General features: G+C 40.2%; 1 protein-coding gene and 4 pseudogenes across 1 annotated transcript; 3 read left to right on the forward strand and 2 right to left on the reverse strand.

Annotated features, from left to right (window-relative positions):
* The first annotated feature begins 7,731 nt into the window (after positions 1 to 7,731).
* LOC150060182 (ADP-ribosylation factor-like protein 1 pseudogene) lies at positions 7,732 to 8,331 on the forward strand (annotated as a pseudogene).
* Positions 8,332 to 39,620: 31,289 nt separating this feature from the next.
* Mrps9 (mitochondrial ribosomal protein S9) lies at positions 39,621 to 99,684 on the reverse strand. Its single transcript, XM_090336294.1, has 11 exons — positions 99,519 to 99,684; positions 85,693 to 85,872; positions 69,323 to 69,385; positions 69,203 to 69,233; positions 59,586 to 59,665; positions 49,635 to 49,702; positions 48,267 to 48,342; positions 45,741 to 45,909; positions 44,756 to 44,864; positions 41,346 to 41,515; positions 39,621 to 39,849 (listed from the first exon to the last, which is right to left on the reverse strand). The coding sequence occupies exons 1-11, from the start codon at positions 99,651 to 99,653 to the stop codon at positions 39,758 to 39,760; spliced, it is 1,173 nt and encodes a 390-aa protein (XP_090192420.1). The 5' UTR covers positions 99,654 to 99,684; the 3' UTR covers positions 39,621 to 39,757.
* On the forward strand, positions 75,872 to 76,787 carry LOC150060184 (large ribosomal subunit protein eL6 pseudogene; annotated as a pseudogene).
* Positions 99,685 to 107,540: 7,856 nt separating the features above from the next.
* LOC150060185 (MICOS complex subunit Mic26 pseudogene) lies at positions 107,541 to 108,369 on the forward strand (annotated as a pseudogene).
* A 17,180-nt stretch (positions 108,370 to 125,549) lies between these two features.
* On the reverse strand, positions 125,550 to 125,893 carry LOC150060186 (large ribosomal subunit protein eL30 pseudogene; annotated as a pseudogene).
* Positions 125,894 to 144,179: the final 18,286 nt, after the last annotated feature.

Below are 144,179 nucleotides of genomic sequence, written 5' to 3' on the forward strand. Positions count from 1 at the left end.
CAGGTCTTGAGTTCAAACTGGCACCAAAACCAAAATTTAAGAATCGATTAATTAATTAAACACATTTTACTCTGCTTTTTGAGCATTATTTGCTTTTGGGGAGGCAGAACTGAAGATACAGAAGTTTAAGCATAACAGACAACACAGCACTACCAAGAGCTTTCTGTATCAACTAAGCACTTGGGAATACAGTCAGACACCTAATGTATATCCCACAAATTTAAGAAGAGGGGAGGGGTTGGGGTGGAAGGAAGGGTGAGAATGTTGAAAGGGTTGACATTGATTGAGATACACTGTATTCATAAACTGCTTTGTAAAGTGGCAACTCCTTTGTATAATGACTTAAAGATAATAATAAGAATCAGAAAAAATAAAAATAATTTGACTTATTTATGTTTTATCTTTTGACTATACTTGGCCCACACTGCATACATGAATCCGGGTGTATATTGGGTTTTCCATATCAGGACAGTGGTAGCCTGTACTGCTGGAGGATTTGGTCCATCTCATCTAGGATGTGGAGCTGGTCATAAGAGCTACAGTGATATACCACTGAGTTTCTGTCTTCTCCTTGTGGGATTTGCTAGATATTAGTTTGTCTTTTTTTTTCTATTCCTGGGTCTTTAACTCAGGGCACTGTTCTTGGGATTTTCCTCAAGGCTCGAGCTCTATCACTTGAGCCATAGTACCACTTCTGGCTTTTCATATGCATGTGATACCAAAGAATTGAACCCAGGTCTTTGTGCATCCTGGACAAGCACTCTTACCACTAAGCCAAACTCCTGGCCTGTTTGTCTCTTTTTAAAGTCTTTTCTGGAAGAAGCTCCTTTGTTGCCCTGATTTTTCTCAATTCTTTTTCCATTATCAAATTCACAGATGACTTATTACTGGGATGTAAATTCAGGGCATTGAACTTACTTAGCAGCGACTCTTCCACCAGACATGCCCTTTTGCTTTATTTTCAGTCTTGTACTTTTTTGCTCTTGGTGGTTTCAGACTATAGTCCTATTATCTACGCCTGTCAAAGGACTGGTACTACAAATCTGAGTCACCACAACAGGCTTGCTCTTTGAGAGAGGGTCACTAACAGTTTTGCCCTGTGTGGCTCCAAACATCTATTCTATCTCTGTCTGTTAGGTAGTGAGGATTACAGGTGTGATACACCATCCCCAGCCCAATTTTAATTTTTCACTTCTTTCCTTCTGTTTGCTTTGGGATTCTTTTTTTCCCCATTTAATCTTGAGCTTGAAGTTAAATTATTGATGAAACATTTTCCTTCTTTCTCTCTTTCCTTCCTCCCTCCCTCCCTTCCTTCTTTCCTTCCTTCCTTCCTTCCTTCCTTCCTTCCTTCCTTCCTTCCTTCCTTTCTTCCTTCCCCCCTCTCTCTCTTTCTTTTTTTTTCTTATTTCCTTCATTCTTCTTTTCCTTTTTTTCCCCAGTCCTTGAGCTTGAATTCTGGGCCTGAGCACTGTCCTTGGGCTTTCTCAAGGCTAGCTCTCTACCACTTGAACCACAGCATCACTTCCAGCTTTTTCTATGTTTGTGGTGTGAGGCCTCAATTAATTTTGAAGTTCGATGAACTTTAATAAAAAGTTATTTCTAAGCAGCCTCCATTCTGCAGAAGTTAAGTCTGAGAAATCCCCTAACTGCCTCTTCTCAGGAGAGCTGTAAGATGCTCCATCAGTTGTTTACTCAGACAGCTAGCAAGGCCCTTCAAAGGTAGCTGTGTCCCACAGCGACGGTGGCCATCCTGACCTAAACTTCTGTGGGAAACCATAACATAAAAAAAATTGTGAAATGTCTCTATGCAAAAGTTAACTAAAACATGAGGCTGTGAGAATGAAAACTAAAACTTGTTTATTCTGTACTATAAAAGCTGGGCCAATTCTGTACTCAGGGCCTCCAAGCGTCACTGATTTCTAAGGTGCGGGGGACCAAGCTCGAGCTTACTAATAAACCGCTCTTTGTTGCTTGCATTGGTCGTGGACTCTGGTGGTCTTTCGGGGGGATTGGGAACTTTGGGTACAACATGCTAGGCAAGAACTCTACCATTAGGCCAGGCTCACGGTCCCTGATGAACCGTTTTTGCCTTTCCTATTGTAAGCATTGCTGTGATTTCCTCTCTCAGCAGGGATTTAGCTATTTTCCACAAATTCTGGTATGTTGTGTTTTTATTTTGATTCAGTTTAATGTGTTGTTTTATTTCTCTTGAGTCGTCTTTTTATGACCTCCAAATTATTTAGAAATGTCCTGTTCAGTTTACAAGGGGTTGATGATTTTCTCTTTATCAACTTTTTTTTTATCCCATCTAGTTAAAAGATATGATCTGAAAGATCTCAGATCCCTCCAGTTTGCTCAGGTTTGTTTCAGGACACACGTGGTCCATATGTCCTTGAGGAGAAATGTGTATCCTGCTGTTGTATGATGGAGTATTTTCTTTATAAGTGTCGATTTATAAACAATACTTGCTTAATGATGTTACTCAGTCTTGTGTCCTCATTACTTTTGTTCTGGTTATTTAGTCTGATTGAGAGATGGTATTGAAATCTCTACCTATAATTGTGGATTCGTCCATTTCTCAGCTCTACCAGTTTTGACTAGCTCTTCAAATGGTCTTAGTGCTTTGGAAGGCCCAAAGAACTTGGTGGCATGTAGGGAAAAAGATCTTTCTTTCCCTGTCTCTGTTCTGTTCAGAAAACTTTTGTTAGCTCTTTACAGTGGTTTGGTATTGTTTTTGCTAGGGCTAGAACTCTGGGCCTGGGTGCTGTCCCTGCAATTCTTTTGTTCAAAGCTAGTATTCTACCACTTTACCACTTGAGCGGTTATCCTCAGATCTTCAGATCTTAGACTCCTGAGTAGCTAGGATTACAGGTGTGAGCACTCGATTTTAGAGTGCTTTTTCAAAATTGTGTTTTTTCCAAATACGTTTATAAATTCTCTTCGTTTACAGAGAATGTCTTGATTTTAGTTTTGTTATGATTCTCAGTTCTCAACCTCCTGAGTAGAATAGTCATCATTTTTTTTTTTTGCCAGTCCCGGGCTTAGGCTAAGGGCCTGAGCACTGTCCCCAGTTTTTCTCAAGGCTAAGGCTCTACTACTTGAGCCACAGCATCACTTCCAGCTTTTTGCTATGTATATGATACCGAGGAATCAAACCCGGGTCTTCGTGCATGCTAGGCAAGCACTCTACCACTAGGCCAAACTCCCGGCCCCAAGAATAGTCATCATTTTTTATCAGGCTACTTTAACAAGTTTTGTTTCCTCAAAGTATTTAGTTTTCAAAATTTAACAATGGTCATCTTGATATATATATATATATGTATATATATTAAGATATATATGCCTATATATACATATATATATATATATTTTTTTTTTTTTGTGGGTCATGGGCCTTGAACTCAGCCTGGGTGCCGTCCCTGAGCCCTACTTCCCATTTTCTAGAGGTTAATTAAAGATAAGAGTATCAGGTCCTTTTGTGCCCGGGCTGGCACAAAAACTTTAATCCTCAGATCTCAGCCTCTTGAGTAGCTAGGATTACAGGCATGAGCCACTGTGCCCTTTTTTTTTTAAATTTTATTTTAATTTCAAGTTGTGATTCTCCTGGTTCTCTACATGGGACTGAGCAATCCTACTAAATCGCACTGAAGATAGTTGTGGTGTCATGTTACAGTGGGGAAGCAGCTATCCTGTGACCTTTCTCCCTTCCCCGAGATGAGATAATCACTGTCCTTCCCAGAACATCCCCTTATGAGGAAGCCAGATACTGATCTGTCAGCCAACTGAAGAGTCTTCATTCTTGCTAGGAGAAAGTTTTCCTAATGTACACAGGAGCTTCTGTGTACTTAGGTGTATGTGTCAGAGAGCATTTGTTTGTTTTAGACGTACTTATCAGTTGCTACGTTCCAGGAAGGATACAGGTCACCATTTTGAATTCCATTTGCTCCCCAAGAAGAAAATGAGGTCCCTTTTTGCAGCACGACAAGGGTATGTGCAGTGAGGTACACTGTGTGACGGTCGGGAGGGATCTGCTGATGTAACAGGTGGGGACTACCGGCACCACGCCTCCATTCTATGAGTAATGTGGTGACCCAACCAGTGCCACATGTGTGGAACTCAGTGACTCTGAACCTGGAGCAGGTAGAGGAGGCCAAGGGCAATGGAGTCCTTTCCTCTGTACTCATGGTAGCCTCCCATGTCAAGGAAATCCTTGGCAGGGACCAGTGGTTGGATCTTCTTGCCCAGAAGGCTCTGAGATTCAGTGTTGTGGTTTGGATTTGACTTGAGTATGTCTCCCAAGGCTTCCTTTAATCTCCATTTATTTTATCTCAATCTATCCTACTGTGGTGTTCAAATATGGTCATTTTGAGGAGTGATTAGAATTATATGAGGTCATCAAAGTAGAAGAGGGAGACAAGGTGGTAGACACATGAGTACGTTCCGCATGTTTTATTGTGTAATGTGCCATCTTGTGACTCTGTGATCCAGGAGGACAGTACCAGGTACAGGTTCTTGGCCATATGTCATAATTGAAAGTGAAAATAAGCCTCTTTTATGTATAAAGTAGTTCCTTAGGGTAATGAGAAACAGACTAATACATTGCCATTAAAGAGACAAGAAAAAGCTCAAAGAACTCACTACCATATTATTCTTTGAACCCTAAAATCTCTAGTAGGTCTTTCTAATTCTGTCTTTCAAGGTCTCCTTCTGTTTGTTTTCAACATAATTTTGAGGATTTTTAGCTCTGCTTAGCAGGAAGTATACGGATAATAACTTCTGCTTTAGCCAAATGGAAGCAGAAATTTATACTTCTTTTTAAATTGAGTCTCCCCCCTCCTCCTCTGCCCCTTTTCTCTCTTTCATTAGGTATCATCTCTGTCCCCAAACTCCAATTCCAGGACAATGCTATAGATTTCTGCCACCTCAATACTTAAGGTAAAAGTTAAGTTCTTTTCCCTGTCCCATACCCTTGTTTTGTTCTGAAAGTCATTTTCTCTTGCTTGAATTCTTTCCTAACTAGTTTCTACATTGACAGCCCTTTCCCCACAGTCTTTTCTGTCGTGTCTCTTGGGGATGGGTTTATTTACTTTGTACAGGTTATCACTGGCCATTTGGTGATACTCAAATTCCTTGAGTTCAAAGCTACCTATCTCATGGGTCATTTTCTCTTTCATAGCAGTTCAACATTGCAAACAAAGGAACCCATTTCCAGATGCCATGCCTACACTGTACATTTGACCCTGGACCTTTACTCCTTTTTGTGTTCCCAGCCCCAGATCCACTTCCTGGCTTTTTGCTGGCTAGTTGGAGATAAGAATCTCTTCCATTTGTCTGTGTGGGCTAGCTTCAAACTTTGATCTTCATATATCAGCTTTATAAGTGGCTAGGATTACGGGCAGGAGTACCTGACCCTGAGCCTTCATTCATGCATTTTTGTGCTTGGAAAACTTTTCCTACCTATGTAGCTCAGGCTCATCCCTTCTAGAAAATCTTCCTTGATTATCTGATTATAGCTGATACCTTCCTGCCCTAGACAACCTAAGTCGTGTGTTTATATTTTGTTAAAGAGTCTCTGCTCTTCAGCTCTAGGAGGGAAAGCAGACTCTCACATGGCTGGCAAGGTGAGGCTAGCTGGTTTGGGAAAGGTGAGACTGTTGTGATCCTTCTAGAGGGTATACCAGTGCCAGGGGGTTCTGCTCTGTCTTGTGTCTCTCTGAAGGTTAAGGAAGGAAGCATGAGAAATAAGGCCAGCATGTCTTGGAACAATTCTGGACACTCCAAGTTTCTTTGTCCTCACTCCACATGGATGGTGTGTGCTTTGAGGCTTCAGGTGTCTCCCTGAGGTGGGGGTGACATGAAGAGTAATAAGGAAAGCACTGACCAGGGCTGCGTCTCATGTCAGACACTCACTGGCGAAGTAAATTGTACAAATACTTAAATTTATGGTCCTCAAATTTCTCACCTGCAAAGTTGAGCTAACTAATGACAGCACACTGGAGGAAGTACATAGAAAGCCTTGAACAGTTCACAGAGAATGATAGCAGTGAGCAGGGACCATTTTCAACGTTTTCTACTTGAATTCTCGAGAAAGGGTTACTTGGGAGGACCTTGAGAAATGTCCCAAATCAATCTCTGATTTGTTGATTTTTTTTTAAAGCTTATGTTTCAGGTTACATTTTGGTGCATGTCTGCATCCTACTCCACAACAGAGCTTGTTTTATTATGTGGCTAATATTTCCTCTGTGAAAAACATTTGCAATGTTGAGCACTGGTGGCTCATGCCTATAATTCCGCTACTCAGGAGACTGAGATCCGAGGATTATGGTTCAAAGTCAGTGCTGACAGAAAAGTCTGTGAAACTCATGTCTTCCATGAACTAGTCAGAAAAAGCTGAAAGTGGCATTGTGGCTCAAGTAGCAGAACACTAGCTTTGAGTGAAAAAGTTTAGGGTCGGCATACAGATCCTGAGTTCAAGCCCCAGGACTGGCACCAAAAAAGAAAGGAAGTATTTTTTTTACAAAGCACACACTTGTAGTCTAGAAAGAGTGGAGCCTCTTGGTTGTACATACATACAGTTTTGGGGAAAAGTCCCATGAGCCCAAAGGTAGGACACTAGAGTCTAGGCCAACAGCCAGAAAGTGGACATGTCAACCTGCACAGTGTAGGCCGGATGCAGGCCTTTTCCTTTCATTAGCTCAGACTCCATAAACAGAGGTTCACGATCAGAGTCCATCTTTCTCATTCAGAAATCCTTGCCCCATGCTAGATTTGTGGAATGTGGGGAATGTAAGCATGGAAAGAGAAATGTTGGCTTGGATTTCATGGGCTATGATCATCAATAAAATAGGGGAAAATGAGAGCTATAATCTAATGCACTCTATTACTGTAATTAGAGCTTCATGCATAGAGCTCTCTCCCACCTTCCTTCCAAAATAATGAAACACTTTAACATAAATAATGAGGACTGTAGGCCCTGTCATGTGGTGTTCAGTCATTGGGTAATTATGGGAACGCCATAGAGTTAATGGATGTTAGGTTTAGAATATAAGGGAAGGAAGACAGAGCAAGATGAAAGAGAACCAGTGTTGTAGCATTGCAATACTGGGGACTCTTACTGCTCATGTCCTTATTTTGCAAGAGTACACTGAAAACCACAAGGCTAAGTGACCTGTGAATGTCAAGACAGAGAACTAACACCCAGCTTCCTTTCCCTTGCCCAGTGTTTTCTCTAATCTTTCCATATTGTCTGTAGGAAACTGCATAAGCTAAAATATTATAGAACGTTGTGCACATGTCAGGCTAGCTGTGCTCAACAAAAACAGTGCTTAAGAATGCCATTTCTGGACCGGGAGTTTGGCCTAGTGGTTAAAGTGCTTGCCTAGCATGCATGAAGACCCGGGTTCGATTCCTCGGTACCACATACATAGAAAAAAAGCTGGAAGTGGTGCTGAGGCTCAAGTGGTAGAGCTCTAGCCTTGAGAAAGTCCAAGGACAGTGCTCAGGCCCTGAGCTCAAGCCCAGGACTGGCAAAAAAAAAAAAAAAAAAGAAAAAAAGAATGCCATTTCTAGGTGGCCCCCGCTCCCGCCCCCTCGGCCCTGGAGTCCGTCATGGAAGTTGCAGGAGGGCCGGGCCCACAAAGAGACACAGGCGAACCAAGGTGGTGCCAGGCCTGGAATGGAGTCGCTACCGAGACCAGGCCTGTCTGTGAGGATCAGTGAAGGTGGCTCACCATGGGTGGCTTTTTCTCAAGTATTTTTCCAGTCTCTTTGGAACCCGGGAAATGAGAATTTTGATTTTGGGATTAGATGGTGCTGGAAAAACCACAATTTTATACCAATTACAGGTTGGAGAAGTCGTTACTACTATTCCTACTATCAGATTTAATGTAGAGACAGTAATGTACAAAAACCTTAAGTTCCAAGTCTGGGACCTAGGAAGACAGACAAATATCAGGCCATACTGGAGGTGGTATTATTCAAACACAGATGCCATCATTTAGATGGTAGATAGCTGTGACCTGGACAGAATTGGCATTTCCAAGTCAGGATTAGTTGCCATGTTGGAGGAGGAAGAGTTGAGAAAAGCCATTTTAGTGGTGTTTGCAAATAAGCAGGACATGGAGCAGGCTATGACACCCTCAGAGATGGCAAATTCACTTGGATTATATGCCTTGAAGGATTGGAAATGGCAGATATTCAAAACGTCAGCAACCAAAGGCACTGGCCTTGATGAGGCAATGGAATGGCTGGTTGAAACATTGAAAAGCACGCAGTAATTCAATCACTCCAGCTCCTCTGAAACAGATGACATCGTGTCTCCCTGCAAACAGGTGTGCTTCATGTGACTACATGTGAAAACTGTGATTGATGGTATTATCTAGAACTGATATAGAACTGACTGTAACATCTATAATAGATATTAAAAAGCATACACACACACAAGTATTTGGTTGGAAGGATAACTTGGTCAAATCACCTGAAAGTTCAATGTAATGTAAAATATTTCTTCTTTGCTCTTCTGTGTTAAGGTATGCTACTTATGTATGGAGTTCTTACTCGAATATAATTCTGTTAAAGAATGCACTCTTCAGGGGGAAAGCCCTTTCACTTCTGAATAAATGGTTGCATCTTGTTTGTATAGACATAAATGATTTTGGTGGCCACCTTTACTGGCTGCTCTGTAATTGTCAATTCTAAGTACTTTATAGTCATCAAAAGAACTCTTCATAGATTGACTTAATTGATTCATACAGCAACCCTATGACATAAGCAGGGTGTGTTATATAATAGTCCTTCATGGTTGTGGACTCAAGGTTTTTATAGGTTGGCTTGCCGACAGACATAGGACTCAAAGTAAGACTTTTGGGTCTGAAGCTTATCTCATAAATTATATTATATATTCCTGAATATACCAACACTGACAATACACAGAACCTAAGTTAAAATTATGGTAGTCAGAGAACATTGTAAATAATGTCTATTTAAACTTACTTGGTTATAGTAATCTTACCTAATATGGCAGGAAAAAAACAGTCCTGAATGGTTATATTTCATGGAATTCACAACGTAATAAAGAAAAAATGGCATTAAAGAAAATAAAAAAATATTTTAAGAAACAGAAAAGATGTTGTAACTGTCTTCTGTGCATCTGTCTGCAATTAGAATGTAAATTGGTTACAAGTAAAAATCTTATTTGTTCTACAAAAAAAAAAAAAGAATGCCATTTCTAGCCAGGAAGGATGGCTCACGCCTATCATCCTAGCTACTCAGGAGGCTGAGATCGGAGGATCTCGGTTCTAAGCCAGCCCGGGCACTAAAGTCCCTGAGACTCTTATCTGTAATTAATCACTAGAAAAGGATAAGTGGGGCATTGGTTCAAGGGTTAGGCAGTAGCCTTGAGCTGAAGAGCTCAGGGACAACACCCAGGCCCAGAGTTCAAGCCCCAGACCCACAAAAAAAAAGAAGTGCCATTTCTGTGAGCTTAGATGTGTCAGGCCTGTCCCTACATGTCATGATGTTTGAATGCCAGCAGCAAAGTGTATTGAAAACTATTGTTGTGTGCCAATACTGGGGCTGAATTCAGGGCCTCATGCTCTCACTTGCACTTCTTACTCAACTTTGTTGCTCTGCCACTTGCACCACACATCCATTTCTGGCTTTTTGCTGGTCAGCTGGAAGTAAGAGTCTCACAGACTTTCTTGTCTGGACTGACTTTTGAACCAAGGTCCTCAGATCTCAGTCTCCTGAGAAGCTAAGATTACAGGTGCCTGGCTCTTTTTTACTTATTTGTAGACAGCCGGGTTCAACCCCTTGGTATCACATACATAGAAAAGCCAGAAGTGGTGGTGTGGCTCAAGTGGTAGAGCACTAGCCCTGAAGAGAAGCCCAAGGACAGTGCTTCGGCCCTGAGTTCAGTCCGGACTGGAAAAAACATTTTTTAAAGGAGATTTCATTTGTAAAATAAATTACATCAAAACCATCAGACAATGACCATTCTCAAATGAGTGCTACAGTTCGGGGGGTCTGTACCACCTGTAAGAGACTCAGGCAGTCTCTGTGTTTTGTAGTGGTGGTCCACGAGTTTCCTCGAGTTAGAGTCAAGTCTCTGCGGTTCAGTTGGGAACCAAGTTCTAGCCCATGGACATCTAGCTCAGGCCTCAGCTGAAATACACAAGGGCCATTTTCACCCCAGTGCGCGGAATATCAACACAAACAAACAAAGCCATCCTGTCCTTCCTTTTTTCTTCTCCTCCTTCTTTCAGAAAGGTAGAACCTGAAGCCACTGGAGGCAAGAGTGGTAACTTGCCTCCCATCAGCGTCAGAAGGACAGGCTCGGGATGGCGGGACACTTGCTCTCTGTACTTTGCCGAGTAGTGGCTCAGTAAGACAGGTTTCCAGGCACCACTGGAACCTGGCATCAGACAGGACGAACAAGTACACGTGACACATCTCATTCTGCCTGCTATGGGAAGCGGGACTAGTCTGGGAAGGGCACTGAGGAAGGGCAAAGCGAGTTGCCTATCCAGGTAGTCACATGGCAAGGCAGTTGGAAATTTCTCTGAAGAATTCCAATTTGTACCTTTATATCCAAACAGAGACAAGAAACACCACAAAGACACAACTCATTTACCAAAGATAACCCTTGATTCCTGTTGTTCTCCCGAGGAATGCTGCCCAGTTTCAATGCTCTCATTCAACAGAGCCATTCAAAGGACAAGAGAGCGAGGAACACACACCCTGGATATGCAGCCTAGACCAGAGACAGAAACACGGGAGCTCCTTCTTCTGTGGACATCTGTGCCTTCTTGTTGGGGCCATCAATGCAGAGAATTCACCGCCTGGCACCCAGTCCAGTAGGAAGCTGATACAATCAGTATTCTACCAATCCACCCTCTAGAATGAGCTCTCCTCAAAGTGCTTTCATAGTGACAAGTCTCGTTGGATGCTCCTACCATCGCACTGTTCACAGTTTTGGGGTTACAGTTCTTAGTCCCTGTAAAACTGATTCATTAAGCTAACTCACAGGAAGAAAACCTATTTGTTAATAATCTATATATTCATAAGTCTCACAAGCCTTTATATGATGCCAACTGTAATTCAAGAAGCCAAAGAAACAAGAAAGGGTGTTTCTGATTGTATCTTTTTTTGTGTGTCCAATTAACCTTCTTTTCAAAAAGAACTGATAAAAATTAGCACCATAAAAGGAGCTTTGAAATTTTTGGAATATTGATATGAACATGCTTTTGACTATCTTGTTAATTGCTGGTCTCAGACATTCAGCTCTGTTTCAAAATTGCCTTACATTTCCGGCAACTTTTGTGAGGACTTCTTCATTAATGTTGTAAAAGTCTCCATGAAATCTTGTTGAAATTTTTGTTAGAGGATGACTAATTATTGGATATTTTCCAAGATAGAAGGCTTTGTGATTACAGCTTAACTCTGTCTTAACATTTTCTGTAGGAGGCTGTGTCCAGTCCAGGTTAAGGAAATGACACAGAATTTGGAATTAAGCCACCGGAGTTCTAGAAAAATTATGGTGGTTTTTTTTTTTTGGGGGGGGGGGGTTGGGTCATGGGGCTTGAAGCAGGCCCGAGTGCTGTCCCTGAGCTTCTGCCCTACCTCTAGGCCTGGCCGATGTCCTTGAGCTCTTCAGCTCAAGGCTACAGCCTTACCCTTGAGCCCACTTCCCATTTTCTAGAGGTTAATTGGAGATGAGTCTCAGGTCATTTTGTGTCTGGGCTGGCCTTGAACCTTGATCCTCAGATCTCAGCCTCCTGAGTAGTTAGGATTATAGGTGTGAGCCACTGTGCCCAGCAAAAAAATACGTTCTTAAGTAGAAAGAGTGTAGACCTGCATCTGAGATCTCTTGAGATCACTTAACATTATGGTTGGATCAGTGAGTCATTATTTTCCTCTATGCCTCAGTTTCCTCATCTGAAAATGAGAAATAAAGACAATGGATCTTGCCCTGCCAAATGGACCATGAAACAATGGAACCTGCCCTAACATTAGAGAGTAAGAAAGCCTGCGCAGCCAATGAACAGTGAAGACAAAGGGGCCATCGTGCACGAGGGAACAATCTACTGGACAAGAGCCCTTTTGCTCCTGAGTATAGTAGAGGCACAATCAAAAAGGGAGCACTTCCAACTACTTTGCTTCAATGACAAATTCAAATGATTAGAAAAGTATTTTAGTAGACAAAAGATTTTGAAGAGCTCATTTTATCATCTGGGTGTATTCTCAGGCTACCTTTGGGCATTAAGATTCATCTATTTTCATGTTTGCTCTCTATTTTGTTTGGTATTTCATTCTGAATTTCAGGATCCAGGGAAGTGAACCAGAATCAGTGATGTGGGTTAGACTACAATCCCAAGATCCTAGAGACTGAGGTGCTGCAGAATACATAGGAACAAAAGTTCAAAGACCAGATGGAGCAGACGGAGGCAAAATGTGAACCATCAAATATCACAGAAAAGAGAAACCTCAAACATCAAATAAGTATCAAATGCTGCGACTTTGTAGATAAAAATAAAACAAAACTTGAATAGTTTTCTTTAAAAGTAAATAAAACCCTAAAGACTCCAAATAAGGCTGCACATCCTGTAAAACACACACACACACACACACACACACACACACACACACACACACACACACACTTTCAACAAGTTTTCCAATCATCAATGACTTATCAATTTATGAAATACAGTTGTGTCAATCAAATTTGAGTTTCTTTCAGAATCCTCTACGGCTTAATGGTAAAAGTACCTGACCTGTGTGGGGTCCTGGGTTCCATCCCCAGCATGATGAAACAAAAATAAAACACAGGTGGCTGGATTGCCAGATCTACTTTCAGAGTTTCAGATTCAATAGGCCTTGGTGGAGCCTAGGATCTGCATTTCTAACAAGTTCTGGGGTGCTGCCACGGTTGCCAGGCCTCATTTTGAGAAGCATTACAACAGGCCATCTCTTCTTGTCAACTCTGACCTTTCAGTAGCATGTCTCACTGAAGCGCATGTCTCACTGAAGCGCACTTCTCTTGGCTTTCCCTGCTGCCCCTCCAGGCCTCCCTCACAAGCTGCTGCTCTTTCCTTGAAATGTAACCCCATAATCTCCTTCTCTCAGATGCTTCCTGTATAACCTGTATTGGCAATCTCCCTGCCTGGAGCTCCTACCCCTGAGCTTCACAATGGCTGGGCTCGCAATCTTGTTTCTGACTATCCCAAGTGACAGAGTGTGCATGCTACATACAATGTACTCGACGTGTTCCAATAGATGTTTTTAACCTAACTAGCAACCAGAAAGAGATGTACTGGGAGAAAGGACGCTGGATATCAGGTACTGAAATATAGTTAGATAGGTATAATATATTCTAATGTTCTACCGCACAGTTGGATCTTGATTCTCCTCACTGATGCTTCTTGCTATAGCTAGCAGGACCAGCACATATCAGCTCACTATAATCTACAAAAACCTAGTAGATATTTGCAAAAAAAAATCTGGAAGGTGCCAACCACAAAGAAATGACAAGACGATGGAAATGCTAACTTAAATAGCATATTCTGATCATTAACACATTATACGGATGTATTAAAGTACATATGATTATTATCCACCAAATGTAAACAATCTTTTTAAAAAGTTTAACATCAAAGAGTAGAATATAGACTAGATTCCCCCCCATACTTGCAACAATAGATGGATGCATCTATTTCATAAGGCTTCAAGAAACCTAAGGATCATCCAGGAATCTGCCTGTCACACCCTAAGTTATATTCATTTTACCTTCTACATTCAAAACCACCATTCCCATCACCTAGTCCAGCCATCCAGTCTCTACCTGCATGCATCTGTGCCAGCTATCATCTAGGCACCACCCAGCTGTAAACCAAGTCCTCAGGTCCATGCCTGATAGCAATTGCTTTTGTTTTGTCTTTGTCCTCAGTGCAAAGCCACATCCCACAGCAGGGCTTGGGCCTTTCCAATAGTCCCTATCTCCTTTCCAGCAGAAGTTAAAGCTCTTCTCTCCATTCATGCACACCAAGTATTACCAACTTACTCCCACCCCTCAGGAGCCTTCAGGTCCTCTCCTAAACACAATAAGACTGGGCTAGATATGGCCTCCCTCGGGTTCCTATAGTCCTCTGAGTCCTGAACATATCTATGACTCTTGTTTGATTAGTTGCCCGCGTGTCTAGTGCCATGACAAGACACTGGCCCCAATGTCCCACCAGTAACAAATGGTGAAGTATTATGCCAACTGGGTTTGTGTGTGGGGGGGGGGAGGGGTCATGGGGCTTGAAATCTGGGCCTGGGCACTGTCCCTGAGCTCTTCAGGGCAAGGCTACCATCCTACCCTGTTTTTTAGTGATTAATTGGAGACAAGAGTCTCACAGCCTTTAGTGCCCTTGCTGTTTTTGAAGCATGACCCTCAGGAGGCTGATTACAGGTATGAGCCACCACACTTGGCTGCCAACTGGATTTAACAGGCTAAAACTTAGAGATTCTTTCTTTTCTTGGTCGCATTGAGATTTTAAACTCAGGGGCTTTGAACTGATTGTTCAGGCACTTAACACTTAGTACTTGAGCCACATCTCTAGCCCTTTTGCTGCAGTTATTTTTGAGATAGCACTTTGATTTTCACCCAGGTTAGTGGACCTTGATCTCCCTATTTATACGTCCTGCTTGAGCTAGCATGACTGGCACGTGCCACCACACACAGCCTTTTCAGCTGAGATGGGAGTGTCAAAAACGTGTTTTGCTCAGGATGGCCTGGACGCATGCTCTTTCCAGTCACTGCTTAGCTAGCGGTATGGTCACGACCCACAGCGCACTGTTCTTGAATGACTTAGGAACTACTTTAAAATCCTTATTTTTCTGTGTTGGTAAGTAATGGTTATGTCTGAGGGCACACTGACTGGAAAGGTATGCCAGAGAACATTCTAGTATGATGGACATATTTTCCACCTTATTGTGAGTGGAGGTTATTGGAGGACAGACACAGATAAACACTCATCAAGCTGCAGAGAAAGAACTGTACATTTTATGTATCTAAATAACACTTTTTTGTGGCAGTCCTGGGGCTTGAACTCAGTGCTTGGGCTCTGTCCTTTTGCTTTCTCAAGGCTACAACTCTACTACTGGAGCCATAGCACCACTTCCAGCTTTTTCTGTGTATGTGGTACCAAGGAATGAGCCCAGGGTTTAGTGTATGCTAGGCAAGCATTCTACCACTAGGCCATGCTCCTGGCTCTAAATAATGTTTTCAGTAAAAGCAAATGAGACAATAAAAATTTTTAAAAAAGGAAAAGAAAGAAAGCAAATGAGAGGCCAGGGATGTAGCTGAATGGTAGAATATGTGTTTAACATGCATAAGGCCGTGAGTTCGATTCCCAGCACCATCAAAAAACACAAACCAAACCAGGAACAAATTGCAATAAACTTTTTAAAGCGTTGCATAATTCATATAGGATTACACAAACTAATAGGAGCTCCAAAAAGTGGCCTGGGATTTAACAATAGCACAAGCAGTAGTAACAATAGGAACGAGCAGTGGTAGTCTGAGCGCCTAATGCTATCTAACTTCCTTGTTGACAGTCGTTTCCACAGAGATTGTAATAGGGTTTGGGTCTGCTGGAAATGATTAGCTCCTAATGGCATTGGTACCTCTATTAAAGAGGCCCAAGGGAATTTCTCTATGCCTTGTGCCACATGAGGACACATAGCAGGTGCCATCTATGAAGCGGAAGGGTGCGCCCTTGCCAGATTCAGAATCTGCTGGTGTTTTGACCCTGTATTTCTCAGGCTCCTAAACTGTAAGCAACACATTTCTGTTGCTTATAAAATACCCTGCCTGAGGATTTTTGTTATAGAGGCTGGGATGGACTAACATATGAACAAGGCCATAAAACTTCTTTAACATGTTATTTATTTTCTAAAGATCCAGAATTTCAAACATAAGAATATTTCAAGTTTTTTATTCTGGAAATGTGTTTTAGGTTAACTATGCCTTCTTTAAAATTTGAGGCCATGAAATATTTTTAGGGAAATAAATAATTTCAAAGTCATTCTCCATATAGCCTTGTTCACAAATTAGGAAGGTTTGAGTTAATGATGTATAATTAGATTTCAGCACTTAAGATACTTGAAACTATTCCAACTACGACTGCAGCTTAGCTGGGTGTACATTGGGCTTTTATACTTGTTATTGTTACTGTGTTTCCCTGGTGACAGTACTGGGCTTGAATTCAAGGTCTATGTACCGTCCTTTAGTTTTTGACCACACCCCCACGTGGTGGCGGTTCATTGGAGATAAGAGTCTCATAAGGTTTCTGCCTGGCTGACTTTCATTCATGAACCTCTGATGTCAGCCTTCTGAGTAGCTAGGATTACAGGCAAGAGTCACTGGTGCTCGGCATGTATTGTGTTTTGATCCCACATTCCCTCCTTTTTGCATGGTGCAAACAGGACTCAAAGTAAGTAGACTGTACCAAGTAGAGGACAGCTTCCTAGCCCTGTTAAATAGGAAGCCCAGTTATTGGTACCTCGTGGGAGGAGAAAGATCTGTGCCTGACATGAAATGTAGGGATGTTGTGAAAATTGGAAGCTCACGCTTCACTTCCTAACCAATAGGGGAAAAGGAATGGGATTGAGGATCTTCTGTCTTGTGCTTCACTTCTGAGAGGAAGAAGCCCAAATGTCCTCTTCCCCTGGCTTCCTGGCTGGGCTGAGGGCTCTGCTGATGTGTGGTTCTAACTGTGAGCAGTCCCTTGGGCCAAGCAAGAGCCCGTTTTAAACACAGTCATTAAAACACTTTCCAGGTAGGATGAAAAGCACCCCAGGGATGCTGTGTGCCTCCAAAATAATGTGCTCGACACTGCCACTTGGCACTAAAAAGAGCCATGCTACAACTTCAGAAAAAAAGCCACTGCCTTCAGCTCTTTGAAGGATAGTGTCTAGTCAGTTTCGTTTCCTTGCTTTTGTTTGTTTGTTTGACACTGGTATTTTGATGGTACAAAGTTTGTGCCATCTAATTCACTAATGTAATGTGGCCCTGATTTTAGGGACGTCGCCATCACCGTTTTTGTTTGTTTTTGCTCTTGTTTTGTGGCTGGGACTTGAATTCAGGACCTGGGCGCTGTCCTTTAGCTTTTTCACTCAAGGGTGGCACTCTACCACTCGAGTCAGCGCTCCGTGTCCGACGCTTTGCTGGTTGATTGGAGAGGAGTCTCCTGGGCTCTGCTGGCTGCCCAGCCTGGCTTCGAATCTCAGTTCTCAGATCCCAGTAGCTACAGAAGGCGTGAGCCACCAGCTAGCCCAATGAGAAACCTACCCATGCAACTGACAGGCTCGCCAAGGCTGCACGCACCCCGCCACCCCTCCAGCCCCCAGTTTGCCTAAAAGGAGCAAAGCATCCCCGGGGGAGGGGGGCCCTGCCCATCCATATGGCGAAACTGAGGCAGCTAACCGGCCACCGGAAACCGAGGTCCGCGGCGGAGGCACTTAGTTCTACCCTGGCGCACTCCGGCGATTTTGGCGAAGTATTACCCTAGCAAAGCAAAGGATCGGATCAAGTTGCCCAGCGCCGAGAGATGAGATGGGGGGTGAGGCTGGGGTGGGGTGAGATGGACGACGATCAGAGATGGTGGTGGTGATGATGGTGATGGAGGTGGTGGTGACGCTCGGCCGGCTCCTCTCCCGCTTCTCCACTGACTGCCCGTCCTCTCTGCCTCCGCCGTCCCCGCGTGGCCTCTGCCCGGAGAAACAGGATTTGCACCCAAGCCGCACATCCGCGGGCGCAGGGCTGCGGCGCTCCGCTAGCCGACACCCGCCCGCGCCCCCAGCGCCCCGCTCCGCGCCCGCGGCTCCGCGCCCCGCGCCCCGGCGCCGCCCGAACGCCGGGAGACGCACCGCGGGAGGGCCCGCCCGGCCCTGCCTCCCCGGCCGCCCCGCCTAGCCCCCCGACCCGACTCCCGGCACTTACGCCTGCGCTGGGCCCGCGCGCCCCGCCGCCCGACACAAAGGCTGCGCGGCCGCGGCGCCGCCTGCTGCTCTCTGAGCCGCGGCTGCCGGGGACCTGGAGGAGGCTGGAGAAGGCGGGGAGGAGGGAGAGGAGGTGGAGGAGGAGGAGGAGAGGAGGAAGAGGGGAGGCGGGGAGGGGTCGGAGGAGGGGCCCGAGGTGCTGGCTGCCCGCAGCAGCGCCCCAAACCCTAGCCCTTCTCCCGGGGCGCAATCCACCCCCGGTCCTTCTCCCTGCAAACCTCCCCGGGAATCGAGGTACCGCCCCCGGGGGCGGGGTGGGAAGCAGAGGAAGCGCAGGAGCCAGGGAGGCGAGAGAGAGTGTGTGTGTGTGTGTGCATGTGTGTGTGTGAGTGTGTGTGTGTGTGTGTGTGTGTGTGTGTGTCCGCGCGTGCGCACGCCATCTGAACCGCTACCCTCTCCACCCACCCCCGCGTCCGCAAAGAACCTTAGGAAACCGCAAGGCTCCCTGTCGCCCTGGGGCGCCCAGAGCCCGCACCTCTCTCCTCCAGACCATCCAGTGCATTCTGGAGCAGGAGATGATGAGGTGCGCCAAGACTTAGGGTTAGGGCCCGGAGGCACGGAAAGGAGTAGGTGGGGTGCTGGTCTTTGGAGAGGGACCCTTTCCTACCAGTCCCGTCTCAGCCCCAAGCACCTAGCCCACCAAGGCTGAGGAGTGGGCTGGCGCTTGCTGCCTCCCAGGGCCTGTAAGTGAGAGCCTGGAAACCCCTTTACCTGGCTCAGACATCTGCATCCTGACATAAAGAGTTGGTTTGATCTTTTTTTTAAAAGTATTTTTTATTATGCGATTTACAAAAATAATAGCATAATGATCCACAAGAGCTCCTCTCCAGCTCCAAAGGACTGGACATCCCCCCCCATTCTATTGTCTACTCTCAGCCACCATCAAAGAGTTGAAGGGATTTTTCTCCCCCCAAACACCATCACTAGGTCATTTTTCTGCTTTATAAAATTAAGAGTGCTTCCTTAATGTTACCTGACTCTATTATTTTTCAACAAATGAACATTTTTCTGGGTCTCTGTTGCCTGGATTTGGTGAAGGCATGGATTTTTCCATGAAGCTGGTGGCAGGCAGGGATTCTGTAAAGTTGCTCCGGCTCTGCAGCCTTGCTATGTCCCAGACATGGGTTAGGATTGTAACCCATCACTCCAGAAAAACACCCAAGCACAACTTTCACTTAAATTCCAAAGATTCCAATTCAATTCTCTCCTTGAAAGACAGAGGAAAGCTGAGGCCTTCTAAGTAGCCCCTTGGACTGCTATGGCTGGGATCTAGAGAGTTCTGCTGCTCTGGCAGAGAATCAGGAGAACCGGAGAACCAGGCTTCCTACCAATTTCCTTTAAGTTTGGAGGCGCAAACAGGACGAGGAAACTAGACTGCTGGCTCTTATATCTCAGTTATATCTCAGAAGAACAGTTTTGTTTGGTTTTGGTTTTGGAGAAGGATGCGGAGGCTGTACCTAAGAGCACTTGCATCCATGATGTAGCTGAACCCCCCCCCCCATGTGGCAGAGCAGAGGGATGCCCATTGGCAAGTGAGTTTGGGAGCAAAGTTAAGAGGTACATGTCAAAGAGATCAGGATGCAGGCTCTGGACTCAGACTACTTGAAAGATGCTCCCAGCTCATACTCTTGAGAGAAACACCATGATTTAAACCCAGAGAATTCACCACTCCGAACAAGCCTCACAGCCTTACTTTGAGATGACAGGGGGTCCCATACATGCTTTCTGTTGAAGCAGAAACAGCAGAGGCTGGGAGATAGGCAGACTCTTATTGTCAGGTCTCTGCAGAATTCCTCAATACTGTGGGATTCTTTCCTATCACTAGTTCACGAATCACTCTCAAAGGGATTGAATGGATGTGCTCTCTCTGCCCATCTACCCAACCAAACTGGCTTCTATTACAGAAACGTGCCCTCCTCTACCTCTCATAAGCTGTCCCTCGTGCCTTCTGTGGAAGCTGTCCAGTCTCGCTTCTTGTACCTGAGATCCAGACCCACCTTGCATTGGTGACTCGAGCTTTCAGTGCCTGGGTGTGTTTGTCACTCTATCCAGATTATAAATGTGTTGAGCTGGCATTGTCATTAAGAGTTTCAGTGGTCCTCATGTGTCCCCACCATAGCCTTGTCCAGTACCCAAACAATTGATGGAACTGTGCTTATATAATGAGCAACTGTCCAAAGACCATCTCCCAGGGGAATACATCCCAGCTCACTCTTTTCTTAGCCAGTCCAACAGCTAGCACAGGGGATTCAAGCAGGTGACTCACCTGTCCACCTGTGAAATAGAAAGCAGGGTCTCCTCCCTAGTGTGATTCAGGTCCATTGACCATTTTTTTTTGAAGAGAACCATTGTGTAAGTTTCTCATTATCCTGGCAAAATATTCAAGGAAATTCATTGCTCAGGCATTTGGAAAGATGCTTGGGAGCTCAAGGATTCAGCTGTGTCAGTGCATGGTCATTTGGTTCAGTTGCTTTTGAGCCTGTGGCAGCCCAGGACATCACGATGGGGAACAAGTGAAGAAGGTGAATGAAGGTGCTCACCTCTCGGTGGCCCGGAGGAAGAGAGAGGGAGGAAGGGGCTAGGGCCCAGAGTCCCCTTCAGGTATACACCCTCAACAATCTTAACTTCCTCCAACTATGTCCCACTGACTAAAAGTCCTACCATTTCCCAACAGCACTAGCAGCTGGGAACCAAGCCTTTAGCAAAGAGGTCTTTGAGAGATGTTTAAGATCCAGAGCATCACAGTGATTCACACCTGTAATCCTAGCTACTCAGGAAACAGGTGTTAGAACCAAGGTTCGAAGCCAGCCAGGGTAGAAAAATCTTCAAGGCTTCTTATCTCCTGTGAAAAACTGTAAGTGAAGGTATGGCTCAAATGGTAGAGTCATAATCATGAGTGGAAAAACTAAGGGACTGTGCCAGGTCCTGAGTTCAAGTCCTAGTACTAGGACAACACACACACACACACACACACACACACACACACACACACACACACACTCAATCAGCCTTTCTCTTCCCTCCCTGCCATCTCATTTCCTCCCCTCACCCACAACTTCCCTCTTGCAATACCTTTGTGTCACAATTTCAATTCTTGTGTCACAATGTACATATCCCGACTGTTAAAATCTTTGGGTGTATTTTGCTATATCAATTGGGGAAGATATAGGTGAATAAAATTGTTTCATAGAATGAGATAAACAAATGAAATACAGTGTCTACTTCTATTGAAAAGGGAATTGCCAAATTGTAAGTCTCTTTATAGAGCACAGAATGTCTTGGTTATGCTCAGACCTTCTGACTTTTCTTCTTTTTGTAACCAAAGAGCCCTACTAATGGGTTAAAATGAAGCCCGACAAAGGACATTATTAGCATCCATTTGTTCCTTGTGGACAATCTGACATTATGATGCAGCTCTGAGAGAAAGAACTCTATAAACTATTAAAATGACAAAGAACTTTCGTCTCCATAAAGAAATAGAGTCTGGTTAGCTAAATGGAAGAGCATACAAATGTAAGCGGACAGCTTGCCGTGATGAATGAGTCGATGGCTATAAAGATCAACTTACAGAAGATTAATAGAAGGAGAGATGTATAATATCTGAGCTTCCAGCTGTTGAGCAGAGCTAAACTTATTGACATTGAAGATAAGCTCAGATAAAAGAAATTCAGTCCAAATGGAGAGAAAATACTTTAAGATAAGCCTAATGCTAGCAACTAAATTAAGGCAGTAAATATATCTGTGGTTCCGGCTCATTTACTATTATGGAGACTACAGATCATTATAATGAACAGCAGATTATTAGCCACAAAGTACCCTATGCATCATGAGAAATTTAAGCCACTAGCTCTCCCACATCAAAGGAAATCCAGTGTCCCAACAGCAAAAGAACCTGGCATGCACTTGTTGGAAACTGAGAAAATTGAGACTGATCTAAGGAGTTGTTTTACAATACATGGAGGAGAGGAGCTCTTTAATACAGAATGACTGAAAACAACTATGCTATGTTCCAAGATGAGGTGGAAAAAAGGCATCGAGATACTTACACACACACACATGCACACACACACACACGCGCGCGCACACACACACACACACACACACACACGCCAGTGTCTCCTTGTAGGAGACATTCCTCAGAACAAAAAGGTGTTGGGAAGGCAGTTGTATTCTCTGTCCACTTGAGCTGGGATAGCCGTTTTCTCTGGCCCTTGGGTATTGGCTCTCCTACTTGTTTTTAGACCTTGGAGCTTGGATTGGAGCTGAACTGGTTCCCAGTTTTCCCATTTATAGTCTCAGTCTTCACGGTAATACAAGCCTGATCATCAATCTCTTTGTATGGATATCTCTATATTCTACTGCTTCTGTTTCTCAGAGTCCAAACAGAGACAGATTTCTGTCTTAAACATTGTGTGTCTTATTCTTTTGTTTACCTAACGCATTCACATATTCCTTCTAGGAGCCCCAGTCCACTGTCTTCCCAGCAGTATCACCAATTCGGAGTTCTGAAGGAATCACGGGTCTGATCTACACAAGGAGGCCGGATTTCAGGTGCATTCCTGTTGTGTTCACAGGCCCTAGCACTATGCCCAACATACAGCAGGGACAGGATAAGATTGTGTGTGTGTGTGTGTGTGTGTGTGTGTATGTGCATGCGTGTGCGTGTGTGTGCATGGGCACACACACACACACACAGGCGCACCTGGGCTCTGTCCCTTACCTTTTTCAGCTCAAGGCTGGTCTCTTCCACTTGAGCCACAGCTCCACTTCTGGTGTTTTGGTGGTTAATTGGAGATAAGAGTCTCTCAGATTTGTTTACTCTGGCTGATTTTAATCCATGAGTCTCACATTCAGTTTTCTGAGTAGCTAGGATTACAGGTACAAGCCACTCAGACATTCTTGAGAGATGCTGGGTTGTCTTGAAATAGGAGCACCAAACTATATTTTACTGCTTATGATATATGTGTGGGAAGCGTTAGTTCTCCGATGGCACATAATTTGATATTATCGTTAGTGAACTGTAAGTGTGGGGAGGAGATTTTGTCAGCACCTCTTTCTCTGCTGTCTGAAACAAACCTGATCACAGTTGTGAATCTTCATCTCTGTTTATGTTTCCCTCCCTCCCTCCCTCCCTCCCTCCCTCCCTTCCTTCCTTCCTTCCTTCCTTCCTTCCTTCCTTCCTTCCTTCCTTCCTCTTTCTTTCTATTTTCTCTTTCTTTCTCTCTCCCTTTCTCTCTCTTTTTCCTTCTCTCTCTTTTTTCCTTTTCTCTATCCCTCTCTCTTTCTTCTGTCTGTCTGTCTGCTTCTGTGGCCCACTCTCACTTTCTCTCATTGTTCCAGTCCTAGAGCTTGAACTCAGGGCCTGAGCACTGTAGCTTTTTTACTCAAGGCTGGTACTCTCTCACTTGATCCACAGTTTCATTTCTGGCTTTTCACTGGTTAATTGGAGATACAAGTCTCACTTCCCTGCCTAGGTGGGCTTTCAGTCGCAGTCCTCAGATCTCAGCCTTCTGAATGGCTAGGCTTATAGGTATGAGCCATCAGTGTCTGGCCAATGTCCACCTTTCTTGAATGCTGCTTTCTCTTTATAACAACAGGACACTTAAAAGAAAACTCCAGAAAATACTTCCCAATTAAAATTTTACATGGCCTGTTGCCACGTGCCAGCTTTTGTCACTGCTTTTCGTTGCTATCCATTATAAATAATGGCCATGGGACACATTTTGTAACCAGAGCCATTAATGAACATGCCACTCTGCTCCCATGAAACAAGTCACACATCTGCTAATATGCTTCCATGGAGAGTTTTTCCTGTGCTGGCTATTTATTTTTTTCCCACAGAATGTAGAAATCTTGAGGACATGTGAATTAGAGGAGCTCCTGATCATTTGGAGACATCTCCACTTTGTTTTCGATTCAAAATATTTTCCTCCGACTTGCAGCTGCTGGGTCAATGAAATGAGGTCTTCTGATTTGCACAAAGGAGTCTAATCTTATCTCCAGACTTCAGAGAGCAGGATTATCTCCTGTTTCAGGGTAGCTGTACGATGACCTAGATAGAAGGAACGGGGTTTGGTGCCACATAAAATAGGGGCTAAGGTCTGCCATTTACTGGATGGACAAATAACTAAAAGCAAGAGACTTGGGCTCTTTGAGTGAGTTTCCTCATCTGTAAGTTGTGAATAATGACATGTACATGTCCCTTATCGATGAGCGCTATTAGACCTCCAGTGACCTTTCTAGAAGTAGATCCTAAACTCATGGACTTGGATTCTGGGGAAGAGCAACAAGGAATGGCCATTGGCAATCATGTGATGAATCTAGCCTTCAGTAGAGCATCCTAGCTTTCTGTTAGTGCTGGTGCTGGTCTGACCTTCAAGGAAGGTCAGGGTTGGAAGTGGAGCTATGGCTCAATCGTAGGGACCCAACCTTGGAATAAGACTAGTACATTTCATAAACCTCTGTGATTACGAAACATATCTCTTATTTGGAGTCAATGTTGTAGTAGATACTGTGGGTGTGAGCAAGGAAGTCCTAAAAGCCCAAATCTGCAAGTCTGGCAGAGCACCAAAGACAGGGAGGCAAGTCCATACCCATATATGGATTTATCCCTTTCTAAGACTGCTTACTGCTTCCTTCATGCTAAAAGAGGCCAGTGCAATCAATCAACCTCCCAAAGAGGAGAGTGTTACCCACCACTCCCAAACTCCACCCAGAAAATGGAACCATGACAGAATCTCAACTATGGGCTTTTGGAAATATCCAGCCCTATATTCAAGAGAAAAGTCTCTTTGCTCAGCCTTGTCCTCCAGGACCACTTTATCATTGTAGAGGATGGTGAGAGAGAAAAGGCTGACAGACAGACAGTTCAGGACCTCCCATTTTGTATATCTGATTAATGTAGAAGAGCCTTGCTTCTGGCAGACATCTCCTGTGAAAATCTTCACGTAATTTGCATTACTTCATGCATAAATACCCCAAGCTCTTCATCTCCATTCTTCTCATAAGAGTTTCTTGGCTCTACTTTTATTCTTTCCAAAAACAAATTTCAAAACTAAATAACAACTTTATCAGCAGCTACTGTCGTTTGATTGTATCTCCAAAGTTCATATGTTGGACACTTAGTCTCCAGTCAACAGGGTTGGCAGGTGAGACTTTAAGAGATGACCTTTAAGTCATGAGGGCTTGGTTGGTTATCATGAGTGAATTCATGATGAGGGCAGGTAAGCAAGCTGGTTTCTTCTCACAAGTAGAACTGAGGAAATGGAAAAGCCTCCCATGCTCCTGGATTGGAAGAATCAACATCGTGAAAATGGCAATCTTGCCACGGGCTATCTACAAATTCAACGCAATGCCCATCAATATCCCAATGTCATTCTTTAAAGAAATAGAAGAGACAATCTAAAATTTCATACAGAATAACAAAAGACCCCGTATAGCAAAAACACGTCTTAGCAGAAAGAACAGCGCAGGAGGAATTTCAATACCAAACTGTAGACTCTATTACAGAGCTATCGTGACCAAAACAGTTTGGTACTGGCACAAGAACAGGCCTGAAGACCAATGGAATAGAACTGAAGACCCAGATATTAAACCACAGACCTATGGCCATCTAATCTTTGATAAGGGAGCAAAACCAAATAGAATGGAAGAAAGACAGCCTCTTCAACAAATGGTGCTGGCAGAACTGGTTAAGCACCTGCAGAAAACTAAAGTTGGATCTTTCTTTGTCACCCTGCACTAGGATTAACTCCAAATGGATCAAAGACCTCGAGGTAAAAGCAGACACACTGAAAACTTTACAAGAAGGAATAAGAGATACATTAGGTCTCCTTGGCACAGGTCAAAACTTTCTCAATAAGGACCAAGAAACACAACAAATCAGAGAAAGGCTGGATAAGTGGGATTGCATTAAACTGCAGAGCTTCTATATGGCAAAGGACATAGCTAGTAAATCAATTAGAAAGCCTACAGAGTGGGAGAAGAGCTTCACTAACCATACAACGGACAAAGGTCTTATATCTAAAATATATCAACAGCTCAAAAAATTGAATCACCCCAAAACTAGTCTCCAAAGAAACAACCATCCCATTAAAAGATGGGCCAAAGACTTAAAGAGAGTCTTCTCTGAAGAAGAAATAAAAATGGCCTATAGACATATGAAGAAATGCTTGACATCTCTGGCCAGAAAAGAAATGCAAATCAAAACAATTCTAAGATTTCTCCTCACTCCAGTTAGAATGGCCATGATCAAGAAATCTATTAACAACAGATGCTGGAGGGGATGTGGCCAGGAGGGATCACTACTACACTGTTGATGGGAGTGCAAACTCGTTCAACCATTGTGGAAAGCAGTATGGCAGTTTAGTGTGTTGCTTTCCCATTTCACCACTACTGCCTTGGTCACACCCACCATCATTAGCTTGGATGTTTCCACAGCACCCTAATTGGCTTTCCTGTCTTGGTCTGCAGCCTGTTTGACCTTTGTGGGCAAAATGTTTCCCCAGTATCACCATGCTATGTTTCCCCTCCTTGTTGATGGCAGTCGACTTCAGAGGGAGTCATAGATGCTAGAAAAAAGGAGTAGCTGCCCAGGTTTACCTGATGGAAGAGGTAGGTTAGTGAATTCCATGGTAGGAAAGAAATCTTTTAAACTTGGAGTGAGGAAGGAAAGGTTTGGGCCACAGCTCCGCTTTTAGCTTTCTGCTGGTTAACTGGAGATAAGAAGCTCACAGCCTTCCTGCCCGTGCTGGCTTCCAAACCTAATCTTCAGATATCAGCCTCCTGTGAAGCTAGGAGTACAGGCACAAACTTCTAGTGCCCAGCTAGGCTTGTGTATTTACTTCCTTCTATGTGGCAATAGCATTTATCCCTTTGTACTTCTCTAGAGTAGTGGCAACAGATTTTTCCATAAAGAAGACCAATAGGGGCCTTCTGGGTTTGGGAGGAGGAACTACAGAAGAGAGGGCTGGGTCTTTGAGGTGGAATTATTTTCACCTAGGACCATTCCCACCTGAAACTGACAAGGAAGCATTGAAGAAAACCACGGGACCTGGTGGGACTGTCTTCATCTTTCAGCCAGTTTCATCCTTCCTTCTCTTTATTCCCACTGTATTACCTTCCCTCTTTTTCTTCCTCTATTCTTTCATCTCTGACTCCCTCCCTCCTTCCTACACTGCTTTCCTTCCTCCATTCCTTCCTTTCCCCCTTCCTCATCTCTCCCTCCCTTCTTTTGTTTCTCCTTCCTTCCTTCCTTCCTTCCTTCCTTCCTTCCTTCCTTCCTTCCTTCCCTTTCTACCTCCTTTCCTTTCCTCTCTTTTCCTCCTTTCCTGTCTTTCTTACTCTCTTTCTTCTTCCATACATTCATTTCTCCCTCCCTCTTCTTCTTTATTCTGCCTTCTCTTTCTTTCTTTCTCTCTTCCTTTCCCTTTTCCTACCTTGCTTTATTTGCTTTTTTTTGCTCGTACTAGTACCTGAACTCAGAGCCTGGGCTCTGTTCCTGAGTTTCTTCCACTTAGGGCTAGCACTCTACCACTTGTGTTCTGATGTCTAGTTCTATCCTTCCTTTCTTTTCTTCTTCCCTTCACACTTGAACTAACAGTGTGTACATTTTGTCCCTCTGAGATGACCTGCCACGTTTTTGTCACTCTCACAGTTAAGTAAACCCCAACTCAAACCTCAGCCACAATGAACGCTGAAGAAATGAGTGATGGCTTTGTAGTTTTTTGTAATAAGACTTAGGAGAAGGAAACCAGGAAGGGCCTGGATACTGGCTTGCTCTTCCTATGAGTTTTGTAGTCATAGGGTAGGGATAGCGATGGGGGAGTGGTACCATGATTAGAGAATAGAGAGGAAAATTCAGAGATAAATTGACTTCGAGCAGACTGCTTTAAACATTTAGGTCACTTGCTAATTTTTGTGTTTGACCTAGACAATTTTCCTGTGAGGATGTACAGATGGGTTATAAATACAATCACGGTGTTATATCGACTGGATTAAATTCCCAGAATATTAACCAGATGCACCATTCAGTATTAGTATAAGCCTCCATTTGAAAGTCAAACATAAAAGATTTCTGGGTTTGTATCATTTTACATTACTCAGCCTTCTGCTTTCATCCATATCAATGAATAAATAAGAGTTGTGTGGGACAAAAATAATTTTCTAGGCAGAGAGCATAACACGTTAAAATGAAGTGATGATGAAGAAACATCTTGGAGATAACAGGGTTGTCAGCCATGACTGGGCTATGAGATGGAGTCCTCCTGCTTCAGCTTTTTAAAAAAAATCCTCTTTATTATTCAGGGAATGGCAGGAGAGGACTGGGGAGGGGGCAGAATGGTAGCAAGAATGAATGAATGATGTTCATCCGTTAGCTCTGGGCTGCAACTGCAGGAGCCCCTGCCACAGACCTGCGAGCATTAGACTCCAATCGGCTTTCCACCAGGCCCTCATCAACGCCTGTTTGATGAAAGTCAAATTTCTTTGGATGACTTAATTAATATTTTCAGAAGGAGCTAAAGCAAGTCAACCCACTGAAGACCCAAGTTAGCAAATTATTCATTCAAATGAAGGATTCTCCGTGTCGCTTCCTCTTTCCATTTGTAGACAATGACAGACATTGAGGAATTGTTGGAGATTTCTAAAATGAGACGAGAGAATTCATTACAGAGCTAATTCTCTTCTGACAACTTGGAATCTCTCATCTTGGGTTCTCTACAAAGCTCTACGAATGGATTTGTAAAAATGGTCTTCTCAATAATGCTTGTGAAGGAATCAGTTCTGGTTTTTAATTGCATATACATCTCCCCTTGTCAAATGTGCTTGAGTTGAAGAATATATTCAGTAGATTTAAAGAGGATTTTTAGCACAGTGCTGGTGGCTCATGCCTGTAATCCTATGTACTGAGGAGGCTCACATCTGAGGATCACAATTTGAAGACAACCAAAGCAGGTGAGTCTGTGACACTCTTTATTTCTAATTAACTAGCAAAATGCCAGAAATGGAGGTAGTAGAGCACCAGCCTTGAGTGGAAAAAGCCAAGTGAGAGTTCAAGGCCCTGAGTTCAAGCCCTAGTACCAGCTCAAAATAAAAACAAAACAAAATAAAACCTAGGAGAGAGAAACTGGAAGGCTCCCTACATAAATGACAAATGTTTAAAATGATGAAAATGTTCATTGCCCTATATTAGTAATTATACGTATGTGTTAAGAACTATGTTCCCATACATAATCTTCACTAACATAAATAAATTTTGAAAATAAAAAGTTAACAAGAAAGTTATAAGAAACTGAAAGGCTTTGAGCAGGATAATGATTGGAAAGTCCTTTGGACAGATCTTTCTAACGGTGCAAGAGATAAAAATGATGATAATGACAGCTGAGAAGTTGTGTGTGCGTGTGTGCACACGCCAATACTAGAGCTTTAACTCATGGTCTGGGTGCTGTCCATTAGCTTTCTTGGTCATTGCTGGTTCTCTACCACCATTTCACTTGTGGCTTTTTGATGGTTAATTGTAGATGATAGTCTCATGGACTTTCCTGCTTGAACTGGTTTCAAAGCATGACCCTCAGATCTCAGCTTCCTGAGTGGCTGGATTATAGTATGAGCCACAGCACGTGATAGACAACTGAATCTTTTGTGACCCTTAGCAGGCATACTCTTGCTTCAGCTGCTGAATGGTTCTGTGAGGGCCTCATTTACGGGAGTAGACCACTGGACTAGGAGGAAGAATAATCCGATGCAATGTCAACTAAGGAGGGAGCTTCTTTGTATCCCTTATTTACATATCACTGACCAATCGTGATGGAGTACACACACACACACACACACACACACACACACACAGAGCAAAACAAGTCCACCATTTGCATAAGTGGACTGGAGTGAGAGCCAGGGCTGGACATTTCTCTATGAGCTAGCCCCTGTTCCATGAGTCTTTTGGAACAATATTTCCCTTTGTATGGAAGCTGACATTACCCTGCTTATTCAGCTGTTTCCCTCTTAAAATACATACATACGCATACATACATACATACCCACCCATACTTACATAATAAAGCAAGCAAGCCTTTTCTTTCTCAGATTCTTCCCTAGTAAGCTTTGTTAACACGCTCTAAGAAGGAGGAGAAGAAAATGTGTACACATGAATATGCTCAGGGCACATTATTTACAGTATTTTTTAAATGCACATGTGGCTAATGGTATAGAAACTAGTTAAGTAAATTATGGAACATATGCTCAATGGATAGAGTATTATGAGGTCATTAAAATTATAATTACGAAGCTTAGAGCTACACAGAAACATGGTTATGACTGTAAATGGAAAATCCATTTTGAAATCGGGCTTATCCTCTAATGGTAAGTTCATGAACTATCCTTCCACAGGAAAGCACATTACAAGAGTCTCTAACCATTACCGGCTGGCTGTTGGCAGAGGAGAACGTTAAGATTATGGCAAGGTTTGTTTTCTTTATCCATTGTGTAGGTTCATTTTAAACCCTAAGGCCACAGTTCTAGTTAGATTGCCGTCGTCATCGAAGTCCCCTTAGGGCCCTGTTTAGAATGGAGCATCACTCTGTTCTTCTTTCTGGATGCAATATTGAGGTCAAAGATGGATTTTCTGGGGGACAGGGATTCCCTAGCATCTCCTTCCATTCAGGTATGGAAATGTGGTCTTCTGCTCTCAACCCTGGTCATCTGCAGGTCACATGAACACTTTCAATAGAAAACACAGTGGCCAGTGGACCTGGAAGACATGGCGATAAATGGAATCAACAAAGGTGACCCTGTTTAGAGCAAAATGGGTATCAGATGGCTTGTGGGGAGCAGGGGAAGGGGTTGGAGATATAGAAAGCAGGATGGGGAACAGAGGAAAGAGAGAGAGCAGAGAAAGGGGGATGGGAGGGATGAGAAATAAGCTCTTGTGCTCCCTTGTCCACTAGGGTAGTCAGAGTTAACAGTCATTTGTTTGGATATCTCAAAATGGCCAGAAGAGAGGAGTTTGAATGTTCTCACCATAAAAAAATGGTAATTTGGTTTTTTTTAAGGTTAGAGGTATTTATTGGGAAAATGTAGAAGAAATATAAGTAACGAGTTACTTGCTTTACAAAAAGTACAAAGAAGAAATGAAGTAAGGAAGAAAGGGAGAGAGAGGGAGAAAGGAAAGAAGGACAGAGAAAGGATAAAGAGAGGGAGGGAACAAGAAAGGGGAGAAAGAAGAAAGAAAGGCACAAAGGAAAGAAGAAAGAAAGGAAAGATAGAAGGAGAGAGAGCCAGGAAAAGGGGGAGGAAGAAGAAGGGGACGAAGAAAACGAAAAGGAAAGAAGGAAGGAAAATACAACAATAAACTTCTAACTGTATGCAGAATCTAAGCACCATATTGGGTTGGGTGCCCAGCCTTGCCAGTTCCGTGCCATGCCTAGAGACAGGACGCCTTGTCTTTGGCAAGTCCACCAGAATCGTGTTGATCTTTGTCCAGGTCTTACCATGGGTTCAAGTGCTACCCCTGCCCTTGAGTCCTAACTCTTAACATTTGTTGGTCCAAATGTCTTGTATTGTTCCCTCATTTTTGAGGGCGCATGCTAAGACTTAGAGAGTGTATTAATGACTCAGCACACAGATGCAAACTCATTTTGAAATGTCCCCTGGGCATCCTGCAATGGCCGTCCTGTAACTGGGGTAGCTCAGCTTCAGCCGGGCAGCAGTCATTTATTTCAGAAAATGCTGCTGCTGGGTCTCCTGATGTGGCGCTAACAATTTGCCTCTTTCATGGAGAGAAATCAGCTTAATGAGTGAGGTAATTACAGGTTGAAATGTTAGCGTTAGAGAAACAAATCAGAATTTAGAAATTCATCTGCAATAGATAGATTTAGGAGATGATTAATACAGCTGATGTTTTCCAGACACATTGAAATGCACCGGAATCACTGAAATTAAACCCCGAAAAAGGGCAGGGATCCGAGCTTCTTCCTCCTGCCTCTGAGCATTTAGTTTACGTATTCTGTTGTGCACTGCTCCACCTTGTGGTCAAACAAAGGCATGAATAGTTTAAAAATCTGCATGTTCGTCACTGGATGGTAATCCACCCCACAGCAGCCTGGCACTTGGACCACGCTTTTGAGATATCTTCAGTATCTCACCCAGAGCTGTGTGCAGTGCTGGTCAATTACGATCTGATGGGTAAAGGAAAGATACAGGTGCTAACTGGAGGTAGGAGGAGAGGGATACTATCGTGATCTGAACTCAGCCCTGTGCACACTCCCTCACTCCTCTCCCACCTGGATATCGTCTGGGATTTAGCAGGGCTCTTTCCTGTCTGACTAAGATCCTGAGTCTTCCTGGGACAGGGCTCGGGCTGGACATGCACTGGTTGCTGAGTCAGGAACAAGGTCAATATTGGCTGGCAAGTGCTTCCTCGGGTGTAGGAAAAGGAAGTTTCTTGTTTAGTGTGCATTTGAATCACCTCCCTGGCCCATCTGAGAAGCATCTTGAAGTGGCGTGTGTGTCAGACAGTCTCCCTATTCATCTCAGGCTGGCAGTGAATCCTCCCTCAGCTTCCCAAGTAGCTGGGACTGAACCCTGGGTCACAAGGGAGTGTGTTCATGGCTGGGACAAGACAAGCAGAAATTAAATAAGCTGTGATAAAAATCTTACTATAAAATCGTTGCCACATGTTACATCATAAGGATATTGTCTCCATTTTTTCAGGTGGGAAGACATGAAGACTGAGGTTTTCTGAGCATCTGCTTTTTGTTCCGGATAGTAGTCAAGTCTCTCCCAGCTCAGGGCCCCATGGGCTGAGAGTGGGCAGCTCCCAGGCTTTGTCACCTGCTCCTAGCCCCGTGTGATGGGTGAGTGAGGTCAGGCCCATTTCCTCCATGCACAAAGCTCACTTCCCGGCCCCAAGTTCTTCCTGCTATCACTCACAGCCAGCACTTTATTGTCTTCTAGTTGTTTTCTCTGTGTTTGTTGTAGTTTTCTAATTAGACTTGAAGCTCTGGGGACAACACTGCCTTGAAAAGGAACAAACGAAGAAAAGCAGACAGGCTGGCTGCTCCCAGCACCAGCTCAATGATTGGAATATTTCAGGAAGGAGGTGCAACAGTTGTGGTATACGTATCCCTGTCTCTTCTGTGTGCTCATGCTTGGGGAATAATATGTTCATCCTTACCTCTGTCTTTGTAGGGATACCAAAGCCGGGAAGAAAGCAGGTCCCAGTGATGAGCCGTGGCAGGTGTGTGGGCACAGGTTTTAGGAGAGATGGCAGTGGTGGATGGGTAGGCTGTGGGGAGTGGAAGGAAGGGTGACCTAGCCAGACTATGGTGCCAACATGTAGCTGTGACCAGATTGGCAGCTGGGAGGGGGAGCTAGGGAGGGAGCAGTCAGCCTGGATAAGTGGCTAAAAAATAGAGTCCCACACCTGGGACATAGCCGGGATTCACAACACACTCGACAGGCTTGACATGACAACGTGCGTCTTCAGACAGCCCAGGGACAACTTTGGAGGCACAAATCTCTTGTCTGTACAACCAGCCACCTTTCCAGAAGGCTGGCTGCCTTCTAGGAATTTTCCTTTCTCCACAACAATCACAAACTTCTACGCACACGGCCATCTTTCCAACTCGATGCCAACTCTGCAAGCAGCTCAGCAGGGCTTTCTTTCAGAATAACTCTAGAAAGCCCTGTTTGAAGTGTGGGGAGTTCAATGAAAGAGCAGAAGTAGCAGCTCTGCATGGAGGGTAAAGAAGCAGGTGGGGTAAAGACTAGAGCTCCTTGCATCCTGGCATTCTAGAGACATGCACTCTGCTGTCCCTCCAGTAGGAGGCCATCCAACTCTTCACTCAGGAATGTCCCAGACCTGGAGAGCTTCCCAGTAGATTCCCCTCGGAGCTTAAACATAGTACAGACTGGACTTTTGCACCTGTAACCAAGACTCCTAACACCTGACTACAATCCCAAAGGCACTGTTCAACTTCCTTGCCTTTATCTGTTAAACACCCTCCATCCTTCTTCCTCTCCCTTTGAACAAGCAATATTCTGAGATTCCAAAAGAGAAATACAACTTACGAGTGGGGGTGCTGTAAGAGAGGCATTTTCTCCAGAAGTGTAACAACAGCATCCTCGCTGAAGGTTTACAAGGAGGTTGGGCAAAACTGGGGAGAGCTGGGGATGCAGTTTTTATTCTCAGCAAGAAAAGCCCTCAGAGAGAGTGAAAGACCTCATGTCGTGAGCCTGGCTCCCCTGGAGAGGTTTCAATATTTTGAGGAGAGAAGTACCATAAAAATAGTTTTTTAAAGAATAAATGTGAAAGTCTTCTGCACAGCTTTCACAGAAAATCCACAAGTGATCCGAAGTTTTGTTAAAGCCTAAGGAGCAGCGATCTAAAGAGCAGTAATATTTAAATTTGTGACCTTGCTGGATAGTGTGCAACCTACAGCTGGGTGTTTACTAAGAAAAGGCGGATAACTGTCCATATGTCTTCTTCAGTTCAGAAGCATCTCCACAAACCTCAGAGCCATTTTCAGGAACACACCCATCCAAAGAGTGATGCATCTGAGGAAGGACAGTCCTCACTCAGACAATTACCAGCCCACCGCTCAGCTGGGAGTCTCACAATAACCAACTTACTGTCTTTCTTCCCTAACTCTGGTCCTCCATCTTCTTGTCGGTTACTTGCTCTTAGTTATGTTAAACATCACTAACTTTGGAGGTCACACAGCTGAGCAATACATTATTGAGTCTTCCGCTGGCTTGGCTGTACTAACGGCTCTGCTGGATAGCTTGTGATGACAACAGCTGCCATAGTACATTTCAGGGACTTGACGGCAGCTTCACTGAAGCTATTGAATCTTCACTTGAGCCTGTGCAGGTGTCTGATGGGTGATACAGCAGGAGGCCAAAAGTTCAATCTTCAGATCATGTGAACGCCACCATTTTCTGAACACACATTCCATGACGAGTCATGAAGACCATACACATGCAGACTGGAATTCTACCTGTCACCGTTTCCTCCTTGAACAACCCTGTGATGGTATCCCGTGTATAGCCCCATACGTTGTCCTTGGGAGGTGGATTTGAGACATAATCTTCTGACTCCAGATTGAACTGCCTTGCAACTAATGTCTTTGGCAAAACTTTTCCTTTCCGTGATTGGTATCCTGTGAAGTGGGCACGGTTTGCTATCCACCTTGGTAGCAAAGTGAGCCTACCTTGCTAATAGCTGTGGCTGCTGTTTTCCTTCTAAAAGACATTTCCCAGAAGAACTACGTCTGGCTGAGGTTTGCTACTAAAGAAATGTTTGATGGATGGAGATGAAATGACAAAAAGGAACAGCAAAGTTAGACTGGCCTCTGTCCTAACCTATGTCACAACAGAACAGGGAAGATGAGATCTTGTTTACCAATATTGGTTGTGTTATTCTTCACAAGTGGGGAAGCCAACAGATCAAGATGACTGCCACTGAGAAGCTGCTTTTCCACTCACAGTTCTGTAGCAGGAGAGGTGCCACACCTTGCAGGGCCACACGGGGGAGCACCAGGGAGGGTCAGGAGGCAGAGGTTGTGATGGGAAAAGCAGGGCAAGAACCATTGTTTTGTGTTTTGCTGGGAAGGAAAGGGTGAGGCATGCTTAGGATTGCCTGCTTTAAATAATTTTAGTGGGTTAGGGGGTCCTAATTGGTTGGTAACGGGCTGTGGAACATAGTGGTGGAACACTGATGCAAAGAGAGCCCAGTAGAGGAGGTGGTGGTAGTGTGGGTGCTGGGATGGCTGATCTGCCATCTGAAGGTCCTGTTTGCAGGGCCTTGACAATCTGTAGGACGTGGTCAATTCTGGGAAGGTCAGAGAGGGCCCGTGTCATCAAAGCATCAGACGCATGCTTGATTTGACTTTTGATTGATCATGATATTTAAGTCTCATCTAATTCTGATGAAATATTTAATTCTATCTACTGTTGGTCTTTTTCTGGATATAGAACTATTTTTTTTTTAAAGACTAATTCCCATTGGCCACCTGTAGCTCATACCTGTAATCCTAGCTACTCAGGAGACTGCAATCTGAGGTTTGTGGTTCAAAGCCTGCCCAGGCACAAAAGTCTGTGAGACTCTTATCTTTGATTAACCACCAGAAAACTGGAAGTGGTGCTGTGGCTCAGATGGTAGAGTGGAAGTCTTGAGCTGAAGAGCCACATGACCGATTAAAAAAAAAAACAACTAATTCCTGTGTTGAAGGAAAAGCAGTGTGACCTGAATTGTTTTCATTTTTCACATTTTACACTTCAGTAGTTATATTTTTTTCCCTGTGAAATAACAGAAAAAAAAAGTGGTAAGATTCCGCTAAGAGAATATACAAGTTCACCCCTCTGTTTAACTAATGTTAGCAGCTATTAACAACAATGAAGAATAGATGTTCAATGGGTTTTATAGCTCAGTGTATAAACTTTTGGTAATGAGCTTATTGTGTAACAAGATTTTTAAAACCAAAGGCTTAGAAAAAGAGAATTTCCTGTAGCTGACATAGTAACTCACCAAGGGTGGTAATACTTTTGTGATATTATATTCATATTAGTAACATTAATTCCCTACCTCTTGACTTTATGAGACATTATAGCCTTTCTATCAAAAAAACCCAGTATGTGCAAAATACAACATAACAGCCTTCCAGAGACACTACGTTCCCCAGTGTGAGGAGGGCTGCAGCGACAGACATCAACGCATCAATGCTTATTCAGCCATTGGAGATGGGTTTCGGCCCTGCCTCCTCCATCGCGTCTTCTCATTGTACTGAACAAGCCACTGGGGCTCCGCAATTGTCCACGGTAGCACAGGTGCCGCCACAATCATAGGTCCTGCCTGGCATCACTGTACAGCGGCTCCAGAAATGGGACTCAGAACTCTGCCTGGCTTGGGCCTTTACTAGCTATATGACATTAAAAAAAGACAATGTAATCTCCTTAAGTCCGGCTTTCTGAGTTTTTTTTTGGTGCTAGGGATTGAACCCAGGGCCTTGCACATGCAAAGTGTAAGCTCCATCCTCAGTCCCATGAAGGAATTCTGACTGGTGGCACAATTTGATTAAAGGCCACTTAAGACAATAGCCCCCAGAGAAAGTGATTCCCTCAAGCTGTTTCCAGGAAAGGTAGCAGGTGTCTGAGAGGCCAAGTGGAGTGGGACCAGACACTGCTTAGTGCTGCAGGACCTTTGTGGACAGGGGCTACTGGTGGGCAGGAAGGGGTGAGGGAGGCTGGAGGTGGTCTGGTCCCCTTGGCTGCCCTTCAGTTCTAGCTACACTTGCCTCTGGTTCTTGGAAAGTCTACACTGATTTCAAAACCATAGGTAGGGCTGGCTGGGTGCACACTGACTGTAGAGCGATTCTTGGACATAGTCTCAGAGAGGTAGAGGAATCTGCAGTTTCCATGCATGGAGTTTCCTCCAGGTACAGCACTTGTCTGATACCACAAGGAAAGCACTTGAATTCCGCTTCTTAGCCCTGTTGGGCCTGGCTTTCCTGCTGCCCAACTCTTTCCTTCAGCACTTAACACTCCAAAGTGGATTCTGTAGACCTGAGAGCAATGGTCCCTTCCGAGTCTCCTGGTCTATCCCAGCTTGGGGTCCAAAACCTGGTCCAAGTGACATTCTCCCATCAGCAGCCTGGAGAATGGGGCTCTCCTGAGTCCCACCGGTGTTCCACTGTGAGCCAAGCATTTCAGGTCTTTGAAGAGGCTTTGAGCTGAACCCCCCGCCCCGTCCTGCCCCCCGCCCTTTCTGCTCTTTCTCTTCAGCGATAGACATCATATGTAGCTGACCTGCCACCAGGAGAAAGTAGACTTCTTCTAAGTGGTAAGAAGCATGCTTAAACAGAGGCCAAGTCAATGTGGCTGGACAAAGCCTGCTGCTGGCTGCTCCATGGCACGGCACAGGGCACACTTCCTAGAGCTTTGTCTAAGACAGAAGTGCACTGGGTGCCATCAGAAGGTCCAAACTGTTTCCCACCATGTTATTTTACTCTGTGTGAATCTGGTGTGCACATTCACATTTCAGCATTTATCTAGGATTTCTAAAACAAATTTATGAAGAAATCATAAAGAAATATTGACCTTTTTTACTTAAGGCAACTGCACTGAAATGGATTTTAAAGTGATGGGGATCACTTTTGCTTTCCCTTAAAAATCCACTGTGAAACTGCATGACGATTACAGTGTGAACTGTTAAATGGAAGGTCGAGCTGTGGCTCAAGTGGTTGAGTGCTAGCCTTGAGCAAAAGAAGCTCAGAGATAGCACCCAGGTCCTGAGTTCAAGTTCCAGGACTTGGGAGAAAGGGGGAAGAACCCTAGAGCAAACTCCTCAATGTAACCCTTAGCTATGACTGAGAGTCTAGCCACCTCTGTGTGATCGAACAGTCCCATCCCAGCGGAGCTGATTACCAGCACAGGACCTGGAGCATCTCATGAGGGATGCAGTCTCTGTATATCGGAGCAGGCCCAGACAGTCACTGGGAGAGTCTGACACTCAAGGCCACAGCACATCTCCCTCCAATCCATGTTCTGCCACACAGCAGCTCCACATGGCCTAGGTGCTTTCACCCAGGGGCCTCTTTACCAATTCCCTTCAGCCAAGTCCTCCTCAGGTACCTCTGCTCAGACCTTGGTGGGGGGTGATGGAGGTTACTGGTCCCAGGCGGAACCCAAAATTGATTCAATGAAGAAACTGCTTTGTGTGTGGGAAGAGGTGGGTACTAGCAAGAGGACTGGGATAATAAGGAGGAGGAGGAGGAGACAGGAGGGGCAGGGGGTGAGACGGACTGCAATATACTACAAATGTGTACAAATGATACAGTGAGCCTCCCCCACCCCACTCCCAGCTAATGTAAGCAACAAACCAAAAACCCTGTGGCCTGTCAGCCTTAAAAAGAGATCTGCTATTGGACACAAACATGAAGCTAGAGGATGTTAAGCTAAGTGACATTAGCCAGACAAGACTTCATGATCTCACTTAGCTGGGAATCGAAGAGTAGAACAGTGGTTACTAGGTAGGCAGGGTAATGGAGCAAGAGGTCACTGCAGTGAGAGATGATCTGATGTCCAACGCATACAGTGGGAATGTGCCAGCCGAGATGATTTGAGGTGCCCTTTCCACACTATTTGACATTGGGCATGCTCATTTGACTGACTATAGTAATTGCTATGTACATCACACTTCAAAGACATACAATCCAAATAAATCCATGGGCTCAGTGCCTTGGTCTTACAGTCACGGGTTGTGACCTCACAGGCTGCTTTCCTCCCTGGCCATGTCCACAACTGGCCTGATGGACAGTGAACTCCTGGCATTCTGAAGAACATTTTCACCATGTTCAAAGAGGGTCAAGAGCTGCGGCCCAGCGAGCTCCAGTTGAGGTTGAGCATCAAATGAGCATCAGTGGGTTGTTTTGGTCCATGAAAGAGACGCTTCTCAACTGCAAAATGAGGCTTTGATTGGATTTTGCCAAATGTTCCTTTCCAGTCAATACCAAGACCTTCATGAATTATGCGTCTATAACTAGCTTATGAAAGTTTTAAGAAATGAAACAGCAGAATGAAGCTAATGTTCTACCTGTTTATTTACAGTACTGTTTACAAGGTTGCATTTAAAAATGAAATTATCTCACAATTCATTCTGACTTGCACTATGCCACGCCGCAGGTACAGAGGTCAGCTTCTCTGGCCTGTCTGGTCTCCCTCAGCGCTTCTTCCAGGTGAACTTCCTACGTGCCCCCTCCTGGCCAGGCTTCTTCCGTTCTCTGATGCGGGGATCGGCAGTGAGGAGTCCAGCTGCGCAGAAAGAGAAACCTTCCTGAATCACGCAAAACGCAGACTACTTAGCAGGTAAGCAGGGGAACAGCATGATTTTATAACAGAACTCAGAAAAAAACTGGAAGAAAGCAACCAGACCTGTAATGACTTAGCAACTCGTATGAATCTCAGGATGGCAGCTTGCTTTTACTCTTTAGGGATATTTTTCCAGTTTTTGAGACAAACACCAGTGATGATAATTGACTCTGCTTTCCTGTATCCTCTAAGAATTATGACTCCTTTGTTGTTGTTTCTTAGACAAAGGTGCTTTTCTGTGACAGTCACCATTCACTGTCATAGGAATGTCCTACATACTTATACCAACACTACACCTTATCTGTGTACACAGTGTACATACATTCAGACATGCCTTACCACACATATTCGAAAAAAAGAAGCTTACAGCTTTACAGGAAAATAAACAGATTCTAGTTTTCCTTCTTTTTTTTTTTTCTTTTCTTCTCTAATACTAACAACTCCTTGGCTACATGGCTTAGATATTTTATTACATGTCTTTTAATGGACAGAAGGCAAACGAAAACCATTTACTACACAAGTCATTGCCTAGGTGTACTTAAAGAGCAGACATGAGTAGAACAAGATTTTGTAAGAAACACAGATTAAAACCTAAGTTCATCTATAGTCCAATCACTGGGCAGATGGAGGCAGGTACAGCCTATCTCAAACTAGTGGAACGGTTAAGAAGTCAGGAGCTATTAAGTTATTTTAATGAGTAGATAAAGAATCTTACATAGTGACAAATTATTTAGAAGCAAGTGTATTTTTAAGTGGCCTAAGCTACTGGGTAATGCTTACACTAAGCCCAGTGACTGAGGCTACAGGGCAGGCAGTGGGGCCAGACAGGAGCAGCAGAGCACAGAGTGACCCTTCTAAGGCACAAAGCCGGTCAGTGATGCACACTGCTTTAATCCTTTCTATGCAGTGAGGACACTCATCAACTCCAACTGCCCTGACTTACTTATGCCATACTCTCGTGCATGAGCCAAATGTACCTTCAATTCCTTACTATGTGAAGACTCCATGTCTATGTAACAGGGTTGCACAGAAAACAAAATTTCCACTAAAATCACAAAAAGGAAAATCAGCAATAACTTTGGAAAGATGTACTGGACGTATTGATTGCTAACCAAACAATTATTACATGGTTTTATGATGAAAACAAAATAACACATCTGCCTCAAACTCAACTGTGCAATGGTGCCAGTTAAAGTTGGTAAAAGCGCATGTGAAAGGCCAAAATTCACTGTACCTGGCTTTGCGACTGCGTATTTTAGCAGGGCTCAAAAACAATTTAAGTTCACTCTGTGGATCTCAAACGTGAGGAGCCCTGCTAGGGTCCTGGGTGCAGCCACCAGGTGTGATGTCACATGCTTATTCTGTTACTAGAAAATTAAGACGAACCCTTGGAGGGAGCACGGGGACGCCCTGGCTCTGCAGCCTGGATGCATGCATACCTTGTCTCATCCACTCCGCCTCATCCTCGGTGACGAAGCTGCACAGGGCTCTGGCTAGGGCCAAGCGGATGGCTCCTGCCTGGGAAGACTTGCCGCCCCCGGAAACCGTGCACGTCGCATCATGCATTCCAAGCCGGTCCAGGAAGTGGAAAGGGAACATCAACTGTTCTCTAAAGCACATCACAAACACATGGGCCTAAGTCTCCTGTGCAGATTCTCCAAACTATGGACATACAGCTGTAACAACCTTGTGAGACATGCCAGCCTCACGCTTTTCTTACTTCTTAATCAAATCGATACACCAAGATACAGAAACGCTGACATGGCGGATGTCTAGACTGCTTTGCTGGGTTGGACGGTTTACCTCTCTTTTTCTTGGCTGCTGCAACAAACCACACACTGGAAATAGAGCAACAGCCTCTGTTACTGTTTATCCTTCCTGATCTCATGAGAACTTTGCTATGTGTGAAAATAATATCATAAAGAAGTCTTAAAGTTGGGGAACTCCATTAATCAAGTGAATCAACCCTCTCTGGATTGAAGGATCAGATATGAAATTAATAGGCATTCTCAAGCAATTATCAAATGTCATTTTGATTTACTAAAGTATAATGTATTTGCATAATGCAGAATGTTTATCATGATATGGTTATAATTTTTTTTTCCAGTCCTGGGGGTTGAACTCGGGGTCTGGGCACTCTCCCTTAAGCTTTTTTACTCAAGGCTAGTGCTCTACCATTTGAACCACAGCTCCACTTGACTGAACCCAAGGCCTATCCATGTTAGACAAGTCCTACCCTACCAACAGCTACATCCGCAGCCTGGATTTCTGTTTAAGGAAGTCCATATATACATTGCATTTATTTTCTTGCTTTGACATGTAGCTTTCTAGACCCCAATAAAGCTTATTTTAACCGTTAAGCTGACAGATGAATACAAGAGGTCATTCAAGCATTCTCTTTACAGTACTCTAGCAAAATAATCTCGAGAGTGTTGGCTATAGAAGAACTAAGTCAAAGCTTTACTCATGAATGTCAGGTTTCTTTGCTTGCTCAATATATATACATATATACACAAATTCCCCGGACTAGGAAAAAGTCCAAAAAGTAGTGGCCATATTAACTAAAAAAAATTTAGATCTTAAATGATCATTGCATGGCAGAATCTACAAAACTGTGATGCATACATGCTAAGAGAGATTTCTGTATCACCCCCCAAAAGTGGGCTGGCATCTGAAGTTACAGAGAAGCTCTGGACAGCCAATTCTTTGGGACTTCCAACATTCATGTATCTCTTAGTTCCCGAAGTTTTAAGATTCTTATAAGCCAGTACAGGCAAAAGCAGTTAAGGGACATGAAAATACTTCGTGGCTCATTGTCTCTTTTCTTAGGGGCCTCAGATGAACCTTGAGTTAAAAGAACCCCATTTATTTTTATCTTGGGGACACGAATTGGTGGAATTTTAAAAACTAGTAAGCAAAATAAATGATTTTTTTCTCATTCATATCTTCTCTGAATGCCACTTCTCTGGCACCAATACATCCTCTCATTTTCTTGCAGTTGCTCAAAATGCTAACCATACTTCTATTCTATAGTTAGTGCTGGGTGAGCACAATGTATTTCTATTGTAGGAAGGTCAACTAAGCATTGCCGTATTATTGGTCGCCTAACAGAGCACAAGACCTTTCCAGAAAGGTTATTGGTCTTTATAACCCACAGGACCAGGAACACAGCAACAGTTTGTTCTAATACACGCTTGTTGTGAATATGAGTAAATGAGTAAAAAACTTCTCATGATACTGGGAAGGCAACACTGCCAATACTCCTTGTAAATAGTTACTGTCTGTGTAAACCAGGACCCGGAAGGAGAAGTGAGCCGTTCAACTGGCCACGGGGCAGGCCTCTCAATCAGGCTCGCTCCTCCCCACCATCAGGGATGTGATGTGACTGAACTATCTTGGCAAAGGCAACCGGGCTAAGAAACAGAACTAGAAGTATCATCTATGACTTTTGGCTCTGTGGTCTTCAGCCTAGCCAGCGGTCACCTCACTCTGGCTTCCTCAACGCCCATGTATCCCTACAAAGAAGAAAGCCGGCAGGGCCTCCCTAGGACTCTAACAGTAACTTAAGTTCTAGGAGGGTGTGGGTATTTCCCCTCTAACACTAGTGTTAGGCTTTCCCAAGCAAATGCTCCCTGACAAAATAAGCACATCTTTTCAAAGTGTGTAGTGAGTCTGGGCATGGATGACGCTTATTTAGTAAAGGCTTCTTGAGTTCAGCCCCTAAAGATATAACCAAAAACCTGTGGCTCAGAGTGGTAGAGTGCTAGACTTGAGCAAAAAAAAAAAAAAAAAAGAACTCAGGGACAGTGTCCAGGCCATGAGTTCAAGCCCCCATGGCTGGCAAAAAAGAAAAGTAAACAGCAGATAGGCTACTGCTAAAGTTACTGTCCACAGAGACACAGGCCACTCTGGCTTTTCCTAAGCTTCCTCCAGCCCTTTACCTGTGGGGATGAAGGGAAAGAGTTACTTTAATTCATATAAAAGATAGTTCTTGATGTAGTCACACACACAAACATAATAAGCATATATTTCTTGAGGTAATTATCCTGTCCTGAAGCTCATTCCATTTTAGAAGAGTCCTTCTTTCCTTACAGAAGCATCAGGATCAGAGATGCACCAGTCCTTTTGACCTTAAATACTAAAACAGATCCAGGAAACAGAGAAGGATTAGGAAAGAGGAATTAATCATACGGAACTTGAGCTACTCGTGGATAATGATAGTAACTACTGGAAAATAATAATCATCTCAAGAAGAGGCCTTTATGTAGGCACTCAAACTCTAAGATAACTACACTTAGGGATTAGAAGAATTGTAATATCTATTTTTGATGAATGTCTATATCTCCACAGGATACAAAATGTAAAAACATAACTCATATTTAGCACTGGTAGCTAAGCAAAGCGGATGAGCTTTTATTTTAATCTATGAACGTCAGGTTTCTTTGCTTAATATATGTACAACCAATTTCCTCTAAGTAGGAAAAAGTCTAAAAAAAGATACAGCATACTTTTTTGTTTTTAAACATTAATGATCAGAAAAACAAATATAAGCCACAGGAAATCTGCGGTGTTCCCTGATCTTCGGGCCTAAGCACCAAGGTTGGTTTCTGGGGGTGCTATTTAATCAGAAGGTGGGAATCTGCTTTTCCTCTTTGAGGCATAGACTGAGTTTCAGAATGTAAGATACATGTAAGCATGGTCAAGCGACAACTTCCATTTAGTGAGTTTGTTGTATTAGTGAAGGAAAACAATCCATCAGTCCAACAATTAGAAATTCTCGTCTTCTTAACTGATCATGACGTAATAAAGCATACTTTCTTTAAAAAACAAATCAAAACCAACACCAAACCTGTACTGTGTAACTGGGAAGTAATGCAGATAATCAACTCCATTCACTTTTATCCTTCCACTTCCATGCTTGTAAACAATGGCTTCTGCTTTTGCACTTTTTCTTTTTCCTTGAAAAACAAAAAATTTCTATCAGCAATGCTTTGAGGAAGGTAAAGCTCTATTTAGTTTTTTCAGAATAATAGTAATAATAATAATAATAATATATAAGGCTGTATACAAGAGAACTATGAGTCAAACAAGTAAAACAGTTAGGGCATACCACAATTGATGCTAATAAAGTATATTTTTTGGGGGGGGAATTCTGCTCTACAATTCTATTTTAGAATTCAGAAATGATTTCAAATTAGTTTCAACAGCCAACAGTCATTCATATTCATTTACCTTATGAAAAACAACCAATTTGCATAATGTTCTTTTATAGTCAATAAGAATATATCTATCACTATAATTTTAAAAAATAAGTGAAGAGTATAATGAAAAATAATGGATAGAAATGACAGGAATCCACAGGAAAGATCATATTTCTTTGAAAACAGTAGTTGAAAATGACAAAGGAATAAGGGTTGCAAACAGATTGGCCAATTCTTGAAATAGGGACGGTGTTAAAAGTTTCTGATCACACGTAAATACCATGGAAGTCAAGAGAGGTGCCTCAAGGTTTCATATGACATAGCTTTTGCATGTGACATGTGGATTCACCTAGTTCTTGAGAACAAAGTTGTATAATCAGTGTCTTGTTGATTCTATCAGTTGAACGATTTAAGAAAGTGTCACTATGATTCTGTAGGTGTGCCTCCAGATTTTTTCCTGTGATAATGGTTAAGTTCAGTTATTAAAAACTTGACTCTTAAAGGAAAGAATTCCAATGTGGCTCTAACAGAAACAAACAAATGAAAGGGATTTGGGAGAGCATGAGCAAATGACAGTAATTACAGTCTCTCCATCTTCATTGGACTTATTTTCTCTCCCGGGACTGCCATTACCTTCACTCCTGCAGAAGGCCGACCCCTGCTCATCATACTGAACTGGTTCAATCAGCTGCTTTTTAGACTGGGCCATTACACTTTTACGGAACCTCTGTACGAATTCTTCTTCAGCAGGACCACAGTGCAGTGTCAGTAGCTTTTCCAGCAGCCGAATGAACTTCTTATGCTGAAGACAATAAAAATTCATTAGAAGATGCAAGTGTAATTGCATTTGCTAAAATTTTTCTATTTTTATATACTTGATCTTTCCAATGTTGCTTTTCTTGATGAATTCTGACAGGATGACACTTCTGCATCTTCATGCTGCTTTTAAAACAGCGTGCAGATGCGACTCTCTTCTGTGTATCCATAGTGCTAAATCTTTTCTTTCCAGAAACAAAGAGATTTATGGTTTAAAGGAAAATCCAGTTCTCTGTGTTATGATTCTGAGACTGTGACCTAAATTCATTTTTGAAAAAATCTTTAGATGATCTTTAAGTATAATTTTTACTCTTTCATTAGAATTATATCAGAAGCATGAAAAACTATTTTCAGTAAGTTATGTATAGTAAAATGGAAAGTCTGATTTTGAGAAAATATACCTCTCAAATTATAGTTCATAATACATTTGGCAAATATATTTTTGGCTCTTCAAGCTGTGTTACTTTAATGTTTATGATTTCCTTTAAAACTGAACAATCAAGCTATTTAAAAATTCAAGAGATACTTGACTTAAAGGGCAACCTCTTGAAATAAATTATCCTTGCTACTCTGTGCATTTTTTTTTAATAGTTCTTGAACATGTGATTAGAAAGTAAACAACTTGGTATTAACCCCTTAAAATTAGAAGCCAGATAATCATTCTAAAGTGTTTATGGAGAAGGAAACAACTACTACTTGAGATCCCTAGTTAATATGGATTGTGAAACCTAGGTTTTGATAACCTTGTTCATGGGTTTTGCCAACCCTAAAAATTATACTTGACTTTGCACCTACTTGCCTTTATGGTGAAATATCTGATAATAATTTGGAATATTCAGGAATCTCATTAATAAGAATTGCTACAAATACACCTTTGTGTGATGTGATAAAAGAGATTGCAATCAGGTGCCAGTGACTCAGGCCTGTAACTACTGAAGGGGAAATAGACTAGAAGTGGAGGTGTGGCTCAAGTGGTAGAGCACCAGCCTTGAGTGAAAAAGTTCAAGGACATCACTCTAGCCCTGAGTTTAAACTCTACCACTGGGAAGGTAGGAGGGAGATAGGGAGAGGAAGAGGGGAAAGAAGAAAGAGTAAGAGAGACAAAGAGAAAAGGGGAGAGAGAAGGAAGGAGGGAGGGAGAGAGGGAGAGAAGAAGAGAGAGGGAGAGATAGGAAGAGAGAGACAGAGACAGACAGACAGAGGATGTTTCTAAACAAGAGTGAATTATTATCTATATCTATCTGTGGTCCCCAGTCTCCAGAGCCCTATTCTTGCCTGTTACTGGCCCATGTCCCTTTTTTTCTTAACTTCAATCCATCACAATCAAGATGACCATTTTTAAATAGCCATCAGTCGCTGCAGGCATGATACAAAGTGCTCATGACTGGGCTTAAGGTTTAAGGAGTCACACCCCATTCCACCTCACTCAGCTCAACACCAGCCACAAACTGCAGGATTTCTTCTGATTCCCCAATACTCCCAAAGTATAGAAGGCTATCGTGTACAGTTCACCTTGTTTTCACTGCTGCATGCCTCGACTGAAGTTTTTTTAGAATATTTTCAAAATGAAGGGACAAGAGCCCTCAGAATTTTGTAGAAGTCAAAGTGGCCAGAAACAGAAGAAACAAAGATCAGATGCATCGTTCACTGAGAAAGTGAAGGGATTTTTAGTTAGAATCCAGTGCAGCAATTCCTGGTAGTAAGGACACAAGAAATGACCTCAAGGAAAGTGACAGGACAACATTGGTCAAGATGCACAGAAAAAGAAAGACAGAAAGGAAAAAGATTACTTCAGACCTACCACTACCTAAATGCCTGATTCTTTGGTAAAGAAAACTGCAACTTTTCTAAAACATCCATTTTCCAGTATGTAAAAGGAGAAAGAGAAAGGACTGAAACACATGACTTCAAATCTGTATAGTGGCAAGGTACTAATGTGTTGGTTGCTGGAAGGCTTCTGAAACGTAAAACGTTTCTCTGACACTGGTGGGTCTGTGATGCCAAGAGGGAGACCACAGCTTTTAAAGGAAGGTAACTTGCTCTCACCATTAGCTTGGGAAACAAGCTCTGTGCTGAGAGAAAACCAAATAACAATTACTGAGCTTCCCTGCCCCAACTAGCAGAGGGTGAGATGAAAGCGGAGCTTGGAGACTAGAATGCCACTGTCCTGACCATAGAAGAGGGCCTTTCCCACAGCAGAAATCAACAAGGAATGTAATTTTTTTTTAAAATGTCATAGGCACACCTGTTTCTGAGGACCGTTACTATTAGGACCCTTAATACAGCAATTGTCTGCCTTCTTATGGCACAGGTCCCCTTAAATTAAAAAGATTAATTACTCACATCTTCATGTGACAGTTTCTCCACTAACATTTCTTCTAGTTCCTCCTTAATCAGCCATCTGCTGCCAATCAGGTCTCTGCCAAAATATCACATATATTCTCTTTATAATTAACCACGCAATTAGAATTGTATCACAAAAGATCCTACATATAGTAGCAATTCATGACTGGAAGGCGTATTTTCATATATAATAATGCTTCAATCTAAGCATAGTATTTTTGAGAAATAGTACTCCACTTCTCGAATCTATTTTAGAAAAGGCAGCCATGTGAGCAAATGTTTTGTTTGACGGATAAATATGCTGTTATGGAACTCATTTAAAAAGCACCAGCTTCCTCCTCTTCCCTCCCCCATCTTAAAAAAAAAATAGTCCTGGAGTTTGAAGTAGGGGCTTCCTGCTTGCCTCGGTAGAAACTCTACTACCTAGCCATGACTCCAAGCCCATTTTTGCCCTGGCTATTTGTGATATAGGTCTTGCTTCCTGCCGGGGAACACACCTGGATCCCATATATATATTTCCTGTCACAGCTGGGATGATAGCTGCACCACCCCCATGTTACAGCTTCTTCCATTAAGATGGAGTCTCTGGCTTTTATGCCAACGCTGGCTTCAAACTATGATCCTCTTGATTTCAGTGTTCCAAGTGATAGGTGTGAGCTATGAATGTCGGGCAAACAACCAGATTTCTTAAGGTTTACAAAGTGTGTCTGCACAATTCACTTTGAAAATGTTTAGAACACAAAGTTAACCTGTCAATAGACTCAAGTAGTGATATCGTCCACATAAAGAACCACTGACACATTTACAAATTAAACAAGGTGCGCCCATGGGTCTGACTGTTCACATGAGAGAACACATGTGGGTGGATAGGTAGGCCAGAATTTTACACTGGTAGCCCAGGCTGATAAGTCTTATTATTTATCACTGTGGAATGGAAGCACAAAGTTCAAAATTCCACAAGTAAATAAAACAGAAATAAAACCCTGTGTGTTGGGGGCAGGAACATATTTGTAACCTGAAGCAAGAGGAGCAGAAGTTAGTTTAAGGGCAGTCTGGCTACATAGTGATTTCCAGGTGAGCCTTGAGCTACACAGTGAAACCTTGTCTCAGAAACAAAACAGAGTAGTGTGCAAATGCTGAAAAGGGACACAGAAAATTCTGAGGACATCCAATACTAATGCAGTCATTACTACCATTAGCCACAAAAATAACCTCAATATTTGCTTCTTCGTAAACAAAATTCAGTTCCTATTTGGATTTTAATGATTAATGTTGAAACAGTGAACAAAGGCTTTAGGTGTCCATTAAGTGTCACGTTTAAGTTCAAAGTATACATAATTTTCATGCAAGGTAAGTTTTTGAACTTACCTTATTACATTTTTTTCTGGAAGTGGGCCTTTGAGGTTTTCTAAATGGAGTATCTTTCCATATACTTCCTGCAGCAAATAAATGTACATGTTAAAATAAAAGATTGTACATTTTTACTTATGAAATTCTTTTTATTTTCCTGTGAGTTCTCCTTGTTTCAATGTGGCTTCCTTAAATTAGTTTTAAATTAAAAGAAAATGCTTTTTAATAGAACTCTTTCTCACCAAACTAAAGGATGGTAATTTCAGCACACTTTAACTGATGACTTAACAATAACTATAAAAATTTTACAACTCCATGTCAGTGAGGATGGCTAAAGCAATCAAAATTCCAGAAACTATTTTCTTAAAATCAGAATTTATATACCATGGGCAATTTAAACTCAGATTACTACACCTAAATTTATATGTTATAGTGGAACCACTTCTCTAATATTTAATTTTATATAAATAATACCTAAGTTTACAATTTGTCCCAAGAATCAAAAAGTCTTTTTGATGGTGGTGAGCAAGTGTTTAACTAACCTGTGTATGTGGGGGAATGGTGCTAGGATCAGACCAGGGGTCTGCATCACACATGCTCAATAGGCCCCTGCTTCTGAGCTACAATTCCCCAGCCCCTAACAAAATGTTCTCTATGCTCCTGCTTCTAGAATGCAGTTCCTGAACCTTCCCTCACTTGTAAGCATGCTAACTGCATACTGGCAGGCTGGCCCCATGAGGGGGCTACACTGGGGTGAGGTGTATGCCCTGGTTAAGAGACACACCACACAAGGTAGCAAGCCCAGTAGCTGCCTGCTCCTCAGGCCGGAGATCTGGAGAGTGCAAAAGTCACACATGAAATTATAAGAAGGCCAATGACAAGTGATATTCTGCCTCCCTCCTCTGTTTGAAAGTGCTTAAAATTTGTGGAGTAAGCAAAGCAACTAAAATGGCAATAATCAGCAATCCTCATAAGCAAGTTTCGAGTCAAAGTTCTGGTTGTTAAATTGACAATCACTTTCCAGTGACTTTTGAGCAGTATTTGCTTTAAGCCTGTATTTTTCTTAAAATAAATTTTCACAATCTCAGTTCCTTTTAGTGTTCTGTTTACAGCCACAGTAATTTATACCAAATGTAAGTAAAATAGTCACAAAAATGTAAAAGGAAACAACTCATGAAAAGTACAAATGGAATTTTCCACATGGTAAATTCTACTTATTTAAGGCAATGTTTGTGTACAACTGGTTACAATCTGACAAACTGCATAAAGTTCATGACAACACTTCAAATGCTCCTCATTCTTGGAAAGAGGGATGCTGGGGATTAAACTCAGAGTCTCATGCATGCTAAGCACGCTTCTACTACTGAGGCACACTGCCAGGTCCATATATTTCTTTAAATAAGAAAACATACATAATAGTGCTTAGCACACACTGGGCTTGACCTACAGTGATGTCAAGAATGCTAGCAGGGGCAATGCTGGGCTTTCAAGAATCAAGTAATCTAAACAATTGTATTTGTGAACCATTTCTATTTCTGCATTCTCTTCTCTATAATAAAACCACTCTTGAGGGTCCACCTGAGTTACTTAGAGCTAACATTCTCTGAAAAGTCCATCTACAGCTTTACCTCCCTGAAGAGATGGCTCTAATTTACATTAAAAAAATCCATGAGGATATAAAATATGTCAGGAATTGTCAACATCATAGATTCTCACTGGTAGCTGCTGGTATATTGTTAAATTTCCACTTAATTTTTAAGGGACACTAGAGAATTAGAATGACCCCCACCTACACTTAGTTTATGTACTGTACTTAATAGTGTAATTTTCGAATATGACAGGAATAACCCAGATGTGAAATGCTGAATCATTAATCACAGCTACGATTAATATTTCATAAAATCAAAGCAAGCCTATCCACCCCTCATGTCATCAGATTTCCATAATGTATGAGTCAAATTTAGAAGGTGTCTAATTTGAAAATACCAGATGCTCAGGTTACAGAAAAGAAACGTTAAAAATCTTTCCCAGTATGATTTTTAGTATCCTTCTAGAATTTGTTTTGGTTCTATTAATTGTGTGGAAATTCCAATCTTTCCTGGGTAAACAAGCAACACTTCAAGAGGATGGGGTGGTGTAGAAAAAAGTCAACTGTTTTTGGCATGCAAAGTAAATACTAACAAACTAATGGTAATTATCATCTTAGATACAACAGGAGACACGTAATTTGTTAAGAAAGCAAAAAAAATTAATTTCTTAAATAACTTCAACAATCTTGATCTTTTGGTCAGTGTGATAAACAAAATTAAATGAAATAAACATAGCTATAATTCAGAGTACCTCAACTTTCAAGTGCCATTCTCTATTGTTTGCCCATTGTTCCTGTGTGAATACTGTAGAGTATACACATCTAGGGCGTAATACTATTCCACACAAAAAGAAGAGTCTCTGATACAGGCCATATGAAAGCCTAATTATCATCTTAGATACAACAGGAGACACGTAATTTGTTAAGAAAGCAAAAAAAATTAATTTCTTAAATAACTTCAACAATCTTGATCTTTTGGTCAGTGTGATAAACAAAATTAAATGAAATAAACATAGCTATAATTCAGAGTACCTCAACTTTCAAGTGCCATTCTCTATTGTTTGCCCATTGTTCCTGTGTGAATACTGTAGAGTATACACATCTAGGGCGTAATACTATTCCACACAAAAAGAAGAGTCTCTGATACAGGCCATATGAAAGCCCTCTGGGAAGTCACAGGAAGTCACATCAAAATGCCAGGAACTCAACCAGATACTGTAGACTTTTATTTCTCAGATTAAAATCACATAATAATAACACCATTACCAAAAAAAAAAAAGGTATTCTGATTAAAATCAACATAGAGGCCAACAAGTTGAACTTGTATTTTTGAAAACTAATTTTTCTAGTTGTTACCTTTGGAGCATACAAAATACACAGTGGTGGTGATTCATACGTACAGGAAATGTACATTAAATATATCTCAAGAACAGCTATTTCTCCTACTGAATTAATTACTGAATTAACTCCAGCTGCCAAGAAGTCCTAAAACAGCAGGCAGATATCCTTTACCACCCGTTTATAGCTTTTAAAAAATAGGCACTTTACACAGTTGTAAAACAGTTATTTTATAATAGCTCGGTGTGAGAAGGGTCACTAGTTCATTCCAGTTTTAAAGATAATAGCACTACATCTAAGAGAGTTAAATACTTGCTGCAAGGTCACAAAGAGGATCCAGAGACACCTAAGCCAAACAAGACTTTCCTAATACTCCATGGGAAGACTCCACCATCCCGAGCCTGTCATTTCTGGCACTGAGGATCTCAGGCTTTGGGAACTCAGGATATTCAAATCATCTAAAACAAATGCGGCAACCTCTGAACAAGCCAGGAACTTCTTTTGCAGCCATAGTGAGTGGGCTCTGCTTCCAAGTAAGGATGAATAGAAATACTTCTTTCACATTTTGAATTTCTTTTCAACATGGCACAATAGTTTGTCCATGATGAACTACTGAGTCCTTCACTTTATATATTTGTTTAGTATAATTTTCCTTAATGGCTTGAGATGAGGGAGAATGATGAAAGGTATGACACTGGTCAAGGTACACTGTTCTTATAAACTGATTTGTGGAGTTTAAACCCCTCTGCACACCTACTTTAAAAAAGGAAATGAATATAAGGTATTTTTAATGTATCCCATTATTTTTTTGCAAATTTATTTCTAAGATTCAAGTGAAGTTGCTATATAATGCCAAATTTTCAGTACAGTTTTCAGAACTGCATGTTAGACATGGCTTATGCAAAATGTCTTCCCTGCTTATTGTGTTGGCGTTATACTAGGCTGAAAACTGGAGAAACTTTATCACCTGTATTTTAAGAAAATAGATTAGAGCAGCCGGGCATGGTGGCTCACATCTGTCATTCTTACTACTCAGGAGGCTGAGATCTGAGAGGATCAAGGTTCAAAGTCAGCCTGGGCACCAAAGGACCTGAGACTCTTATCTCCAATTAACCTCTAGAAAATAGGAAGTGGGAGACCTATGGCCACCTCATCTTTGACAAGGGAGCCAAAAAAATAGAATGGAAGAAAGACAGCCTCTTCAACAAGGGTGCTGGCAGAACTGGTTAAGCACCTGCAGAAAACTAAAGTTGGATCCTTCTTTGTCACCCTGCACCAGAATTAACTCCAGATGGATCAAAGACCTGGAGGTAAAAGCCGATACACTGAAAACTTTACAAGAAGGAATAGGAGATACACTAGGCCTCCTTGGCACAGGTCGAAACTTTCTTAATAAGGACCAAGAATCACAACAAATCAGAGAAAGGCTAGATAAGTGGGACTGCATTAAATTGCAGAGCTTCTGTATGGCAAAGGACATAACTAGTAAATTAATTAGGAAGCCTACAGAATGGGAGGTCTTCACTAACCATATCTACCTCATATCTAAAATATATCAACAGCTCAAAAAATTCAATCACTCCAAAACTAATCTCCAAAGTAACAACCATCCCATTAAAAGATGGGCCAAAGACTTAAAGAGTCTTCTCTGAAGAAGAAGCAAAAATGGCCTATAGACACATGAAGAAATGCTCAACATCTCTGGTCATAAAAGAAATGCAAATCAAAACAACTCTAAGATTCCACCTCACTCCAGTCAGGATGGCCAGGATCAAGAAATCTAATAACAACAGATGCTGGAGGGGATGTGGCCAGGAGGGATCACTACTACACTGTTGGTGGGAGTGCAAACTCATTCAACCACTATGGAAAGCAGTACGGCAGTTCCTCAAAAGACTAAACATAGAGCTCCCCTATGACCCAGCAATTTCACTACTTGGCATTTACCCAACCATCCAGAAACAAGGGCATACTAAATCCACTAGCATAATGATGTTCATTGCAGCACTATTCACCATAGCAAAGACATGGAAGCAACCCAGATGTCCCTCAGCTGATGAGTGGATCAACAAGATATGGTATTTGTACACAATGCAATTCTATGTTGCTGTCAGAAAGAATGACATCGCCCCATTTGTAAGGAAATGCAAAGACTTAGAAAAAATCATATTAAGTGAAGTAAGCCAGACTCAAAGGAACACAGGCCCAACAGTCTCCCTCATTTGTCATAATCAGTAGGAAGCTTGGGCTCTCCTAGCAGAGATTTACAATAGAACAAAATCTAGAGACATTAGGCCAAATAGTACGACACTAAATGTAAGGACCTCCAGGATAAGGAAACAAAAGCCATATAATGAGTGACTGTTGTCCTTAATGTACTATGTTACTATGTTATCTGTCATCTCTTTGGCCATCCTTTGGGTATCTCATATTGTTACAATTTTTCACCTTGTTATCTGATATATTTTATATGTGCTAATTGGTTATTTGAAATTGGGTAAGGAATGGAGCAAATTAAGATAAGCAGGGGGGGGGGAATAGGGACCATGTCATGAGAAAGGGTATCACAAAGTTTGTGAAGTTATGCACCTTCTATCCAGTGAATATAATGTAACCCTTCTATTAATCATAATAAAAATATTTAAAAATAAACAAAAACAAACAAACAAACAAAAGAAAATGGGAAGTGGGGCTTGGCTCAAGGGTAGGGTGGTAGCCTTGAGCTGAAGAGCTCAGGGACAGTGCCCAGGCCCAGTTCAAGCCCCATGACCCACCACATATACGTGTGTGTGTGTGTGTGTGTGTGTGTGTGTGTGTGTGTGTGTGTGTGTGTGTGTGTGTGTGTGTGTGTATTAGAGTAATTCTTATGAGCACTACATAGTTTTCAGAATTTTGTGAAGACATTTTCCAGCATGGGTTTGGGTGGAAGGTGGGGGGCGGATATTAAAAAGTGCTCTGAGCACAAAGGGCTCTGAGGTCCATCTTCCCTGGAGCACCAGTTGTTAAGGTAACAAGTTTCCTTACAGCTTTCACAAGGTTTACATCCTGAGTTCTTCATCCAGATACAATGTTTCTAAATTGACTTTACTTCAGACCCCCTTAAAAATATTTTATAACCAATGTTCCACTGGGAAAAGTTGCATTACAGACATTCCTTGACTTAATAAATTATATCTGACAAAAGGGGTCCCACAAAATAGTCACTAATCACCTCCCATGAGCTTTCTGTGAGTTTTTGCTAGGCTTTGGGCCTCCAAAGCCCTGGTTTGGCAGGCAGGTGCACTTTTGAGGTGGTAGAGGTTTATGAGGTGGGGCCTCCTCGGGTCTTCTAGACATTCGGATCAGACCCTTGAAGGGGAGTCTAGGACACTGGTCTTTTCTTCACTTCCCCACAAAGATACAAGAAAGTTTTCTCTACCATGTATTATCCGTGCAAGAAGCCCCAAAGCAACAGGGCCAACTGCCTGTAGACTGAAACTTCCAAAGCTGTGAGCTGCTGGAGATGGGCTTAGCAAGTACAAGGTCTGTAGTCAAACCCAGAACCACCAAAAAAGGAAAGCAGAAATATGGTGTCTGTATGTTATCTCCCCAAAACTGTGAGCCAAAATAAGCTATTTTATTTTTTTAAAGTACATTATCTCAGGCATTCTGTTACAACAATGAATAGTGGACATAATTTTCAACTAATCTTTACTGAATTTTATTTAATTTTTCAAAAACATATATACTAGTAAAATCTGTAAACCTAAGCTGTTACTTTTCTTAAAATTAGCTGCACAAGCTGAATAGTGCCAAGTAAGGTTGCAAATGTCTCGGTCATGATTATAGACTCTTATTTCCTTTCCCACCTTTTGGTCACTCTGAATAGGTACAAAGGCCCTAGCACTGTGCTTACCCTTAACTTGCATACGGGGCCTTCTTTCTAGTCGAAATCTAGACTACTCAAACAAAACTTGATTACTAGGCTGCATAGTCCCGCGTAGCATTTCCTCTCCCTTTCTCTCTTTCTCCCTCTCCCTGGCTCTTCCTCTTCCTCTTTCTCTATTTTCTCTAAAGTGCTGGAAATCAAACCCAGGGGCCTTACATATACTAGGTCAAGACTGCCACTGAGTCTAAGCCAGCATTTTTTGTTGACATTTATGTCTTCTTCCCTTTCCTCATGCTTTCACTCAGCTGTTTCAAGAGACCTCTTTTGTTTGTTTCTTTTTTTCCTTCTGCTAAACTGAAGCCCTACCTCTTGTCTAAAGAGCATTCCAGTTCTACTGGTTAAAGGACTATTAAGGGAAGGGAAAACTGTCTGTTTTGAGTAAAAACAAGCAAGGCCAGCCAGTGCCACGAAGCACGCATCTCCTTTATAGCGCTCCTCTGAGAAACTTAAGAAGTTCCTTATTTCTTCAAATTACTTTCAGAAATTATGTTTGTATTATTTTATACTTTTTTCACTATACATGTATACTTTGTTTTATATAGTGAATGGGAATTTTACCTACTTTCCCAGGACCCTGAAGACAAGTGGACTACTATGTCTACAAGCAAATGAGGGTCCCATACTCTGTGTCATAGTCTCTAGAGTATGATACAGTCAATGTGAAATTCTCAAGGGCTGGCAACATTTCCTTCATTTCACACTTCCTATCAGGCTGCATTTCTGGGCAGAGACAATAAACTGCCTGTTTATTCCCTTTGCCATCTTTCCTCAAAAATCTCACTTTTCTACAAAACGGATAGTCAGTTGCTATAAAGTAATATGTAGACTTAATATACACAGTCACTAAATACTCTCAAGACCCGTTTATGATTACAGAAGATAAGGCAGGTTAACTGGCCTTAGAATTGGTCTCCTCACACAGCTGCATATGGGATGGGCTTGAAATCTGTTTCCTTGTCAAAAAGCTTAGCCAGAGACTGCCATGTCCCACAGAATTATAGCTGGTCAAAAAGAGGGGAGAAGCAGTTTGGCTTGGTGCCCTCTCCCCTGCCACAAAGAAAGAAAATTATGACAAATAGCAACAAAAATTCATCTTCAAGCCTGTCAGTCTTCAGAGACTACTTCTTGTGCTCTGGGGAGGAGAGCAAAGTGATCATTCTGGATGAGGAGAGACAGGGGGCATCCCTACCACCTCTGCCTCCCACTGTGAGAGAGAGAACAAAGGACAGAAAGCACCTGGACCTTCAGGCATCACAAGGGGATTTTTATGTGCAGGGCTGCCCCTGACTTCAGCCCGGTTAGTGCTGAGTTCAAATGAGAACATTTAGTTGCTATTCCAAAGTTCCCATGCCAGAAAGTAGTGGATTTGTGTGATTTAGGAGATGAAATGGGTGTGGCCACACTGGTAATTAATGACATCTGCCATCTTGATGCTAAAGTGACTGGCAGACATTTAGGAACTCTGGAGTATGTATCAGAACCTGTATTACCCCCAAACAAAAAGCGATTATTAGTGTGATATATAATGTGGCATTTAGAGTAGGTTAAATTCTATCTACTGAGAAACCTTAGTTTCTAGAGGAAAACCTTGGGAAACTACAAAAAAACTAAAAATAAAGTGGGGGCTCTTCTACAATGTGTAATTTCTTCATTACGATGGAATGCAACACAGTCTCTCCCCCTTGGGTTGCTCAGATTCCGCCAAAACAAATGCAAATGGCTTGTCAGATGACAGCTGTTTGATAAGGCTCCTCTGCAAGACCTGCATGCTTTACTTTTTTCCGTGAAACTTGGGATGAAAGGCAGAAGGCAGGAAGAGAATTAATGTAGCATACAGTCTAAAGGCAATGCTACAACCGTGATTAAGTAGAAAAGTTAAAAGGCACAGATTTTCCACAGCTTCGCTGCGTGCAACCCATCCGTGTAACAAGTTGACAGGCCTAGCGCGTCAGCTCCATCATCCCCTCCGACAGCTAAAACACTGCACTGCATCCCTTTTCAGAGAAAATTTGCGTCTGCACCATGAAGCGTTGTACATTATTTCTTAGCACTGCAGGGGGCTCAAGTCCATATGGAACCTTCACAAATATTACCACAGATCAAACCAGCAGCGTTTGGAGGCAGATTTGACATACCTATTTAAATGAACAGCAGGGGTCCTTGGGCAGCCTCAGGCTGTGCTGGAGAAAGCCTCAGTGGAAGCAAGAGTCGAAGCTCCATTACTCAGCAAAGACACCCTCTACATTTATCATTCATTTCATTTCTGCCAGGGCAAGAAGCTCATTTGCCCAAGGTCAACAAAAAGCAAAAAGAAAGGTTTCTTTTTTTTTTCCCCAAGAAATAAATGTACCTGACAAGTGGGGATTTTGTCCTCTGGGTTTGTGGAGCACAAATAAACAGCAGATAAGTCTAAAAAATAGAGTAAACGGGCACGTTGATTCAAACCACTGAAAGCTGCCTGCAGAAGTGGGAAGCCCCATAAATATTCCTGTACCTTTAAAAACTCATATACTGGCTAAAATAGAACTTGACACCGTGTTCTAAAAATAAAATAGGATGCAGTAGCATTCTCAGCTCTTTTTCACGGTAATTTTGGAGAACTCTCCAAATGTGCACACTATCAAACACAGCTCTCAAAACAAAACAAAAATTGTCCACAATAGACTAAAATGCAGTTGGAAGTCAAAGTGCAATAGAAACATTTTTCAGGTGTGGTTTGAAGTCACAATGCATTAGCCCGTGAAAAGCAAAAGCTTCATATGAATAAAAGACTCCGAGTACACAAAGTTCTCAAGGTAAATTAAATGCCTTTCTGGTCCTAACAGGGTTTTCAGGGTTTCCTCTTGTCTAGCCTCCAAACATACACATGCACTATAGAAAATTTTAATTTGCAAGTGAAAGTATTTTAAGGATAAACAATTTCTGGTATAAAGTCTGCAAGATTTACTTTTATCAAATAAAAAATATATAAAGTCTTTCATTAAGACACTGCCTTACCTTGGACTTTTTGTTTTCAGCCAGTATTAAAATACTAAGCTCTGAAGGTGAAAAACATGGGCAGCATGATTAATTTTGTAGCTACAATTCCTATTTATCATAAATGTAATATACTTACATGCATTAATGAATAATATGATTGTTTGCCAGTATAGAAGAGAAAATGAAATGGGCGGCCATCTTCTCCCCATTGGATTGCTAATAAAAAAAAGCCAGACAAAAAGAAATAAAAAGATACATAGATAGGCCAATAGCAGTATTTAATTGTAATTATTAGACATCTTTATAATTCGGCTTAACTTTTAAAATAAAAAAGTACTAGTATATAGAATGCATATTTAGTGTACCATACTTACTATGCAAATATTTAGCATATTTACTATTTCAGACAAGATAGCATAAGCATTCAATGAGTTATTCTATTATAAGAAATGTCTGTAAACTGTTTTAAAGTAAAAACACATAAAATACATCGAACTATCTATCAAGAACCAAAAAAATTAGTAGGATTACCCAACAATAAAATAAATTTTAAAAAATTAGTATGTTACAGAAATAATGTATTCCCATGTTCTACAAAAGGACACATGGTAGTTAATAATGCAGTATATCCTAAAAATCCAAACTATACACACTGTAACAAATTTAAAAAACAAGAACTTATTTTTCTATGCCACATCATTTTGTTGCAACCTGTGCCAATATGCTGTTGAGAGTTTAAAATATCTATGACAGAAGGGGCTGCAGAAAGGAGTTACCTATAATTCTTTGTGAAATACATGTCTAATAATTTGTCTAATAATAGCAAACAGAATGAGACAGTGAACAAGATAAGCTCCATTTCCACATTCTTTGTCTACTGTTAATTTGTTTCCCAGAGAACAATTTGTTGTGATTCCTGAAAAGACTACACTTCCAGATCCATCCATGAATCGTAAACTATGTTTGTTATATAATATATAAAAATATAACATGTAAAATGCTCAATATTACCTAGTTTATTATGTAATACTTTATGTTATATAACATCTAGCATGTAACATACATGTAAAATGCTCAAATTATATTGTATATTATATTGTTATACAACATATAGTATATAACATACATACTATATAACATAATGTAACATATTTATATGTCAAATCTGTCTCTTTATGGCAATAATTTTTCAACTTCTTGTTCATTACTCATCCCATCATAGAGCTTCTTTGGACAGTTTTGTTGACTGCCCTATTCTCATGCCATTTTATTACCATAGACATAGTAAATATCTGCTGGTGTATGCTGTGAGCCTATGGAGGACATGAAAACTACTGTTTCTATACCTTTATGAACAGTCTTTGTTCCCACAGAGTACACATGCTTAAAGGAGTTCAGCGCTCCAGAATAATTTTCTTTTCTTTTGAAACATTTTTTCCCATATTCAGATAGGTAATTGATCTGGAATTTGTGTGTGAGGACATGGATTATTTGGTCCACTATGATTATTATTATTAAGTATTATTATTTTGTCCAGCCTTCATTCTAGTTTCTTTTCTAATAGTAAGCATTTCCCTGCTGTGATATTTTCTGTATCAAATAATCTCTTTCTCTGAGGATAATTAGTATTAAACAGACACAAGCTACTTTATGTGAAAATACTTAATGGAGAACCAAAATGTCCTAGAGAACAGTAAAAAATAATAATTATCAGACATTTACATTGAAAGATAAAATTATTTGCCAATGGTTTAAAGATATTTTAAATCATTTTAAACAGTGTTTATATCCATTATTTTCATTAAATTCATATTTTCTCAGTATGTGTTGTGGTTCTTTTCTGGTGTGTGTGTATTTTTTCAGTATGTGTTGTGGTTCTTTTCTGGTGTGTGTGTGTGTGTGTGTGTGTGTGTGTGTGTGTGTGTGTGTGTGTGTGTGTGTGTGTGTGTGTACATGTACACCAGGACTGAGAATTATTAAATTCAGGGTGTCAGTTCTCAAGGTTTACTCAGCTTGTGTGTGTGTGTGTGTGTGTGTACACATGTATACCAGGACTGAGAATTAAATTCAGGGTGTCAGTTCTCAAGCTTTACTAAGCTTTTAGTCTCAAGGCTGGTGCTCTATTACTTGAACCACAGCTCATTTCCAGCATTTTGCGGTTAACTGGAGAAAAGTCTCATGGGCTTTTCTGCCCAAGTTCAACTGCACAGCTTCAAATTTCAGCCTGCTGGGTAGCAACAGTTACAGGAATGAGTAACCAATGCTTGGCTAAATTGGATTTTCATTGTACTGGTCAGTCAGAAAGTTGCAAAAAACACAAATAGCGTGGTTATAGATAATCACTATTAAGTGTGGGCAAACACGTATGAGTATGTATACTTACACATTTGGCAATGTATACATGAACACACGTATATGTATATTGAATCTGAAGTATCCCAGATTTTTAAGACACTTCATCTAGTAGAGCTGGTGAATACAGAGGGTGGCTCAAGTGGTACAGCCCTTAGTTAAAATACCCCCAAAATAAAGATTCCATCTTGTATAACATACACACACACACATACATACACATACGTGCGCGCATGCACAAAATCATCAAACCATGGCAGGTATCACAAGTGACATTAATTGAAAAGTGTATCTTGTTAAGTAAGACACTAAAATTTGAAGAACTTACGCTTTAGAAATCACAAAACCTAACACAAACACCTGCTAATGGTTAATATTCTACTCTGTTCCACAACTACCAGAGCTTTCTGCTACAAACTCCCTACTTGAGGTTTTTGTTTGTTTGTTTGTTTTTAGAGTTTCCTATGGTTTCCTGAAACTTAACTTGTAAACTGCCATTAATAATTTATAACTTTGAAAGCAGAAATTTTGGAATACTGTCTTCCATTACAGAAACATGCAATATGTCTTCCAGTTATTCAGACTTTCACTTCTGGTTGTCAGCTTTTATTTTCTATACAAATCTCTTATTTTATACTCTTTCTTGGTATTGCAAATAGTTACTTTGTTGCTCTTGTTACTTACTGCCTTTTCCTATTTAGTTAACTATTAACAGATTTCAAAATAGACAATATTAATTATACAAGTATATACTGATGTTATAAGGATTACATATTAATTAGCATTGCTTGGCTAGAGGCAAGGTGAGAGACTTAGCTCCTTCTGTGTACTTACAGGTCTACCTGCATGAAACCACACTGTTGGCCTGTTCTCAGAAATGAACCTAGTGCTAACACATGATGCACACTGTACTGGGTTTACTTGTTTCCACGGCCCAGTCAAACCTGGGCTGATAGAACCCATCTATGCCATGCCTCGCACCATGTGTACGTAATACATGGTACGGCTCTCACATTTCATGGAGAAACTCTATGATAGTTAAACTTTCCAATTTTTGACACATACTAAAATTTTCTTTTCTGGCTAAAAAACAGCCTCATTGTTATTATTTTAAAGAAACTGTTTCTAGTCTGATATTTTCAAATGCTTAATAGTTTTTTAAAATATATTCTTTTCCTTAGTCCATTTTTCTATTAAGATTTTTCTGTTATTGATATATGCAAAATTTATTTTAGGTTTTGAGCCTCTCTGTCACATTTAAATTTTTCTAATGTGCTTTTTATCAAAGGCTTTACCTTCACAATAGATAGTTTGTCATCTTTGTCTTTGCTTTTTTTTGGGGGGGGGAAGAGGGCTAATGTCACTAAAAAATATTGAGGGCTGTATATTTATCTATTCATGTACCTGCCACATCATTTACTTCTGTTCTAGAGTTTAAATTTAATTTCAATAATATACAGTGACTTTTTAAGGTTTAACTCTATCATATTTTGAACACAATCTACTTTGTAACATTCCTTTAAATAGTCTAAAAGGGACACATGAGCATGCCTCCGTATGGACATATAAAAAATGGCTCTGCAAATTTCATAAAGATGGAGGAAGATAGCAATTCACTTTCTGTCACTACCACAGGTCTGTTGCCTGCATTGTCATTGCAGTCCGGTACATGCTCATTTGGTGGGGTGTGGTTTTGGACACTATGATATCAGTGACAAGCAGGATGCTTGCTGTTTCCCACATGCTTAGCAGTTCAGCCTTTAACTACACTGTGGTACCCTTCTATGAAATGGATCAGTAAAAAGTTCTAGAACAATTGCTTATACCCACATATTCTACTAAAATTCTCATAACAGTCTTTATGATTTTTCATAATGTCAGTGGGCAGTCATAACATCTTGAACAATAATTTATTCCAACTTCTTCCTCTTTTTTTCTTTGTATCATGTTATGGATAGGACATGCTGCCTCACACATGCTCTGCAAGCACTATACTAAGCTACAACTATACAACAGCAACTATACTAAGCTACCTCAGCTATTCAGTTGAGACAGGGTCCCTCTATGAAGCCAGATAAACTTGAGCTCCTCCTGCCTCTGTCTCCCTAATGTGGGGAGGAGTAGCAAGCAAGCAGCACTTGACAGAATATCAGAGGACTTTCCTAATTTTTTCAGGGTTTTTGTTGTTATTGTTTCTTTGTTTAGTCTATACTGTTTTTTCCAACTTTCCACTTTTTGGTGGAGGGAAAGGTCTAGAGACTGAATCAAGCCTTGTGCCTGCTACGGAGGAGAAACTCTACTATTAGAATTCTATCTTTCATCCCACATTAAAAAAAAAATTAGTCACACTTCATAAGACTTCTAAAACAATAATACTAAATAATGGACATAACCTTTCTTATTCCTGAATATAACAGAATTTAATGATGAATTAAAATTTCAATTCTATTCTGTTTCTCATGATAGTCATCCTGAAATTAATAAAGGTTTTCATTTCTAGTTTAAATATTTTTTACAGAACAATCCAAACAAAACCAAACAACAACAAAAAACTGCTCAATCCTATTAACCGATTTTGTATTTTCGCTCTGGAATCCTCTCCCTTGGACTCACAGAGAAAATTACATTATTAATAATTTCTAATGGCAAACCATTCTTACATTCCCAGGGAAACATGTTCTCTAATATATATATATATATATATATATATATATTATTATTTTGCTACTCCTGGGCTTGGGCTCAGGGCCTGAGCACTGTCCTTGGACTTTCTCAATGCTAGAGCTCTACCACTTGAGCCTCAGCACCACTTCCGGCTTTTTTCTATGTATGTGGTACCGAGGAATTGAAGCTGGGTATTCGTACATGCTAGGTAAGCACTCTACCACTAGGCCAAACTCCCAGCCAACTAGTATATATTTTTTTAATAATTTATTTGGCTAGCATTTTATTTTATTTTACTTTTTTATGGTTGTGATACTTCGGTTAGCATTTTATATAGGCTTCTTTTCTAGACAACTCTTGTCCAGACTTGCACAGGTCTCATTCCTAGACCTCTGATCTTTGGCTTTTCTGTTTTTTTTGTCCAAACAGAATTTTCGTAATTAAGACAACTGTGGCAGCTACATTATTCTCTAAGCACCCTGTGTGAGAGCTCATGGAGGCAGTAGCCACACCTGGAGGTAAGGCGCTCTAGCCTTTCTACATGCCTTGCTTTGTATCCTTTGTGAGTTAAACTCCGCTTTCCATCTCACATTTGTAAAGTAGAGCAAGGAATAGTAAGTGATTAGTAAAACTGCTGTGAAAGTTTGGGGTCAGTATATGCGACTCATTTAGAAGTATGCCTGTTCTTTTCTATATTCCAGTAAACATTGGCTATTATTATAATTACTTGAGAAGGTTTTCAAGTTAACTACATACAATAAAGTTATTCACAGCTATCTTATATTTCAAGTATCTTCTAAATATTATGTCAAATTCTTATTATTGGGCTGGGAATATCTCTCAGATATTTAGCATAGAGGAGGCCCTGGCACTATCAAAACAAAATAAAACTTAATGTTGTTTTCTTTCTCCTTCAGCAAATCTGCCCCATTTTCATTGATTTCAATGAAATACTTGGATTAATAATCATATTCATTCTTCAAATTTGTTCATTATGTATGTCAATTTAGTTTTCTCTGACTTGAACATTCAGTTCTGAAAACTCAGGTACTTAGCTCACATATTGTCAGTCTTTCCTAATTTCTAATGTGTATTTGTCTGTGCACCCACCATACGATGGCATAACCCAAAGGATTTGATGGGAGCTGTTCCCACTATCACAGATCTGTAAATACTCTGCAAATTCAATTTTGACTTTGTATTTAACACAACAGTTACAAGGCTTCTATTGATTTTAGGTGAGAAAAATCAGACAAGATTTTTGTTTGGATTTTGTTAGATTTTTTTATGACCTACTTCATCATAATTCTATTAATATTCCACAGGCATTTCCATAGAAAATGTATTCTTTGTATTTGTATTTGTAGCTATAAAATCATGCTGTGTTATTCAAATTCTTTATAGCCTTAGTTAACGGCTTTTGCTTTATAACATTTCAATGGTAAATGTTTGGTACGAAAAGGTTCACGGCCATCACATTCACTTAATGGATACTAGGTTTTATCCAGATAAATTAGCATTCTGGTCTCATCGAGCGGTTCCCCATCCTCTTTGAATTCCATGTGGTCGCACATTAGAGCCCCTCCTTGTTTCTATCATTAATATGGTCTATTGCTTTATTTTCCCAAGTATTATTTTTTTTGCCAGTTTCAGAGCAGGGTTTTCATATCTAGATGCTTCCATCTTTCAATAAAGTTGCTAACAACCTTACAAGTATCATGGTCTATCTATTGAACCTAAAGTTCAATTACTATTTCAACACACAAAAATCAGTCCGTCCTACATTTACATGTGTAATAAAATTAGGAGGTATATGGCAAAACTTATCTGAGTAATTAAAAAATAGAATCCATTTTCAGGGCCAGGAGTTTTGCCAAGTGGTTAGAGTGCTTGCCTAGCATGCATGGAGATCTGGGCTTGAATCCTCAGTACCACATATATAGAAAAGCTGGAAGTAGTGGTATGGCTCAAGGGGTAGAGCACTAGTACTGAGAGAGGAAAAAAAAAAAAAGACAGTGCTCAGGCCCTGAGTTCAGTCTCCAGGACTGGCAAAAAAACAACCAAACAAACAAAAAAACATTTTCAAAATAGCACATGAACAGTGTGGGAGCACAGACAGACATGTCAGTTGTTACAGTCCAGATGCTGGCAACTCAGTATATCTAACATGGTAAAACTAGTTTCAGAAGGGCAACTGAGTCACAAGGAGTAGAAATACACAGAGCAAAGGTGAGAGGGATGGGGGTGAGGGTGTTGAGAAGATGGGAAACAAAAGAGCCGGTAGAAAAAAGAAAGCGCTGATATTACGGACATTTACAGGAATGCCACTACAAGCATTGTGTTTATTATAATTATATTCTAAAAGCCAAGGTGGGCTTTGGGAATGGCCTTTATTCAGCTCCCTGAAGTTATTATTAGGTTGATGTGATATATTTTATAATCATCATGTCTAAGAATGGAGGGAATAAGACAGACTGAGAAAATAGGAAAGACATGAACAGGTTTATGACAAGACAAAGTGTTTACAATAAAAAATCAACATAAAACTCCCTCCTTCTCTCTCTCCCTCCCTCCTTCCCTCTTTCTTTTGATAGTTATGGGGTACTATTAGAGCCCGCATGCTATCTCTGAGATTTTTTTTTTTTATTCAAGAGTAGCAATCTACCACTTAGAACAACAGCTCCAATTCTGGCTTTCTGGTAGTTGATTGACAGTAATTACGAGTCTCATTGATTTTCCTGCCTAGGCTGGCTTTGAAACCATGATCCTCAGATCTTAGCCTCTTGGGCAGTTAGGATTATAGGCTTGAGCCACCGGTACCTGGCTCATAAAAGTTGTTTCTAAGGATGGAGTAAAGCAACAGAACAGATACTCAGTTCTGAAACACTCCTGTAAAACAACATTTCTATGGAAGTCCCTGCACTCTTCCTAAGGTCTGAGCACTAAGCCTGTCTGGATACTCCCACACTCCTATGCTGCCCAGTACTAACTCAGCTGTATTTACCCCTAAAGGGAAGGATTAGAGATGCACTTACTCCATAAGGACAGGACATGAATTAAGTATCACCTACACTCGTGAAATAAAAGCTCAATAGAAAAGGTAGTTGCTGCATCTAAGAAAATGAAGTTGAATGCTCTAGAAAGACTCAATAGCAGTTATTTTCAAAAAAAAAAGAAAGAAAGGAAAGAAAAAAAGCTGAGTGTGGTGGCTCACGCCTGTAATCCTAGCTACTCAGGAGGCTGAGATCTGAGGATTAAGGTTCAAAGCCAACCTGGGCACAAAAGAACCTGAGACTCTTATCTCCAATTAACCTCTAGAAAACGGAAGTGGGGCTTGGGAAGTGGGCTTAGATTGAGGGTAGAGTGGTAGTCTTGAGCTGAAGAGCGCAGGGACAGTACCCAGAACAAGTTCAAGCCCCACGACCCACAACAAAAGAAAAACAAACAACAAAAAAAAGGTTGTGTTCAATTTAGTGTGGTTGAAAGAAAAAAACAACTGATGGGAATATAGAAATTCTTTGCACTCAAGACTTCTTAGTAAGTTCTGGTATATTCTTTTCTCTACCCTAAGGAAATCATCCCGAAAAATGTTGACCCATTAATGTCATGGTAATACAAAAGAAAAATCCTTCCAGGGACATATCACAGCTGATGAATTCATTCATCTAAGTTAACATTTTTTTTAAAAAAATGGCTTTTAAAACTAACACAATTTTTAGCCCTACTACTGGGGTTTAAACTCAGACCCTAGGGTTTGCTTGGCTGACGCTCTACCACTTAAGCCATGCCTGCAGTTCAGCTTTTTGCTGGTTATTTTGGAGGTGGAGTCTTCATATTTTCTGCCTACCTGGCCTCATACTATGGTTGTATCTCAGTGTCTTTTTGAGTAGCTGAGATTACAGGCATGAGTCTTGGGGCCCAGCTTGATTAATACACTGTAAACTAAGTAACAATCACCATTGGTCTATATAAGGTAAAAGGATTCTAAATGCATTAGAACATTTAGTATTAAATTCCATAGCAATTTTAAAGCGTGTAGGTTAGAAAGAAAAACCTAGGGATCAGGAATTTGGTCTAGTGGTAGAGTGCTTGCCTAGCATACATGAAGCCCTGGGTTCGATTTCTCAGTACTTCATATATAGAAAAGCTCAAAGTGGTGTTGTGGCTCAAGTGGTAGAGCTCTAGCCTTGAGAAAGCCCAAGGATAGTGCTCAGGCCATGAGTACAAGCCCTAGGATTGGCAAAAAAAAAAAAAAAAAAAAAAAGAGAAAGAAAAAGAAAATTGTAAAAGTCAGAGAATACAGATGGCCATGCTAGGAGAGATATTTAGCGGCTGATCAAAAGCAACACATATAAGACAATGGAATCACACATCACAAAAGAGCTGAAAAGACAAGGAAATCACTATACAGACATATATGACTCTAAAATGAAGAAATAAAAATGGAAAGAGTTGCCAACAGCTCTGTACTAAATTCTTATAAAGGTACAGAATGCAAATAACTCCTGTGACATTAGCACAGGCATAAGCTCTAACCTTTCCTAACATGAATATCATTTAATAAAGAAGAACAGCTTGTAAACTCCAGTTATTGGTTATTAGTCACAGAATATATTTAACAATTAAGGTCAAGATGGTAAGTGTACAATATGTGAGCAACTGTTGATAGAACCCAATGCTTTAATACAGGGTGGGGGGGGTGTGTGGAGGACCCAGTTTGTACTTTAGCAAACTTACCTCTTTGTTTTGGAAAAATCTGTTCAGGATGCTGTAAAATAAATTTAAAATGTTATTAGATAATGACTGTAACATATAAAACTAAGTGAAAAATTTTTAAAAAGTAATTAAGATAACTACCTTCATTATTGGCCTGGCTCGTTTCTCAAACAAACCACTTGGAAAAAGGTAAATAATAGCTTTCTGCAAATAACAGACAAAGGTTAATTAACAACTGTTACAAAACAAGCTCATTTATAACTGTTACTGAGTGTTTATTGTAGACCAGACACTGAACTAGTGAACTAGTGTTCCATTTGCACAGTCTCAGTTCATTGTCATTTGGGGGAAGGGCATTACTGGGATTTGAACCAGGGTCTTGTGTTTGTTAGGCAGGTACTCACCGTCCAGCCATGCCTTTAGCACTTTAAATGGGATGAGAAAATCACTATGTGCATACTTTCACCTCTCCCCACAAAAACACGCTAACTTCTAAATTGGTATTGACAACTTTCAAGTGTCAGCTGCAAAGGTGTCTGTTATTCCTTCAGTGTGATACAGGAATAATCTGTAAATGAAAGTGAAAAGTACTCCTACACAAACTTCTACGGTAAAGGACTCATGGCAATCAACTTTAGCAAGGGCAAAGACAAAATCCTGGAAAGAGCAGGCTCTGAACCTAATCCACTACGTTGGTCAGTTTTTCATTATTGGTAAAAATAGCTGAGGCAGTTCAAAAGAAAAAGGATTTATGTGGGCTCAGGATTTCAGGGCAGATGTATTCATGGCTTGGGGACTGAGCTGAGGCAGAACACTGTGTGTCAGGAAGGAGTGACAGGAGCTGCTCATGTCTTGGTGTAAAGGAAGCAAAGAAAGACAAAGGGGGCTGAAGAGAAGATGCCCTTCAAAGGCAAGCTCCCACCCACTGACTTCCTATAGCTAGGCCCTACCTCCTAAAGGCCCCAGCCCCTCCCAAAAAAGCTCCCTAGTTGGGGCTCAGACTTAACACTTCAGCCTACAGGGGACATTTCATAGTCAAACCCTATCCTAACCCTCCTGCTTTTAGATGATCTTTCCATTTTCCCCAGATATATAGTTTCTGGTGCAAGGGTTCAAACTCAGGGCCTCAACACATAGTTTGCCACTGTACAACCTTAATTCTTCCAAAGTGTGTATCTGTGTGTGTGTGTGTGTGTGTGTGTGGGTGTACATGCACGCACATGCTGGTCTGTTTTAGAGTTTTAGGCTTGGATGCTGTCCCTGAGCATTTTTTTGCTCAAGGACAGCACTCTGCCACTTGATTCAGCTTTTTGGTGGTTAGATGGAATCTTGTGGACTTTGCTACCTAGGTTGGCTTTGATGACTGATCTTCAGATCATGATAAGGTTATTGGTGAGAGCCAATGATGTCTGCCCAGTGCTTGCTGAGTTATTAAACTGTGTACACTCAAGTTTCTTAGTACTGTGCTTCACACCTTCTTGGGTGTGACCCCTGTTGTTACAGGCAACCTTGGTGCCCTTTCCCCCAATAGCACAGTGAGGAGAACGTGGACATTCCACAACCTATGGTAGCGCTTGTGATAACGTTTCACCCCACTCATTTCTGTCCCGAGAGTTCATAGAGCTTCCAAATCTCAGAGTAAAGAATGAGTACAAAAATACCTAGTTCTAATCCATTTTTATTTGTTCATAAGGCAAAAAATGTACAAAATGAGCCTGAGACATCTATTGTGAACACAGGAAGGATTTCCAAGGACATAGGAGTTGGCTTTAATGAACTCCTCCCACTGCCAAAGGTGGGCAATTTGAGCACTGAAAAGAACAATGGCAATGGCTTCTAGCACACTCAGTAACTGGGTATACATATATTTAAGTTGTATATATGTGAGTTCATGTGGGCAAACTCTCTTCCTCTCTTCTCTCCCTCTTTCTCATTCTCTTCCCCATGCCTCATCTCTGTACACTAGTGCAAGGCAGGGAAAAAAAGTCAGTGTCTATATAGATCAATACCAGTAATAAGGGTAGAAAGCAGAAGAAAATCATTACTTTCAAGTTACAAGTCAGTCATCATCAGGCAACAGTGCTAAACAGATGCTAACGCCACTGGCTGAAAGATTCTCAGGAAATGAAAAATTTACACAGACTCAAAATATTATCCTACAGATTACTTAATGGCACAAGGGGGGAAGGTACTTAACAACACGTTGAGAGGTCACCACCTTAATAAAGCAAAGCAGTAGTCACTATTCAACAATAGGTGACAATAACCATGGGATGAGTAGTTTTTTTTATATATTTCAAATCTTATCTTGAGGAGCAATGGGCAAGCCAGAATGTGGGACAATTATACAAGTGGCCAGGTTCCTTAGAACAACTAGGCAGCTATAAAGACATTTGGGGGATAAACTGGGAAAAAATGCAAATGTTGACTAGCTATATGAGTATGTTATACATGCACATATGAACATATATGAGTACATGTACATACATAACCAAATATCTAATATTTCACATATATCCACACACGTGAATGACACTATAGTATTGTAATATATTTTGGTGTTAAGTATATGTTGATATATACAGGAGATAAGCTTAAGATAGCTTCAATTTTCAATTGATCCATCTATATACAGACAGCCAAAGAAAATGTGGCAAAATATTAACAACTTGCAAATCTATGTGAGGGGTGTGTGTTTATATTCACCAAGCATTCATATGTCATGGAAGCTTGAAGTTTCTAAGTAAAATGATGTAAAAATACTAAAATTTTAGAAATCATGCACATTTTCCCATAGCCAATGTCTTCTGAGGTCACCATCAGCCTGCTGAACAAGCCTTGCCTGCACCATACACGGTAGCTAGCTCCAAAGCTACCAGCTTCTAGGCAGAAGGCTTCTGAACAGGTAAAGCCCCTTATGACACAGGCATGGAAGAGCACAGCATACTCACTACAGTCACAGGCATGACAGGCCACTCATTCCCAAATGACCATTGAGCTACCACAGGCATCATTTCCAGATATGAAAATTACTGTTAACTTATCTGGTCACCAGATAGAATCCTAGAGAGAAAGGTAATTGAGGAAACACATTTCTTATGAACACCAGGGCTTATAAGAAGTCACTAGGAAGTAACTGGTAAAACCTGAAAACAAAACGTTGACTGTAATGGATGGTTAGGACTTACAGGTGATGTCTGTCTTTAAAAACAAAAACAAGCCAACAAAGAAATCTGCTGGAAGTATTCTGAAATTCAACTCGGATTCTGCAAATGTGTTTCTGCCAATAAAAAAATCATCTCAGCTTGGGCCGGGAGTTTGGCCTAGTGGTAGAGTGCTTGGTTAACATGCATGAAGTCCCGGGTTCGATTCTTCAGTACCATATATACATAGAAAAGTGGTAGAGCTCTAGCCTTGAGAAAGCCCAATGACAGTGCTCAGGCCCAGGTTCAAGCCGAGGACTGGCAAAAACAACAACAAACAAAACAAAAAACCAAAAACCCCCCAAAAAACTAAAAAATCATCTCAGCTATACCTACATGAATGCGTGTATTGGTTACCATAATTAGGTTCTGCAGTATGAGTTACTATATGAAATACTGTGGTAAAGATAAGAAAGCAAGCTAAGTCAAATAAAAAAAGCAACCTTACAAATTTGGGAAAAGGCATGAAAAACAAAAAGAATGGATGGAAGGAAACAAAAGAGAGGGACTAGTTGATAAAAGGTAAGCCAGTTATTTGCACCCCAAATAAGGAAACACACAAAACAGAAAACAGGTTCCCAGCATGCTGCCTGCTACTTATTTAGTATGCACAGAATAATATTGCATGGCCTATATCACTTCCATTTGTCTTCTATGGGTAGCCTACACAGAATATTTTTTTAATTCTAAAGCAAACAAAGGAGTACTTGATTTAATGATAAGAATAATAAGTATGCTACTTTCTGAGTTTAACTCCTAGTTAGCACTCTGTTTGTTAAAATACAAGCAATTGAATACTCTTGTAAAATAAGGTGATTTTAGCATTGGCTGGTCTTGAGTTGAACAGCCTCCAGATGTGTTTTAGGCAGAGAATTATGTGCTATAAAACAGGAAAACCCTTACTTTCAGTACACTGCAGTAGAAAAGAAACAGTGAACAAGAGAATAATAGTTCTCCTTCAACAATATGCAATTGCTTTAATGAATCTTTGTTGCTTTATTCAAATAAAAATAACTACTTTCTACACTGCTAAATTTCTACTTTACTCCTTGATAGTACTTCTAAACTGTTCCAACACCAATTCAGGTATTTTGAATGGTATCAATAAGAGACACCACGAAAACAAATGATAGGTTAATATTTCCAAATCTCTTCTGTTTGAAGTAATACAACACAAAAACACAAATGCGTATCTGAGAAGAAATGAAGGGACCGCTTTCTAGTCAACATGGTCTAACAGAACTTTCTCTGATACTCTACATGTTCCATACTCTGCCGCCCAATGATTGCTAGTAACTTATGTGTTTCACTAGACAATTGATTGATGGATATTAAGGATGAAAAAATAAACCTTCATTTTATTTGATAATCACACATGGCTAGAGGCAAGCATAAAACAGTCTTTATTCTACAATCATCTTTCTGCCCTGCCAACACAAGTGTTATGATTTCACTTACCTTTCACTAGGAATACACATACCTAACACAAAGCCAGGATAGGGGGAATTAGCTCAGTGGTACATACCTATATGCTGACCTCTGTCTATTAGGGCATTGTCACTGAAGGTTTATTTAAGCATGAAGGTATTGCTCAAACCCTTCTAAATATAAGATTGAACTTTCCATCTCTTTCTTTACTTCCACTGATGGCCACTGGCTTCCTTTTCCAATTTCTCTCCAAAGCTATCAGATGACTGAACTTCCCAAAAAGAAAGAAAAATGGGTGAGGTTTGTAGTTCAGTGGTAGAGTGCTTACTTCGCTGGTCGTAAGGCCTTGGGTTCAATTCCTCAGCATAGAAAAAAGAGGGGCGAGGAGAGAGGAAATGAGAAACATGAAGGCAAAGGAAGTGTACTGGTATATCATCAATGTGCGTGGTATATATATCAAAAGGAATGCACTACTGCTTTAATCTTCAAGTTTTATATTTAATTCAAAAGAAATGTGAGCCACAGGAATAGAAACCAAAATGGGCATTTCCTGTAAATTTACATTTATTATATTAAACTCACAATTTTGTATGGGATTTAACTTGGTAACGTTTTTGATGTTTTAAGCCTATGTTAAATTTTAAGAGACTGTAACACACAGTTTGGGTTCAATGGTTGGCTGGTCATAAAACAACAATAAAAGGCAAACAACAGCAACAACAAAACCACTGCTTCTTCCAGAAGCAAAAATGGACTATGAATTATAAGTATTAAAAGATCCCTTTACATATGATATATTTAGTCAACTATAGCATGTTAAATATGCTTAACCTGAATTTCAAACAATGAAGTGCTGACAAAAGAATCTAAATTTAAAAATTATAACCTAAAGAAAATAAATTTAAATTGTGAAACAGTTAATCTCATTATTAAATGTGCTAAAAAATGGTTTTAGGTTTCAATCCAAATACTGGTGATTCCATAGTTCCTAAAATGTAGGCAAAGTATTTGACTGTAATTTTAGGTGTAGGACAAAATATAAAAGGATTGTAGGCTCAACCCAGGAGAAGCACTGGGTCAGGACTGCAATTTCTATTAATTAGGTATCCCAGCTGGGCAGTGGGCTTGCAGCTGTTAACTTGATCAATGACTTACCTAAATGTCATCTCTACTGATTCGCTTATAAATTACCAGCAAGTGAGACTAATGTACAGGTGCTAATTTATTTAAACTGTTCTCTACAGTTCTACATAGCTTTATAAACTGCATCTGGCACCTAATGTTAGCTGTCAGTTGTACTTAGACATGCCTGTCCTAACGACTCTGTTCATTAGAAGTGAGCACAAATTATGAAATATTGTGAAAAATGATACATCAAATGGAATGGGCACAGCAAATCAATTAGAGAAACTTCACACAGCATATTCATACTGAGGAGAATAAAACATTCTGGTTTTAGAATGAGGTCTATAATACCAATTAAAAAGTAATTGGTAGACCTCAGCAGTGTTATATATCAATTTGCTGGCTTTTTTCCTGAAATTCTATAGTAATGTAGAACTTAACTTTTAGTTCCCAAATAAAGACATTAGTAAGCACAAGTGCAACTCTGTACTCATATATTTAACAGAAACGTCTCTCCAACCTAAAATTTATAATGACTATATGCTTAATTCAAAAAGGAAAGTGTAAGTATCAGTGGACTTCAACTTTTCTGTGTCAAGAGTATGATTCTAACTAAAAGCATTTTTTGGTGCATTAAAAATTTAGAGTCTCACCGGGCACTTATGGCTCACACTTGTAAAGGCTGAGATCTGAGGATCATGGTTCGAAGCCAGCCCAGGTAGGATTGTCCATGAGACTCTTTATCTGCAATAAATTACTCAGAAAAAAGCCAGGAATAGTGCTGTGGCTTAGATGTTAGAGGGCTAGCCTTGAGCAAAAGAAGCTCAGGGACAGTGCCCAGGCCCACCACCAACAACACCACTACCAACAAAAAAAGGACTTGGAACTTACAGACTGGAAGCCGGGAACCTGGTTCTTCTTTCCCACTTGCAGGATGTGGGGGGAGGAGGAGGGGAAGGCTAAGAAGCCGGACATTAAGGTAAGGAAACCCGTAGCCAAAAAGGCTGGTGTTGCTGGCAAGGTGAAGAAGAAGGCTACCGTTAATGCTAAAAAAGTCCAAGAAAGGGGTGCCCCACTGCAGCAGAAACCTGGTACTGGTGTGAGGAACTGGTAGACTCCCCCGGTCTGCTATGTATTCCAGAAAAGCCATGTCCAAGAGGACATATTCAGCTGCGAAGTCCAAGGTTGAAAAGAAAAAGGAGAAGGTTCTTGCGACTGTCACAAAACCAGTTGGTGGGGACAATCACCTTTGGTAGCCGGGTGGTGAAGCTTTGAAAAATGCCTAGATCCTATCCCACTGAAAATGTGCCTTGGAAGCTGCTGAGCCTGGGCAAGAAGCCCTGTGGTGGACATGGGCAAAGCCTGCCGGCCAGCATGGCTCCAAGGACCGTCCTCTCACCCTCACAGGACAACACAGAGGCAGGAGAGTGGTTTTCTTGAAGTAACGGGGCAGCGGCTTACAACTTGTGACTGGACCTCTGTCCCTCAATCGTGTTCCTCTACATAGAACACATCAGAAATTTGTTACTGCCACCTCCACAAAAATTGATGTCAGCAGGGTGAAAATCCCCAAATACCTTACCGACCAGTACTTTAAGGAGAAGCTGCAGAAGCCCAGATACCAGGAAGGGGAGATCTTTGACACAGAAAAAGAGAAATATGAGGTTACAGAGCAGCACAAGATTGATCAGAAAGCTGTGGACTCACAATTTCTACCCCAAATCAAGGCTATTATTCCTCAGCTCCAAGGCTACATGAGATCTCTTTCTGCTCTCACAAACGGAATTTATCCTCACAAAATAGTGTTCTATACCAACAAGAGCCTAATTAAATCATTTATACATTTTTAAAAAAAGGATCTTGAATCTCAATACAAAGCAGATTGGCCATCATTATTACCCATGTCTATTGTAACACGGCAATGTGTCCCATGTCCACAATGTTCCACAAGCCTCACTGCACCATTCACCCTCCTTAGTTTAGTTCTTTTCAGCCTTCAGACACAGGGACTCTTGCTACTCCTCTCTACTGTATGACAAAGCCCACAAAGTTCTAACAATACCCAGAATAAGTTTTATATACTCATCAACATTTTGTCAGCAACCCGTGAAAACAGGTTCGGTGGAACAGAACCCGAGAACCATATCATTAAGATCCATTTTCCAAAGATTTCATGCATTCAAACGATCTTTAGTGCAACACTTCATACAGTATTAATTGCTAAGAATACCCAGTTTTTATCCTGAGAGATCTTCTGACAATTATCAGTAGCACTAGATTAGTTTACTGAATAAGAGCAATGGGTATTTATTTTCAATATAACGGAAGGGATTAGGTAATACCACACTTCTATTTTGAGTCAGAAAAAAAATATACCTGCCAATGACTTCTGTTAATTTTCTATTATACAACTAAAAATAGTTTCAAATTCTAGACACCTGACATTTTTAATAAATAATAAGCTTTCCAAACAGTGTAACTTGAAAATAAGTACCAATACTAAAAATAATTATTTTTACTCAGAAATGTTATTCATTACATTTCTTTTATACTTTTACCAAGACTATGCTCTTCAAAACTCCTTATTAAAGAAATACTTTACACAAATCTACATGTATATTAGGTATGGTATACTAAGTGAGGCCAGAAGACTCAGTTCAAACTTAGTTCTCTGAAATAAAGTTATAAACCTTGAAATCAACAAAAAGAAAAAAAACCACAAGGACCTAAAATAGCTGGCATAAAATCATGGATTTTACCTGGAGTCTGAGGGCTCTTTGTTTTAATTAACATGTTTAAAAAGTTTAATCTACCCTGGCAGGAAGGTGAGAGGGGTTAGAAATGGACACACAACACAGACTTCTTAACAGTAAAGGATTACCACCGGGCCACTCAGTACAGGGGTAAATGTTTACTACCAGCCATAGTCAGGGCTTAACAACCATACTGAAAACAAAAATCCTAAGGTACTTTTAGTTAAATTATATTTACCATACTAAGTAAAGCAGAGAAGAGAGCAATTTACTGCAGAAAATATTTCTCAGAAGATTAACCTTGGAAAATAGAACATAGGTTTTGAATAAGAGGTTATCTTGTACTTCCTTGGTATCCTTGGCAATTTAAAAACAGATGCCTATCTCTAAAGGTTTTTTTTTTTTAATAAAGATCAAATGTAATGTTGTATACACTATGTTCCTTGTTAGCATTTCGCATATAACCAACCTTTCAATATGTGATGGAAGTCTTATAAAGCATAATTAAAAATGCCTTTCTTCTGCCTAAAAATTTCACTTCTGTGAAATACCTAATTTCCTAATTGCACTAAGTAAGTGGTACTCTTGCTAAATTTTAATTTTTCTACTAAAAATGAAACATATTACAAGAAAACATTGTAACTTCCAAATAGATAGCAATAAAGGGATGTTAATATTTGTTTATTTATTTATTTAGATAGATGGTTTTTCTCTTCAGAATTAACAAAGCACCTTTTTTTCACCATGGAAATCTAAATAAGACTTATCACCTATATTGCCTCTCCCGATTCACAAATGTAGCTGAAACTCTTATAAAAAGGATAGATTTCTTTTTAAATGAGCATGGAAATATAATGGGTATGTAATTGTAACGCTTTGTGGAGAGCTGGTTGTTACTGTCCTTTGGCTTTTACATCTCCTCAGATGCCAAGGGAATCCATTAAAATTAATAAAATGCCAAAAGAGTTAATTGATATAAAATGTGAGATTCAGTGAAGCTGATCAATCACTTGCAGCAAAGACTAGCGTGGCAGAATTATGTCACCAGTGTCAAGGAAAATGGCACACACTCACTTCCACATGGGCTTTAGATTCCAGGCAAGGTGAGGCACATCGCCCCGCAGGTGAAAGGCAGTCTCCCCTTTTAGCTGATCAATGGTAAATCAAAGTACTCAACAGCAGCTCTGGTGATTCTCCCAGCATTCAGCCTCAGGAGGCATGACAGATTTGTGTGACAAAGGCAATAACAGATAGGGAATGATTCTGGTTATGGTAGACTGTGCTTCTTATTATTGATAGTGATGAGAACAGTCACACATTGTATTCATCTCCTACTCCTTACTTATATCCTGAGGTGGGCAAGCAGATATTATTATGTTTGAGGGGAGAAAATAAGTAGAAGAGAGCTGTGACCTGTTCAACATCACGCTTGTGATACTGAAAGAATCCTGTAGTTCCAGATTCTACATCTTTCTATGGCATTTCAACTACAATGAAGTTATCAAAAATAAAATCAATTTAATAACAGGGTTCTACATAACCAACATTTACAGTATCATTTCAGATTTCTCTAATATTAAAGGGATAATATGGATACTGTTGTTGACACTATTTAACAAAACATTGAAAGAAATTTCAGTATATAGGAAAATTGCTTCAAATCTTAAAATAATTTTGCCTAAATATATTTTTATATATTTTTATTGTAATTAATAAAAGGGTTACATGATATTTGCCATATAGAAGGTGCATTAATTCACATACATTGATACCCTTTCTCATGTCTTGGTACCCTTTACCCTATCCCCACCAACCCCCCCTGTGTTGGTTTTCCCCCCTTCCCTCTCAAATTTCAAATAACCAAATACAAATAAATTCAATATATCAGATAACAAAGTGAGGTACTGTAACAATATGAGATACCCAATGGACAGCAAAGGAGATGAGAAATAACATAGTACATTAAGGACAACAATCATTCGTTATATTTGCCTAAATATATTTTATAAATCACTTGGGCACTCATATTTTAACTACTAAGTAGCATGCAAAAATCAAGTTTCTAAAATATGTAAAACAACCAATGGCTTGATCTGAATACAATGGCACTTAATCTATCTATGTAAAAATTATAGTAGGCCTAGATTTTTAATTGAATTAAATTATAGATGATGTATACTCTGCATAAATTATAGATCATATCTGCTCTGAAGATTTAATAATCCTCACAAAATAATTTTTAGCTCCTAAAATAGTCAGTAAACAAAGGAGCAAAGAAATAGCCACTCTAAACAACAGAATTCATTTTTAGTATTGTGTGAAAATATGTAATTCTTCACACAGAAATATGACTCTGTTCCTTTCAATAGGTTAATTATGCCCCAGGCACATGCAAAAAAAAATTGCAGAGCTGCATGAGCTGGGCACCGATGGCTCACATCTAGCTACTCTGAAGGCTGAGATCTGAAGATCACAATTCAAAGCAAGCCTGAGCAGACAAACCTTGATGACTCGGTCTCACCAATTAACCAACCCCAAAGCTAGAACTGGAGGTAGCAGTGACAGTCATGTGCAAAAAAGCCAAGTGAGAGTACAAAAACTTGATTTCAAACCCTATTACAAAAAAAAAGGGGGGGGGGGGTTGGTAGGTTGGCTGGTAGTGGGAAAGGGCCTGCGTTAGAGCATTGTTAACGCATGGACACACACAGACCACAAGGAGCTAACGGCTGGTTTTGACAGTGAACAGTAAAAGGAAGAGTAGGCCCAACGGTGGGGATTTAGAAGCTCCCTCTGTTTGACTCCCTGAATGAAAAGAGGCTATATTTTGAAGATAGTAAAAGAATCACAAAACAGGCAGTAAGACAGCTGGAGAGCACAGAGAAATGGAAAGGCAACAGAGAAAAGAGGGTTTTGCAGCTCCAACTACAGATCCCTGGGAGAGAAATGATATGACTACAACTACAAGGTAACAAAGCAGGCAAGAGTTGGAACCACCTGGCCTGAAAAACCTTAAATCCAGTATGAAGATTTGGTATGACAGTGACTTGTCCCCTGTGGCTTTGGACATTACGACATTTTGTCACTTTTTGTGTATTATAGGTAGAGGCCTCCTTGAGAAGGGTTCAATTGTTTTGGGACAAAGGTACTATAGGAACCTGAAACCAGGGATTAATCACGGCTTAGGGAGCCCAAGAACACCATGCCACATTGTCTGAGTGGCACACGGACAATGAGAGGGGTTCTGAGGTTCTCCAGATCCTAATTTTCTCCCACAGGCAATTCATGCTGGACAGGGTCTAAAATCTGGAAGATGGGCAAACAGTGCTCCTCTTTCCAGCCCAAAAAGTCAGCAGTATATCCCCTCCCCACTTTCAACACATTGTGCTAGTAGCACAAGCTGGGGCTTAACAACTGATAAATAGCCAAAGAAAACATGGTATACATCCACAATTGAGTTTTCATCATAACCAGTAGAAACCTTGGGCTCTAATAGCAAAGATTTGCAACAGAGCAAAAACTTGGTACATAAGGCCATATAGTATGAAGCTAATTGAATGGACCTCTAGGATATTGAAACAAAAACCATATAACGAATGATTGCTGTCCTTAAGGTGCTATGTTATCTCTCATCTCTTTTGCTGTTCCTTTGTTATCTCATATTGTCACAATATCTCACTTTGTTATCTGATATATTGGATACATTTGTATTTGTTTACTTGAAATTGGACAGGGAAGGGGGGAAAACCAAGAGGGGGGGTGAGGGGGAGGGTAATGGGGACCAAGACATGTGAAAGGGTATCAATGTTATGTGAATTAATGCACCTTCTACCTGGCAAATATCATGTAACCCTTTTATTAAATACAATAAAATAATATTTTAAAAAAGAATGAATTATGTCATTTGTATGAAAATGTATGGAACTGGAGATAAAGGGTTAAATAAGGTAACAGAGTTATAAAGACAAATAGTGAAAGTTTTCTCTCATATGTGGAATCTGGGAAAAATTTTAGTAACATAAATGAAAAGGGCAGACTATTTAGGGTGGAGACCAAGTAGGAGGGTAGAAGGTTAAAGGAGAGGGTGACAGACTAAAATATATAACATGAATATAGGAAAATAGGAAGCAAAATCTATTAAAATTGTTTTTAAAAAGGGAGGTGATAAAAATATAGAGGGTGTCATATGATCATATGTGATCCTATTTGCACAATTAACAGATGGTAATAAACAAGCAAATAGTAAATAATAAAAGTTAAAACAAAAAAGTAAACTTTCCACAAAGTATCTGAAACATTAAGAGGTAGTCAGAATAATTTCATTAACCTCAACCTCAAACACGAAGAGAAGGCCCAACAGATTTCCTTTCCATAGACCCAAATCAAAACCAAAAATATTTCATCAAAGTCACAGTACCAAAATATGCACTAGAAAATCAGCTAATCAAACCTGATCCTTGCGATCACATTAGAAGAATTAGGGCAAGACACAAAGGGGAATTAATGGGAAAGTTTATTTGGAAAGCAATAGACTTAATTTTAATATGGACTGAGACTGGTGGCCACCAGTGTGAGAATGACCTATATAGTAGGACTTAAAAAAAAAATTAAAGCTAAGGAATCAATTTGTAAAAGAAGTGGCAAACATTGAAAACTAGAAAACATCACTAAGAGAAACTAACATCTAAACAGAAAAGAAACATCCAGCTCATTATCTAGAGATTCAGCACTGCCCCTATCAAAAATCCTAGTGCCACTTTGTAGAAATTTAACAACATACTACAGAGCTACATGAATCAAGACAGACTACAAAGGAATTGAACTGGTAGCCCTTCACATTTTTACTCAACTGAATGCTGGTAAGAGACAAAAGAATTCTATGGGAAAAACAACTGTCCTTTAAACACATGTTTAGACAATTGATGTTGAGACAACTGAAAATCTACATGTGAAGAATAAGCCATATCTCTTACATCATTAAAAAAAAATCTCAAAATGAATCAGAAGAGCTAACACTATAAAGCTCTTTGAAAAAAGTAAGAAGTCAAAACTTAAGTATACTTCTGAGAGGTATAAACATGCCTGAACAAAAACTGTGTTCATAGCATGTGTGTTGGTAGCAGTATCATTTATAGTAACAAAAATGGAAATGATCCAAATGTCATTATCTGATGACTAAAATATGCTGTCAATCCATTTAGTACAAAATTACTCAGTAAAACAAATGAAATCCCAATACATGCTACAACGTGGAAAAATATTGGAAACATGCTGAGTTAAAATAATAAAACTGATTAAGTCTATTTATATGAAATGTCCAGAAAAGGGAAATCTACACATAGGAGATAGAAGTAGATATTTAGAGCTTGGGAATAGAAGAAAGGGAGAGTGAGGGCTAAAGGATGGAAAGTTTATTTGGGAATGATGTGTACATTCCAAAATTGAGTTGTGTTCGTCTGAATGCACAACTCTGCACACTAAAAATGAATCATTTGAACACTTTAAATGGCATGCGCAGTTTGTCTCATGAAAGTTACTTAGAAAGAAAAAAAAAAGGAAACAATAAAAGAAGCTGTTTTGGGAAATAAGGCACGGGGAAGCAGAGATTATACTTCGATGTGGAAGTCTGTGGTCCAGGCCAACAAGCTCACTAGCTACCTTTTAAAGGGAACACAGAGAAAAATGGAGAATATCGCTTGATTTTTATTTTCTTGGGTTCTTAAAAAAAAAACCTGTGGGTTTTTTTTCATTGTTGTTTTTGTTGCTTTTAGTATATTGACACTAGAATCAATTCCCTACAGATACTAAGAAACAACTACATAGCTACATGTTATATAATGATGTTTTAACCCATGCACTACAGTGGCCCTATAAATTTACATGGGACAGTGATGTTGCCAACCCCTTTAAATGTGTGCTGTTCACAAATGATAAAATCATTTAATGACACATTGGTAAGAATGTATTCCTGTCATTAAGAAAGGCTATTTTTTTCCCCAAATGACCAAAAGTTTAAGGACAGTTAAAGAAAAACATATGTCCCTTATTCTTCATTTGTTTTATAAACATCCACAAAGATGACAAAACAGGAACTGAGGAAATTATGAAGCAGTGGCATTTGAAAGAAAGCCATGTGACGTGTAAAGATAAAGTTTTGGTGCATAATCTGGGAGAAAAAAATAAAGGAAACACAATAAAAATGAACTGCCCATATTTTTAGGGACCTTCTATTCCATTGTTCATGATTATTGTTAACTGACACCACTCTCTGCTTGTTTAAAGGATCTGATTCTTTTAACTTTAATATTTATTTGAACTAACTGCAAAACAAGGAATTATCTGGGATTTTTCTTTCTTGACATACATATTGTTATGTTTCACCTGTACCAAATGGTTATTTTAAACTTAGTGAATAGTTCTTTTCATCAGAGCAAAGTTTATTTTGTTTAGATGGTTTAATTTGGTTCTCATGGATGCTCCATAAATTCAATAGAGCATGTAAATCCTTTCTTACTCTCAGAGTCATTGCTTTTGTGGGTTTTAAAGACATTCACTGAATTGGATGGAGGTGTGGTTCAGCTGGTAGAGTATTGGTCAATGAGTGAAAGTGGTAGGTACCAAGTTTGAGTACTGGTCTCAGACTTATTCTGTGTAAACCTAGGATATTAGATGTTAATTTTTTTTAAAAAAAATCAGAAAAATCTTAAGTTCTTATTTCTAGTACTAATTTTCCTACTCCCTGAAATAATTGTTTCAGACCCTTTCTAAAAAATTTTTATTGTCAGGGTGTCATACCTTTTTTTTTTTTTTGGCCAATCCTGGGCCTTGAGCTCAGGGCCTGGTCACTGTCCTTGGGCTTTCTCAAGGCGAGAGTTCTACCACTTGATCCACAGCACCATTTCTGGCTTTTTGCTATGTATGTGGTGCTGAGGAATCAAACCCAGGTCTTCGTGCATGCTAGGCAAGCACTCCACCACTAGGCTAAACTCCCAGCCTCTTTTAAAACATTAAAAAAAAATATTTGGGAGAGAAGGTGCGGGGGCACACAAATGGAAGTAAAAAATAAATTTTTTCTGTAATCCTAGCTACTAAGGAGGTTGAGATTTGAGGATCATAGTTCAAAGCCAGCCTGGCAGAAGAGCCCCTGTAAGATTCTCACCTCCAATTAACCATTGTGGTTCAAAGTGGTAGAGTGTTAGCCTTGAGCAAAAGAGCTCAGGACAGAGCCCAAGCCCTGAGTTATAGCCTCACAAATGACAAAACAAAAAGTAATATTTTAGCTGGGCCCAGGGGGCTCACGTCTGTACTCCTAGTTACTCAGAAGGCAGAAATCTGAGGTAAAGGCAAAAGTGGAACTGTGGCTCAAGTGGTAAAGCCTCTGCTTTGAGAAAAAAGTGAAGGAACAATACCCAGGAGCTCCTACTAGCACAAGAAAAAAAAGTATTTTTGGCCAATATTACTTTTATTAGGAATATAGAAAAATTCAAGAGAGAAACTAGAATGGAATCCTGACGGCAACTTTCAAATCACTTGAAGTATCTATTCCTTCCTTTTAAAAATTCAAGTACATATTGAAGTTGATTTTTTTTTTAAAGGTATCTATTTCTGGTTCAAATATAAAACTCTCCATAGTTTATACTGCTTCAAGCAGAGTAGCATCTCTGTTTGAAATCATGGCTCCAACGTGCAACGTAGGATGGCATTTTTCCTTATTCTGACAACCTGATAAAAAATTTACATAGAGGGCAGGAGCGTAGACTAGTGATAGAGTGCTTGCCTGGTATGCACGAAGACCTGGATTATATTCCTCTAGCCTTGAAAAAGCCCAAGGACAGTGCTCAGGCCCTGAGTGGAAGCCCCAGGATTGGAAAATAAATAAATAAGTAAGTAAGTAAGTAAGTAAGTTAATTAAATTACATAGAACTAAAGGGTTTATGCTGAAGAATACTTCCAATATCTGTAACTTTACAGCAATTACTTTTCCCAGAGAGTTCACTGTACTTACATCAATATCCTCTTGAGTAAAAGTTTCTGGATCTTCTCCCATCATGTTGGCTAAATGTCTCTTTCCTATGTTGAATTCTTCAATCTGTTTTTTAATGAAGTCCTCTGTATATGTTTCATGTCTCATGGCTGGAACATTTTTTGTTGTTGTTACAACTGTGGTATGTATTAGTCTTAATATCTAACAAAAAATACAAATGGGAAAAATTTGATATTAAACAGTGATCTAATAGGTTACTGTCTTTAAAAAACAGAGATCTTCAAAGTTTTTTTTTAAATAACTGTCCTCATTCCCCAGGAATCCAGAAACAAAAGTAAAAGGTCCCCTTAAAAAAGTTGTTATGACCCAGCAATCCCACTCTTGGGCATTTACCCAAATATTCAGAAACAAGCCCATACCAAAACTACCAGCACAACCATGTTCACTGCAGCACGATTTACCATAGCAAAGATATGGAACCAACCCAGATGAGCCTCAGTAGATGAGTGGATCATGAAAATGTGGTATATTCACACCATGGAATTCTATGCTGCCATCAGAAACAATGGTATTGCCCCATTTGTAAGGAAATGGAAAGACTTCAGAAAAATCATAGTAAGTGAAGTAAGCCAGACTCGAAGGAACATAGGCTCCATGGTTTCCCTCATTTGTAAAAATTATTATATGTCTAGGATTCTCCCAGCAGAGGATCATAATAGCTCAAAAGTTATGTACAGTGGCCATATAGGATGAGGCTAAGTGAAATGAACTCCAAGATACGGAAACAAGAGGTCTTTTATCGTTGTAATTGTTGTTCTTAATGTACTATGTGAAGCTATTTCTTTTTTCGTCTTTTCCCCTTATGGTTTATCTTATGGTTCATGTTGTTACAGTATATGAATGAGGTACCTGGTATATTGTACATGCTTTTGTTTATTTGAAAAAGGGCAGGTAAGAGAAAAGCTAGATGAGTGGGAGAGGGTTGGGGGGGAAAGTGGGAGGAAAACATGGGAAGTGATAACAACTGTTTAAAAAGTAATGTACCTACTGTCTGATAAATGTAACTGAAACCCCTCTGTACATCACCCAGATGATAAAAGTTTAAAAATAAATACATTTTAAAAATGAAAGCTATCACAAATTGAGGCCTGCACAAAAGCCACACAAAAAGCAAGTTAAACTACAAGTACTTCAATACCCAAAAGCCCAAAATATCTGTGATTCACTGCACCTCCTTACGTACTATAAAATCAGTATTTGGTACTGATTGGTCAAGGACAATGAGCTGTGACATTTGATACATATGGGATATGTAAACACAGTCAAGTAAAGACTTGAAAGAAAGGGATACATTCTTTGTGTGGCACCCCCAGACTATGGGACCACATAGCCTCTGAGTTTGAAACAGTCAAATGTCTTAATGGGGGAGAGGCTTTGTTTAGCTTAAGACTTGTACCTCTATTAAATTGGCACAGTGAAGCAATTACTTCATAAACACTGTGAAGATTTCTTCTAATTTTGTACAACATGCTAACTGTAGAAATGAAGGTTTCCTATCTTTTAAACATCAGTAATTACGTCTCACTTACTTAGGTCCTTTTACTCTACCGTAGCACTAGAAACCTCATTCCAAAACATATTTCATCTTCACTGTGCTAAAGAACTAGAAAGATGATTTCAAATGACATCTCCGTACATTCTGTAGCTGGATATAACTAGAACAAATCTAGTAGGTCCTAGCCTTTCTTAAACCTTTATTCTTACCCCAACAATTCTAAATATTCATGCTTTATAACTATAGTATTGGTAATGCACTTATTTCCTTTTTCAAAAACATAAAAATCTCTTACACATGAATCATTTATCAGCCACCCCTCTACTTCCTCTCTGAGAATTCTAAATTAGGTCACTGTACAGAATTCTAAATTAGGTCACTGTACAGAAGTCTATCACTGTGTTACAACAAAAATATAAAGAAGTAGGAAAAATATTTAGAATACTCAATTCATGGTTAAAAATTACATTCTTGGCTGGAAATGTGGCCTAGTAATAAAAGTGCTTGCCTAGTATGTGTGAAGCCCTGGGTAGGATTTCTCTGTACCACATACACAGAAAAAGCCAGAAATGGTGCTGTGGCTCAAGTGCTAGAACCCTAGCCTTGAGAAAGCCCACAGACCAGTGCTCAGACCCCAAATTCAAGCCCCAGGACTGGTTAAAAAGAAAAAAAAAAAAAATATATATATATATATATATTCTTAAATGCTTCCAAAGAAATATAGTGGTATCATGGGTAAAAAATAACCATTTAAATTATAGCAAAGGAGTTTGTTTTTTATATATTTTATAACATGTTTAATATTATAAATCAATAGTTATATTTCCAAGCAATACTTTGTAAAGACGTCATTACAATCAGTGAGCAATAAATAAGGTCATAACTCAGAAATGTGTACAATAGTTACCCCTCGTCTGAAGGACTGAAAGTGGATTGAAGGATGCATGCAGTTCAGTAGGATATTACAAATTATTGAAGCTAATCTCTTAGTGTGCCTAGTTTATAAATTTTATTATAGGTATGTATGTGCTGGAAAAAAAATACAGGACATAGTTTGGTACTCTCTGAAAGTTACGACATGCACTAGGAGTCTTCAAACAAATCCACCCAATATGAAATGGAGAGAAAACTGCTTTTATACCCCCAAGAAGTTAAGCAAGTACATGAATTTGAGGCTGAAAGTTTAATAGCCATAGAGAGTAATTTGTTTTTTTTTGGTGGGTCATGGGGCTTGACCTTGGCCTAGGAGCTGTCCCTGAGCTCTTCTGCTCAAGGCTACTGCCCTACCCCTGGGCCTGGGCGTTGTCCCTGAGTTCAAGGCTACCGCCCTACCCTTGGGCCAAGTCCCACTTCCCATTTTTCTAGAGGCTAATTGGAGATAAGAGTCTCAGGTCCTTTTGTGCTTGGGCTGGCTTTGAACCTTGATCCTCAGATCTCAGCCTCCTGAGTATCGAGAATTACAAGTGTGAACAACCACGTCCGGCCAGAGGACACTTTTTATGTTACTACAACTTTCTACCAATCACAACCAAAGCTGTCAGGAGGAGAAATGAGTCTCCCATTGGCTATGGCCAGTAAGCAATTCTAGAGGAAGAGCAAGATCAGGAAGGAAAGAGATGGCTAAATCTGCAAATGTAAGTTTGCGATGTGTGTTGGACATTCCACATTCCACGAGGCTGATGCCTCTAGGCATGTACACAGGAGAGGAACACAGGAGAGGGGCAGAGGTCTGTTACAAATTCATATAAGACATGATACTGACCCATCAGAGTGAGAGGTGCAGGTAGGAGTCCTGTTAGTTGATGAAGGGAAAATGGCATGAAAATATTAGCAAGAAATTAAATATCCACTCCTACTGAAAGCATACTTGTGAGCCAGGAGAACACCAAATTAGACAGGAATCAACATACATTTAAATGCTTTGCATTTAAATTTTAGGCCATATTAGGTGTTTTTTGTTTTTTATTTTTTCTTTTAAGGTACTACCTATTAGTAAATGAAACAGTATTTTCATTGGTTTTTAACAGGTTTTCTGACTTAAATTTTACTTTTCACCCTTTCCCCCCCCCCTTTTCTCTTTTTCTTTTAGTTTCTGAGATAGGGTCTCAAGTGTAGCTCAGCTTGGACTCAAGTTTATAATCCTCCTGCCTGAGCTACCTAAAGTAAGGATTAGAGGCATTCTTGTTAATTGCACAAAATAGTTTCATCATTATATGTCCACGCATTCACACAATGTACTCTTAACTAAATTCACCTTGTCTACCACTCATTCCTTCCTATTTACCTACCTGCTTTTAAACCATTGAACAGGTCTTTTCTGCTACCATGTACAGCATAAACTATAACCAGAATCCATAGCAGTTGCACAAATTTACATTTATATCAATAATATGTAAGGGTTCTTTTTTCCCCTGACTCATCACCAACATTTTCTGTTGCTTTTTTCTTGATTATAGTCATTCTCACTGGGAAAAGGATCTCAGTGTTGCTTTTTTGCATTTCCTTTATGGCTAAGAATGGTGAACATTTTTTAAATTGTATTTATGGTCATTTGTCTGACTGCTCATTTGTCCACTAATGGGACTGTTTATTCTTTTGGGGTTTAATTTTTGGAGCTCTTTATATATTCTTAGTATTAATCCTTTATTTAATTAATAGCTAGCAAACATTTTATTCCATTCAACAGAATGGGCAGAATGGTTGAATAAGAGTAACAGTGATTGGGTCTTGATTCTGGTCATTGTTTCTGCTCTATCTGGTAGCAGAAAAGACAGAATTGCCAAAGCAAAGCAAAAAGAACAATGTTAGCGGTACCACAACACCTGGCATCAAATTATACTACAGAGCTATAGTAACAAAAACAGTATGGGAGTTCTGGTACAAAAATAGACCATAGACCAATGGAACAGAAGATCCAGAAATAAGTCACCATAGTATAGCTGTAAAATTTTCAATGAAGACACCAAAAAACACATTGGAGAAAAGACAGACTGCCTCTCCAGCAAAGAGATGGGAAAATTAGACATGTACATGTAGAATATTAAAATTAGATCCTTCTCAGATCAAAGATATAAATGTTAAGGCCTGAAACTTTCAAACAACCAGAGGAAAACACAGGGAAGACTACTGGAAATACAAAATGCATTCCTTGATTGGATTCAACTTATTCAGAAAATAAGATTAAGAACTAACTAATGCATGAGAGTACATCAAACCATTTTTACATTTTTAATGCATGTTCTTTATCTTCTTTTCTTGTACTCTACAGAAAAAAAAAATCTGTGTTTTAAAATCTGTTTTTCTCTTTGGCAACTTGAGTATACACTCTGCTTTTATTTTACTAGGACACTGAATAAAATGTTAAATGTATTTCCTCATCAACTCTAAAACAATATCCATATACAGCAGCTTTTCCTGGTCTTTTTCCTCACCCTTAGTGTCTATGTTCTGTACCGTTTTAAGGCTCTTTCTGTAGCACCAGTTCTACTTACTAGAACTACAACTAAGATCACAGATAGCTCCAAATCCCTAAATACTTCTTCCTGTTTTATATACTTACTATAAAACCTAATTTATACAGTAAGAGACTGACATAATGACTAATAACAGGAGAATTACAACCACACAATTTGATACAGGTATCTGAATGTGGCCTGTTACTTGAGTCAAGACACATATAATTAGACTGCTGTTGATCACAGGTACTTGGAACAAGAAAAAAAAAGCAAAACCACAAGTAAGTGGGGACTACTGTAGTTCTGCTATTTTACTGAATAAATTTCATTTTGCATTTATCTCACTTATTTCATCCATACAGTTTTCTCTTTCCTCTCATACTATTACCATGATGATGAGCTTTTCCTTCCCAAGCAACTCTCCGTATAACTTTTTTTTTTTTTTTTTGGTGAGTCATGGGGCTTGAACTCCGGCCTGGGTAGCTCTTTAGCTCAAGGCTACCACCCTACCTTGAGCCAAGCCCCACTTCCGATTTTCTAGCGGTTAACTGGAGTTAGTCTCAGGTCCTTTTGTGCCTGGGCTGGCTTTGAACCGAGATCCTCAGATCCCTGAGTAGCTAGGATTACAGGCGTGAGCCACCATACCCAGCTCTCTCTGTATAACTTTTATCTTTTTTTCCCCCCCCACGGTCCAGGGGCTTGAGCTCTGGGCTTGAGCACTGTCCTTGGGCTTTCTCAAGGCTGGAGCTCTACCACTTGAGCCTCAGCACCACTTCTGGCTTTTTCTATGTATGTGATACCAAGGAATTGAACCTGGGTCTTCATGCTTGCTACACAGACACTCTATCACTAGGCCAAACTCCCGGCCCTCTGTGTAACTTTTTAAAAGTTAAGAAGCAAAACAAACACATAAATAAGACTCCAAACAAAGTATTAAGTGCCACCTTTAAAAAAAAAAAAGGGCGGGGGGGCTGGTTATTGACTTGAAGATAGCACTTTTCCAAGTTTTAGTATAAATAAGATTTAAATATATTTATTAAATATTTTGTTGTTCGTCATTTAGAAAAGGCTTTAAATGTATCTCTAATTTGTTGTTTTTCATAAAAGTGCTTGAGAAGCCTTTTGAAAGACACAGCTATGTAACACTTAAGAATATGATATCCAGGAAATGGTTAATACTTGTTTCATGTATAAAGCTACCACAGCTCAGTGCTGGGCTACTGCATATAGTTACTGAACGTTCTGGATTCTCCTAGCAAGGTTGTACAAAAATCTTTACATTCAAAGGAGTTTATTATTCACTGGTATAATCTGTTAAGTTAGGTGAGTCTGAGAATAGAAAAAGCCAGATCTTTAACCAAACTTCCAAAGGCAATTTATTTGTGACTGTTTAGAACATTTTTCTGCAGGTTCCCTTTCTTTCCTTCTCTTTTCCTTTTTTATGCCAGTTCTGGGCTTGAACATAGGACCACCAGGGCCTGAGTATTTTTGCTTAAGGCTAGTTGGTTAATTAGAGATAAGCGTCTCACTGAACTTTGCTGCTGGAGTGATCCTCAGATCTCAGCCTCCTAAGTTAGGATTACAGAGCCACCACTGCCCAGCTGAGACGTTTGATTTCTAACTAAAAAGCTATGATGAAAGAATTGTCGTTAGACTTTGGGTTTATGGAACAGTATAGTTACAACCTGACAGATTTGTTTCTTTTAAAAGATAATCAGTGGGTCAGACAACTATAATTTCAATCAAGCAGGCTGTCAAAGAAGCAGACACATCTTGACAGCAATGATGTCCCAAATTTGGCCAAATGCCAGTGTTAATATTACTTCGTTGGTATTCTAGCAGTATTAAGGAGTTCCCTTTCAGTTTAATTGTATAAAATGAACAAAGAAGTATGTGCTACTACTTTGAATAGAAAAGCAGGGAGAAAAGAATACTTTGAGGAATTTCTAAAAAGGTAAAGAGTTACCTTAGAGAAAATGTGAATAGAAACAACAAAAGGACTCCAACAGAATGATTACAGTAAACTTTCTGACTAGATTTATGCTTGTATCAATTAGAGGTCTCTGGAGGCAGGAAGAAACAAAGAAAAATAAATAAAAAGGAAAAGCACTTTCATTTACCAAAGCAAAAAAGTCACTTCTCAGAATGCTATTAGGAGCCCTCCCCCACGCCCCCAAAAAAGGCACCTGAAAGCAGTAGTATCAAACAGAAACCAAGTAGTCAGAATATGTCCAGGAAGATACAGTCTTGTCTCTATGCTCAAATTTTTAAAGAAAGAACTATTTATTGGGGCTACTTTGGGTCAGTACTCAAAGCCTCAGATTACTTGTGTGAAATGATAAAGAATCAATCAGTTTCTCAGGAAACAGAGGTATTGCCACAAAGGGTAATTGGATGCCAGGTTAAATTAAAATTGCTAACAAAATGTCCACCATTTATATTAATTCCAGAAACTGTTATAAAGAAAGAGACTTAACACAGTGGTTAATCAAATAAAACTGTGGAATTACGATGAAAGTAAGCCAACTATCAAAAGTTATTGTTGGGACTTCTAGGGAAATATGTAGTAATACAAGTAGTAATAGATACTAAAAACTTACTGTTCATTGTCAGATATGATAGTGTTATGGAAGCTATGTTTTAAAAAGTCTTATCTGTTAGGATTCATGTACATAAACAGATAAAATAACAGAACATCTCAGATCGGGTTGGGGGAAAGTGGAAAGAGATGAAACAAAACTAGGAAAACTTAATTGCTGAAGTTAGCTGACATAAGTGGGCTCATTTCTATTATTCTATTCTTTTACACACATGAAGTTTCTCGTTAAAAATGATAAAACTTGGGGCCAGGAGTTTGACCTAGTGGTAGAGTGCTTGCCTAGTATGCACAAAGACCCAGGTTCAATTCCTTGGTACCACATACAGAGAAAAAGCTGGAAGTGGTACTGTGGCTCAAGTGGTAGAGCTCTAGCCTTGAGGAAAGGACAGTGCTTAGGCCCTGAGCTCAAGCCCAGGACTGGCAAAAAAAAAAAAAAATTAAAAAAACATATATATAAAACTTAAACAACTTTACAAGCTCATTTACCATCTCTGAGCATCCACTACTCAGAGAAAAATATAATGGCTAGGGTATGTACTTGATTTTCAGCTAAATAATTATAAAGTACAAAGAAGAATCTTGCCAAAATGAAATAAGTGAATATAAAATATGGTAAAGAAGTGTTCTTTACGTTACTAATCCTAGTTGCCAAAGACATTCATATGTACTATATATATATATATATATATATACACACACACAAGTATGTATACATATAGCCCACGTATAAGAATATGTCATATGTATGCATGCTTTTACCTGTGTATTTTGGGAGAGAAGACAGAGGGGTCTCACTAGTGCCCAGACCAACCTGAGCACTGTACAAAAGGAAAAACTATATAAAATGGAAACTCCTAGGGGCCAGGAGTTTGGCCTAGTGGTAGAGTATTTGCCTAGCATGCACGAAGAGCCGGGTTCCATTCCTCAGTACCACATACATAGAAAAAGCCAGAAGTGATACTGAGGTTCAACTGGTAGAGCTCTAGCCATGAGAAAGTCCAAAGACAGTTCTCAGGCTCTCAGTACAAGCCCTGGGACCGGCAAATAAATACATACATAAATAAATAAATAAAACTCCCAGGGTAGAGGCATTTCACTCTGAGATGAGGAAGGGATCTTACATGGTGCCCAGATTGGTCCAAAACTTCTGGACTTAAGCAACCCTCCCCGCTTAGCCTCCAAATACTGAGATTACTGGCAGTCGGCACTGTCCTCTCTGTCTGGTGCCATGAAGTGGCTTTGTAACTTTCTTAAGAAAAAGAGCACGGGCCTGTGGCCCACTGTGATGCCTAGTGCAGTGTCTTCAGGTAGCACAGAGAGGACAGTGGTGATTGCCAGTGATACTTAGACCTCTACCAAACTTTTCAATTCCTTTTGTCATTATTGAAACCTAAGTAACATGAAATAACTCTTCTAGCTTTAGATGCTTTTAGTTATTTTCATCACTCATTTTAGAGGTCTCATAGCTAAGCAAGGCACTCCCATTCATTTTACCACAGACAACACCTGTTATTATCTCTGCTGCGGTGGGGCAGGGTGGGAAAGGCTGCCCATATTCTATTTCAAAAACTTGGCGGAGGTAGCTGAAATCTTTTAAATAAGTAACTCTTCCCAGGGCCTGTGCATGGGTCTAATGGGTGGCTCGTTGACTCTGCTCTAACACTGGTTTTCTGGAGAGGTGTCCTGTGGAGAGCCATGACAGTGATTTCACAAGCACAGCCCACTATTCCCTGTCATCAACCACCTTTCTCCAGTGAGTACTCCCGGATGTTACTCTAGGTGGCAGATTTGAGAGCTGCGCTCCCCTCTCTGCATGCTGGAAGAAAAAGGAACTTTGGGAAAAAATAACTCGTGTTTGTGCGGTGGGCAAATGTGCCTGGTTTGGCAAGACCATTCTCTAACCCAACCTTTACGCTGTACAGTTGCTGGTGTACCTTTACATCTTCCCAGAACGGCCTACCTGCAGGTTTTTCTTGTGATCCCTGATTGTTACTAATATCATGTACTTCCTCTTCACTCTTAGACCCTCGGGGAAGCTGCTGCTGATCAGCTCTCAAATCTCTATACCGCTAGTCTGAATTAGGCACTACATTTTGAAGTACTCTGTAATCTCACAGTACTAGATGTTACTGGAAAAGTTTGGCCATTCACAAGTAATAGCTAGACATTCAGATATTTGCCACTCTATCGACACATTATATGAAACATGCATTCCATGAGATTAATATGCAGTTGGCAGAGGGCCAATTAAGAACTCAGGTTTATGACCCAGGGTAGAGATTTCAAGAGTAATCACTTACTAAAACTTGTTTCCTTTCTTTGATGCATTCATTTCACAAACCTCTTCTATGACATATATTAGTTACCTGTTTAAACTATTGTCTGATTCACAACTACATATATAAACCAAACACACAAACACCCTCTCTGAGATGCTTTGGTGACTACTGATATTCTATTCTCCCTAACCCTTTTAAGTTGTTTTTAACTTCTGAAAAGGTTACAATGGGTCATGATACATAGTTCAGAATAAAAGGAGATAAAAACACATTTTAGTCAAACATAATAATTAAACATGGGCCCCAGGAGAAATGCAGCTATTAATGTTGGATATGGAAGTAGATATATGTTCCTTAAAATGACCTATAAAAAAACATTAGTAAGGGGCCGGGAGTTTAGCCTAGTGGTAGAATACTTGCCTAGCATAAACGAGGACCAGGGTTTGATTCCTTGGTACCACATACATAGAAAAAAGCCGGAAGTGGTGCTGTGGCTCAAGTGGTAGAGCTCTAGCCTTGAGAAAGCCCAAGGACAGTCAGTGCTCAGGCCCTGCGTTCATGGCCCAGGACTGGCAAAAACAAAAAACAAACAAACAAAAAACATTAGTAAGGCCAGATGTGGCTTACATCTGTAATCATAGCTACTCAGGAGGCTAAGAAATGAGGATTAAAGTTCAAAGCCAGCCCAGACAGGGAAGTCTATGAGACTCATGTCTAGTAAACTACTCAGAAAAGACTGGAAGTGGTGGTGGCTCAAGTGCTAGAGTTCTAGCCTTGAGCAGAAGCTTAGGGACAGCACCCAGGCCCTGAGTTCAATCTCCAGGATTGGAAAAAAAAAAAAGGAAAAGCAAGCAAGCCAGCTACTTAGCCAGCCAGCCATTCCAGGCAAGAAAGTCTGTGAGACTCCTATCTCCAATTAACTACCAGAAAACTGGAAGTGGCACTGTTGCTTAAAGTGGTAAGTATTACCCTTGAGTGAAAATGCTCAGATAGTGCCCAGGCTCTCAGTTCAAGCCCTATGACATACCAAAAACTAAAACAAAATTAATAATTGGGAATGTAAACCAATAGAACCACTCTGCATACCAGTCTGGAGGTTCCTCAAAACGCTAAACATAGGGGCTGGGAGTTTGGCTTAGTGGTAGAGTGCTTGCTGGCATGCACCAAGAGCCAGATTTGATTCCTTGGTACGACATACATAGAAAAAAGCCAGAAGTGGTGCTGAGGCTCAAGTGGTAGAGCTCTAGCCTTGAGAAAGCCCAAGGACAGTGCTCAAGCCCTGAGCTCAAACCCAGGACTGGAAGGAAAAAAAAAAAAAAGCTTACCATAGACCTTTCCTACAACCCAGCCATAGCATTTCTGGGCATCTACTCAAAACAGGACACTGTGAAAACACTTGCACATCCATGCCCACTGCTGTACTACTACTCACAATAGCCACGTTATATAAACAACCGAAATGCCCTATAATTGTTGAGTGGATTAAAAAAATTAAAAAAGTGGTACCTATACACAATAGAATTTTATACAGCCACCATTAGAAAGAGTAATATGATGTCACATGCCGGGAAATGGATGAACCTAGAACAAATCATGTTAAATGAGATAAGTCAAGTTCAGAGAGACAATAGAATATGTTTTCTCTCAGGCAGAAGCTAGGTTTAAAATACACCAGGACATGATAAATTATACTGGATGCTAGGTATTCACATACAGTGAGGCCAAAGGAGGATAATCTTAGGGGAGATACATAAAGGTACAAAACCTCTGTGCCTCTGAATTCTAAGAGATGGAAATGAGTTTTTATTTTGCCTTGTTTATTCATTTATCTACCTTTGAGGGATGGTGGGCAAATGTAGACAGTATTTAGTAGACAGTATGTTGAAAAGGAACTATTCAACTTGTGGGCCAAGGCAACAGGGCAAAATTGAGAAAAAGTGAAGGAAAGAGTAAAAATATCCAAAAAGACACGTACTTATTACCTAACTTAGGAAGCCAAAACTTATCTGTATAGCACCTTTATTATAATAATAGTTTCACAAAAAGAAATGATATTTAAGACAAGCTCTGTACCAAATACCTTTATAAATATTGTTATACAGACTCATTAAAACTCTAAAGCAGTTAGCTAAGTTTTTCAGTTATATCTGAGCTATATATGGACTCATTAAAAATCTAAAGCAGTTTTTCAGTTATGTCAAAGCTGTACCTCATATGGTAAAATGGATGCTGGGATTCAAGAATTTGGAAAGCTAACACTGATGGCTCATGCCTGTAATCCTAGCTACTCAGAAGATAGAAATATAAGGACTGTGGTTCAAAGCCAGTCCAGAGAGCAAAGTCCCAGGGACTCTTCTCTCCAATTAACTAACAAAAAGCTAAAAGCAGAGTTGTGGCTCAAGGGGTGGAGCATCAGCCTTGAGAAAAAAAAGGCACAAGGAACAACACTGAAGCCTTGAGTTCAAGCCCCAGTACACACACACACACACACACACACACACACACACACACACAGAATGTGGAAATTCAGCCTTGATGGGACCATCTCTTGAAAGTGTTAAGGATGGATAATGGTCAGATTAACTGACTGAAAGTTGTCTACCTCTATGCCTGACTCCAGAGCAGTGCTCTGCAAATATCTAACATATTTAAGAAGAAGAGGCTTTATATCAAGGATGGTCAGGGAAACAAAAATAAGGAAATTCAATCTTCATCTTAGTGTAATAAATAAGGAGATGATCTTATTCATAAATGATAGAATGACTTGTTTTGGGGCAGATGTATGGATCTATTAGAATTCAAGATGTACACACTTTCAAAAAGCAATAACCTCACCGTTGAAAGTCTCTTCCACAGAAATGAAAGCATTAATTAATTCTTAAGAACTACCACAGGATGATTCTTAGATACTGCTAATTGGAAGACAGTACTCAGCAATTAAAAAATGCTTTAAAACACCACAGGAGGGTGTCTTCTGTGTATGTGTAAGAAAAACAAAAAGTATGCAACTTAACATAGTTCCATTTGGTTAATAAAAGCATTCCTTTGTCTGTACACGATTGTAACAAAGAACATGGGCACAAATAGAAGAAAAGACTGAAATGAAGAGGTATCAATGAGGGAGGGAAAAATCACCCAACCCATAACGTACACCAAGTCCAAGCAATAAAAATATTGTGTTATGGTCCTTTCATAAATAATTATGTGGACAGGGCACTGTCTAAGGAAACAAAATTTCCAGCACACTGTCAAAAACAAAAACCAGTGTTGAATGAAAAAAAAAATGGATTGACAATGATAGTTTGATTTAGGTTGAACCTAAAAAAAAAAAAAGAACATAGAAAACGTGGTGGTATTTTATTCAACGGAGCAAAGCGTTCAACTTCTGTGATGGCACCGGCGCTCGCCTCCTCCAACGCCGCCCCGGAGCGTGGCCCGGGTTCACACGGGCTCTTCTCCCCCTTCTTCGGGCGGCTCGTTCTCAGTGTCTCGGGTCTCTTGTCCCTAGTGCTGGCCCTGTCTTCTCCTTCGGGACGCTGCGCCCCTGCCCTAGTTCGTTTCCAAAGCTGCCGTTTCCTGCCGGGCAGCCACAGGAGACCCGTGAGCCGGGTCTGGGCCACGCACGTCCTGACCTCGGGCCTGGCTGGAAAACCTCCCGCGGGTCACCCACGGCTGCCGCGAGCGCGCGCCGACGCCGCCCCGCCACCACGGGGCTCCTCCCGCCCAGGCCGCACGTCCGCATCGGGCGCCGCCAGCCCACCGGCCTGGGAGGCGGGGCTGAAGGGAGGGGCGTCAGCTCGGGGGGCCGGGCTGCGCGGGGCGAGGCGCTTCCTCCTGCGTCGCCGCCGACGGCGGTGTCCCAGGTCAGGGCGGGGGCCCGGCTTCCCGGGTCCTAAGCACCCGCCCGCTCCCAGGCCAAACTCCCCGCAGATTCCGCTCCCAGCACCACCGGGCCCTACCTGAGATCCGGGGCCTGACTGCAACTCAGCCGCGGCGGTTTTCCAGGACCCCCGCCTCCGTGCGAGGTTAACCCTCACCCCCAGGAAAAGCCGGTAGGAAAGCGCCGCGCCATAGCACACGCTGGGAGCCGCCATGTTGCCTGCGGGAGACGCTGGCGGAAGACGCGATCGGGCGGGGCCTGGGACTACGCAGGCGCAGAAGGGCGCCGGCGGCCCTCGGTCCGGAAGAAGAGCTTTCGCGGGCCTTTGAAACGGAGGGCGTGGCCAGCGTCCTGTGGCCTCCAACCGCTGATTGGGTGTGTGGAGCCAGGGGGCGTGTCCAACGGGCCACGGGGCGGAGAAATGCGAGGAGGAGGAGGTGCGAGGCTTTAGAGCGGCGGGTCGTTCCGTTCAGGTGCATTCTCGTCTGCTGGGCACAGATACCTGTCCAACCAATCCAGCTTTTGCCTGCTCTCCGGAACCCTGGCCTCGTCAACATCACTTCCTTTGCGGTCGGTCTGAGATCTGCAGAATATTATGATTGATTTAAAAAATCCCTACTAGCCTAAAATAAGCTAAGAAACCATTATTTTTTTAAATTTTATTTTAAATAGGAGGGAAAGCCATTTGCTCAGTGCTGAGACAGAACTAATACAGACAGGAGCAACAATTACAACAAGAGAACTTTTCTTTGGATGTCCTGGTATGACTGTCTCAATAGCTCACATGTACCATTCTTCCTGCCCCAAGCCAACTGGGCCCAAGGGAAAAGGAAAGCCTCAGCCTGTTGCTTGTTGGCTCACGCCTGTGATCCTAGCTATTCAGGATGCTGAGATCTATGGATCAAGGTTTGAATCCAGCGCAGGCAGAAAAATCCAAAAGACGCATATCCAGTTAACCAGCTGAAAGCCACAAGTAGAGGTGTGGCTCAAGTGGGCTTCAGTGAAAAAAGCCAAGTAAAAGTACAAGGCCTTTAATTCAAGCCCCAGTATCAACACACATGTGCACATACACACCGAAAGAAGGAAGTTAAGGAAAGAAATGATATGAAGACGCAAAGGAAATGAATTGTGATGAGTCTTATACTGAGAATCCTTTGGCTCTAATCTTTCCTGCCATTTATTGTATTAAACACAGAGCTCTAATTTTGCATGTGAAAAATGCATTGTTGGTGTTCTTATGCAGGGGCTCTGCATCTCTGGATCCACAAACCACAGACTGAAAATATTCAAGGGAGAAGCTGGATGGATGTATGCAACTACTACGTGTTTCATAAAGAGGACTTGCACATCAATGAGCTTTGGTGTCTAATGATAGTCCTACCATCAATCCTCCATACCTATCAAGAAACTATTTTATGTTTGATGAGACGAGATGATTTTTATTTTGCATCACATTCTCACTCACTGGAAGATGTGGCAGGCTGTCAAGAGTATAGAAAACAACATGATCCTTAACTATTTTTCTTAAATTTTTCATACCTCATTTCCTATTCCTCTCTTCTCTCCATCCCATAATAACTCCCTCTCCCACTCTTTCAACCCAGTGTGTGTGTGTGTGTGTGTGTGTGTTAAAATGAAGTATTCCCCAGAAAAATCAGGCCACTTAGACCTTTGAAGGCATCTCGAGATGTGTCCCAGCAATTATAGGATTTTTGTGGATAACTATTTAAAAAATGGTACGTCTAGAAGAGTCACAAAAGTTTAATGGTTCTACAGCTATTAAGATCTTTAGAGAACACTAATTAAAGATGACCAAACACTGGAAGGTTCATGAAATAAGTCTTCTGTGAGTCCTGCTCTTGGTTCCTCTCTGACACGTGGTAATTTTCATTTATGCCAGTCCTTCATTCCTCATTATATATAACCTGGGGGTTGATTAGTTCAGTAGTTCTAGGTGTGGTTCCTCAAGAAAGAGTGTGACTCATGGAATTGTGAGTCAAGTTTTACTCTGAAAACAAACAAATAGATGTTGAAGTCTTAACCTCATCATTTTCTCCCTGATGTGACATTTCTTGGAAATAGATATTTAAGTGAAGAAATATTGTTAAACTATGACCATTGGAATGAATCTTGATTCAATATGATACTAGACCTTATTTTTTTTTAAAGAAAACAATTTACTTATTGTTCATGTCTTTATTCTTCTTTTGCCAGACACAAGGACCAACGTCAATTTAGCTGTCCTTATTTTCTGGTAATACTATCAAAATATATTTATTGTGACTGTTATGCTGAGAAAAATATATAATAAAACTCTATGATTTTAACCATTAAAATACAAGTTAGTAGAATTAAATATATTCTCATTGTTGTACATCTATTATCACCATATATTTCCAGCACTTTTTCCTTTTCATGCACTGAAGCATTGTAGCCATGGAATACAAACTCCACATTTCTCTTTCTGCAGGTCTTCAAAACTAGTGCGTTTTCTGTCTCTATGATTCTTACTTATCTAGGGACTTCAAATCAGTGAGAGTTGCAGTATTTATCCAATTTGGGTTATATTTCTCTTAGCAAAATGTTCTTATGTTCACTCATGATGCAGTGTGTGTCAAGTTTCCATTGGCTGAACATCCCATTGTATGTGTGCAGTGTCTCTTGTTTATTCATTGATCTGTTTGGGATTCTTGGTTTGTTACCACATTTTGTATATTGTGAATAAGTCTACAATGAACACAGGTATTTAAATACCAATCCAAATCCCTGCTTCCCTGCTTTCAATTTTTTCCTCCAATTTTCATTTCTTTATTTTTTATTTTAATCTATAGAGGGGTTACAGTTATATTTGTCAGATAGTAGGTGCATTACTTCTCGCACATTGATACCCCTTCTCATGTTTTTGTCTCCATTTCCATTCCCCCACCCCCTCCCAATCATCTTGTGTTCCCATTTCCCTTCTCTATTTCAATTCTTTTGGGTTATATACTTAGAAATGGATTTGTAAGATTCTTGTTTGCATGTGGCTAGATTTACATGTGTGCTTGTGTGTGTGTGTGTGTGTGTGTGTGAGAGAGAGAGAGAGAGAGAGAGAGAGAGAGAGAGAGAGAGAGAGAGAGAGAGAGAGAGAGAGAGAGAGAGAGAGAAGAAGTTGAAGCTTGTACCCAGGGCTTAAGCCCCGTTCCTTAGCTTTTCTGCTCAAAGCTAGCACTCTACCACACAAGCCATAGCTACTTCTGGTTTTTCATTGGTTAATTGGAGATCAAAATCTCATTGACTGTCCTGCCTGGGATGGTTTTAAACAGTGATCCTGAGTAGCTAGGATTACAGATGTAAACCACTGGCTCTTGGCTTTTAAATATGACCAGATTTTTTATTTAAGATATATAAGCAATTTTGCTTGTTATTTTGGAGATAAAATCTCACATACTTTTCTACCTAACCTGACTTCAAACTATGATCCTTTAAATCTTAGGATCCTGAGTATTTTTACAAGCATGAGGTACCAACACCCAGTAGATGTAGTATGTTCAAGAACAATCAATTTAATCTAAAACTGTATTGGTAAATAAAACAACAAAAATTACAAATTTCTTCAAAAATGCAGTCACAGTGAGACAAAGGACAAAGCGTGAGACAATGTAACAGCAATATTTACAAGACAATGTGGTATAAATGGACTTAACAACTTGGAGGGAGGGCTGAGGAAAGGGAAACTGGCAGGAAAACGTGGAAGCAGGTATGTTCCACAATAAATGTACTCACTCCCTTACATATGTGAATGTAACCCCTCTGTGAATCACTCTGACAATAAAATTAAATATAGTTAAAATAATAAGATAAAAAAGATACATAAGCAAGATACCATGCACAGCTATATAAATAGTATATGTGGAATAAGAAGTGAATAAAATAAATGATAAACAATTTAAGAAATAATTTCAGCATATAGTTGATATTATATATGTCAAGCTTTATGAGAGATTAAAAATCTATCTCAGGCTGGTCAGTATGTTCTCTCAAGATGCATACATTTTACTAGATTAATTGAATTCTAATAAATAATAAATAGAGAAAGGATTTTTTTAAATTTTTCACCTTGTATTCGATGTAGACCAAATGCATCAGCAAACACTCTTTACCTCTGAACTGTCAATTACATTTGCTATGAAAGAGGCAACACACTTGGGGAGCTGTCAGTCAATGCTGTTGTGATGCTTCAAGCATCATTTCTCCAGGCATAGTTATCAAAAATAAAACAAATTTACATAAAACACAAAGGTGGATCAATCACACCATTTGCTGTACATTGAAATATTTTCTAACACACACAAGTTCAGGGACAATGTGCTCAAGGATGGTGCTTCTTTGACTATATTATTTTCTTTGCATAGATGTTTGTTATTTTAAAAATGCACTTAGGAGCGGGGTACAGTGGCTTAAGCTTTAATCCTGGCTACTCGGGAGGTGAACATTAGTATCTCATGGTTTGAAACCAGATCAGGCATAAAAATTCACAAGACTTCTTTTCATTAAATGTCTGGGCACAGTAGTACATGCCTGACATTCCCAGCAATACCGGGAAACAAAAGTAGAAGGCTGACAGCTCAAGCTGGCTCAGGCATAAATCGAGACCCTATCTCAAAAATAACCAAGGCAAAAAGGAGTTGGAGGTGTGGCTTAAGAGATAAAGTACCATCCTATAAATTCAACGCCTTAAGTTCAGTCCACAGTAGTGCCAAAAATAACTCAAAAATAGGGTCCTTAGTTAGCATGCACTAGGTCCTGGGTTTAGTCTCTAGCACCACACATCTCCCAAACAAAAGTTATTACAATAGGATGGGTGAGATTAAGGGAAGTGTCTCTTCCTCTTCTCTTCTCCTTGGCTTCCTTGTATGCTGGGAATCAAATCCAGGGCCTTGCACATGTTAGACAAGTGTTCTGTCATCCCTGACTGATATTTTGTTAATCCTTGCCAGTAATATGAATATACACCTGTTCTGTGGTGCACACCAAAGAGAAAGAAAGAGGACTTAGCAAAAGACAGTGAAATAACCAAAGCTAGAAACCAACTATGTCAAAGACATGAAAACTTTCCAATTGTAAACAAGAATATGAAGAATGGATGTAACTAAAATCAATAAAAATCTCATGGAGGAAATAAACAGACTTATTTAACTTACTGATAAATAAGTTCCAGAAATCTAGAACCAAGGTAAAACTGTACAAGGCATAAGACAGACTACTTTAGAGCAAACAGAGGCAGTACCACCTCATAGCAGGCAGGCAACGTAAAAAGTGTACTGCTTCTGAGAAGCTGATGCAGCCTAAAAAGAAATTGAGAAGAATGTTGGAATGTAGATCAGAAAAATAAGAAGGCTCCAAAGTGTCATTTTCATTCTCAACTTTATACGGAAGCAAAGGTAAGTGATGTGTCCAAGATGGCTTATGCCTATAACCGGAGCTGCTCAAAAGGCTGGGACCTGAGGGTCATGGTTCAAAGTCAGCCTCTGCCTACAGATCCCAGAGACTCCTATTTCCAATGCCCAACATAAACAAATGCAGAAATAGAAGTGTTGCTTAAGTAGTATAATACTAGACTTTAGTGAAAATAATTGAATATGAGGTCCTGAGTTCAAATCCCAGTACACACACACACACACACACACACACACACAGATGTGTTATATGTCTCTACAGAAAAAGGGTGGGATTTAGACGAGCCAAGTCAAACAAATTTAAGAAATATTAAAAGAATAGATAGGCAATGGTGGCTCATGCATGTAAGCCTAGCTACTTAAGAGGCTGAGATTTGAGGACTGTTGTTTCAAAGCTAGCTAGGGCAGGCAGGTCCATGAAATTCTTATTTCTAGTTAGCTACAATAAAAAAGCCAGAAGTGGTACTGTGGCTCAAATGGAAGAGCCCTAGCGAGCCTGGAGCACAAAATCTCAGGGACCACGATCAGGCCTTGAGTTCAATCTCCAGGACTCCAGAACTGGTGTGTCTGCACACACACACACGCACACACACACACACACACACACATATATATATATATATATATATGAATGTATAGTATATATATAGCAATACATAAATTATGTGTTCCTATGCATATAAACATATAAGCACTGCAAACTTTAAAAACCATTACAGTATATAGCACTACATGGCATTAATCAAGCACTGTCCAAAGTACTGTCTGTGTAAGTAAGGCACTCTCAGAGTGCCTTATTATCTTATTATTACTGTGCCCTCATGAAACTATTGCACAGAAATGCTAGGTAACTAGCTTAAGACCCTGAGGCCTGGCAAAATTAAAGCTGAATGATATGCAATCTGACTCCAAAGCACACATATCACCTCTTCTTTTAACATTCCGTTTCCCAAGTGTCTTAGGAGCCTTGACTCTGGCTTTTGTCCATGCACCTACTTAATCCTGACATTCTTTGCATGACCTAGTTAACTTGTCTTTCTCTTTCTGCACCCCAAAACAGTCATTCTGTCCACAGCTCTCTCCCATCCTATTTCCTGTGGAAGACATGAAATTATACTGCATACTTTACTTTTCAGAGGTAAAAACAAACGGGCTTCCCATGGTGTGTTTCATGTGTCTGAATGCCTTCAGTTGACCCCAGATCACCCCTGTACCTTGTCCTCCTCACCTTCCACCTTTGTGGCCTGCATCAGTCTCTTCCCAAGCTTCACCCTTGCTTTCTACATCACCTTACATGAATATACACCCAACGAATGTGTACTGATACAGACATGAGCCCCAGAACTGTTCAGACTTTGCTTACTCAGGAAGGCCCACTGGATTTTTCTAGAAAGTGAACCAAAAAACTGGATACTTCATGATTTAGAGACATGGAAAATCCTATCCCATATCCATGCTGACATCGCTTCCTGGCTGGGAAATTAAATTTGGTATTTTAGGAATTAAAGTTAGAGATTAATCTCACAAGCTGTGTCTTACCTTTATCAAGCATATGTATTATTATATGGTTTTGTACATCTCTGAGAAAGAAATCCTGTGGGTAATGAGATGGCATCTGCCTGTCAGAAGCTTATAACTTTATGGAGACAAAGATATTCACATAATTCTAGAGAAGACCACTATAGAGTGATGGAAGTATTGCAAAGTAATTTAAGAAATCCAGAAGAAAAACATTGCTACCTGCCAAATGGATCAAAATTAATTTATTTCCTAAATATTATATAGAGGTACAAATTAAAAATAAAGAAACCATGTAATTCATGCTTTTACTTCCATGCAGATGATTCTGAAGCTCTATTTGAAAGCCATTTACCTACCCTGCTCTATAATACCTAAAATGTAGACTTTTTGGCCTAGATTGATTAAGTTACGTGAATAAACTTTTTTCTTCAGTATCTTTAAATGACTGGAGAATTTTGCCCAATATCCTCCCTGTTTCTACTGAAGGAACATTCCTGGTTCATTTTCCAAGTGTTTTCTAAAAATCAAGGCTCATAACTGATATCTGAAATTGTGTCCAATTTTGATGAACAGCTCACAGCCTAGCATATGATTAAACTACCTCATCTCTTTATGAATAGAGTTTGCTTTTGATTAAATTGTAAGCACCTGCATGGCACTATTTTGACTTGAGACTTCAGGGAACATTTTATCCTGGGGAAATAGAGAGTTCCTGAAATAAGCATATCACATTTCCAAACAAGCTATTAGAGTTACACTGTCAATGACCTTCAAAACTTAGAAATATTTATACTTATATGATAAATCCATGTTTTCCTGCCACCCTAATTACATATTCAGCGTGCTTTCACTATAGAGAACTGACCTCAACGTGACCTCAACGTATATACATGTCAAATATTTATACTCTTCCTAACTTCTTATCCAGTTAGGGCATTGTGCTTATATATGTTGTCAGACTCAACAATTCTACTTAGACATTCAATAAACTCATTACATTTATAGCAGAGAAGATAAAATTGAGAGTGTGAATCTGCATCTCACACACGCACATAGAACCTATTGTTGGAAAGGAGGTCGTGAGGAGAGCAATGGAATTTTAACTTTCAAAAATGTTAATGTGCGACCCTGCCAGAGCCACGGCTTCCAGCGACAAGTTCAAGATAATTCAAAGGTCCATGGTGCCGGCCAGCCTAAGCCTGCTTACCTTCAAAGTCTATGCAGCAGCACCAGCACCAGCACCAGCACCAGCACCAAAAAAGGATTTGCCTCACAAAAATATGAAGATCGATGAGCTTTCACTCGACTCAACTCCTGAGACTCATTTTAAATATGTGGAGAAACCACGAACCCAACTTGAAGAAAACATCTCAGAGCTTCGACAGCAGTTCGAACCATATACAAGTTGGTGTCAGGAGAGATACTGCGAAACTAAGCCCAAGGTTCTACGTTTGATTCATTGGGGATTAGATAGCTATGATTATCTCCAAAATGCACCTCCTGGATTTTTTCCAAGACTTGGTGTTATTGGTTTTGCTGGATTTGTTGGACTCCTCTTTACTAGAGGCTCAAAAATGAGGAAGCTAGTATATCCACCTGCTTTCTATCTATTATCCACAACAAGCTATTGCATTTGCCCCGGTCAGTGGGGAGTTTATGACTGGGGTCTGAGAGGATACATAGTTGCAGAAGATTTGTGGAAGGAACATTTTCATAAGCCAGGAAATGTGAAGAATTCACCTGAAAATAAGTAGAAAATTCCATACTCTGCCAATTTATCAGTTATAGGTAAACATTGGAAACTGCAGACAGTAAATCAGTATTTCTACAGAAAAAAAAATGGCAGAGATGTCAGTACTGAATATAGTAAACTGGCTTTCTTCTTCAGGAAAATCTATACCAAGCCGCCTTTATTATCTTGGTTGATGCCATACTTCAAGTGGACTAATCTGAATCTTTTCACTTAGAGATAATAATGCACAAGCCTTAGAACATCTGGTTCTCAAGTTGCTATTTATGTACCTAATTAAAACCTAAATTTAAAAACAAAAAAATGTTAATGTGCATATTGTAATCATACACATAATAATATTGTAGATGCATACCTTGTTAACAGATGGGAGAAAGGAGCAGGTAGCTCACATTTGCAATTCCAGCTACTCAGGAGGCTGAGATCTGAGGATCTCAGTTCAAAGCTAGCCTGGGCAAAAGAAGTCCATGAGACTCTATCTCCATGAACCACCACCAAAAAGCTGGAAGTGGAGCTGTGGCTCAAGTGGTAGAGTGTTAACCTTCAGTGAAAGGAGCTGAGAGACAGCCCAGGCCCTATGTCAAGCACCAACACACACACACACACACACACACACACACACACACACACACACACACACACAGATTCCAACATCGGGCTGTCTTGCATCAATCTGTAACTAGGTTCAGTAGGAAAATATTCATGTATTACCAGGTATTAATTGACTTAGGAAAACATGGTGAACTTTGGGACACTCCCCACCCCCATCCACAGTCCCTCCAACTTCAGCGTCTCTGCCATGAGCTGCACTCGTAGACACCCTATGCTGTGCACATGTATTCTCATGCCTACTGAATTTAGATACAATTCAAGTATTAGGCCACTGTCTCTGGCAAAAACTAAGCTATGCCTAGAACTAACTCTGTTCTAGCAGTATAAGGATAATTTTCTTATTATTATTTTGCTCATTATTCTATTACTGACAGTTTTCCAAATGGTATCTAACACCTGGAACCTGGAATATAACTTTTGTTTTAAATTTTTATATTTTCCTCTTTGTTCTATCTTTCACGTATCAACACTCCTATTTTGATTTATTCTGTAATTTTCTGATATCATCTAGGTATTATCTTTTATAATTTTGTCATTTCCTAAATTGATAATGTGTATAAGTTGAAATAATCTGATACATTGTGTGTACAAGGTATATTTATTTATATACCTATTTCTATGTATAATATATACATTATATGTCAGTGATATATTAACTACATAAATATATCCCTAATAAATAACCTTAAATGCTATAAATTAAATATATTTTGAGTTAATATACTTACCTAAGGTTAACTCTTTGTACGACTGATCATAACAATAACTATGTGGGTGGTTGAACTCTCTTCTTCCCTCCCTCTTTCTCCTTTTCCATTTCTCCCTCTCTGAAGGCTTCCCCCACTCCAGGCTTTGGATGTTAGACACAAATACAGGACTCTGTATTTCATAGGTAAATGCTCTACTACTGAGCTGTATTCTCTACTTGTTCTGCACAATATCATTGACAACTTTTAACTTCACACAAACTGTGAAGTTTACCCTTAGAAAAATGCCAGCATGATTCCTCAGGTAATCATGGTTATCGTGACAGTTCGTTGGTATATGTATAGGACAGCTTTCCATGGCTATGATAAAATGCCTGAGGCAACCAACTAAAAGGTGAAAAGGCTGGTTTCTGGCTTCAGGACTTAATCAGTGAGTGTTTGTCTCCATTTGAGCATCTTCTTTGTCTTAGATGAGGCATCACATAAGGACAGGAGCATGTGGTTCAGTAAAGCTGTTTTGTTTTTGTAGTATGGAATGAAGGATAATGAGGGTAGCTGCAAGTTGTTTGGAAAATGGCTCCCTCCCCGCCCAATAAAATGTTTATTGGTGGTTCACTTCTTGTATAGATACTTTTAGAACCCTCCATTTTATTTTGTGTTCAGACTATCTGCATATTTCTGTAAATGAATTATTGTAATGATTATTTAGTTGAAGTCCTCAAAGTTCAGCACCTCTGGGGATTCATTAAAGGAATTTATTAAGCTTTAAACACAACACCATGTTTTATTTTCCAGGTTTCCACCTGATGTTTTCAAAATTAAAAGTGTAAGTGATATGAAAAACAATTTTTTACCTTGTATTTAGTCAATACTTGGTTATTTTCAAAGCATTTCTTCACGTTTTTGTTTTTTTTTTTGCCAGTCCTGGGCTTGAACTCAGGGCCTGAGCACTGTCCTTGGACTTTCTCAAGGGCAGAGTTCTACCACTTGAGCCACAGCACCTCTTCTGTCTTTTTTCTAGGTATATGGTACCGAGGAATGGAACCCAGGTCTTTGTGAATGCTAGGCAAGCACTCTACCACTAGGCCAAACTCCTGGCCCCATTTCTTTGTGTGTTTCTAACCTTAGTTACTTCTCAAAACAACCAAATTAGACTGGAAGCATATAAGAAGTCATGTTAAGTTTGAATATACAGACTTGCACATTTTAAGTGTTAAAAGTACATGTTAACAAAGGAGAAATATTAACACCAAATGTAGGAAAGCCACTCATTAAATACAATGATAATTAAATATTCTAAGGAAAAACCAAAGCTAAATTAATCATGAAAAAAGTTATCTCTTAAATTTCTTAGCTATTTATAGGTATTTATTTCTTCACATGTCCACTTGCACAGGTAGAGAAAAATCCTTTATTTATTTTTAACATAATTTCATTTGTTATTTTGGAATTCCGATTTTATTTCCTTTGTCTAAGGGGATGAGTAAATAAATAAAGATTTAGAAAAGCAGTTGGCGGAGACATCTTTTTTCTCGATAGTTCTCCCTCAGTTTGAAGTCGTGGTATTTGTCTGTCTCTACTTCTTTCCTTGTGTCTATCTCTGTTTCTCTTTTATTCCCCCTTCCTCCCCTCCTCTCTCTCTCTCTCTCTCTCTCTCTCTCTCTCTCTCTCTCTCTCTCTCTCTCTCTCTCTCTCTCACACACACACACACACACACACACACACACACTGTAATAACATTCACATGACAGAAGATTTTAAGTGTTCACTACAGTGATGTTGCCCAACCAGCATCTCCAAGTCTTTTTGTTTTGCCAAACTGCATCTGTGAACATCAAATACTAAGGCTCCCTTCCCCTCACCCCAGCAACTATCATTTTGCCCTGTGTCTCTATAAGTTGGACTACTTTCAGTAATCATTTGTGACTGCCTTTGTCCACTCAGGACCTCCAGGCTCATCCATATTATGGCAGGTGTTCTAAGGCTGAGTGGATTCTATTATGTCTATACATTACTTCTAGTTAAAATCTACTGTTGGTGGGTACCTTTGTTACTTACATATTTTAGCTGTTGTGAATGATGATATTAGGAGATTAGTATTTGCATTGAATGTATTTTTCTAACTTTTCATGCTGAACCTACTTAGGCTTCTCTAAAAACAACCTCTTAAAGATAGTACATAAATGGCTGAGCTCTGAGGAGAGTCTGCGAGACCTAAAAAAAAAAATTATTGTAAAGGTGATATACAGAGGGGTTACAGTTCCATAAGTCAGGTCAGGGGATGACAGTGTCATCCCCTTTCTCATTCTCTGCTAGTTTTCTCCTCCTGGCTTTCCTTACCCCCATGTTGTATAGTTCACTTCTAATATAGTGCCTGGTGGGTTTCACTGTTGAAATTGGTTCACTCTTTGTCACACCATTTCTGTGCTTCTCCTTGAAATGAACTTCAGGACATGGAAATAAGAGGGTTTTCTTTTGAAAACCTAAGGTTATTGACACTGTCTTAGAGATATAAATTTAAGTACATAGATATAAAAATCTATGATGGGGGGCCGGAAGTTTGGCCTAATGGTAAGAGTGCTTGCCTAGTATGCATGAAGACCCAGGTTCGATTCCTCGGTACCACATATATAGCAAAAAGCCGGAAGTAGTGTGGCTCAAGTGGTAGAGTTCTAGCCTTGAGAAAGCCCAAGGACAGTGCTCTGGCCCTGAGTTCTGTCCCCACTAGACTGGCAAAAAAAAAATCTATGATGGGATATATACTCTATTGACATAATGTTGCATTATATAGATTCTTATATATCTATGACATACAAAGTTTCAGTTTAATTTTAATTATGTTCTAAAACGTGTGTGCCAGTGATAGTATATATTCCCTTCTTGAATACTTCTTTGTTAAATATGGCATTTGAAAAATGATGCAAAAGACAGTCTTAATAAAACCTTTAAAAAACAAAAAAAAGAAAAGAGTCTATTGTAGAATCAAGGCCAATAGAATCACGAGAGCTACTCTCTTCTGAACACACAGATTCTGCGGCTGAACACATGAGTCAGCTCGCATCATTATATCAAATACCCAAGACAGTGAATGTGTGAAGAAGGAAGGTTTTTATTTGGGCTCGTGGTTTGAGAGGAGCCAGTACATGATTGGTTGGCCCATTGCTTGGTGCCAGTACATCGGAGTATATTTGAGTTGAGTAAAAAAAAAAAAAAAAAAAAAAAAAACACAACAAAAAACCCCCCCAAAACCAAAACAAAATCACTCACCTTACTCCAAGAAGAAAAGAGGGAAGAGGAAGGGGTTAAAGTCTCAAGATCTCACTCAGCATCATACCCTCAATGACCTAAAGAATTGTTGCTTATTCCACTAATTGGCATTTACCCAATTGTCCAGAAACAAGGACATACTAAATCCACTAGCACAATGATGTTCATTGCAGCACTATTCACCATAGCAAAGATATGGAACCAATCCAGATGTCCCTCAGTTGATGAGTGGATCAACAAGTTGTGGTATTTATACACAATGGAATTCTATGCTGCTGTCAGAAAGAATGACATCACCCCATTTGTTAGGAAATGGAAAGACTTAGAAAAAATCATATTAAGTGAAGTAAGCCAGACTCAAAGGAACAGAGGCTCAATGGTTTCCCTCATTTGTCATAATCAGTAGAAACCTTGGGCTCTCCTGGCAGAGATTTACAATAGAACAAAATCTAAGAGATTAGGCCAAATAGTACCACACTAAATGTAAGGACCTCCAGGATAAGGAAAGAAAAGCCATATAATGAGTGATTGTTGCCCTTAATGACTGTTATCTCTCATCTCTTTTGCTGTCCCTTGGTTATCTTGTATTGTTACAATATTTCACATTGTTATCTGATATATTTTATATGTGCTTAATTGGTTATTTGAAATTGGATAGGGAAGGGGGGGAATCGAAAAGAGCGGGGGGAGGGGGGAGGGAAATGGGGACCATGTCATGAGAAAGGGTATCAATGTTTGTGAAGTAATGCACCTTCTATCTGGTGAACATAATGTAACCCTTCTATTAATTACAATAAAAAATAAAAAGCATGACTTGACTGCAAAAAAAAAGAATTGTTGCTTAGTCCCCCAAAGTTTTTGCTGCTTCCAATAATATTACTTGGGAATATAGTTTCTAATACATAGTATTTGATGGGCAATGGGATGGGAGAGGGCTGGAAGGGCATTAAAATCCAGTTGATAGCACTGAACAAAAGGTTTCATTTTGCAGAGCTGTCAGTCTGATGACTTCCTTGACAATTAGATTTACTAAAGAATTTATAGAAGAAAAAAGGAAATTAAGCAAAATGCCCAGATGTCATCTGTTAAAAATGTTTTATTGAGACAATAAACAAATAACATCAGCAAGTACTAAAATTTTAATTAAAATATGATTTACAATGTTGCTATACATCATTCCAAGTATTCTTACTGATGGGGAATAAGATTGTATCCTTAGGACACTCAAATACCCCATTTTACTTTACAGGTCTCCCACCCAAGTAGTGCACTCTTGTAATATCTTTTCCATACCCAAGAGCATGAAACTCTGTTCAGTGCTTTAAAGCACAATGGCAATATCAATTGTTGTCTTTCATTGCTGGCTCTAATACATAATAGATGTATATTACGTTTTCTTGCCTTCTGCTCAGAAAAATCTAAGTATTGCATTTCTGTCAATTCATTGATTTAAGAGCTTCCTTCACATAATGTTGACAGCTGTTTCAGACATTTACAAAATAACTTGGATAACAGCTGCAAATGGATTGGCTACAGAAGATTTGGAACCATGTAATTAGCATTCATCAAATACACACATTTCCACTGGGGGGATAAAACAAAACAAAACAAAACAAAAAACCTCTTCAAACCAAAAGTTGACTATAAGGAAGAATATACCAGGAAGTTTGCTTCATTTCCAAACAAGACTTGCTAGTGCTTAGCTCTCCATAGCCAATTTGAACTGGATAACAGTAATGTATCAACTATTAAATAAAATAATGTGGCATGTGTTACACAGTTAAGAGTGCTTTGGGCTTTGGTCATTTATTCATCTAAACAGCCACCCACACATATGAGAATCATAATAAATAAAAACTAAAATAAACCTAGGTACTACAGAGAAAAAGGAAGTTGTAGTTTTATGGTGAGTAGTGATCTCACAATAAGCATTAATAAAATCCTATCTACTTGAGGGAATGTATGTCTTCAGATATAAAGTGGAAAAATCTATTCAGCTAATTCATTACATTTAGGGGCACAGAAATGATCTTCAAATGAACTGAAGATTAATATGTATTTTAGTCACTACAAGGTTTAGAAGTGCATCAAATTATATCAATAAACACCCAATACCATTGGTAATTACTTACTATGACATGAAAACAAGATATTTTTCCTTCTTATATAGTTTATTTGAATATGTAATTTAGACATATAATTGAAAGAATGAAACTTTATGAAAATGTTTTTTATTTCTTTTCATGTATTTTTATTGTAATTAATAGAAGGGTTACATTATACTCGCCACATAGAAGGTGCATTATTTCACATACATTGATACCCTTTCTCATGTCTTGGTCCCCATTTCCCTCCCCCCTACCCCCACCCCTCATCTTGTTTTCTCCCCTTCCCTATCCAATTTCAAATAACCAAATACAAATATATCCAATATATCAGATAACAAAGTGAGATACTGTAACAATATGAGATAACCAAGGGACAGCAAAAGAGATGAGAGATAATCTAGTACATTAAGGGCAGCAATCACTCATTATATGGCTTTTGTTTCTTTATCCTAGAGGTCCTTTTGTTTAGTGTCATACTGTATGGCCTTATGTATCTAGGTTTTGCTCTATTGCATATCTCTGGTAGGGGAGCCCATGGTTTCTACTGATTATGACAAATGAGGGAAACCATTGAGCCTATGTTCCTTTGAGTCTGGCTTACTTCACTTAATATGATCTTTTCTAAGTCTTTCCATTTCCTAACAAATGGGGCCATGTCATTCTTTCTGACAGCAGCATAGAATTCCATTGTGTACAAATACCACATCTTGTTGATCCACTCATCAACTGAGGGACATCTAGGTTGGTTCCATATCTTTGCTATGGTGAATAGTGCTGCAATGAACATCGTTGTGCTAGTGGATTTAGTATGTCCTTGTTTCTGGACAATTGGGCAAATGCCAAGTAGGAATTGCTGGGTCATAGGGGAGCTTTATGTTTGGTCTTCTGAGGAACTGCCATACTGCTTTCCATAGTGGTTGAAGGAGTTTGCACTCCCTCAACAGTGTAGCGTTCAGAGACAAAGGACCAGCTAGCTCTTTAATAATTTTTTTTGTCCTTCATGGGGTTGAACTCTGAGCCCCAGTGCTGTCCCTGTGCTCTTCAGCTCAAGGCTAAAACTTTACCACACTGAGCTATAGTGCTACTTCAAATTTTCTGGTAGTTATTTGAAGATAAGAGTCTCACGGTGTTTTGTGCCTGGCTGGCTTTCAACCACAATCCTCAGATCGCAGCCTCCTGAGTAGCTAGGATTACAGATGTGAGCCACTGACACCAGACCCTTTAATAAGTTTTAAAAGAACCTTTAGTGTAAAAGAAACATTCCCAAGGACTCAGCTCTATAGACATATAATAGATACTACAGTGCTGTTGCATAAATAATTCAGTACCCTTAAGAGAACTGGTGTCTTGTGAAGAATGAAGACTTTCAAACATAGGCTTCCATTAAAAAATAAGCTACAGGGGCTGGGAGTTTGGCCTGGTGGTAGCGTGCTTGCCTAGCATGCATGGTGCTGAGGCTCAAATGGTAGAGCTCTAGCCTTGAGAAAGTCCAAGGACAGTGCTCAGGCCCTGAGCTCAAGCCCAGGACTGGTAAAACAAAACAAAACAAAACAAAACAATAAAAGCTACAGCGGGTGCCACTGGTTTGCCCATGTAATCCTAGCTTCTTAGGAGGCTAATACCTGAGAATCTCAGTTTTATGCTAGCTTGAATAGAAAATTCCATGAGACTTTCATTTCCAATTAACCAGTAAGATGCTGGAAGAGGAAGTATAGCTCAAATGTTAGACTTGAGTAAAATGTTTATGTGAGAGTAGAGGCCCTAAGTTTAAGTACCAATATGGCACAAAAACACAACAAAACAAAACAAAACCAAGCTACAATATCTAAGAGGTAATATGAATATCCGTACAGCAAAACTCAGGCTAATCTGAAGAAAGAATAACACATTTAACACCTACATAGAAGCTTTTCCAGATTCATACATTTGTTCCTATGGCTCATTTTACCAGGAATTCCTTCCTTCCTTACCATTATATTTACAACTTTCCAAGGCTTGTTTTGAATATAGCTTTTTTTTCTGACATCTTTCCTAGTTTTTCTTCCTTCCTTCTTTTTTCCCTTCCTTCCTTCCTTCCTTCCTTCCTTCCTTCCTTCCTTCCTTCCTTCCTTCCTTCCTTCTTTCCTTCTTTCTTTGCTTTCTTCCTCTCTCCCCCCCTCCACTTTTTTTTTTTTGCCAGTTCTGGGGCTTGACCTCAGGGTCTGGGCACTGTCCCAAGACCTCAAGTGCTTAAGACTGGCATTTTACCAACTTGAGCCAAGTACCACTTCTATCTTTTTCTGTTTAAGTAGTACTAAGGAATCAAACCTAGGGCAAGCTAGGCAAGCACTATACCACTAAGCCATATCTCCAGCCCCCCTAATTTCATGATCAGGTGAATCTCTTTCTTTTATATACGTCCTTTGAACTTAGTACAATGACCTGGATCTGGCTGTATCCTATCTTCCAGACTATTAGTAGATCTCAGAATCCATATCTTCATGAATATCATTTTTAAAATAGGTGTGATGTGTATATTGATTTTAATATATAGTAGTGACCAGTAGTTCTGTCTTTTAATAGCTTTATTGAGATGTAATCCACATTAAAATTTGAGGATTAAAAAGTGTATTGTTATTATAAAGATGATGTACAGAAAAAATATAACATATTTAAAGAATGCAATGATGCATCTTGACATATGTATATACCTGTGAATCTCTAACTACAATAAATGATAGGGAACATATCACCATGCCCCCGATTTCCTAATATGCCTTATTACTCTCTATCTAGCTTGGGCCCCAGACAGACACTGAATTGCTATTGCTACAGATTCCCTTACATTTTCCAAAACTTTATATACATGGAATTATGTAGCATGTGCTTTTGTGGGGGTAAGGGGGCAAGCTGTAAAAATGGAGGATCAATAATCTGATGTTCTTTAATAATTATCCCTAAAGTCAATCAACTAATTTTATATCACTAATTATCTATTTTTATTGCTGAGTAGTATTCTTTGGTGTGGATTAGTCACGTTTTGGTTTGTCCCTTCAGTAGTTAATGGGTTTGGGGGTTGTTTCTAACTCTTGACTAATAAATATAAAGCTATTTATCAGTGCATAAGTTCCTGCACAGACATGTGCTTGTGTGTGTAGATGTGTGTGTGTGCATGTGCACACACACTGCTCCTGCAACTTGAACTCAGGGCCTGAGCACTGTCCCTGAACATTTTTGCTTAAGGCCAGTGCTCTACCACTTGAGCAACAGCTCCACTTGCTGCTTTTTTGGTGCTTAATTGGAGCTAAGAGTCTCATGGACTTTGCTGTCCTGCTTGGCTTCAAACCATAATCTTCACATCTCAGATTCCTGAGTAGCTACAGGTGTGAGACACCAACATCAGATGGGTGCTTTTACTATTCCTAGTTAGATAAATTCCCATGAGTGGTTGAGTCATATAGTAAGAGTGTATTTGTGCTTTTAAATAAATTATCAAGCCATGTGTCAATGGCCCACACCTATCATATTAGCTACTCAAGATGCTGAGATCTGAGGATCTCGTTTTAAAGCCAGTCTAGGCAGAAAAGTCTGTGGGAATCTTATCTTCAGTTAATTACCAAGAAGCAGAAGTGGAACTGTGACTCAAATAGTAGAGCATCAGCCTGGAATAAAAAAGGCTAAGAGACAGTGCCTAGCCCTTGATTTCATGGAGGCTTGATGAAAAGGAAAAAGATGGACGTGGAAGGAAGGAAGGAACAATTATCAAAATCTTTTCCAAAATTATTGTGACATCTTACATTCTTCCCAGCAGTATGCAGACTTGGCAGTTTTTCTGGATTCTTACCAGCACTTAGTATTTTTGCTTTCGGTCATTCCAGTGGCTGTATAGGATGACCTGAGGTTTTAATTTGTAATTCCATAATAATTAACGATACTCAGAATCCTTTCTGTGCTAGTTTGCCATCTGTGTCAATTTGACTATAAGCTCAAATCTTTTGTCAGCTTATAAAATTGGTTTGTTTTCTTACTCTTGAGTTATAAAATTCTTATTATATCCTATATACCAATTCTTTGTAGGCACATGTTTTTCAAATAATTTCTTGTAGTATGTGGCTTGTCTTTGAGTTTTCTTACATTTTTGTCTTCTGAAGAAGTAAAGTTTAAGACTTCTTGATTGTTTTGCGTTTTCATAGTTCATATGTTTGTATAATATTTAAGAACATTGTAGAGCCAATAATTGGGGGTGGTTTTGTCATATATTTTATTCTGGATATTTTGGGGGGTTGGTATATGTTTAGATAGATGATCTATTCCTAGGAAATATTTTTTTTCTAGAAGAATGAACTCAGGGAATTTTCACTCAAGGCTGGGATTTTACCACTTGAGTCACAGTTCTACTTCTGGCTTTTTTGGTGATTAATTGGAAATAATGAATTTTCTTCCATCTTGCCACGTAGTCTCCATCCCCAAACCTTTTCATTCTCTACTGCATCCCCTCCTCTCCTCCTTTGCCTTCCCTTATCCTGTCTCTCCTACCCTGCTTTTCTTTCCCCTCCCTTCTCTCCTCTCTCCTCCTTTTCCCTCCTCTATCCCTTGCCTCTCTTCCTCTTCCCTTTTCTATATTTCAGTCAGCTTTTACTTACAGTAATGACATACCTGAGGCAAGTGACTTTATAAATAAAAGGTGTTTATTTTGACTCATGGTTCTGGAGGGGAAAGGTATGAATAGCATGTCTTAGGTGTTTGTCAAGTTCTCTCTGGCTGCATAACATCCTGGCAAGGGTGTGTGCATCTCTGTGTGATCTCACAGATCTCAGATGTTCCACCTGGAAGACCTGACCTAATCTACTCACTTACTCACTTTCCAGAAGCACTATATCGAAACACCACAGTGAGTTTCTACTCTCTTAATACATAAGATTTCACTGACTAAATTTCTGCCTGAGCTCTGGGACTAATGAGCCATGTTCAATTCATAGAAGTGTGTCTCAGAAGCCACAAGAATTCCTCCCTGTGTTTTAAACAAAACTATTTAGCTATTTTCTTTGGGTATCTTTTAAATTTCACTACTACTATCTTCTTAACACAAAGGACACTGTTAGGAAGTCTGTTATCTTTTGGTCCTTTCTATGTGATTGGCTTTTCTCTCTGCAAATTTTAAGAATTTTCAGTTATTACAAATATTTATTAAATGCTTCCTCCTGTTTGCTTTTCCCTTACTTTTTAATCCCTATGGTCTGATGTTGACTATTATTACATTCTGATGTTCTTTGGGAAGATTTGATCTACTCTGCTCATGGAATCATCCTTTAGTAGAATCTATTCTAATATTCACATCATCTACCCTGTTCCTTTACTTCAACAAATTCCTATTTCTATTTGACTTGAGCAAGTTTTACATTGTTAAATAGAAGTTAATAATCTATTTCCAAGAATCGAAGAAACAGAAAAGAACTTAGGAAGAAGAATTCAAAGGCCTTGTTTGAAAGAGTTCACAGGATAGATGTTGAATATTGCATCTAAACACAAAATAAGTAAGTCAAGAACACCAAAGACAAAGTGAGTAGTGCGTGCAAAAGGTTGTGTAATTTCTGATGGTCTCCATATTCATTTGGTCAAATTACCTAGGTTGATTTGCTTTATTTTCAAATGGGGTAAATAATCTACAGAAAACATTTGTGCTTGACTCAGCCTTTATCTGATGTAATCTTTTGGATGATTCATCAAAACATGACGCTTGTTATTGATTTAATTTAAACATTCTTTATCATGCTAAGAAGAGAACATTTCTGTTATTTGGTGTCCTAAGAGTTTGTATCTTTTTATGGTTAGATGCCTTTTTTTAATCTATACTTCCCAAAATAAATAAGATGTACATATCTGGAAGTACCAATTGTGTCTTTGAATCAAGATAGTAAGATCTCAGCCTCCTGAATAGCTAGGATTACAGGCCTGCCACCAGCACCCACTTGAAATCCTCCTTCCTTCCTTCCTTCCTTCCTTCCTTCCTTCCTTCCTTCCTTCCTTCCTTTCTTCCTCCCTCCCTCCCTCCTTTCCTCCCTCCCTTCCTCCCTCCCTCTTTACCTCCCACCCTCTTGCTCTTTTTCTTATTAGATTTTATTGTACACATGATGTACAGAGAGATTACAGTTACATAAGTGAGGTAAGGAGTACATTTCTTTTTGAGCAGTGGTACCACTCCGACAATTTCTTCCATGTTGCTTCTTCCTCCCAGCCATCTTCCCTGCAAGTTGTAAAGTTCATTTCCAACATAGTATCCACTGAGAATCAGTGTGGAATTGGTTCGCTCCTTGTCCCACCATATCTGTGATTCCACTTCTCTCCCCCAAATCATATAAACTTATGTACAAGACATAGGGTAGAAAAACCAAAAACAGTGCCATTGGGGAATAAACCAAAGGGGGGAAAAAGCAAGAAAAAAAGAAATAACTGCCAACAGTACAATTTTTAAAAGCCCTTGTTTTCATTTCTTAAAGATATCAGAAGTGTTGGTGTGTGACTGAATATCATTTACAATACCAATAACTTAGTGATTTGGTAAAAAAGATACATTGTAATCATAAATTAATATGTTGAAACCCCTTTGCATAACTGCTTCAAGATAATGATCAAGTTAAAAATTATATCTATATATATGTGAATTCCAGGATAAATGCGAATTCACGCTAACTTGATGAACCAGAACTGATAGTCATGATTTCTTGAGACTGTTGAGCATCAAGAAGCAGATATAGATGAAGTAAAGCAGTACCATAAAACAAGCACCACATGTGGAATTAAATGACAGCACCCAGGAGCCAGGCCGGGCGTCACGCCTCACGTCTTCCTTAATGAAGGCACATCTATGGGAACAGGTGCCCAGGGATGCCACGAGGAAGACACAGCTTTGCAGTTGCCAGGTGTGCTATGCCGGCAGTATCATTTTGCTGTGTTTTGTCTTACACAGTTTTGAAAATAATTATAGAGTCACAAGAAGGTTCAAACAAAATGTACTTGGAAAACTCATGTTATCTTTGTCCAAGTTTGTTTCTCAATGGTAACACAAAACTAATAGAGACCATCACAGGGTTGTTGGTGCAATGCACATTTCCCCAGATTTTTTTTTGCCAGTCCTGGTCTTGAACTCAGGACCTAAGCACTGTCCTTGGGCTTTCTCAAAACTAGAGATTTACCACTTGAGCCTCAGCACCACTTCCGGCCTTTTTTTATGTAGGTGATACCGAGGAATCAAACCCGGGTTCTAGAGTGCTAGGGAAGCACTCTACCACTAGGCCAAACTCCGGGACCCAGCCCAGATTTATACTTAATATGTGAGGTGTTGGTGGGGACAGGGGTGGACACTCAAGCTTATCTGTTTGTTACGTAACCACCACCACAGTGGAGATATAGAAGAGTTGTACCATGTGTTTCTTGAATGCACATATGAGAACATGGAATCTGGCACATTGAAGAGTTTGGAGAATTACTAAGAGGGTGACAGCGATCGAGGTGCGTTGTATTCACAAACTGATATGTTGAATCTAAGCCCTTTTGTTCAACTAGTTAAAGATGGCAAACAAAATCTCCACAGACTGAGTTCTAGTTTTCTTCCATGGTCATCCTTCTTCACTATCGTCTTTAAATCTCTGGCAACTACTAATCTAGCTGTCGGTGGCTTTCATTTTGTTATTTCCAGGATGTTATATGAGTGGAATAATGCATGGTGTAACATTTACCCTGGATTCTCACTTAACATAATTCCCCAGAGAATCATCCAAGGTGTATGTACCAACAGTTTCTCCCTTCTTTTTGCTGAGTGGTATGTGATGATGTTGTGATGTATAGGTTGTTTGACTACTTGCACATTAACAATCATCTGAGTGGTTTCAGCTATCATAAAGAAAACGGCAACCTTGTAAAAGATTTGTGTGGAGGCAGTTTTATTTCTCTGACGTAAATGTTCAGGAATGTGATTGCTCTTTGCACAATAGTTGAATGCTTACTTTTTTTTATTACTTTTAAGAGCTATCAAACTGTTTCCTTGAGAGGCTGTGTAAAATTCCTGCCAACAATGTGTGAGTGACTCAGTTTATATGTACCTTCACCAACATTCAGATTGACACTTTCATTTTTGTCATTCTAATAGGTGTAACTGGTATACTATTATGGTTTTAACTTTACTTCACTGATGGTTAATTATGGTGAAAAAATTCTTTAGTGAAATGGATTTTTTTGGCCAGTCCTGGGGCTTGAATTCAGAGCCCAGGCACTATCCTTGAACTTTCTTAAGGCTAGCACTCTACTACTTGAGCCACAGCACCAATTCAGCTTTTTTTTAAAAAAATGTTTTTTTGTGGGTCATGGGGCTTGAACTCAGCCTGGGCGCTGTCCCTGAACTCTTCAGCTCAAGGCTATCACCCTACTCTGGAGCCAAGCCCCATTTCCTGTTTTCTAGAGGTTAATTGGAGATAAGAATCTCAAGTCCTTTTGTGCTCGGGATGGTTTTGAACCTTGATCCTCGGATCTCAGCCTCCTGTGTAGTTAGGTTTACAGGCATGAGCCACCGTGCCCGGCCACTTCTGCCCTTTTGTGTGGATGTGCCAAGGAATCAGACCCAGGTTTTCATGCATGCTAGGCAAGCACTCTACCACTAGGCCATGCTCTTGGCCATAAAATGTATGTTTAAGAAAAATCACTTTCTAAGAGGATCTCTTTCTTGTTCTCTCTTTCTCTTTCTTTTCTCTCTTTTTGTCACTTTAGGGGTTTGAATTCAAGACCTTGAGCTTGCTCAAATTGCTTGCTAATGGCTGGTGCTCTACCACCGGAGCTATGCCTCTAGCGTGACTTTCTGATGGTTAATTAGAGGTGGAATCCCATGGACTTTTCTGTCAAGGGTGGCTAATCCTCAGATCTTAGCTCCTGAGTAGCTAGGATTATACATATGAACTATGGACACTCAGTTTAATTTTTTTTGGCCATCCCTAGGTCTTGAACTCAAGGACTGAGCACTATTCTTTGGCTTTCTCAAGGCTAGCACACTACCACTTGAGCCACAGCACTAGTTCCAGCCTTTTCTGTATATGTGGTACCAAGGAATTGAACCCAGGGGCTCGTGCATGCTAGGCAAGCCCTCTACCATGCTTCTATCACCCCCTCCCCCATTTCATTTTTTAAAGTAAAAATTGTAAAAATGTATTTATTATCTTTAAATAATTTTATAAAGGAATTGCCATTTTAAAAAGCAGTCTGTGAATACAGTGAGTCTTGATCCATGTTACCCATTCAACACTTTTACTCATCCCTCCAATCTACCACTCCCCCATTTTTCCTAACTTTGTAGAATATACACTGAATTCTTGATTGCATTCTCATCCCCCTTCTTCTCTTCATCCACCTACCCCCTCCAACCTTGCCCCCACTCCATTCTCGTCAAGTACTTATTTCCTGGCGTTCATTTGGTTCAATGCTGACTTTGCCTTTTTAAGGACTGATGCCTAGTTTCTAACAGGATTTATTTGACTGCGGAGTTTTGAGTTTTTCAGCTGAGTTGTGTGTTGGACCAGGCTTTTCAAGGATTCATTCTCTCACTTCATAGGTCTCTTTGTCATCTTCACGGAATTTCAAATCCAACAAAAATCTTAAAATTTTCTTGTGATCCAATATATTTTAATTTGTCTTTTTTAGATCAATTTTTTGATTTAGAGTCTAAACCGTGAGTATTTCCCCCGATCTTTTCTTAAAGGCTATGTAAGCCTATTATTGAAATGATCTACCTATTTGAATCCGTTTTAGAGTTTGGTGCTGAGTGAACCTACTGTGTTTCCTAGGTTGTAGAGTGTGTAGGAACCCAGGACCATAGGTGCTGGCAGAGCACATGAAGCAGAGCCCATCACCTTCCTCCTAGCTCTTAAAGCAGGACTGATAATGGTAACTGAGCGCCCATAGCTCCTTGCTCAAGATCACTAAGCTCAGAAATACTTCATCAGACCCAAACCAGTTATTATTTAATTTTTTATTGCATTTGCAGGGCACCAAAGAAAAAGTTGAGTTAAAATAGGTAGCACATCAGTAGTCACTTTTTTTCTCAGTATTCACTTTTATAAACAATACCATGGAGCTGGGAGTGTGGCCTAGTGGTAAGAGTGCTTGCCTATCATACACGAAGACCCTGGTTTGATTCCTCAGTACCATATATATAGAAAAAGCTAGAAGTGGTGCTGTGGCTCAAGTGGTAAAGTGCTAGCCTTGAGGAAAGCCCAAGGACAGTGCTTGGGCCCTGAGTTCAAGCCTCAGGACTGGCAAAAAATAAAACAATAAAATACCAAAACATTTTAGTAATACCTACCCTAACTCTGGTTCAGAACTGAAAGACAGTGACATAGCTAAGGTTAGAATTCTCTGATGTGCTGCCATCTCTATAATGACCAAGTGCTCAAATGGTCAATTTAAATAAAACTTCTCTCCCATGCTGACTTACTTGACGGCCTGTGAGTGTGAGATCGAAGGAGATGGAGAGCAATCGATTCTTCTCTCCCACTCCCCCTTTCTCTATTCCTTCTACTCATGAGGCTTCTGTGTAGAGCAGGAAGTGAAAGAGTGGAATGAGTGTGGCTGAAATTTGAGCTTTCTGCTGCTGACAGAGCTCTATGGTTTGATTTTTATTTTGTGGAACGATTCTGTGGATTCTTTGGACATTCTCATCACTGGGAACCTTGTATCTACATTCCTTCAATCCTGGAAGGTGGCTTTTTCTCCAGTTTGTTCTGGCATGCTCCTAAGGATGTCAGAATCACCCGGGTCAATGCTAGCCAGTGTGCACCCTCTGCAGTGTTTCCCACATGAGGTGCCCAGTTCAACATTATTGCCACTGTAGAGATGGACACCAGTTTTGGCCAACATAGCACAGTACTCTATTTCAGATTTCCTCAAGGCCAGGCAGTTGTTGGCGAGAATGGCCAATTTCCCTTTGCTCTGTCTGTTCACCTCCAAAGTCTGCTTCCACTTTTCATAGCAAGTTGGGGTCTAGAGTTGATTGACTCCAGAAATGTTTTCGTCTTCTTGGCTGCTACCATCTTCCTGCCTTAGGTACGGGAGAGTTCCCAACCAAAAGCAGCTGACAAGATGACCGGGTGGAGAGAAAGACATTGTTTTTTTTTTGTTGTTGTTTTTGTTTTTTTGTTTTGTTTTTATAGGTGGCGGGACTTGAACTATGGTCCTGGGTGCTGTCACTGAGCTCTTCAGCTCAAGGCTACCGCCCTACCCTACCCATTGAGCCAAAGCACTAATTCCATTTTTTTCTGGTGATAATTTGGAGGTAAGAGTCTCATGAACTTTTTAAAGCCTGGGCTGGCTTTGAACCTCGATCCTCAGATCTCAGCCTCCTGAGTAGCTAGGATTACAGGTGTGAGCCACCATACCCAGTTTTGGACTGATTAATTTTTATGTTGTTGTTGACCTTTGAAACGAGAAACCTTTTGATTTCACGCTTAAATCTGTCTCCTTAGGACAGATTATGCTGATCAATTGATTCATAGAATCCATTACTGCTGTCAGATAAAGGACTGATTAGAAGAAGTCTGCTTTCAAAAGAAAAAATAAGAGAAGGAAACAGATAGGAAGCATTGCTGCTTCTTCAAATAGTGTTTGTGGCAGTTACCTGTTACGATGTCACAGGTTCCCCTTACTCTGACAGCATCGGCTGAGCATCCTTCTGCTGTGCTCCTGTTGCAAAGTGAGAAAACAGAGAAGCCACATTCTGAGAGGTTGAGTGGGAGTCTCTGTCAGAGCACACTAGTCTGCAGATGGACTCCTGTCTCAAAGATCTGCAGTCCAGAACAGAGGTAGCACATAGCTTTTGAAGACTAACACCACATGCTTGGAGTGAAGACCAAGCTTTAACAGCCCTAGCAAATGTGTTATAAATAAGACAAAGCAAGCTAAATAAAGACACTTATTTCTATTGAAAGTGTCATGCATAAGTAAAGCCAAGTATTCAGGGGATAATCAGGGACAATCAGAACCCCAATTACCTAGAGGGGGTATGAGTTTCCTGGAGCTCAACAACTCATGACATATTTGCAATCAAAAGAATGTCCCCTGTAGAGTTCTCAAAGTCCCCATCAACTCTATTAATATGCCAGGATGGCATTACAGCTTCAGTATCCTTATTTCATTCACTATTGGCACTATTGGTATTGCTTACACCCTGGAGGAGGGGTTATCTTGGCTAGCTGAGGTTCAGGGCTGTCCCCTTCCTCCATACATCAACCTGAACTTGTCCTCCTGGTGTCCTCTTGGTGTACAGCTGTAGGGTGGTAACAAGGTCACTTTACATCTGGAATTGAACACACAGTTTCACTTTTGCTGCAACCCATATTCAAAGTAGGTCATGAGGTTTAAGTGGAGGACAAATGAGAAATAGTCACAAACAATTTGTGGCTATTTTTGGAAGTCTACCACAGTGATATAAAATCTGAACCCTTTCTTCTTAACTCTCCTAAGAGGTCAAGCCATGTGACAGGAAGAAGAGGATGGAAAGCAGGTCTGCATCTATGTGACAGACCTTTTATAGCACCTCTTGCACCACCTGTAGCTGTTGAGTAAGGCACTGGCACTGTTTCTTTAGAATCAGAAGGTGAGATGAGAAAGATGAGCAATTAATGCTATTTATATCTTCTCTTTTTAATTCATGAGATATCAGATAAATAGACCTTCCTGTTTACTTTTATAAATAACACATTCTAGAACTATTTAATTTGGGTTCATTAAGAACTGACATGGTGTCAGAGGTGCTAAGGCCTGATGCCCGTAATCGTAGTTACTCAGAGGGCTGAGATCTGAGGCTCAAAGTCAGCTGCAGCAAGAATGTCCAGGGCATTCTTATCTCCAATTAACCGCCAAAAAACCGGAAGTGGCGCTGTGACTCAAATGGTTGAGAACCAACTTTGAGCAAACAAGCTGAAGAACAGTACCCAAACCTGCGAGCTGAGGCCCCAGGATCTGCATGAATGTGTGCAGGTGCATGTGCATACACACATGTGCACACAGACAGACAGACAGACAGACAGACAGCTGGCATCTTGCTCTACACAGCCCAAACTGTACTCATGAAGTCCAAGTTCAACTCTTGATACTAGATGCAGATGTGTCTCACACTCAGTGTGGCTGGAGAAGTGAATATGGCATAATTACCTCTTCCCATTCATGTTTTTCTAAACTTTTTAAACATTTTTATTGTAAAGACAATGTACAGAGGAGTTCGTTATGGAAGTCAGGTAATGAGTACATTTCTTTTTGAACTGTGTCGCCTCTTCCCTCGTTTTCTCCCAGTTATTTTCCTTCCCATGCCCCCTCTTCCACAGTTGTATAGTTCATTGCCAACATAGTGTCTAGTGAGTGCCACTGGCTGCATTAGTTTTCCCTTTGTCGCACTATTTCTGCTCTGCTTCCCTTCCCCAAATCAGATAAACATATACAAGATGTAAAATACAGAAATCATAAACAGCAACAAAAGGGGAAAAACAGAACAACAGAAAACCCCAAAAGAGTACTGTAAAAATTATCTCTCATCTCTTTTGCTATCCCTTGATTATCTCATATTGTTACAGTATCTTACTTTGTTATCTGATATGATATTGGATATATTCGTATTTGGTTATTTGAAATTGGATAGGGAAGGGGGGAAAACAAGATGAGGGGTGGGGGTGGGGGGAGGGAAACCAAGACATGAGAAAGGGTATCAAGGTATGTGAAGTAATGCACCTTCTATCTGGTGAATATAATGTAACCCTTCTATTAATTACAATAAAAATATTTAAGCTCATTTTGATAAGCATCATTTTATATAATCATACGTAGAGAGCAACTGACCCTGGTGATCCTCTCCTAAGAATATCCACCTCTGGTTTCACTGTGTGAATGTTTAGAGTCTTATTTAATTTATCATGTCCAAGCATAATTTTTTAATCTTTTGCTATCCATTGGGTTTACTTGTAGATTTATAGGTACATTCTGAGTACCATAAATAAGAAAAACAATGCAGCCTATGTTTCTCTGGGTCTGGCTTACTTTGCTTAATAGAATTTTTTTCCAAGTCTTTCCATTTGGCTACAAGTCTGTTGCACTTAAGATTTTAAGAAGATATTTAAGTTTTTCCTGACCTTGTGTCCATAGCAATTGAATATTTGATAAAACAAGTTGTAAATGTACTGAAATGAACTTAATCTAATTTTCATGTGTGCAAGAAAAGGTTTAATACAAAACAATGAGCATAATAAACATTTTAGGGCAAAATGTAGCCTCACTATTTAAGATCGTTTATTTTGAAATGTTTTCCAAGGTTTCATTACCTCAGCTGGAAATGGTACATTTCCCCATTTCCATCCACCCACTCAGATAGGAGAGCAAGTATATTTTTATAACTTAAAAAATTAGGACCCCTCCCTGCCAGGCAAAGGCACCAGTGGAATTTTCAAGGCTTTTCCAATGTGACACCTGCATCCTGGATACCAGAAAACAGCTCCTTTGTGTTTTGGAAGGGAGGAAAAGACTAACCACTGGATTTGTCTTGGCTTTTGCACAGCAATGTTATTTCGTATGATATGTATTTAAATTATAGATTTAAACCAGCCTTTCAGGCATGAGGCCAACATATAATCATCCACATTATTACTGAAACAAGATAATGCGGTGTAAGATGGTGAGGGAAACTTGATCCATTTTATTTCAGTTTTGGTACTTTGGTGAATATCACATATGTTTGTGTCTTTGAGTAGAAGATAGAACTGTGCAAAATGTTCTTTTTTAGATATGTAACAAGGATACATTGCAGCTTTGGCCATTGCAGGGTAAAGTTTCACAGTACTTACAGAGAGAGATCTGTCCAAATACCTACTATCTTTCCAGCTGAGTTTGTAACATGTGTGGATATGATTACTTCTTTTTTTTTTTTTGCCAATCCTGGGCTTGAGCTCAGGGCCTGAGCACTGTCCTTGGACTTTCTCAAGGCTAGAGCTCTACCACTTGAGCCTCAGCACCACTTCCAGCTTTTTTCTGTGTATGTGGTACCAAGGAATCGAACCCCAGTCTTCACGCATGCTAGGCAAGCACTTTAACCACTAGGCCAAACTCCCGGCCCTGGATATGATTACTTCTTGGTGTGTACTGTTCCTGGAATTTCTCCCAAGCTTTCTCAGTATTCTCCTGTCCACTATGTGGTGGATCTTGGCCTCTACTATTTTCAGTGATTGTGTCTGTGACAGGCAAGGAGCAGCACATGATATTCCAATTAATCCTTCTTTACATGGATCCCAGATCATCACACATTCCTCATTTTCTTTTCCTTTTGCCACCTCTTTCTTCTTCTCCTCCTCTTCCTCCACTGTCTCTTTTCCTCTTTTCCTGGCTCCCTTTTATTCCCCATCCCCTTTTTTATCTCTTCCTCTTCCTCCTATCTCTTCTTCTCATTCTTCTTGTCCTTCTCACCCTCTCCTCCTATCCATTGCCCTTCCCTTCCTCCATCTTCACTTCTTCTTCCTCATGGTTTTATGCATGTTAAGCAAGTACTCTACCACTAGGCAACCCTTCCATCCCAGAAAATTCTTCCACATTTTACCCTAACCATTTATCCCCACCTGCAGTGGACCTTTGGTAGCTGAAAGTGTACTATTCCAAGGAGATCATCTAGGAGAAAAAGTATGTACATGTTCAGGACCAGTTCTGGACTGTAGATATTTTATTTCTTTTTTCCCCATAAGGCTCCCCAACTTTTGCTCAACACATGTTATCTTTCAACATGTCTGAAACAATTAATTATTATCCTAATTAAGCATATTAACTTACTTTGGGTGGGGCAGCATGCCCATTCAAGAGGCAGACTTTTCACAAAACAGCGTAAAGAAACACTTAGCAGATCTAAACAGGACTGCCTGAGAGTTTCTAAATGCAATATGCGCATGAGAATTTTAAACTTTTGTTTCTGAAATTTCTTTTTTGAATTTTAAAGTTTGTTTGACTGCACTTGGTAAAAACTTCACCTGACAAGTCCCCATATAAGGCTGGCTTAATGTGCTTATTTTAATATCTCATCCCTTCCTGTGGTATAAAGTATTGTTTAGAAGACTATTTTTTTCTACTGCTGAATCCAGAGTTTAGAACATATAGTAGAAAATATATGAATGAATGAATGGATGGATGAATAAATTAGTGAGTGAAAGTGGACACTTGCTCTGTATTTACTTGTTTGTTTATTGTTGGTCATAGGGCTTGAACTCAGGACCTGGGTGCTGTCCTTGGGCTTTTTTGTTCAAGACTAGAGCTCTACCACTTTGAGCCGTAGCTCCACTTCTGGTTTTCTGCTTGTTAATTGGAGGTCAGAGTTTCATGGACCTTCCTGCCTGTGCTGGCTTCAAACCTTAATCCTCAGATCTCCGTCTCCTGAGTAGTTAGGATTACAGGCATATACCACCAACACCTGGCTCTTTTTTTAAATTTTTTTTTTTTTTTGCTTTAACTGGGGTTTCAACTCCAGTAGTTGAGATGAACGGACGTAACTGTCCATGAAAACCCTTCCAATGTTAAATATATAAAATCACCATCTCTAAAATGATTATTGCTATAAATATAGGCAACGTATTATCCTGCAGCTTGGAATGTAAAGTAAGCATTAGTTTTCATTGTAAAGAAAACTAGTTAATTGCATCAAATGCTTGCCCACCTAGGCGTTAAAGGGAATTCTGCAATGGTTCTGTGGACTTCAAGGCAAGAGATCCCATGCTGGGTTGATGGCTTGCTTCTCTCACTTTGTCATTCTACTTTTAGTATTTACTGAGTGAAAAATGTACTGAAACATTGGAAAGTTTCAAAAGCCATTAAGGTGTTTTGATTTTCCCAAGCTCCCCAAAAATAAGGAATCCTTAATCGTATGTCGCTTGTAGCCTGAATGGAATTTCAGGGATGCTGTTGGAGTTGATGGGAAAGGTGAGCTGGTGGAAAGGAATTTGTTTGTTTGTCTTGAGTTTTCCCCCTTTCTGTCTCTGCTGATGATTGGCCCTGAGGTTTCAAGGAATTCCCAACACCACTCTCTTTTTCAGACTGCAAATCATGACAGAGCAATGTTGCTATTTGTGGGCCTGTTATGTACCCAGTAAAGGTGGAAGCATTTCAAAGTCCAAGGAAGAAAGCCACAAGACAAATTTAACAGGCTGGTGTTTTTAGAACAAGTGAATGGAGAGGAAGTTGCTGGAACTAATAACTGTTTTGTGATAACCCTTGTCCTTAGGCAGGGGCCTGGACCCACTTCTAAATTTGCACTTTCCAAAAGATTTTTATTATATGAGTGTATTGTACAACTATTAAATTAAATGACTACTTTTTAAACTGTATTTTGTTTTCTATTTTTTCTTTATTATTGTTTTCTAAAATGATTTTTAAGTAGTTGTAGAAAGGGGTTACCGTCCAACATGTTCTTTTTGTATTGGAAGAGCACCATGTCCTACTCAAAGGAATCAAGATTCCTTGGTAAAGGTAAAATAAATTTTGTGTTGCCTTGATTTTGAGTTGAAGAATGGTGGTGCGGTGGTGGTGATGGGAGGAGTGATGGTGGTGGTGTTGGTGGTGGTGGTTGTGTGATGAAGTCATGTAACAGTGATGAGGGTGACAGTGGGTGATGGTGATTGTGGTTGTGGTGCTGGTGCTGGTGGTAGTTTTCCTACTGGGGCTACTGATGTTGATGATAATGATGGGGGTGCTGGTGTGATAGGGATGATAGTGGGATGCTGATTGATGGTAGTGGTAATGACACTGAGGCATTGGAGTGTTTATCATAGCTTTGTTCCCTAAGGTATGGGGGGAGAGGGAAATGGGGACCAAAACATGAGAAAAAGTATCAATGTTTGTGAAGTAATGCACCTCCTATCTGGTGAATATAATGTAACCCTTCTATTAATTACAATAAAAATATATGAAAAAAACAATTAAAACCTAAGGTATCTGGCTCTATCCCAAAGAACTGGCTTAACTAAGTGACAAAATACCATAAGAGTCCAAACTGTACATCTCAATATTTTGACATATTTTGTAAATGGGTAGAAAATTAAATCATTAGTAAAAGAAACTAATGACAAAGGCTATTTAAATGACTTCCTATTAAGTGAGCCAATTGTCTAACTGTAGGGTTCTAAATATTAAAGACATGTTTTATACTTGACACCACTGGGCTTTTTGTTGTGGGGATTTAAGTTGTTGTTGTTTTTCATTTTGCTTAGTTGAGACAGAATCTCTCTATGTAGCCAAGACTAACTTTGAACTTAAATCCTCCGGCATTTGCCTTCTGGGCTCTGGGGTTACAGATGTGCTACATAAAGCCCCCTATTTGAGGTCTGTTTTCTATATTCCCATTTTTAAAGTTCATTTTCTCTTATTTCATTCTCCTTACTCTTTCCTTTTCTCTTTCTCATGAAGCATGTAATCAGAAATAAACTGATGTCAATGTAATTTGCCATTAATCCCATCTCATCATAATGTGTTTTCTCCTGATTGGTTAGTCTCATAGGTTTTTAGCTGTAAGGACCCCTTTCCAGTCAGTTTGTTCTCAAACGCTTCATTCTCCTGTGCATAGGCCAAGATATGGGTATTATTTGAGTTTATACAGGCTGAGAAGTAGCTATTCTCTCATTATGACAGTAAAACAGTTGATTACTTCCTGAAGTACCATTTAAATCAAAAATCTTTCTAATAAAATCTTTTAAATTGTAGAACATGGAATTATCCATACACCATGGAGGCTTCTTCTAGGCTTAATTCTACAATGTCCCCTTTCTCCCTGAATGGCCTGGAATTGGAGTGTGCAGGTTCAATAGCTGCTGGAGTACTTGGAAAGCATATGGGCCAGGCCTCTAGACTCTACCCAGTTGACTTGAGGTGCTAATCACTCTGCACCTGCTTTGCTTCAAAGCCCAAAGTACTTGCCTGAGTCTGGTGGCTCATGCTATAATGCTAGCTATTTAGGCTAAGTTCTGCAATTCAGAGTTCAAAGCCACTGTGGGCAAAGAAGTCTGAAAGACTCTTACTTCCAATTAACTATCAAAATACCGAAGTGGGGGTGTGGCTCAAATGGTAGAATGTCAGCCTTTAGCAAAAAACAAACAAACAAAAAAAAAAAAACAAAAAAAAAACTAAGTGAGAGTATCTTGAGGTCAAGCTCCAGAACCAGCATGAAACAAAACAAAACAAAATCAAGAGCTTTAGCAGACAATGCTCCTATCCCATAGGATAGGATAAGAGCTTTAAAGGAAAGTACTTAAGGAAGTTTTATATCTGATTGTCCTATTTGGATCACCGCCCCATCCCCTCCCCCACTGCTGAGCCTCTCCTGGGGCTTGTACAAGGAGGCCTGTATGCTATCCTGGAACTTTTTTGCTCAAGGCTAGTGTTTACCACTAGAGTCACAGGTTGTACTTCTGGTATTTTGGTGATTAATTGGAGATAAGAGTGTTACAAACTTTCCTGCCCCGATTGGATTTGAACTGTGGTCCTCAGATCTCAGCCTCCTGAGTAACTAGCATTAGAGGCATGAGCCTTTACTTTTTTTTTTTTTTTTTAAAGCATTAGCACTTAAATACTAAGCCAAAAATCTTTATAGTTGACCAGAGTTGGCTAGACTTTTTCAATGTTGCCGTCTCAAACATTTTTCAATCCTACATATTTTCCTGTGCTTTTAAAGTCTAATGAATTGTGTCATTGTGATTTCTGCATATAAAACCTGGAACCCACCTGAGCCATCACAAGGGCAGATCGCTCATGGAGCAGCTTGCTCATACCATGGGTCAGGGTTACGTTCCATTTGAGATGCAATGATCTGATTGTGGTCGGCAAAGGAAAGCACATTGGACTCTCGCTGAAAGGTTCCCCCCCCCCCCCCCGGTTTATTTTTAGTTAATACTGAAACATTACTTACTTCTGCCTCTGCTGGTCATTTAGCAAACCTTCCCATGCACTTTACATCTACCTACAGAACCAGATGAAGTATTCTCAGTGACAAGGTAACTTTGGCTCGCTTTTCTTTTTCTTACGAATGCTGTAGTCTGAATGTTTGTACTCCCCAAATTCACACAGTGAAATGTGAACCTCCAAGGTCATCAAGAACATGTGAAGTCCCTCCTTCATTCCTCAGGCCACCAGACCAGAGAGCTCCATGGGACAATGGACACATGCATTTGCTTCAGCTTCAGTCTGAATAAACCCAGACTAGAGTTGACTTTAAAATGACTAAGTGAGATTTCACCCTCCTCCAGGATTTCATGTTGGAGCCACTGCTTTCTGGTTAGAAAATAACTTTAAACAAGCAATTTTTCCTTTACTCATAGAAACTAATGTTGGAGGAGCCAAGCTAAAGGACAGGTTATACCACGTGATGTTGAGAGATGACTTCGTGAATGAGCCTTTCATTTGGCAGATGCCTCAGTGAACAGTGGACAGGCCTGGTGCTTAATTAGGGCCCACTGAAGTACAGCTAGTGAAGCGAGGATAGACACCAGGAATACATGAAAAACAAACTGGTTTGCAAAGATAGCGGACCTCAGACAATAAAACTACTTCATCTAAGAGGACACTTGTGGTCTCTTTTTATCTCTTTGAAGTGTCACAAATTCATCTCTGGGCTTTGTGCATGCTAAGCATCTGCTCGGTCTCTGAACTATTCCCCCAACCTTGACAATGGTTTTTGAGGACAGTATGATTTTATGCTGCTAATTTATTCAGATATTTATTAAGTACCTATTATGCAGCAGGTCTATGATAGGCAAAAGGAATGCAAAAGTTAATTAGCAAAGGCCATGATGCATATCTTCCTGGGGCTTTTGAATGGGTAACAGCATATTAACTAAAATTGCACTAAATTATGGATTGTGGTTGGTATTTAGAGTATCATGAACAGGGGAACATTCTCTAGATTGGAGGAAATGGTAAGAAAAAGTACATGGGAATGATTAGTGACTCTAGGGATAAAAAATGAGTTGGATATGTAAGACGTGGAAGAGGGAATATCTGAAGGAGATGGGAGCAGGAGAGCATATGAGATAGCACAGGGTTAGAATAGTGGAGAATGCACAAGGGCAGATGGGGGACTAAGTGGGAATGAGATCATGAAATGTCCCATTAGTCCTGCTAAAAACAGTTTGATTTTAGTCTAAATGAAATGGGAACTTTGAGAGTTCTACAAAGTCCCTTTGACTGCGGCATAGGAAGTAGATTAGAAGGGACTCACACTAGGAAAGAGCAGTGTGGTGGCTAATCTTGACTGGGCAAGGAATGCCCAGATCGCTACAATCCATGACTTCCCAGTGTGCATGTAACAAAGTTTCCTCAAGAGATCAGCCTTTGAATCCACGGACTAAGTAACGAGCCCTCATCTTCACTATGTGGGTGGGTGGCATTCACTTTCTTGAAAGCCTGAATAGCATTTTGGAAAGGCAGAAAAGTGAAGTGTTTTCTTTGGTTAGCTGGGATAGTCACCTTCTCATGTCCTTGGGCACAGGAGCAGGACCCTGATTCTTTGGCCTTTGGTACTCAGACTGGAATTTCCATTGGCTACCTTTTGTTTTTAGACTATCACGGGACTGAAATAAAATTACCAGCTTTCTTATTCTCCAACATGCTGATGATAGATAATGGGGCATCTCAGACTCCATAATTGCAGGGACCAATACCCTTTAATACCTCTGTCTCTGTCGGTCTCCATCTCTCTGTCTCCCCCCCACCCTTTCCCTCTCTCCGTGTGTGTGTGTGTGTGTGTGTGTGTGTGTGTGTGTGTGTGTGTGTGTGTGTTGTTCCCTATTAAATTTCTTCTCTGGAGAACTCTAAGTAACTAAGTATACTATGACTTTAGACGTTCAGGCAAGAGTACCAGCATAGAGTGATGTGTTGTTGTGGAGATAGTAAGGGGCCAGGACTACACATACATTTCTGTACAACCAACTAGAAGCAAGTCAGAACAGCTAAGCCATGCCTTCACGGTTCCTGCAGTGTCTTTCTGTATGATCCTGCAGAGGAGACATGCAGTACACAGATCTCTGGCATGTCATGAGAGTTTACGTTCCTTTGGATAAGCCATTGCCTCTGGGGATCCTGCCCTCGTGTCCACTTCCTTTGGTAACAGAAAAACACAGATAATGTTTGTAGCTCCATTTCTACTTGGCAGGGTTGGCAGCCACTCTGCTGAGTTGTCAGGAGCCAGGGTCAACTTTTTCTGCTACTTTTCCCAGAGAATATGTGATTTTTCCCAGTGGCCCCTTCCCCCTCTTTTGACCTCAACCTATGGTAACATTCTCTCTCAGTATTAACTCTGAAAAGCTAAAAAAAAATACCATGATTAAAATGTGGAATTGAAGACAGGGACAGGATAAAGTGAGGCTGTGGAAATATCCTGCTAATAGTAAAAGAAATGTAAATGAAAAACACTTACCCAGAGATGCCTTTTATAGCATCTACATTATTATACTAACAGAAGTAAATTGTATTTTGATTGTTGCTGGTTGAAAACCACATCCTACATGTATGAGGTATATAATCAACCAAATCAGTTGCCGATCCCAGGACAATTCCATCCCAGTGTATTGGGAGGGTGCAAATAACATAAAGTTTATTCCATTCTTTTTAGTAATTTAAATGTCACTTTGCTAAATGAACTTGAAGACAGATTTGCATTACTTGAACATGGGATTTCCAATAATAATATAAAACACGTTTTCCCTCATCTGGTACGAAGACTTAATATATTAAAAGCAAGTGATTAGATTCAAAACATTTTTCTAAATGAACATATTTTAGTGCTATGATTTTCTGAGGGTTTTTTTGGTGTCAAATATATTTTCAAAAACCTTGATGAATACATCAGCTATAAAGTCACTGTCTGTCACATCCAAGGCGAGTTCTACAACATTCGGTGATATCAGAGCTGGAACTCTGCGAAGCACACTTTTGCTTTGTTAGCTGTTTTCCTGCCAGTCACTGTCAGGAAGGAGTACTTGGGAAGGGAAGGGGAGCTGGCTACTTCCCGTACACTCACCCGTAGCTCCCACCTTCACTCAGGGCCGATGGACTCTAGGGGTGACAGTTGAACTTGGATTTTAGATGTCCCAACACATGGCATCAACTTCATGTTACTCAATCAGAGTTGCCTTCTCCACCCAGCAGGCACATAGCATCAGGCCGCTGTGTCCCAGCCCAATGAGATTCTTCTAGATGCTAAGTTTAGGGAGCGTCAAACTCTAGTCCTAGAGGAGGGTGCTGCGGTCTGCAATTTCTTCCTTTACATAATCTTGGTGTTCTATTTCTGCCATGTCAGCTCCTCCAAATCTGTTCTTTAGCATTCCATCACCTCTGTTAAGTAGCTGGTGATGGAAACGGAGTGATGGACGCATTAAGTGCTCATTACGGACACTGATTGGTCTTGGATGTTTCAGTCTCTCTTGGAATTCTGAGTTTGCCTTGAGCAGGACTTGGTTTCACTAGGCTGTAAACTCATTCCCAGAACTGTGTGAAGAGCCACTGCCATCTCCTGTAGCTGGCTGCAGCTGGGCCAAAGCCTGCCTCATGATTAATAAGCTCAAATCACACACAACAGACATGGTATGGAAACAAGAGAAAGTTTAAAAGTGCCCTTTGCCAATTATGTTCCAGCTAAACTCCACTGAAAGTTTTTCTCCTTTCCTTCCTTTCCTTCCTTTCTTCCTTCCTTATTCTCTCTCCTGTTTGGCTTTCCTGCTCAAGGCTGAAGCTCTACCACATGACCCACCCCTTCACTTGGAGCTTTATTAGCTGGTTAATCGGAGGTAAGAGTCTCACATACACTTATGCCCAGGCTGACTTAGAACCATGATCCTGATTTCTCCTAAGATTATAGGTGTGAGCCACCAATGCCTGCCTTTATCCCGGGAGTTTTACATAAGAGAATAGAAAATTGATTTTCCTATAGTAAGCTAATAAAAGCAGAAGTATTTTTTTCTTTTTTAAAATTTTTTATTTTTTATTGTAATGAATAGAAGGGTTACATTGTATTCACCAGATAGAAAGTGCATTACTTCACAAACATTGATACCCTTTCTCATGACATGGTCCCCATTTCCCTCCCCCCTCCCCTGGCTCTTTTTGATTTCCCCCCTTCCCTATCCAATTTCAAATAACCAATTAAGCACATATAAAATATATCAGATAACAAGGTAAAATATTGTAACAATATGAGATAACCAAGGGAGAGCAAAAGAGATAAGAGATAACATAGTACATTAAGGACAACAATCACTCATTATATGGCTTTTGTTTCTTTATCCTGGAGGTTCTTACATTTAGTGTCAGACTATTTGGCCTTATGTCTCTAGATTTTGTTCTATTGTAAATCTCTGCTAGGAGAGCCCAAGGCTCCTACTGATTATAACAAATAAGGGCGACTATTGGGCCTATTTTCTTTTGATTCTGGATTACTTCACTTAATATGATTTTTTCCAAGTCTTTCCATTTCCTTACAAATGGGGCAATGTCATTCTTTCTGACAACAGCATAGAATTCCATTGTGTATAAATACCACATCTTGTTGATCCACTCATCTACTGAGGGGCATCTGGGTTGGTTCCATATCTTTGCTATGGTGAATAATGCTGCAATGAACATTGTTATGCTAGTGGATTTAATATGCCCTAGATTCTGGACAGTTGGGTAAATGCCAAGTAGTGGAATTACTGGGTCATAGGGGAGTTCTATGTTTAGCCTTTTGAGGCACTGCCATACTGCTTTCCATAGTGGTTGAACGAGTTTGCACTCCCACCAACAGTGTAGTAGTGATCCCTCCTGGCCACATCCCCTCCAGCATCTGTTGTTATTAGATTTCTTGATCCTGGCCATCCTGACTGGAGTGAGGTGGAATCTTAGAGTTGTTTTGATTTGCATTCCTTTTATGACCAGAGATGTCGAGCATTTCTTTGTGTGTTCACAAAGAACACTATTTACCATAGCAAAGATGTGGAACCCTGATTCCCCTCAGTTGATGAGTGGATCAACAAGATGTGGTATTCATACACAATGGAATTCCATGCCACTATCAGAAAGAATGACATCGCACAATTTGTCAGGAAATGGAAAGACTTGGAAAAAATCATATTAAGTGAAGTAAGCCAGACCCAAAGGAACATAGGCTCAATGGTTTCCCTCATCTACACTAATTAGTACACATCTAGAACTCTCCTAGCAGAGGATTACAATAGCTCAAACCCTAGATACATAAGGCCATACAGGATGAGGCCAAATTAATGGACCTCCAGGACATGGAAATAAGAGCTTAATTATGAGTGACTGTTACTCTTTATGTATTATGTTTTGTCTCTTGTCTTGCCCTTTGGTTAATCTCATATTGTTACATTATCCCACTTTGTTACTTGGCTTATTATATAGATGTTTACTTGTTTATTTGAAACAGGAGGGGAAAAATGAGGGGAGGGTGTGGGGGAGGGAAATGGGCGCAAAACATAAGAAGGGATATCAATGTGTGAGAAGTAATGCACCTTCTATCTGGTAAATATAACGGTAACCCCTAATTACATAAAAAACTAATAAAGAAAGAAGGAAAGAAGAAAGAGAAATCTTTATGTTGGAATATGTGTGACTCAAAACCTTCGATTACAGCTTAGAAGCTGCTATTGCATTGGTAACTAGAGTGACCCAACAAACTCAGAAATTCATCCCCAGTTATGACGTCTTTTCTTTATTTATGCCTTTGACAACAAGATGTTGAGAAAGCGTTCTGGTAGAGGGGCTAGAACTTGGGGCTTAGGTGCTACTGATTGCCTTTCTCTTTCAAGACTAGCACTCTTAGCACTTGAGACATACTTCCATTTCCAGCTTTTTGGTGCATTTGCAAATAAGAGTGTCAAGAGTTCATAGAGTTTCCTGCTTAGGCTTATTCCAACTGTGATCCTCACATCTCAGCCCCCTTAGACCCTAGGATTATAGGTGAAAGCTGTAAGTGGCAAGCAGGAGTGCATTTTTCAAAAATGTAGGATGGAGCATGGATGTAATATTTCAAAGTCATTGTTTGTGTTCCTGGCTCTAGTACTGTAAGCTGATGGGCCTGAGTGAGTGATAGTTCTGGCTCCATTAATCTCAAACATCCCAACAGTGTTTCATGCCTTTGATGGCTGCTGTGAGAATTAAATAAGAAAATGTACACAAAGAGATGAGTCAGGTCGTGGCATCCCACAGGTATGTGATAATGTAGGCAGACTTTCTTCTTCCGCTAGCATCTGCTTTCGTACCTCAAAGTCCCATCTGGGCTGACTCTTCCTCAAAGACAAAACCAACTAGGATGATGTAATGGTGAAGTACAGAGTCTTTCCATGAGAAAGGATTCACAAATATCCTTTCTTTCTTTCTTTCTTTCTTTCTTTCTTTCTTTCTTTCTTTCTTTCTTTCTTTCTTTCTTTCTTTCTTTCTTTCTTTCTTTGTTTTTCCCCCCCTCAGGAGTACCTACACATTCTCCTGTAACAAATACGGCTAGAAAGTATGGTGTACTCTGCCTTATTTCTAACAGTTACCTGTGTCCTTTCTCCCTTTGGGATTTAGAGTTTATTTGAAATGAGGTAGGGAATTTAAATCACATCGAGTTTCTTTTCTTTCTCAATATAACACTGGTTGTTCTATTTGTATACTTGGAGATTGTCTGCTTTGGGATGCAGGGCTCCCTGTCCTGCCCCCAGTTGTCCTCTCTCTTTCCCCTCTGCTCCTTGGCATCTGAGAACTCTCCAAACTTCCCTGACATCCCAGGTGTCATTGAGAAAGGAAAGGAGCCGTTCCTTCTTGGTCTAGTCCACCTAATCATAGAATAATTGTTTTAAACAAAACTCAGATCTCTCTCCTGCTTAAAAGCCTCTGTGAGTTCCCTTTCTCTGCAGGATAATAGCTAAGCTACCATCTGCTCTTCAGAGTTGTCCCTCTCATTGAGCCATACCTCCTGGTAATCATTTCCTTGTGTGGTCTCCCTCCACACTGAGTCTTTAAAATGCAGAGCAGAAGAAGCTTTGTAGATCGTCTTGTTCTCTTGGTTGCATCCTGCGTATGAGGGGGACCAGCTGCCATGTGAAAAGCTTCACCATCATGTGGCCGTGGTATGTGGAGGGCAGAGGTGGGGCCTAGGTGTGCTAGGATTACAGAGATGCCTAGCCATCTCTGTTTCAGTTGGGCCTTCACATAACTCTAGTCCCCGCCACCTACTGAGTATATTTTCATGAGAGAACACACACAATAAGACCTACAGAAGAACCCAGTCAGACAGTAATCAAAGGCGAAATAGTGAGGGGCAAGAGCAAGTAGAGACTGACCGACATCTTTCATTTATAAAGTTTAGTTCCATTTCTTCTCTCTAGGTAGAGTATATGTATTCTGTACAATATATAATATATATGCACGCATGCACACCAACATATAAATGTGGATATATAGGTAGGGCATATAGATAAATGTATGGTATATATGTTAAATGGATACCTGGATGGATGGCCTACACATTATAAATGCAAAAAAATCTGGCAATCTGCTGTTGAATCTGGGTCACATGAACAGTTTAGCTAACTTAGATTAAAAAGAGTAGATTGGAGTCTTTGAGTTGAACTTTGAGAAGCTAAAGTTGTCTACAAGACTGCCTGTAGGATGTTGCTTATAAAACACTCATGAGATAGTTCATAGCCTGGGCGTGTAGCTCAGTGCTAGAGCATTTGCTTAGCATTTCTAAGACTCTGGGTTCTGTTTACAGAATGCACACACACACAATACCCCAAACCATCAAATGATGCTTGTTGATGAGTGTTCATAATTGAAATATATTCACTCCTCTCTGAGTGCTGAAATTTCTTGTAGAAGTCAAATTCACAAGACAGTCCTGTTGAATGTCAAGGAGTCAAACTGTGCTCCATCAGAAATCCAGATTCTAGAAGGTAAACATGAAGGAAGGAATGAGAAGACAGAGCCCCTCCCTCACTGGCCTCTCAGTTGACTTCTTGAAAGCATGTGACTTGTGGGCAGCAGGGAAGGTCTCTCTGCCAGTCACCAGGAGAAGTGCTTTGTTGAAGAGCAGCAACAGATTATGTCTCCGTTCACTTGCAGGTTGCTTTGCTCCCACACATCCTGCAGTATACTGGGAGCCCAACGCTGTGGCTATAGCTGATCCACTGGAACAAGCACTAGGGGCAGGTCTAAACCTGCCTGGCCAAGAGCGAGTGTGTGTGTGTGTGTGTGTGTGTGTGTGTGTGTGTGTGTGTGTGTACGCCCCCTGGCGAGGTGGCTGGCTCCCGAGCTTGCAGCTCTGTCTCTGAGCTGATTTTTCTTGATATTGCTGTGGCGCTACGGGGAAGCAGGTGGCCTTGGCTTTCTATTCAACCTTCAATCACTGCCACCCACTGACTACCACAGGGGGTCATCCTGCCCTTTCTTTTTCATCATAAGCTAGGAGATTGCTTTACTGACTCCTCTTTTTAAAAAAATCTGTCCTGAAAGGAAAAAAAAAAAAAAACAGAGAAATGATTTTACTGCCCATGGTTGGTTGGGTCTGTAGACGATTTTAAATCCTATCAAATTTTAAGAGCAGAGCTACTGTGTAGGACTTAGTATGGGATTTCTTTACAAAAGTAAAGTGGGTACCGGAGAAAGGAGTGGTTGCTAGATGTGTGAGTGTGTGTGTGTGTGTATGAGACAGCGACAGAGACAGACAGAGAGAGATAGAGAAAAGAGAGAGAGAGGAAGAAGAAGAAGGAGGAGGAGGAGGAGGAAAAGGAGGAAAGGAGGAAGGAAGGAAGGAAGGAAGAGGGGGAAGGAAAAAGAGACAGATATAGAGATAATGAACAAAGGAAGCATTAAAAGGTTGGTTAAGAGAGCTACCTGATGGGAATTGTGCCTTTTGCAAACTCAATGTCTTGGCAAGGATGATGTTGATTAGCTATATTCCTTTCCTTTCACTCTTTAATCTCCTTTATCTGTGCCCTTTCATGGCTATAACAGCCAAAAAGCACATAAGGCTGGAGTCCTTGGTGTTGGATTTCAGGTCAGCCTCTCTGGTCATGGACAAAGGGCCTGTAATGCCAAATGAATTTCCCAGCCCAATCTTAGACATACACATTGGTACATTTACCAACATTTTCATAGGCCATTTCCACCTGTGCACTTTGCAGAATGCCTTTGGTGCTGAAAACACTATATGCTCTCCTCAACACCTGTGACTTGGAGGCAGCAGAGAGTTACCTGTTGTTTGTGGGTGCTACACTGTCAAAAGAGCTCCTCTGGCAAGTAGGCCTCTCTAGTGTTGGTCTCTTATGACAGAGGGGA

This window comes from Megascapheus bottae, chromosome 7 (assembly GCF_031878675.1).
Source record: "Megascapheus bottae isolate mThoBot1 chromosome 7, mThoBot2.hap1, whole genome shotgun sequence".
Lineage (NCBI taxonomy): Eukaryota > Metazoa > Chordata > Mammalia > Rodentia > Geomyidae > Megascapheus > Megascapheus bottae.

What these genes read in the sequence shown, in the direction of transcription:
- Mrps9 (XM_090336294.1), bottom strand. Translation starts at nt 99,653, where the DNA reads ATGGCGGCTCCCAGCGTGTGCTATGGCGCGGCGCTTTCCTACCGGCTT. An exon ending in GAGCCAGGCCAATAATGAAG is followed by an intron (nt 69,234 to 69,322) that starts GTAGTTATCTTA and finishes TTTATTTTACAG; the next exon opens with CATCCTGAACAGATTTTTCC. An exon ending in CATATTATTCATTAATGCAT is followed by an intron (nt 49,703 to 59,585) that starts GTAAGTATATTA and finishes TATTTGCTGCAG; the next exon opens with GAAGTATATGGAAAGATACT.